At 39.4% G+C, this 109530-nt stretch overlaps 1 protein-coding gene across 1 annotated transcript; it reads right to left on the minus strand.

Annotated features, from left to right (window-relative positions):
* Positions 1-413: 413 nt before the first annotated feature.
* Positions 414-106737, minus strand: DPY19L1 (dpy-19 like C-mannosyltransferase 1). The gene is made up of 22 exons (XM_031953001.1): positions 106353-106737; positions 86518-86542; positions 86112-86199; positions 82650-82787; positions 74676-74796; positions 74347-74440; positions 65104-65161; positions 41078-41169; positions 36545-36644; positions 32534-32611; positions 31434-31520; positions 28070-28129; positions 27419-27499; positions 22365-22466; positions 19631-19702; positions 18856-18905; positions 16977-17001; positions 14784-14903; positions 13185-13359; positions 10372-10471; positions 3440-3565; positions 414-2629 (listed from the first exon to the last, which is right to left on the minus strand). The coding sequence occupies exons 1-22, from the start codon at positions 106660-106662 to the stop codon at positions 2470-2472; spliced, it is 2262 nt and encodes a 753-aa protein (XP_031808861.1). The 5' UTR covers positions 106663-106737; the 3' UTR covers positions 414-2469.
* Between the last annotated feature and the right edge of the window lie 2793 nt (positions 106738-109530).

The following is a 109530-nucleotide window of genomic DNA, read 5'->3' on the forward strand; positions in this document are numbered from 1 at the left end:
ACTAGGCCTGCTCCAGTCTAACCTCATCCTGGTTTACAGGGACTCTTCCAGAAAACACACACATACACACACACACACACAGGAAACACAACTCGAGACAAGTGGCAAATTACAAAACTAGGGGAAAAACACAAAACTGTACTATAACGAGCTGGGATGCACAAAGTCCAGAGGGGAAATTTAGGAATTATAAGGAAGTGACTCCTTAGCCCAAAGAAAGCAGGTTTGAGTGGAGACTTTGCTTTCTATGAAATAGAGTATTTTCCCAGGCTGTTCTTTTGCTCTGCCTCGAGGACAGAAGAGGGGATGAGAGAGTTGTTCACTAGAAAGAAGGGGAAGCTGAAGCTGGGAATCCAGGCAGGAGGTGGGCCGGTTGTCCTCCAGATCAACAACTGGCTTCAATTGCCTGAAGTTAGTGAAGAGAACACTCTATACAATCGGCTGTTTGTTGCCAAATATAAAGTTTGCTCAGAATTTAAAATCTTACTAATATTTCCAAACATTCTAAGAAAAATAAGTTTTTTTAGGGGGGGGGTTATGTGAGATGGTCAGTGTTTGTTAAAATGAGCCTTTCCAAATTAAGCATTAAATAATCTAAAGCAGCAATGAGAGTGAAATGTAGTCATTATAAGACAAATAATACTGTTTGTTCATCATTCATATTCAAATCATAGTAAAAGAACCAAAATGCAATGAACTCAAATTTTCTATAAGAAAAAAAGTAAAAATGGAAATCACTAAAACTTTTCTTTTAATTTTTCATTTCAAAAAAGAAAACCAAAAACCTGTATCTATCTCTAATAAGATAAAGTGAAGCCCTGAATGGTCACTTTGGCTCTAAGCGGTAATCTGAAATGGAGAATTAATGAGCAGATTCTGTCCTGTTTTTTATCTGGTTATGGACCTGAGGTTAACCAGGAAGTGTTTGTCTGGGCTGGGAGGAAGTCAGAAAACAGTGGCTGTCACTGATCCAAAATTTCTGGTCACTGCTAAAGCCCATTGTCTTAAGAGCAAGCATTTTCAGGGTGCCCCCAGATATTTGTGACTTCAGACTAAATTCCTTACAAGCTAAAGAAGATAGTGCATGGTGGTCATAAGCAGACTGCAGTCACTCATTAGCGTGAGGATTACGTGTGAACATTTATGATTTTTTTTTTAAAAAAGGGCTAGTCATGTAACCTGAATGAAAAAAATAAAATAAAAAACAACTGATTAACACCTCAGAGTGTCAGCTGGTACACCTGCTTCCGGAAAAAGAACAAAAGGAAGGCTTTCACAAACTGGGCCAATACCTTATTGAGAGTTGATAGAAAAAACAGTCAAAAACTGCACAGGATGAACAAATACCCAAGAGTGGTGAGGAACATCAGTGGACATATACCCACACTGATGAAATCACAACTCTTTCTAAATATCATAAAAAATGTCATAATGTTTTGATTACACATAGATATTAAAAGAAAAATAACCAGATATTATTGTTACAATAAAATTATAGATCTGGTCAAATAGCTTTTTAATAGTTCAAATTTTTGTTTTCAAATGTAATAACTATAGAATATATTTGGAGACTCAACATTTTTTTTGCACCTTATCGCAACTAAAAATATAGTAAGCTTAAAAATGGTTAAAAACCATGAAATATATTTAGTACATTGAAAAAGTTAAAAAAAAAATATTTACAAGGTTACCAGGAACAAGTGAATTTCTCAGACAGAGAAATCTTACCAATATTCAGGTAATGAGTGAGATGTGGGAAAGAGAAATGTGTTATAATTTTGGTTAGTATTCTAAGGAGCCTGTTGCAAAATAACAACACTCAGGCAAAAATCATAATCACTATACAAAAGGGTTTGAATTAACTTAGAGGCAGACAACTCCAGATTGCTCATGGCAATGGACAACAGAAAGAACATTAAAAAAAAAATCAAATTCAAAGAATTTCCCAGAAGGCTCTAGAGAGAGGACTCTTCATGGCTGCTTGAACAATTCTTTTTTTACAAGCACTCCATCTAACCAGCCAAAGCAACAGCCTTGAACTTTCTAACTTTCTCCTTGCCCTGTTCACCCTCTGATGACAGAGGGTGAATTGTGAAAGAATGAAGAGGGGAACCAGGGCCAAGGATCCCAGAACTAGTCCTATTTCAGGGCTAAAAACTGGCAACTGCCATTTCTTCTACACGGGGCCCCTACTCAGTTTCTGTAGGGTGGATATTTGTTCATGAGATGTATAAGCATATGATAATTTGCATAGCAAATTTCAAAGGCATGACTTTAACAGAAACCATGTAATAAAGGTGAAAGTAATTATTATCTGGTTGACACATTTTAAAACTAAAATGTTTTATATTTGAATTTTTTTCTATAAAACTTGAGATGTAAATTAAAATGATCTTAATGAGTTAATAGCAAAAGGTTAAACAACAATTTCTAATGTGGTTCTTTCAACTACATTGGTTCAAGTGGCATTCATCGCTCTTTAATAACTTCTAACACTTTGTAAATTCTGTTTTGGAATACTGTGGGAAAGTGAGGTCTTGAGTCCTTGACCAAGAGGCTGCATAATGGGGTTTTGCCCGCATTGGAAGGATCTTCCACATCCCAAATCTCAGGCATACTGCAACCGGGCCTAGGGGGGAAAAAAAAAGTGGTTGCATGGGTTAAAAATGTATATGTACACCCCCAATCTGGGAATCAGAAAACCCAGGACCTGACTGCAGCTATGGCATGAATGTGCTAAGTGATTTGTTAGGAAAGGCATTTAGTTTATCTGAGTCTGAGATTTCTGTAAAGTATGAAGGTGATTCCAGAGAGTACCCCCAATTTCTCTTATCTAAATTCCATGGCACACATAAATATAAGTACACACATATGTACACATGGTGTATGATGAAATAAGTATAAGAAAATGTATGAGAAAGTGAAAAAGAATATAAGGAATAAGAAAACACTAGAATTTAAAAAATATGACTGAGAGGCTTAGCATTTCAAAGGGCCACTGATGACCCACATAAATAAAGGAAAGAAGGAAAGAAGGGTAACCTAGAATTGCTTGGAAAATTATCTAAGAGAGAATCATAGTGAAATTCATGACTTCTGTTAAAGGAATCTTTTGAGCAAACATAGCCATATCCAAATAAAAACTAAGAAAAATCAAAGTCAAGTATAAATTTAAATTTTGTTCTGTGCCAGTACTAGATAGATACTAAAAGTAGAAAGATGAAGAAAGTAGAAAATCTTTTAAATCAAAACTTCTACAAAGCTCCCTGCCATCTAATTGGCTAAATAGAATTTATTTAACTTAAAATTTTCCCAAAATATTAAGTGAATTTGACGCAGAGTGTCATCAAACTCACTGGGCAATGAAACACTATCAGTGGATTAAATTAACCTTTTAAGATTCGATAAATGTAGAATATTAATTGTGTTATATACTCACTTGGTTCTTCTTATACACCATGACTCTTCTAGAATGTAATAGTTCACTCTTAATTTGATTAATTCCTGCTTCACTTCTTCGGCTGGTTTTCGACTATACATTGAGTAAACAATTTTTGTTCTTGCCCTTGAAAAATAAACAATCATGCAAAAGGTTTTTCAGGTGAAAAAGAAAATAGACCAGACTTTAAAGACTAAATTAAAAGCCACATTTATATAGCAAAACCAGAATCCCTTCATCCAGCCCTGGGTTTTCTCTGGTCCTTAGCAAAGCAGAGAAAGTCAATGGTTCTAAGAGAGAAAGAAGGACCAGGAGAGCAGTTACTATGAGGGGAACACAGCTGAAGTGATGGGCACAGGGCAGACCCAAAGCAAGTGGGGGGGGAGGCGAGAGAAGCTCCTGGTTGAGGGACTATGGGACCGATGGGCTGTCTGAAAAATCCCCACCTAGGGAATGTCATTTCCTATGTCACTTAATTTAATTTCCCACTGACACCTCTGGTGTACAAAAGCCAAGGGACAGATCTCATAGTGGGGACAGACCAAGCAGGTTATGGTAGGACAGACACAATCCCTATACCCTCTGGGAATTGAGTCTCAAGTGACCCCAGTTCTAAGGTCATTCTCTGGGGGTGAAATCAGGAAGCCTCGAGTTCAAATCTGACCTCAGACACTTCCTAGCTGGGGGACCTTTAAATCTGTGTGCCCTGTACAACAGCAGTATAACAATAACCTGTCTGCTTCAGTTTCCTCATCTGTGAAATGGGGGTGAAAGAACTCTTATTTGTGATTGTGAGGATCCAGTGAGATCACATTTGTAAAGTGCTTTGCCAACCTTCAACTGTTCTCTAAATGCTAGTTATGATTTTTGTGTCTGGAGATTAAAGAAGCAAACTGTTTAAAATGGGGGCAGTGAGGACCCTACAGAGAAGGCTCCTTGGTGGTTCTTAGGAGTGGAAGGAAGGCCCTTCCCAACCTGTCAGTCCCCCCTACCTTGTCTCCTCTGAATGTTCAGTCAGTCAGGAGCCCCAAGGTCTCTTGAGGAGGAAAGAGTACATTCCAAGAATGGAGCAGCCAATGAGGGCTACAGAGGGGAGATGGAAGCTTATGCATAGGAATGGCCAATGGGGTCCTCAGACATGAAGAAAGGGAAAGGCCAGATAAGGCCTGCTGACCCTTATGGACAAAGCTAAGAATGTGGACTCGAAGGCAGAGGCAGAGGGAGCCCCCAGAGCTTCCTGAGCAGGGCCCTGCTTTTGGAACATCGTCCAGCATCTGTGGGGATGGATGGACTGGAATGAGAAGACCAATAAACACACAACCACGATTTCCCCAGACCAGCTGGGGGCAGGCAGGGAGAAGCCATAGGCACCTTAACTTGGTTGGCACTAGCCCTTGACCCACTCCTCAGGGCGTTAAGTGGTTGCCTGGCTTTACAGAACTACAATAGGGTGTGTGGTGTGGAGACAGAAGGGCACATTCTGAAGGATAAGCCAACCAGTCTGCCGTGAGCACTCGCTCTTTTTTATTTTTTATTTGTTTTATTATTGTAGCTTTTTATTTACAAAACATGTGCATGCGCATATATTGTATCTAAGATATACTGTAACCTCTTTAACATGTATAGGACTGCTTGCCATCTGGGGGAGGGGGTGGAGGGAAGGAGGGGAAAAATCAGAACAGAAGTGAGTGCAAGGGATAATGTTGTAAAAAATTACCCAAGCATGGGTTCTGGCAATAAAAAGTTATTTAAAAACAAACAAACAAAAAAACAAAGTTAAGTATTTTTTTTTAAACCCATGCACCATTTCAATACTAAAAGAAAATAAAAAGGTGTCACATTAAAAAAAAAATGTGCATGGGCAATTTTTCAACACTGACCCTTGCAAAACCTCCTGTTCCAATTTTTCTCCTCCTTCTCCCCCCCCCCTTCCCCAGATGGCAGGTAGTCCCATATATGTTAAATATGTTAAAGTATATGTTAATTCCAATATATGTATACATATTTATACAGTTATTTTGTTGCACAAGAAAAATCAGAGAGAAAGAAGATAAAAATAAATAACCAGAGAAGGAAAACACAAATGCAAGCAGACAATAACAGAAAAAGTGGAAATGCTATGTTGTGTTCACATCATTTCCCATAGTTCTTTCGCTGGGTGTAGCTGGTTCTCTTCATTCATTACTGAACAATTGGAACTGATTTGGATCATCTCATTGTTGAAGAGAGCCACGGCGAGCACTCACTCTTTCAGTTTCTCAGCTCCCTGGGAGCACAGGCCGCTTTCTGAGGCAAACCCTGCACTCAGTCCCTCCTCCCTGTGCTTGCTCAGCTCAGGTTTTCCCAGCTCAGGTCTGCTTGCTGAGACGGCCCTTCTCCCCTCTGCCTTCTGCCTCTGAGCTGCCATCTCCAGGGACCAGTGGTTATGGAATGATCAGACTCGGCCCTTTTCTCAGGATCCCAGTCTCGCCTCCCAGAATCATCCAACCCCTCTGGCTGTCTCCTTGGCTGGTCCCCCAGTGGACAGCACGTGCACCCCAAGACTATCCTCAGAGATTCTGTTTTCCCTACATTCTTTTCTGAAACAACACAGGCTCCCCTGGGTTTAAATGATCTTTATGCAGAAAACGAGGAGATCCATCTACTGAGACTCAGTCTTCCACCGAACTTCCATCTCCTATCACCTTCTAGACATTTGTAACCTGGAATACAGCAGGGCTGCCTTAAGTTCAATAGGTCTTAACTAAGCTCCTTGGGTTTCCTCACAAATTCTCCCCTTTTCCAAACTTCCCTATTTCTGTGGACATCACCAATGTCCACACACATCCACTCGGCCTCAAACCCCCTCTTCCTCACTCCAAGTATCCAGCCAGCTGCCCCACCTTTTGAATCCAACTCCTTTTCCCCATTAGTTCAGGCCCTCATCCCTTCCTCGATGGCCTTCTGATCTCAAAGTCTTCTTCCCACTACAGTAAGTCCTCCACAACGCTGCAAAACTGACTGAGCCACATCAATCCTGTATTCTGTGAACAGCATCAGCTTTTTATTTGCTCAAGGACAAGGTAACAAACTAGTCTTAAGGCCTGTCAGCCTCTGAGCCCACCTCATTTCCTATCACATATAAGCTGGCCTCCTCTCTTTTCTTGCCCTGATCCGGTACCATGACTGGAACAAACTCCTTAACTTTCCCTCAAAGAATCTGTCTCTAAAATGAAGCTCAAGCATGACTTTCTACAGGAACTTTTTCCTGATTCCAGCTACCTTGTATATAACTGCTTTGTCTTTATATACTTATACACTTGTCTTCCTCATTGAATTCTAAGTTCTTGAGAGTAATAATTGCTTCATTCTTTGAACTTGTACCCTCAGAACCTACACAAAGCTTGGTATATAATAAGTGCTAATAAATCTTTATTGACTAATTGAACTCCTAGTCTTCTCTAGATGCTTTGCTCATTGATAATACAATGTCATCTCTAACTTCCTGTCTCGCCCTATCCCATTGGCTCCTTGCTCAAGACTTTCCCAATCCCTAAAACACCTTCCTATTCTCACAGTAACTGTATATCTTTTCTGCCTTTCACTATTAAATTCCTTGAAAAAAGGAGTGCAAAATCAATTATGCATACATTGTAACCTCTCACTTTCAATCCCATGATTCAATGGAAATTATTCTCAGACTCCCCAGTGATTCTTAATTGCTAAATCTGATGATCTTTTCCCAATTTCATTTCCCTTGACCTCTTCAGCACTTAGCAGCTCTGGACACAACACGCAATCACTGTGCTTTCATTCCAAAAGGCAAGTGTCTTTTAATTTCATGGCTACAGCTGCTGTATGTATAATCTTTGAGCGCAAGAATATAGGGTGTGATACTGCTTCCATTTTTTTCTTATATTTGTCAGGAAGTGATGGGACCAGTTCCTGAGGGATTACTTTTTTGATGTTAAATTTCAATCCAACTTTTTTATATTTTCTTCTTTTATCTTCACCCAAAGGCTTCTTCATTCCTCTTCACTTTCTGCCAACAGTGGTATCATCTGCTTATGTGAGATTCTTAATAGTTCTCCTGGCAATTTTAATTCTGGCTTTGGAGTCATCCAACCTGGCATTTTACATGTGTTCTTTGCATATAAGTTAAATAAATAAGGTAACAATATATAGTCTTGTCACACTGTTTCCAATCTTAAACTAATCAGTCTTTCTGTTGCTTCTTGATACACATACAGGCTTCCTCAGGATCAAGTAAGATGATCTGGTGCTCCTCTTTCTTTATGAACTTACTACATTCCGTTGTCCACACAGTCAATGGCTTCAGTGTAATCAATGAAGCCAAAGTAAATGTTTATCTGGAGCTTTTACCTGGAGCTCCCTCATCTTCTCCATAATCCTGAATGTTGGCAATTTGGTTTTGAGTTCCTCTGCCTCTTCTGCTCCAACTGCTCTTTTGGTAGTTCTTGATTCACATACCACTGAAACCTAGCTTACAGAATCTTACATATGATCTGCTGGTGAGTGAAATGACACAATTGTACAGTAATCTGAACATCCCTTGGTATTGTCCTTTTTTAAGACTGGGACACAAACCAAACTTTTCCAACCCAGTGGCCACTGTGAGTTTCCCAATTTGTTGGTATATCAAGGGTAGAACTTTAACAGTATCATCTTTTAGGGTTTTAAATAGCTCAGCTGGAATTCCATTACTACCATTAGCTTTATCATTAGCATTGCTTCCTAGGGCCCACTTGACCTCATTTTCAGGAAGTCTGGCTCTAGATCAGTAATGGTTATTAGTGATGTTAAGATTATCCTCGTATGATTTTTTTTTTGCAAATTTCTGCTTCTTATCATGCCCATTTCTGGGTGAAACTTTCTTTTGATATCTCTAATTTTCTTGAAGACATTCCCTTGTCTTTTTTTTTTTTGCAGAGTACTTTACATGCATCATCTTTCTTTTATTTTTATTTTTATAATAACTTTTTATTGACAGGCAGCCCTGCTGTATTCCAAGTTACAAATGTCTAGAAGGTGATAGGAGATGGAAGGTCGGTGGAGGACTGGGTCTCAGTAGATGGATCTCCTCGTTTTCTGCATAAAGATCATTTAAACCCAGGGGAGCCTGTGTTGTTTCAGAAAAGAATGTAGGGAAAACAGAGAATCTCTGAGGATAGTCTTGGGGTGCACGTGCTGTCCATTGGGGGACCAGCCAAGGAGACAGCCAGAGGGGTTGGATGATTCTGGGAGGCAAGACTGGGATCCTGAGAAAAGAGCCGAGTCTGATCATTCCATAACCACTGGTCCCTGGAGATGGCAGCTCAGAGGCAGAAGGCAGAGGGGAGAAGGGCCGTCTCAGCAAGCAGACACCTTTGGGAGAACCTGAGCTGAGCAAGCACAGGGAGGAGAGACTGAGCTCAGGGTTTGCCTCAGAAAGCAGCCTGTGCTCCCAGGGAACTGAGAAACTGAAAGAGTGAGTACTCTGACCATGCCAGGGTAATTTTTTTACAACATTATCCCTTGCACTACTTCTGTTCCGATTTTTCTCTCCCACCCTCCACCTCCTCCCCTAGATGGCAAGCAGTCCTATATATGTTGAATATGTCGTAGTATATCCTTGTCTTTTGCATTCTATTCTTTTCTTCTCTTTCTTTGCACTTCTCATTTAAGAAAACCATCTTATCTATCTTTATTACTCTCCGGAATTCTACATTCAGTTGGATATCTATCTCCTTTTCATTTTCCTTCTTTTCTCAGCTACTTCTACAGCCTCTTCATTCAGCCATTTTACTTTCTTGCTCTTTTTCTTTGGACTTTTTTTTACTTCCTCCTTACAATATTGCAAGTCAGTATCCATAGTTCTTCAGGCACTCTGTGTACCACATATAATCCCTGAAATATATTCACCTCCACTGCAATCTCATAATTTCATATTATTTAGATGATACCTACATGATCTGATGGTTTACTTTACTTTATTCAATTTCAGTCTGAATTTTGCAATGAGAAGTTCATGATCTGAGCCACAATCAGTTCCAGGTCTTGTTTTAACTGAACGTATACAGTTTTTCCACCTTCAGCTGCCACTGATTTCTATACTGAACATCTAGTGATTCCATGTGCAGAATTGCAATTTGAGTTGTTGAAAAGGAGTGTTGTTATGTCTGACCAGACTTTTATCAGTTCTCCTTTATTTTGTATTCCAAGGCCAAATTATCAGTTAAAATAAAATTATCTTTTGATTTTCTCTTTAGGATTCCAATCTCCTTTGATGAATATGACATCTTTTGGGGGATTATTTCAAGAAAATGTTGTAGGTCTTCAGAGAACTGATCAACTCTGGCCTCTTTGGCATCAGTGCTTACAGCCTACCCTTGTGTATTTTGGTGATCTATCATTGATCGTTTTTGAAATTATACCCCAGTCCTGCTTTTCTCAGCTTTCATTGGGTATAAAAGGTGCTTCATTTCTTTCAAGAGATTCTTATAATTCCATGTAATAATTCTTGTAATTCTTTGTAATAATTATCTGAATCCAACTCACTCATTCCCATCCATTTATGTTCACTGACACTCCTTGAACTGATGTAAATCACATCCCTGCCTTAGTTGCCGCCTGATGACCAACTTTTAGATGTGTATCCTATATCCCATAATGAAAGACTTTCAGACAAAGTTTGTGTTATCCTGGCACTGGCTTCAAAAATGTAGGTTTACCTTTATATGCCAATAAGACAATGGAAAGTGTCAAAGGTCTTTGAATAATATCATCTTAAATAGATTTTCATATGCAATTCTAATTTTAGGAAATATTAAGGGAACAAAAACAAATAGTCCACGTTGTTGTCCGACATGTTGACTTCTAAATTCTAGTCCCCAAAGACCAAACTCAGATTTTTGTTCATCTATGAAGGAATAACATTAAATTGTAATACTGACCTCAAACCTGCATCCTCATAATGTGGATGATTAACAATGGGTCGCAATGCAGAAAGTTTAACACTTGCCATTGTAGGCATTGCACCAGCAAAAACAGCATCTGAAAAAAAAAAAAAAGAGGCCACTAGAGATCAATTTCCAAAGGAAATAATTTCAGTTTTGTCCATGGGTTCAGCATCCTCTCCTTTTAAATTAAACACAAATTTTAATTACTATGTTTAAGAAAACAGAATAGAAATTAATAGGTTTTTAGGAAGCTAGCAATGGAACTGAATTTAAAAAAAAAAAGAATTTTGAAAATATTTTTGGAAAACACAATTCAACATTCTGAAGATTTCATGTGCCCAAAAGATGACACAGCCTTAAATCGACTTAAAAACAGACATTGTATGTTAGAGGTGATGCCATGACATAAAAATGAATCGGATTTGAGGGAGGGAGGGCTGGATAAGGTCACCTGACTCACTTTCCCTTCCAGAGCCATCTGGGTCCAGGGGTCAAATGGAGATCAGGATGACTAAAAATGGCCCCAGGTGAAATGGGAGACCTTAACAACTTTACTATCAGGAAACTGATATTTACAACAATATGATCCTACAGAGGAAAAATGGAGCCTCAACTAATCAGACTCACTGGGTAAGGTCCATAAGAGTATACAAGATTATCAAACAAATACATATCATGGCAAGGGGGGAAGAGGGTAGGTCAAGTTAAGGCATTCAGGTCACAAAAACTCAAGCAAGATCAATTAAGGGAATATGCATTGATGAACTGTACTGATTCTATGATTTTCATTTCCTCAGTCTAAAATATTAAAAAGTTTACTTTCTGTTTCAACATTTCTCAGTCTCATTTAATAAGTAAATAAATTAAATATAAATTTATATGTTACTTGTGAATTCCTATTCTTACTCTTAATCGAGCTGATCTTTTCAGTTTAGATATGTTTTGTCTTCTGATGAGGGGCGAGGGTAGACAAAATAAGTAAATAGTGAAACACTGGCCATACCCCCACACTTCAGAAATGGCTCACTAGTAAGAATAGAAAAGCCTATCATAGAAATGTGCTATTTTCCATTCTAGCTCTTTGCTTGGAGTATATGCTGCTACTTCACTTACACAAATGGCACCCAAGTAAACAACAACCTTACATAATTGTACACTAAACTCAATTTTCAGATAATTACCATGTTTGTGAGTATGTTTGGATAAATTTACACTAGTAATTTACATTCTTCATAAGTTGTATTTTCCAGTTCTATTAGAGGAGAAAAACACTGCAAACAAAGTGGTTGTTTGTAATCATTTTTGAGAACATAAGGATAACTTCATTACGTTCTTATTTGTATAAATATCTAAACTGTTCTAGAAATAACAATAATAAATCTCATCTCAATAAAACAGCTAATAAGGCGCTTAGAGTCACATACTTCATGCACTGTTCACGGATATTTAAATTTGCTTAATTTGACAAATTAAATTCAACAAAATATTTACTGAGTACCTTTTATATACAAAGCACTGTATGGGATATGAATGAAATTTTTAACCTAATATAAACTAGTCAACATCTGGGACTCCCTTCTTAACGTCTTACCATCTATCTTCCTTCTGGAGAAATGAAAGATATCCCTTATCTTCTATGAGTAAATAATGGACAATTTAGTAAGTGCACACAAATTCTAGAATAATATATCATATTAAATTTTCTTCAAATGTTTGATAGTTGATACTTTAATATCACCTTCCTTAATCAATTCACTTTTTCTAAGTGAATAAGAGATTAGATTCCATGAATGGATTTCTAATACACTTACCGAAAGGAATTTATTGCCAAAAGATTAGCTTAACAATATGGAAGCTATGACCACTATTCTCAGCCACAATTAAAGTACATAAAAATATGTGTATAATTAGAATTTTTAAAAACAAAAATTAAATTCAGTTAAATAACATTTATATACACATCTAATAAATAGAATTAAACTCAGTAACTACTAATGTTGATCTCTGAGATGTAACAATTTTATTCGTATAATTTTAAAATTATTTTTTGGTCGAAAGATGCAAAATTGGAGGATCAGAATCAAAGGCAAGTTCAAGAACTTAATTAACATTCATTAAGTACTTCATATACACAGCACTGTGCCAGCTTTTACAGAAACAACAATGAAAAACAGCATTAGTTCTTATTCTTAAGGAGCAGAGAGAGCACTGACATGTATGTACATGTATATGTGTGTGTGTATGTATGTGTGTGTGTGAGTCTTTATTAGCCCTCGGCTCCAGCAGCTTTTTCATCAGCAACATGAAGGAAAGCATCAGCATAGTTATGGAATTTGCAGATTTCCAGGGAAGAAACTCACAGTATGGAGAGTGGACATGTATGTATGTATGTATACATGCCAAATGGAAAACAACTGGCTGTGAATAAACCTGCGTGATCAAGGACCTAAGGATAAACGTGAACTGAGAATTCAGTTGAACAGGAACGTAATGCTGTTTAGAAAAGGATGATTAGGGAAACAAATCTTAAAAGGTGACGTGAAGAATTTGGATTAAAAACATTTTAAATAGAGAAGACATGTCCCATGAATGAATTATTGTGTGTGTACTATGGTGCAAATTACTATATTTGTATAATCTTTCCCACCCACCCCCCAATCTTTTCTCAAAATAAAATAGACAATTCATTTGGTTTGAAATGGCTTGGTAATAATTCATTCCTGAAAGGAAGGAAACAACCTTTGTGAGCATTTTAAAAAATCACATGTGAAAAAGACAAGCCATGATACAACAAAGCAACCTTTTACCTGGTTTGGTATTAAATTTGATCCATTCTATAAGTTCTTCCTGTGGCAAATTGCTAAATTCCCCAATGATGCTCCACTGGTGCTGCAGGTTGGCTGACCCTTGTACGGACATGATGGCTAACACGGCAAAAACAACAGTGCTGGGGTGCACTTTGCAAAAGAGCCATCCAAAGAGCTGAAAGAAGACAAACATAAATCGATCATTTCAATGGCTCAGAGACCCTGGGGGGCTCAGTACTTCTAAGAGCAAAGAGGTACAATAGGAAGCAGGGAAAAGCACAAAGAGGGGAAAGGGGCTGACTTGCTGGTCCAGAGGCTTATCAGCTGTGGGACTTCAGGCAAGTCCCAAACTGCGCCTCGATTTCCCCTCTGTAGAATACTGATGGCAATGCTTGCATGACCTGCACATTGGAGAGTTGAGATGGAGATCAAGGGAAAAGTGTACAGTATTGATGGAAAGTTTTGAAAAGGGCCTAGTCAAGCCCTTTGTTTTAGAAGCACTGGAAACGATTTATAAACAGATGCAAACTAGCAAGTATAGGCCCCATGGTACAAATTTAGAGAAGATTTGCTCTGCATTCACACATCCACAAATAGTCACAATGGTTGTTCTGTGCTCACAACTAAGTAGCAATATAATCTTGATTAACACATTTTACAAGTCTATCTTAATGTGCTTTTATTAATACAATAAGTTTCCTTGATTAATGCACAGATCTAGTGGTCTTGCTTATAGTCTATGTGTTATTCTATCAAGAGGAATGTTTTCTAAGTAACACATTTATAGGTAAGTATATTAAAACTCCATATTTCTAATGTCTCAGGTTGCTGAGTCCATCACCTTAGAGCTTTCTAATACAGAACCAAAATCATGATAAATTAATAAACTACATTTAAAGAAAATTTGGAGGAATTGAAAGACTATTGTCTTTTCAAACCAATAAATAATGCTGTTTTAAAAGACCTGATTCTGGAAGGGAGATGTGAGATAAAACTGTGGATGAACCCAAATCCTTGTTTTGGTTTGGATTTTTTCCTTAACTAAATAATGTATCATTGAATACCACAAGTATGATAATAAGGTATGGATTGGTAAAAGCCAAATATTTACATAAATTCAAACAAAAGTTCAGTCAAATTCTGTCAAACAAAAAGTTACAATCTTTTCAGACCAGCTTTTCAAAGTAAGCTCTAAGGCACTAGTCAGCAGTTCTGTCGGTCCTGCACATGCAGCCATATTACCAGGTTTTCTATTTTTGGCATATTTAAAGGTATGATGGTAGTTCTAAAAGAGAAAAAAAGCAGAGGCCCTGTAGTTCTGGCCCCTGCTAGTATGTCTTGATGACTAGCCTTTAAACTGACTACAAAGAAAAGTGTACAATGCATTAAAAACTCTACATTTAAGTGAAGAGGTAATGAAAAAGGAGTAATCAGCATTGGGTAGAATTTCACAGGAAAAGGATTAGACAAAAATATGGAAAATGGAAAATTTACAATTACATTTTTAGTAGTTTTTCAACTAGAGATGACTTGGTGACAAAAGGAAGAGATAATTTGTCATTGTTGTTCTAAATCTAAAAATTAAAAATAAAATCTTACCTGTCTGGAGCAGATCAAAGAAGCCATGATACACATGTGTGGAGTCAGAAATAGTTTCAGCCTCATAATTAAAATACCTAGGACTGTATAAGCTAACAGTTGCAACGCATGATAAACCAGCTGAAAAATGAAACAAAATACAAGTATAAAACAGAAAGAATTTTTACTTAATAAAGAATTTTAAAGAATTAAACTACCTCACTTTTAAAAGTGAGATGCATTCTTTATAAAAAAGAACATCCTGCTTTTACTCAGAGTTTTACTTCTTATTTAGGAAAATAATAATAATAATAATAATAGTAATAATTCTCTAGGGACATTTAGTATAATGTAGTGGATAGATCTAGCACCAGCCCTGAAGTCAGGAGGACTTGAGTTCAAATCTGGCCTCAGACACTTTACATTTTCTAGCTATGTGACTCTGGGCAAGTCACTTAACCCCAATTGCCTCAGGGGGAAAAAAATTTCTAGTCATTAAAACTGCATCAAATAACTAATGCTAGTCCACTCTAAGTATTCAGTCAATCAATACACACTTCTCTCTTTGCCACACTCTTAGGCCTCCCCTCCTTTAACAAAGTCCAGGTCACAGGTTCATAGAATCACAGCCAGAAAGGAAGTTAGTTAAGTCACATAATCCAATGTCCTCCTGCCCAGGGCCCAAGAGAAGTTAAGTGGTTAAGTGATGAACTAAGGGCTGAGCTGGGATTCCACCTCTGATTGCAAATCCATAGATATGATCATGATATGAGCAATAGGAGTCATAGGAAGATAGGGAAGAAGCAAATAACTAGAACTCCATCCCAATTACTAATTCAGGAAGGCATTGGGAGAAATGTGGGTTGCAAATGCAACAATGCTGTCTTAGGAGGACCCGTTTCAATTTATTAAAAACAGAGATTACATCAAACACTACATTTAATCAGTTGTCAAGCTTTATGATAGCAAGCTTTTATCAACTTGGAGATTAAGACATAAAAGCCACGCTTATTTGTGGATGACTGATGACTGCTCAGAGACAGTTGATACACTGATCTGAGAGATCTGGTCTCTGTGCTTCTGGGAAGGACACTGATAGGCGATAGTTCATGCAGAATAGGGTGAGCCTGATAGCGGTGACTTAAAACTAAGCTCTTTAAGAATCCCTGAAGAACTGCTGTCTGACTTGGATAGGATTTCTTATTGTCAGTCAACATGTTTGTAATAAGTATTCCTAATGTGACAGGCGGCGAGACAGACACCAAAGGCACAAGGAAAGGCAAAAACACAGCCCGGGCCGTCAAGAAGGAGTCAACCCACAGGCCACCAAGGATGTGCAAGCTGGGGGAACCGGGGCAAATCTTGGGGAAAGGCACTGGCAGCGTGGACTCGGGTGGGTGAAGTTAGGGAAAGCCTCTCAAAGGAAGAAAAGGAGCCCACTGAGAGGAAGTGAGCCAGGGCACCCCAAACATGGCAAATGAGCAGTCAGAGGGAGAGTCACAAGCAGGAAAAAGGCCAGTGTGGCTGGACCATGGAATATGTGGAGGGGAGTAAGGAGCAAGAGGAAGGGACCAAGCCTGGAAAGGCTTTAAAGCCCAGCAGAAGGTTCTATGTTTGACCCTGAGTGAATGGGGAGCTACTGACAGTTCATGACTTGGAGGACGGGGCAGGCTGGGGCTTTCAAATATCACTAAAGCCACTGACTGCAGGGTGGACAGCAGGGGAGCAAGCTGAGGCGCAGAGATCAGGCCGGAGGCTCTGGGCATGGCACAAGAGAGGGGAGGAGGCACACCTGGGAGACACTAATAACTGCTGCTGCCCCAAACCCCTGCAATCTCCCAGCAGAGGGGGCATCTGGCCTTCTGGCTCCACCATTCCGCCATTGGTCACTGCCAGGTTGACCCATGAAAGCATGTCTTCTGTTGCTACCACAACCACTGGCAGAACCTTAAGACCCAAGAATTCGGGAGGCTCTGTGGGCAGAGTCTGGTGGCATTCTGTTACCGAAGCTCCTCAGAGCATATCACGTAAGACTTGGTGAATTTAGTCACAGGAATCACTCTATAAAGTTCTTCCGTGCATATGCACATCAGTCCTACAACTCACATGGCAACAGTCAATTCAACCAGAAATTCTACACAACAAACTAATAATGTCCATATTTACACAAACCACCCTTAATTTTTAAAACATCTATACATATAAAATATTTACCTCTCCATGATCAAACTGGTGCTTCCTAGGATTTAAAAAGAAAAAAAATTGGATTATTGTTGAAACAACTAATGAAAAAGCTTCATTTATTACAGATTTTATTTTGAAGAAAATTTCTGGAAAAAAAAAAGTCTTCATGTCAAACCACAAATACAAAATATCAACTGTTAACAATTAAAAAAAAAAAAAACCACATAAAATGCAAATGTTGCCCTATACTATAAATGAGTTCTTGGATTTAATCAGTCACTTCCAGTTCCTTGATAAATTTAACTTGTCACAGAACTCACAAGCTACGGGGCATTCTGCCAGGGTTTCAAGGACAAGGTCAGGCCAGTGAGTTCTGAGAGCCCTTGTTGCTTATCCCCTTCCTCTTTCTTTTCCTCAGCAAAACTGGAGCAGTCAGAAGTTGCTCCCTTGTTGCAGGAGGGTCCCTGGGTTGTAATATTGAAAGGATCCCCAATTCTTCCTGAAGATCCTCAGTCCTTTCCATCCCTAGTCTGTATCCCTGACTCTTGAGGAACAGTCACAGCCACAGTATCCTTACTTCTTAGTTATGAGGCTTTATTCAGTTCAAAAATGGAGACAAACAGGGAAAATGAAACTACTTTACTTCCCTTCCATTCACAAAGACCCATTGCCCAGTCCTGTTAGGAGCACCATAAAGTCCCAGGGCTAATGGCCGCATCCAGGTTGGGCTGTAGAGCTGCCCCAGGTAGCCACAAGGGTCCAGACCCTCTCTTCTATTTGTGGCTCCCCTGATACAAATCACCAGGAGAGACAGGAAGGGCTGCACCACAGAGAAGGGCATTCTTACCCCTTTTCACCCAAGCCTCAATTTCCAAATGTTCTGGGCAGACTAGAGCCATGACCACAGCAAGCGGACCCCGGGATCATAGGACAGAGCTGGAAGGGAGAGGCCTGAAAACTCATTTAGGCCAACCCCACTATTTCACAAATGGAAGCTCTATGGAGAATTAGTGGCAAGGATAGACTGGGGAGGAGCCCTGAAGCCCAGTTTCGTGACTCCAAATCACAGCCTTGTCGCTCCTCCTTCAGACTGCCCACCATACTCATGGCCCTACACAAGGTAAGCCCCCTTTGGACAAGGACCGCCTGCGCACTGTCTCTGCCCCTCAGCCCAGCCCAGTGTCCAGCATGAAGAATGAGCACAAGCCTGTGGAAGGTCACAGGCAAGAGCCCCAAAGCAGGGGGGTGTATCTCCAAGGAGTTAGCACAGGCTGGGAGAGGGGCCCGGCCGGGGGTTAATGCAGTGCTTTCCTGCCTCCAGCTTCACAGAAGCCCAGGAGCCACAGAAAGGGGACGGAATTCTGCTCCCCTTACAGATGGTCAGCTGGACGGGAGGGCTAGAGGGCTCGATGTAGCATCACGTGTGCCCCCAATAGGAAGGGCTTGGAAATCTATGACTTGCACGTTTTATGACCAGCTGTGGCCATCGCTGTGGGAGTTTGTTTCTACTGTATGAGAGGTTCTAGCTGAGGCTTCAGGCTGGGGTGGAGAGCCAGCCCCAGAGCCAAGAAATCTCATCTCAGACACCTTCTACCTGGGAGATCCTGGGCAAGCCACCCAGACTCTCAGCTCCCAGGAAGCTCTCAAACATTCTAAGTGGCAGAGCAGGTGCTGATATAAACAGGAGAGGGAGGTTCCCCAACAGGAGTTCCCTAACACGGATGAAATTATAGTTCTAGGACAAAGGGATAGGAAGGAAAATAGTATGATAATAGGAATAGATATAAGGAAATGAAGGGAAGGACAAGCTTAACTATGAACATGGATGGTAGAAAAACTGAATCATAAAGTGTGATGTAAACAGTGATTAATGCAGAAATCAATACATATTTTAAAGTGAAGTATTTACCTTAGATGAGAACGTTGTTTAGACAACACACACAAAATATCAGTCATAGTCTGTGAACAGAATTTTTAAAACTTCAGATTAATAATTTCAAAAAACAATTTTCCAACATTTATGTTTTCTAAATTAAAAAAACTGAAAAGTTAAGAGACAAATCAGATCGCTAAAGAGAAGCCTTATATAAAATAAGAAGTGTTTTCCCCATTTGTATAGAAATACAAAATTTCTATAAAATTACCTCAAGGACTGATATTTCTAAGATTTAAGCACATCTTACCCCAATACAAGAACTAGGAAAGATTTCCTTAAAATAACAAATGAGGATTTCATCTTAAACTCCATAATCACAATCTCACCATTTCCCCCACTCAGTCATTTTCTACTCCTCCTCTGCACATTTAGAGTAATGACAGTATTACTCTCCCAAGACATCCAAACAGAAGATGTTAGCATTGTCTTTCACTTTTCTTGCCTCCTATCCTATACCCCATTAAGTGTCAAGTCTTCTGGAGTCTATATTCTCTAACCCTCTTCCACTTTTTCCTTTTTTTTTTTCCCATCACTTGCTGCGCCAGTCTCATTCAAATTACATCTACATAATCTGATCAAACTGGAATAGAGAGAATGAAAAACAAATTCGACTCAACCCTTATTATTGGCTTTGGGGCACATATGAAAGTCTGGATTCAAGACTCACTAAAAGACAGACAAAAACAATGTGTACAGATCTAGAGACAGCAACAACATATGTGCATTACATCACAAAGTACACACCTACCCTTCTAACAATTGCTGCAAACACCACAAGAACAACAGGAAGCAGCAATGTCCTTGTGTACCTCAATGGAGTCTGAAATTCAAAAAGGCATTTAGGGTTACGTTAACTGATAATTTTATTTTGCTAAAAAAAAATGAGAAACTAAGTTTTTAAAAAAGTACGACTATGGAAATTTAACAAATCACTGAGTCCTAGTTTCCCATTAATTTCCACTGGAAAACTGTATATGTATTCTGGAGAAAAGTCTTCCTTAATATGGAGTTAAAAACATGATACTAAATCTACTTCCTAACTACTCATTAGGCTTGAAATACTGAACACTTGTGGTCTAAAAGAAACATTTTTAGTTTATTTTTGCTATTCTTTCTGACTTAACCAAATATAGGATGAATATATTTTTCTTTGTATCACATAATTTCTAAAAAAAATTATACTTAAAATATTAAAGGTTGCCTTATCTTTAATATCCAACCCTAACCTTTAATTTGCATGGAACACTCTTGCAGTGCTACCAGGAACAGAACTAACACATATCATACTGTATATCGTCATAGTATGTGATATGGGCTAACACATATACTGTGTATAGTCAAGATTGGGAGGGAGCACAAAGGAAACCCTGGGAAATAGTGCTCAATGAAGCAACTCTCCCATGTCAAAGGGAAAAGACATTTTGAACTCCTCTGCTTGGAGATATGAAATTGAATGAATGAAGTCATTTACCAAAAAAAACCCTGATACTTGGCAAGCTTCTTGACCCCTAGCATGGAACACTGAAGAAATGACATGTCAACTGAAATATGCAACAAAAATAAATATTCATCTATGGTAATCTGTTTTGCTGATTTTTTTTTTTTTTTGCTTAAGTACCATTCTGCTATAAATGTCTTGAGAAAGTATGGACTTTGAAATTTCCAGTGACCTTCACTTGTTTCTCCAACATCAGATTAAAATCTATTTCAACAAAATAAGCAATCACTGACATCTGAAGTTAACAAAATTGAAATATCCTCTAAAAGAATATCTATTAATTTATACATATTATATCACACAATAATATATGTTTACATTTATATAGATATATCGCATTTATATAGAAAGAAATGGAGCTCAATATATATCCTGTCTTCTATATAAAGCCTGTGCCATTTTTGATTTTACAATCATTTCAAATTAAATTAGACATTATTTAATAACAAATATGTAGCATGTAAGCTGTTTTACAAAAAATTAATAATAATAGCATGAATATGAAACTTCAAGTTCAAAGTGCTTCACCTATGTGACTTCATTTGCTCTATGTAATAATTCTGTTAACATGTTATCCCCATTTTAGAGATGAGGAAACAGAGGTAAACTGGCTTGTCTAGGGTCACACAGCTATTAAATATTAGAGGAAAAATTTGGAATTAAGTCTTCCTGATATAAGCAAATCCTTAGAGTCTGTTGCCTAAAAAAAAAAAAACAAAAAAAAAAAACCTGAGTAACAGGTCCCAGAACGGTTTCTTTCATATTTAAAGGATAAAAGAGCCCAAAGCAGTTTTTTGCATCTCCAATCACAGATAAGTACTGTCATTGAGTTTCTTTTATTCCTTGAAGATTTTACTACAAACATCTGACAGGATTTCTCTCACCTGGCTCTTTCATCAGGAAGACAACAGAGAATTTCAATAACCATTCTCAGTTTCAAAGAACATTATCTGGCTCAAGGCTTAATAAATGTTCTGATATTGACTAACACAATGCAAATGTACTTCAGAGATGTCAGAAGAACATTAGAGGCCACTGTGTCCAACCTCCTCATTTAAAAATGAGGAAAAGGAGGCACTGAGAGGGTAAGTGACCTGCCCAGGATTATTAAAGCAGAAATTTTTTTGCACCTCAAATTTACAGGCAAGATTTCAAATCCAATGAATATATCGTGTACAAAAGACATCTGTCTTTTGAAATTTTCTTATGCTCTTCTGTTATGTCTATGGCTATGTGGTGGGTCAGTATTATCTTTCAAATAAATCAAAAAGCTGAGACAAAAAAAGCAAGATTTAGATTTTTATTGTTTTTATTTTTTTAGCTTGTACATGTATATTCATTTTTTTCCTATATTTCTGTATAAGTCAGGGTGGGAAAGAAAAATAAGAACAAAAGAGATAAACCATGAGAAAGAAAGAAAAAAGAAGGTGAAAACATTGTGCGCTGATCCATGTTCAGTGGTCTTTTTCTAGATGCAGATGGGCTTTCCATTCAAAGTGTATTGGTACTGCCTCAGATCACTGAATTACTGAGAAGAACCAAGTCTATCATAGTTGAGCGAGATTTAGATGTTTTTCTTAGTCCAAACTTCTCCTCCATCATTTTACAGATGGAGAATCTTAAAGTGACATGTGCCCAAAATGACCCAGAGGCAGCAGCAGCCTTGGGATTCCCAGCCGCTTGTTCCTGAACCTCTAAATACAGAAATGATAAGTTCATAAAATGAACGACACTTGAGAGAAATGGAATCACTCAGGAGAGTAAGCAAAGAATTAAATATTCAAGGGATATGTTTAGCTCTTGAAAAATGTCTACTTAATGTTAGTGCATCTATTTTTTCATCTACAAACTGCTATCCTTATCTTACTTTTTTCCTCCATATTACTTTGCAGAAAGACCTTATTTTGATGCAGTAATGCCTTTTCTGTGCAAAATCCAGGGCCGGACAGGCACCAAGAAAGGCCAGCCAGGAACACCTCCTTACCTCTTTTTCCATGAAGTCAAACTCTGCAGCACAGGTGTACATTAGGGTGTCAAAATCCTTGTAACTGAAGAATTTGGAGGTTAACAGGTTGCTTATGTGAGCCTAGCAGAAAAACAAGGCAAAAGGCAATTCAGTTAGTGGTTCTCTGAGACTTTAGTGCCAGCACCTGGAGATAATTGGCAGCCAGCGGCCAAGGGGGCAAAGGCCCAGGCTGGGCAGGGGCAGCAGGGCCCAACCAGTTACTCTCCTGGGTTTCCATACTCAGCTCCAGCTCCTCTGCCTCACTTCCCTGTGGCCTGAATTCTAAGGTACCATTCTGCCAGGTCCTCCACCCACAAGCTTGCTCAATAGAGAACCAAAACCACACTTCTGAAATCTCTTATTCACACTTAGGCTTAAAATCAAGGTTTAGCTTTTGAGGAGGCCTTACCCTAGTTTAGCCGATATCAACTCCTTAAGCTAAACTGCAGATTCTACTTAAAATTTGAGGTCTCACCTTTATGGTGGAACATCTGGGGCATGGGGCAACTGGCACCCTTGACAAGGTAATGTCAGCTCATGGGAAAAGCTGTCTCTGTTGTCACAGCAAGTGATCAGTTATGCCCCGAAGAGAAGCCATTTAACACTAATGGCTTAGAGTAAAGGGTAAAAGCTCAATGAAACTCATCTTCAAATCAGGCGATTCATTTCAACTGGTTCAACAAACATTTATTAAGACCTCCTGTGGTCAAGGCACTGTACTAAAACCAAGGAAGAGAGAATGATATTTTCAACTAATTCTAATTAGGTTCTTTATGAATCTTTGTTAAATGGAAATTATCATGTGCCCAGCACTGGCCTAGGTCCTGTGGGAGACAGGAAGTTCATGCCAGACAAGATCCCAAAAGCTGTTCCTCTTCCCCTGTAGGATGGAAGCTCCCCAAGGGCAGACTTTCACTTGGTCTTCCTTGCAGGGTCTGGTACACAGTGGGCACCTAAATTCTTGTCCACTGGTTGATTGTAGTTTACAGTCTAATGGGGGGAAAGGGGCAGGATGTTGCATGCACAGATCACTGAAGTAACTTAATACAGAGAATAAATACAAGAGAAGTCCTACATAATTTAGTAACAGCCAAAACAAACTATGAATGATAAGATGCCAATGAAAATGCTAGCTTTATTTAAAGTTACTAGTTTGAAGGAAGTTCTACATTTCTTTCTCACCAAACCCTAGGAACCTATCATTTATTACTCTGATGCCTCACATTTGAGCTCCAATGTGAAGCCAGAGCCGGCTTCTCCCTGGTCCAGCAGAAGGCCTTGGCCATCAGGAAACTCGGGGTCTTCTCTCGAATATTCTTTCCTCCTCCCAGTCCCTGACACTCCAAGACTTTCTTCTCAACTCCCTGGAATCTCGTTTCTTCCCCATTCTATGCAAACGCTTTCCTCAAGGTTATCCTAGACCTGACCAGATCCAATACTAAGCTCAGTCTTTGACTTTTCCATACATTTTGACACCGTTGATCACCACCTTTCTCTGCTCTCCCTGCCCCTTGCCTGGCTTCCTTATTTTCCTGAGCTCTATCTCCTAGTTGACACTCCCTCCTTAATCTCTGTTCCTGGTCCCCCTTCCTCATCCCTATAGGCTTATATATCCTGTGCTCCCATCTGAGCTACCCTCTCTCCATGATCTCTTTCATTACCTCCATTACTATTTCTATAAGGATGACCCTCAAGTCTCTATTTCTAGGCTCAACTCCTTCCCTGAATTTCAGAGCCTCGTTTATATTACAGTTCATTCATCCAGATGATAACTCAAACTCCCTACATATAAAATCAAACACATTATAATAACCTTCCTAAACTAACCATTCCTCTTCATTTCCCTATTTCTGTTGATGGTACCATCTTTCACTCAGGATCAAAATCTCATGAGTCACCCAACTCATTCCTTTTTCTCTAAACCACTAAGGATTGTATCTCTGATATCTTTGGAACCTCAAAGCCCAGTAGCACACCCCCGCAACCCTTTTTTAATTCCCATTTACTAGCAAACTTGCTCAGACTTTCACTTCATATTGGGGGAGGAAATAGTCAAAAGCAAAACACTTTTAAGTAAGGACAGAGTGAAAGGAGAGACAAAATAGAATAAATGGGATGGGGACAGGGAATACAGTTAGCAATAATAACTGAAAAAAAAAATTGAAGCAAGTTTCTCTGATAAAGGTTCCCTTTCTCAAATATATAAGAAACTGAATTAAATTTATAAAAATAAGAACTATTCCTCAATACATGATCAAAAGATATGAACAGTTTTCAGATGAAGTAATCAAAGCTATCGATAGCCATATGAAAAAATGCTCTCTATTGACTGGAGAAATGCAAATTAAAACAATTCAGAGAAATTAACTCATACTATCAGATTGGCAACGGACACGGGGAGGAAAATACAAATGTTAGAAGAAATGTGAGAAAAATAAGATACTGATACACTGGTGATATTGTTACTTGATTCAATCATTCTGTGGAAAAAGCTATGAAACCATGCATATCCTTTGACCTAGCAACATCACTACTAGGTGTGTATCCCAAAAGATATAAAAAACAAAAAACTAAAAGGACCCGCATGGTCAAAAATATTTATAGCAGGTCTTTTCTAAAGGCAAAGAAGTGAAAATTGAGGGGATACCCGTCAACTGGGAAATGCTTGAACAAATTATGGCATCTGGTTATGATGGAATACTATTGTGTTATAAGAAATGATGATCAGACTACTTTGAAAAAAACCTAGAAAGACATCTTTGAGCTAATGCAAAGTGAAATGTACTTTGTACAAAGCAACGGCAATATTGTAGGAATGATCAGCCAGGAATGACTTCACTATTCTCGACAATACAATGATCCGAGAAAACTCTGAAAGACTTTTGATGAAAAATGCTTCTATACTCAAAGAAAGAATTAATGGTGTTTGAATGCAGATTGAAGCATACTTTTTTTTACTTTATTATTCTTGAAGCTTTTTTTTTTTGAGGGGGGAGTCTGCTTTCTTTTGAAACAGGACTTAATGGAAATGTTTTGCAGGAATACACATGCAACTTATATTTAATTGCTTGTTTTCTCAATGGGGAGAAGAGGATACATGGGAAGGGAGAAAGGGCAAGAATCTGAAACTCAAAGTTTTAAAAACAAATACTAAAAACTGTTTTTTATATGTAACTGGGAAGAAATGAAGTACTAAATTTTTTTTAAAATGAAAAAAAATAACAAATCAGTTCCATAATTCATTACATATCTGCTATGTTTAAGGCTCTATGCTCAACCCTGGGCTTACAAAGACAAAAATAAAAAAGTCCTGAAGTAAAGGAGCTTCTTTTCTGTTGTCATGTTCGATAGCAAATTTCTACATAATTCTTAAATGTTTACTACTTTGAGGAGTAGCTCCTATTCATACTTGAATACTGAGAACTATTAAACTAAGTGAATATTTTACTAAAACTATAAACTAGCAGCAATATTTAAAGATGTCACAAAGGAAATAAAAACAAGGAAATTATTGACAAGTGATTCCCAAAGAGTTAATATCTTTGAGGGACGGCATTAATTCCCAAGTGGAATAACCTCAGGAACACCAGAATAATAAGACCAATTAAATTTTATCTTCAAAAAGGATAAAAGAGATAGCAGAGATACAAAGCACTCCTTCCCTATTTCCTCCAACAAAGAGATCTTTATTTTTTGGAAAGATATGAGGGGCTGGAAAACAAATTTTCCCAATGATAGTCTAAAAAGTTATAGAAGTCTTACCAGTCTCATCTTGTTTCCAACACAGTAAATTGCTTATCAATGAAAGTCAATAATCAATGTGGAGTATTCCGGCACTACTAATATCATAATCAGGTTATTTCTCATTTGCTTTCTATTTAGCTCATCACAGTGCTATGCTGGAAAATTCTAGATGGACTTGTACTGGCCATTTTCTTTAAGTTCAATAACTGGCTGATTTATTGGTTTATGGAGTTTGTCTCTGTCTGTCTGTCAGTCTCTTTCTCTCTCTTACACACACACACACACACACACACACACACACACACACACACACACAGTTGATCAGCTTAGCATCTCTTGCCATTTACTTTGTACATGATGAGAAGCTAAATAGAGGCTATAAAATTAGTAGTCATATAGTCATGTGTACAAAAATCACTTTTTTGATTCTGATAAAATTATGTCATCCCTCCTTCCCCAAATCAATTGCAAATATTGTTAGTTATTTTATATTTTAGTTTTAATTTCTGAAAGTCCCTTGACTTGATTTCTCTTAGGTATAAGAAGCAATAAGAAAATAGTTCTAGAAAGTCCCTAAAAGCCTATTTTCTCCTCTTTAATTACCTTTTAAATAGAGAAATATTTTTTCTGCAAAAGCACAATTTGGATAAAAGTTACAATTATCTTGAAATACCAATAATCTCAAAACACTAGAAATATACCATGAACAACACAAGTCAGTTATCAAGAATAATAAAAGAAAGACAAGTGGCCTTCATTGAGCACTCAGTTGCTATCTCAAAGTTATCTTGGATAAATAGGAGTCAAGAAACAATACAGAAAAGTATGGTTCAAGAAGCCTCAATTTATAATTCAGAGGGTGGGTTGAATATTAATTTTGTCACATTATTTAACCTGAGCCTCAACTTCCTTATTTGTAAAATGAGGAAATTTGGACTAAGTCACGACCATCTTTTACCTCTAAACTCACTGAAATCATGAAATAAATGGTTTCTAAAATACATTTGGAGGGCTTCCTTAAGACATACGTCTATATGTTGGGAAGTTTCAACACATCTGAATGATATGGAAGATTAAATAAAATGAGGTAATTAATAAAAAAAACAGCTTTAGAAAACTTCTGGGGATAAATCCAAACATACACATGTTTAGTTCATAAAAATACTTAGTTAAACTAACAAATAGATTAGACTCTGTAATTTAGTTTAATTAAGTGGTAATTTTTTAAAATCTCAAAATGATACTTTCATTTATCAAGTCTTCTCATGTGTAAGCTAAAACATACTTACATCATCGGCAATGCCTAAGATTTTAGAAGTCAAGTACTTCAATAGGACTGTTCCAAACAACCAAGTACATCCCTGAATAACCTAAAAAAAAATTTTAAATCTTAAAATCACAATAACAATTTGGAAACTTTAAATAATAAAATAAATAGTTTAATTACATAAAGAATGGACATTACTGGTATTTAAGAATACAGTACATGCATCTTAAATGAACATCAAGTATGAAATACCAAAATTAATATGTAGGACTTAAAATAAATAATGCCATTGACAATTAGTGTTTCACATTTGTACATTTTATAGATGGTATATGAAGTAATTAGAGTTGAATTATAAACACATACACAAAACTATGATTTCATTATTAAACTTTTGCCAATATGGCCTTGTCACAAGGAACACAAGAACAAAATAAACAAAATCAACATTTTCTCCTAAAATAATGGTCCAAGTTTGCTTTAATGCACACAAAAGCAGCAACATTATAGACAGTCACACAAATGATGCTGCTGGGCTCTGCACTAAATTTTAAGCAATAGTTTATTTTCCTGAAGTTTACTTGGAAGGAGGAAAAAAGATACAGTGGATGATGTAAACAATAAGAATAACAAAACAGAGCAAAGCCTCTCATTAGACCAGATGGTTCCTTACCCATAAGCTGAGTTCAGACACATTCGCTTTCAGGAAATGTGGTCTCATTGCCAGGATGCCCTACCAAAGGCAGAGAAAACACAAGAAAACAGTTAAGGACACAATTAGAATTGGTAACCATTTGAACATTAAAAAACCATGGAAAACGCAGGGCCCCTAAGCATGTACAAGTTACTCAAATGCCAAACATCCTAGGAGTAATGATCTTCATTGCTTCTCACCCCTCACAAAAGGATAAGAGAAGGAGTTCATTTCTCCACATGGGAAACTCTCCAAAGCAGTCATTTTTAGCATTAAAAACAAGATCACCACATACTACAAAGTAGCAAATTTCTAAACATAAAAGGATTTAATTATAGTGTCTAGACATAAAGTGTGCCATACTGCATTTAGGATCCAAAATGAATTTCACATTCATCATCTAATAGTAAATAAACTAAAATAATCCAAAGCTTAACTTTGATGACTTTAAAATATCAAATATAAACTTAAACTGAAAAGATTTTTCTCGAGTCTTAATATTCTACATCTTAGCTAGTGTCTAAATCTAAAACTCAAGTTAAAACTAGAGAAGAACTATTTATTTAGCACATTTATGAACTGGGGTCACATTTACATGTCAACTCCAATCATCTCAAAGTACTGGTGTCTGTAGCATTTGATAGCAAATGGTAAGTACTGATTTCCACATGTTTTACTTTTCAAAAATCAACAAATCAACATTATTAAATGCTTACAATGTGCCAGGTAGTATGTTAAGTCCTAGAGATAAAAAAAGAAGGCACTATATAGTTCCTAATCACAAAGAACTAACAATCTAATGACATGCGAGTAAATCTATACAAAGCAAGCTATATACAAAATAAAAAACAGTAACAAGGAATCAATCAATATTTTCAGAGTTTGGGCAGTTGCAATCAAGGTACAGGGCTCAAATTAGCAAGTCTTTAAGAAGAAAAAAAACTACAAGCAAAATCTAAATGAACTTGCAAAGGTTCTAGATCTATTAACGATTTTACCTTAGGATATAACCCATATAGGATATTACCCATCCCAATTACTTCAAACTTTGCAAAAATATCATGAGATAAAATACCAAAAATCTGACACCCAAACGAAAACTTCACATGAAGAAGCCTTTATAATTTTAGTGAAAAATTCCGATTTCAAACACTGAGTATCACATAAATATAAATACATGTGTTTATAGATAAAAACATATGTAAACAACATGGTATATTCTGAAGCTGCTATTTCAATACTATTTGCATATAACACATACTAACGTGTAAAATATACATCAATATGCTCATATAAACTTATAAGATGCTGGGAACCAATCTGATTCCTGTGAATTTGCCCACATCGGACAAGGGCCTGTCCTCCCATAGGTTTGCTCCATACTTTCCCATTCCTTGCATCCTGAAACAGAAGAATGGCCCAGGATGGGAAGGGCAGAGATGCAAGATGCAAAAATTCAGTTACCTGAGGAAAAATGGGCTTTTATCCCAAAGGAAGTAAAACTTCTTCACCAGAGTGGAAAAAAGACTCTCACTCTAAAGACATTTCCCCATGTGAAAAGAATTCCACAATTATGCTGGACATTCAATCCTTCATACCACCCGACTAAAACAGATGTCAAAGCATCCTCTCTTCATCTATGTTTTTTATTTTTATTTTTTTTTTGTTGGGCTGTCTGATTATACCATTTAATATATAATAGTGAACTGTGAAGACTGTGTATTTTAAAATCAGCTGGAGTCAGGAATTCAGGTTAGGGGAAAATCGTCAATCTTTATTCTCAGTGAAGAAAGATCGGAGGTGGAAAGGAATGGGCAATAGCAATGTGTGTAGCTGAGTCAAGAAGCTAGCTAGACCAGCAGCCACACGACCAGCAGCTACAAGAATGGAATCCAGGCTCAATCTCTCCCAGCCTCTCTTCCTGTCTCTGCCTCCACCCACCAAAATCGTCATTTCCTATACAACACATCAGGACTTGCACAGAGAGTGGGCGGGGGCCATTCTTTATCCAATCATGTATATTAATAGAGTGTAGTCCAATTACTATTTAGCCTCTCTTGCTTGGGACTTCAGTGCATCAACTCAAGCCCCAGCCTATTACAGTGAACTGGGTAATTAACTAGCACATGAAGGCAAGAACCCAGTTCACTATTATATATTTATAATTAATAATTTTTAAAATCAAAAAATGTAGTAATATAACTTATCTCTGAGAAGCCTATTTATAGGAAAGCACAAGGAATTCAGATACATGGGGAAAGAGAGAAGGCAAGCCTTGCTAGGCTCAAGCCTTATGTCTCTTGGGGTCTCAAGTGTCTCTTTAAGAAGATACCTAAAAACTTTACCATTACTGGGTTTGCATCCCAAAAGGATTTCTCCCCCTCCAAAAAAAGGGGGAAAGACTTGCATGTACAAGAGTATGTAGCCACTCTTTCTGAGGGGTCAAAGAAGTAGAAATTGAGGAGATGGTCATCAAGTGGGGAATGGCTGAACAAACTATGGCATATGATTATAGTGGAATATTATAATACTATAAGAAAGGATAAGCAGGATGGTTTCAAGAAAAACTTGGAAAAACTTACATGAACTGATTCAGAGTAAAATAAGCAGAACAGGAGAAAATGAATCCATTAACAGAAACATTGTAAAGATGATCAGTTGTGAATGGCTTAGCGGTAATCAGCAATTCAATGAAAGACTCATGATGAAAAACTTGGAAAAACTTATATGAAGTGATTCAGAGTAAAATAAGCAGAACAGGAGAAAATGAATCCATTAAAAGAAACATTGTAAAGATGATCAGTTGTGAATGACTTAGCTGTAATCAGCAATTCAATGAAAGCCTCATGATAAAAAATGCTACTTTCAAGAGTCAGAACGGATGTTATCTGATATCAGTTGTACAGACCAAAGAATGTTATTTTTCACCTTTTTTTTTTTAATTTGAGTTTTCTTGTACAAAATGACTAATATGGAAAAGTTTTACATGAAACCTATATTACATTACTTACCATCTCAAAGAATTTGATAGAATTTTGAACTCAAAACTTAAAAAAACATTTAGAAATCCTTTTTGCATGTACCTGGGGAAAATATTATTTAAAACTAAAAAAAATTAAGCTACAGTCAAATTGCCCATCTGAATCTGTGGGGAAGAGTTTCAAACAATGATGAAGAGACAAGTTTGGGCAAATTAATAATAATGCAAGATAAACCCTTGTCAAGGAATGCCCTGCCTTGTTACTAAGGATCAAAAGGGTCAAATGATCTTAAGTTAATGATAAACTCTGTAAATCTACTGTTAGGTGAGACAAAAAACAGAATGTGCCTAAGAAAGACTTACCCAAATAATGACCAAAGAGGAGGCATAGTAAGAAGTTAGTAACATTGAATTTCCAAACATCAAAATAAAACAAAGTGCAAGAGAGATCTGGAAAAATAGAAAGAAACAGAATTAATATACATAAAACAGAATAAACTTAAAGTAATATTTCATTAACTAAATTTATGAGTAATATTGGACAGATTTGCACAGGATATCAACACATTTTTGGTTAGAAGTAATAGTTAAAAATCTAAGATCAAATGCTATCTGTGTGAGTTTATCTATAATATGTAAACTTTATTTATAAATTCAACTTTAAACTCATTTTAAATTATGTTATACTTTAGCTTAGTGAATTTCAATAACCAAATAACCAAAACAGCTAAAAGGGAAAATTGATAAAGGACTAGTACCTTACAGGGAACTCCATGAAATGAGTATAGCAGACGGGAGGGAAAAAAAAAATAGAAAACTAATGGATTCAATTACAGGTGCTCATTTTCTTTTTTGCCTGTGTTTGAGAATCTACTGCATTCAAGGAATATCAATTCAGCATCCAACCTCATTTATGATTCCAACTTATATTTGGTATGAATTTAATTGTAGATGAGATTTCATGGGGAAAACAACAGCTAAAGGAAGAGCTGGTTAAGAGAATGGCAATATATTTAACAAAGCCTTTAGATCTTATAGAAAACATATCCCAGTAATATGGAAGTGAGATCAAAACTGTGGGGGGCGGGGGGGAAGGAGAGCAGAGATATGTTGTTGGAGATAATACTCAACTGCATCTGACTTTACATTTTTCAAAATTTATAGGCAATAGAGTTTTCATTTCCCTCCTCTCCTTAATTACTACTACATCTACTGAGAAGGAAGAAAGTGATGAATAAATCATAGTTACATAATGTATATAAGTTCCTTTGATTGGCCTACTTAAAAAAGCAACCAGTTAGTACAACACTGCTTTGAAATAAACATTGTCCATATTATGCAATGCTATAAATAATTATTTTATCCCTGTTTTGCTAACATATGTAAGAACAATTACGACTCAATCTTAAGAGTTTGCTTTAGCACTAGTATAATTGTATTTTTTAAAAGAAAGTAAAAATTACCATGTGGATGTAAATGATCTTCTTTAATTTACATAAATCAATGTAACCCACAACATACACAGCAAATAATGATGCTATCTGAAATTAAAAAGAAATATATGTAAATGGTTAAAAGCAAAAGTGTGTATATAATTTTAAAGTATATTTTTCTACAAAGGTGGTTATCACTGATTTAAAATGGAAAATGTAATATACTGAAATTTTCCTAAGCATGTTAGCATCTATAAAACTATGCGGTTTAAAAACTATTTGCTTAAAAAAAAAGTGACAAGAGGAAAGGGAAATGAAAAGGGGCATGTTTAATAAGCCCACCCCCCTGCTGAGCAAAGCAAGATGAAGGCCCACTCAGCAATCCCGAGCTGGAACAAATTGCCTCCAAATAAAACCTTGTGGCAGGAGGCCTGTGGAAGCCGCCTACCTCCTCTCACACTTGCAGTGACCTTGGGCTGCTCTGCCCACAGAAGTGCCCTCTGGTCTCGGTCTCCCCCCCATTTTCCCCAAGCTTTGCAGCTGAATGCCCCCCTTTCTTCACCTCCCCTGACCCCGTTTCCAGCTCAGTCCTTTATGCTTCTCAGACTCTACTTGGTGGACCTTAAGCTGGATGGGCCATCTCACCCCTTGGGCACTGCCAGTTTTTGGCCAGGAGCTCACTAGAAAGACTCAGGCAACCACAGAGAGACAGACAAAGAAAGAGACACACAGAGAGACAGAGAATATGTGTGTGTGTATGTGTGGGTGCGCATGCCTTCTATAAAAACCAAACAGGCAGGACTCCCAAGCGCACACACAAAGCTGGTTCTACAGCTGGAAGGCCAGGGAGAGGTCGAGCCTCCTCAACCTCAGAGGGAGCCCGGGAAGAGTGGGACAGAAGCCTGGCAAGGCCTAGGAGGGACCATTGGTCCCAGGGGAAACATTTGCGATCCTCACACCAGAGGGCTTGCTACTTGATCCTTGGGGCGACATGGCCGGACCTTACTCCCAAGCCAACTGACCAGAGGTCCACCGCAGGACGTCTCCTTCCCCATGGACTGTGCTCCCTGGACCACAGCAGGCCCGTCTTTCCAGTGTCTTCCCTCATTGGATCGTAAGCTCCCTGGGAGGCATGGCACTGCCAGCCCTTGGCCCAGCGGGCACAGAGTGGGCCCAGAGTGGGCCCTTCGTATTTCTCGCCTGTGCCTGCCAGGAATCCCATTGCAATAGAACAAGGGGGTGGGGCTGCGAGTGAAAGGAAGGGGCCCCCTAGAGAGGCAGCGTGCCCCGGGGGAAATAAGCCTAAATTCCCCGGCCAGGGAGAGGGGGAGTTGGAGGGAAAGGCCAGGAAGTTCAGTGCAGGCAGGACTGAATGAGGTGTCCAAGGGGCTGTTTGCAGCCCGAGCCAGGGGAGAGCGCGCCACAGGAAAGGAAGGCGGACCCTCACCTGCAGGCGGGACCAAGAGCTGGGTCCCCCCAGTAATCCTGCGGGCTCTGTGCATTTAAGAGCCTCAGGTCCCCAGCAACCTGCCCAAGGGCTCCGTTAAACCAGGGAGGTTCACTGGCTTCAGTAAAGTGGAAGAGAAGAGCCAGAGGCGTCACCTGCAGAAGTGAAGGACCAGGCAAGCAAGGCAGAAGGAAAGCAGGAGAGCAAGGAGGAAAAGGGCAGATGGCAAAGAGGGACAGAGGCAGGGAGCGAGGCCCCTGAAGGAAGTAGGAGGCCCTGGCCATTGGGAGGCAGCACAAAAGGAGCTGGGAGAAGGGAGAGAAAAGATAGGAGGGTGGGGCCGGGGACCAAGGGGGCCTGTGGATTAAGGGTGACAGTGGAGGCTGACCAGGTGAGGAGGGGGAAGGGGAATTCGGACATGTAGCCTTAGCCTTGTTAGGGGGTGGAGGCTGGAGGAAGGCTGAGCCGGAGCACAATCCAAGCTGGCCTGCAAATCCTTCACAAGATTACATGCACAGGCCTGGGGAGGGCCCAGGCAGCAGATTGCCCAGCACACTAATGATAAACTGCATACTCCATCCCAGTTTTATACAGGAAGAAAGGTTAAATGACCTGGTCCAGGGGGCGGGGCTAATAAGTAGCCAAGTCAGGGCACAAGCCCACTACCTTTTTTTTTTTAATTTAAAATAGAAAATAGAAAAGAAAACAACAACAATAAAGACTCGTGTACAGCAGAACATAAAAGAAGATTCAAAATATATAATAAATTTCCATTTCAAAAAAGCTTATATAAATAATAAACAATGTATTCGAAAATGCCCATCTTTGCATCCCTGTAGGTTTTATTTTGTTCTGTGTGGTGTACTTTTCACTTTATTCTTATTTCCTCTTCCTTGCAGCGCATCTCCCCCAACTAGGTTACAGTTAAGCCTAAAACCTATTTATATATTTATGTTTATATCCGTATATACATATACATACATACATATGCATTATCTAGCTTCTTACCCCTGCTAATTCTTCTACTTCTACCTTCGGTTTGCCTTGCTATTATTATTTGACCTCCCTGTCAAGCCTCTAAAAGGATCCTTCCCTTATTCTCTCCTCTCTCCCTCCCTGTTTACTCCATCCCCATTAATCTACACACTTTATCCCACTCTGATTAATCTATACTTGCTTGCTTCTATACCCCACTTTATCCTATTCCCTCCCCCTTATTTCTTTATAGATTTTGAAGGGTGTCACATACTCTTCTAGGTATAGAAATGTATTGTTCCAGGAAATGTAGTTTCAAAACTACCAGCCCTCCCAGCCCTCTTCTCTAACTCCTCTATGTCACTTCCTGCTCTCACACCTCATTTGGATAACATATATACTGTTTTTACCTTTTCCTACAGTTTTGCTTTTTAGAGTCATATCATACTCCACTATACTCCATTAATTCTTTTGACTTCTCAATTACTAACAATTTTAGACATATAGTTTAATTTCCATGTATAAAACATAAAGGTCTGTCCTTATTTTATCCCTTGAAATTAGTCTTTGATATTGGGCTCTTATATATCAGATTTTCTATTGAGTTCGAGTTTGTCTGCACCAGGTCTACTAACTTCAAATCAAGTATGCTCTGTACTATATAAAACACAGACTGAGTTCACTGGACTCTGGAAAAAGCATTAGTCAAGTTAGTGCATTTTATATGTTAATAGTATTTAATCCAAAACGATTTCCTAGGTACATGCCATGGGCTGATATTTTGTTAAATGAACTAGCGGCTACAAAATCTCATCAATAAAACCCATAGTAAAAGGAAAGCAATTAGTTAACATTGGGGGAAAAAAGCATATGAATTTTAAAAAAAAATTGGCCAGATATCGACAGGCAATAAAATGATAAGTCTATTATTATTGAATCAGGACCCAATATGATCTGGACCCAATGTGATGAGCCCCCAATGCAGCAAAACAAGCAAATGGTTATGTGGCCATCTGAGAAACTGTGCAAGGCTTTCAGCAACTCCAAGTTTTACTCCTCATTCATTCATAGTTTTCATGAGAAAAATGCCACTCTTTCTGTCCTGCTCTACAGCTACAAATCATGAGATTCTATGAACTCAGAGGGGTCAAAAGTCAAAAGGAATCGAAGGACAATGGGGCAGATCAGGGTGGCTGCTGGATATTTCTAATGATGACTCCTGCCCAAAATCAGATGATTCTGATCAGAAAAAGAAGTAAGCCAATCATGTAGTAAGAAGGAGAAACAAAGATTGAACAAAGAGCACAAAAGCCACATTGCCATCCTTGAAAGCTTACAGAAAAGGTGCCTGTTAGGTACGTCCTTTATGGAAGACCAAAGGAAAGACAGAAAGAAGAACTTCAGGAGGGAAACTGGGAAGGGTCTGGGAATTGTACTGCTGGAAGGTGACCCACACCAGGCCAATGAAAAGATAGATTATTGACTACTGGAGACTCAAAGTATGATCTGACATTGTTTAGCATCTAGAATCATAAAAAAATTAAACTGTAATTTATGATAATTGAGATGACAAAACCAAATATAGGTAATTTGTGGATTTTTTTTAAAAATCTGCATACCTGAGTGAGAAGGACAAACTGAGCAAACTGCCAAGGAAGCATAAAAAAGATGTTTGAAATGCAGAGTGCAATCAAGCTTCCCCGATAAACGTTCGTAGCCCTAGAAAAAATAAAATGATTATGTTTAATTACAAAATTTAAAAATATATCAATCCAGAATCAACTCTCCTGCCCCGCTCCCCCTCTCAAAAAAAACCCAGTGACTTTATTCATTCACATTTTAAATTGGAAGCATTCATGAAATCTAAGCACAATTATGAACTTTGCTGGTGTTGTCCAGTCATTTCAGTCACGTTCAACTCTTATGTATCCATTTGAGGTTTTCTTGGCAAAGATATCAAATGGTTGGCCATTCCCTTCTCCAGCTCACTTAGTAGATAAGGAAACTGAAGCAAACATAGTGAAGTGATTTGCCCATAGTCACATAGCTAATAAGGAACTGAGACTGGATTTGAATTCAGGTCTTTCTGATTCTCTGTCCATTTTGCCACCTTTGTTGTTCAGGCGTTTCAGTCTTGTCCAGCTCAGTCTAACTCAAATCCATTGGGATTTTCTTGGAAAAGATACTGGAATAATTTTCTTTCCCAGCTCACTTTACAGATGAGGAAACTGAGACAAACAGGGTAAATTGACTTGCTCAGGGTCATACAGCTAGAACATGTCAGAGGTCAGATTTGAGCTTAGGAAGATGGCTTTTTTGACACCAAACCTGTCTCTATCCACTGTACCATCTAGCTGCCTATGCTCAAGAACTATCCATTATAATTCCCACTAATATAATAAAAACCTTAAGATGATTTCATATTTTATTAGATTATCTCAAATATACAAAAGGTCTTATGGTCTTAGAGATGTGGATTCTTCCTCCAAGACCACAACTTATTGATGACTGCCCATCCTAATGACACCTGTCCTCTGTTAAATTCTCTGAAAGGGATCAATCCGACATGCTGGAGGGCTTTTGTACTTTCTCCTGACATTGATGAGACCGGTGGACAGGCAGTTCACCTCTTCTCCCTACTCCTGACAACATGACCAGCCCATTTCCTGATATCTGTTCTTTCTCCATTTTGATTTACCTCATTAATCATCTGTTGCAAAAGACTCGCATTTATCACACAGCTTTTCATTATTCCTTATGAGATATTAATTTTCAGTTCTCTGGAGACTTTGTTCATGCCTCCCAGCTACATAACAGCATGAGTAGAATAGTAGTTTTTTGTTTGTTTGGTGAGCCAACCGATGTTAAGTGACTGGCCCAGAGTTACACAGCTAGTAAGTGCCAAGTGTCTGAGTCTGGATTTGAACTCAAGTCCTCCTGACACCACAGTCTGTGCTCTACACATGGTGCCATATAGCTGCCCCAGAATAATAGTTTTTTTTTCTTTTTCATGGTTCTGTATTTCTAGGAGAAGTGTGGAGTCATAAAAGAAACTTGCAAGCTCTTAAAAGCAATTTAGCCCACTTTTCTCTTCCTGTTTAATTGTGGGATCAAATTGTCCCCATGCATCTCTATTTTAAATAAACATACCAATAGATTAAATAGGATGTTCATCTAACTCTACATCATAATCTTGGTAATAAATATTCTTCATCTCCTTGGCTCTTCCTGGGTGAGTAGATAGACCACACTTTTTTGAGCAGCTAGGGATCTCTTCCAGGTTCATGTTTTAGATTTGATAAAATCTGTAAAATGCCATCTGCACCTGGGAGAATCTGGAGGACCTCATTAGCCTTCAACTTAGATTCCAGATTGGACCGACTCCATGCCAGTGTTGACTACTAGCCTCATTGCTTTATGAATGAAGAAACGCTGACAGCCATCAAACAGCCACATGGCAGCTCAAACTCCTTAAGTCACCAACTTTAATCCTTCTGGTAAGATGAAAGACAAGCATGATTTGGCCCACATGCCGCCACTAAGCATTTCAGGCTCTGTCATCAGACCTATGGATATAAAACTGGCCTTGCCAAACAACTGCAGATGAATTTTCATCTAGGTCTTGTTTTCCCTTAAGTAAAGTGTGAGCTCCCTAAGAGCAGGATCTCTTTTGCTCTTTCTATTTGTATTTTCTGTATTTAATATAATATCTGAGACTTAATGAATTTCATTCATTATCTTTTAAAAAGTTTTGAGTGCTTTTGATGTACAGACGTCTATTGGTCAATACACATTTATTAAGCACTTACTGTGCACCAGGTACTGGTGCTGAGGAAACAAAGAAAGGTAAAACATATAGTCCCTGCCCTCAAGGAACTTATAACATAAAGGGGGGAGACAATTATGTACAAATAAGTTCTACACAGGATACATCGGAAATAATCGACAGTGGGACAAGCACCAGAATTAAGGACTGGAGAAAGGTTCCTGGAGAAAGCGGGATTTTAGATGGCAGATATGTTACTGGAAGAGAACATTAAAGCAACATTTTGTTGCAAACTATCACAAAAAAGAAACTCAAGAAACTGCATGTGACAAAAAAACAAAACAAAACGGTATGAGATTCAGTTTCCATCCTCAATTGCAATTTGGATGACAAGGCCGGACATGAATAAATAAAAAAAATAAGCAATGTGAGGAAGCACAGATTCAATGCCACATAAATGAGACGGGAGTTCAAAGGACAAAGTGAGAAGCCAAAGAAGAAGCAAAAGAACGGGCGAGGCATGGCACCTGTGGGAAAGAGATGGGCAGAAAGGGCTCTCCAGGGCTTCCACTCCCACAACCTTCTGTGTCCCTGCGAAGGTAACCCTCGGCTGCCGAAGATCAAACTCCAACTGTCCATATCTCACTCTCATCAACCTCAATCCCATCCTCTTCCACTGTGGAAGAACCAGCCATTGCCATATCCTCTCTGCTACATCTACTCCATAATTAACAAATGTCCTGCCCTCATATCACTTCTTCCTTTGCTCCTGCCATGTTCTGAAACTGAAGTGTATGAAGGTTCTCCCTTATCACCCTGCATCCCTGGTCACCATTTCCAGTCTTGGGTGCATGTGCTTAAAGCTTCTGGCTCAATGCCTGGTGTGCAATACTTCCCATTTCAGGCTCCTTACTACTGTCATCACTCACTAACCTCCTTTCCTTGGAGCTTCATGCAACCTAAGCTTATCATCCAAGCAAGACTTTGGTAGGTATTACTATAACCCTCTGGACATTCTCTCTCTGTTCTCCCTTTGTCCAGTGCCTGGATCAATCATCATCTCCAGCCCAATCCTTAACACCCTTCCAGAGAACTTCAACATTCATCAAGGCAGAACTACTATACCTGATTGACACTACAAGGTATCCTAGGAAGAAAGAGGGATGTTCTAGAATAAGAAGGGCACAGACACCAAGGAAGGCTTCCAGGAGGAAACAACAGTGGAGGCATGGGGGTAAAGTCTGGAAAGTCCAAAGTACAGACTAGAAGGGAATGAAGGTCGGTCAGCTTGGGTCCCTCCATAAACTGGTAGTCTTGGTGCTTGAAGAAAGTCTGGCATGGCTTTAATTATCACCTTTAAAGTATATGATTCCCAAATGTACCCATCTATTCAAGCCTCAACTTTCCACTGAGTTTAAGTTCCATGACACCCCTTCTTTGACATTTCTTCCCAGATGATCTATAGGCATATCAAACTCAACATGAACAAAATGAAATTCATTTTCTTTCTCACTAAATCCAACTTTCTTTCTAATTTCTCTATTTTACTCAAGGTCTAGAATAGTCCTTCTAATCATCCAACAACCCAAAGATATTCCTTTCACTGCCCACAACCATTCAATTGCCAGACCTTTCCAATTTTATTCCACTATTTATATCTACCTCATTCATTCCCATAGCCAGTCCTCTAGTCTAGGCCATCATAACTTCCCATAGGAACTGCACAATTAAAAAACAAATCATTTTTAAAACTGGTCTTCAAATAGCCAAGTTTCCCTTTGTGAACACATGCTCTACAAAACTGCCAAAGTGATAGTTTTAATACACAAGCCTGACCATCTCCCTCTGTCCCTCAAGAAGATCCAGTAATTACCTATTGCTTTTAGGATAAAAGCACAAAGCCCTTTCTCTGACTTAGCACAAACTGGCTACAGCTCACCTTTCTATCTTTATCTTACATTGCACCACTTCTCTGTGGCAGAACGGGCAACCTGCTGCTGCCAACATACAAATTCTATCTCCCGGATTCCATGCCATGACACAGGCTTCCAGATCTCCTTTGTCTCATTGTAAAAACCACCTTCTCCATGAGGTCTTTCCTGAAACCCGGAGTCATCAGTCTCATCCCCCTCTACCATCAGTGGTCTATATCGACTTCTCTATATGGATGCTGTGGCAGCACAGGAAAAAGTCAGCCCCTTCAGGATATACACAATTGTGTTTTTTTCCCTGTGTCTAGGATCTAACAGAGTCCCAAAAGGTATCTAAGAAATGCTTGATAAATGAATGAATACATATACAAGAATCTATTTTGTTTCTTTCATAGGCTTAATAAATTAAAGTTTAAATTATCCAATGCAAGTAATCAAGAATAAATCAACATTACCTGAGAATATGAGTCACAAGCAACATTTGAAGTACAAGGAATGGGTATGAAAAACTTTCACGGAGAGGCGGGGTCCACATCACACGTGTACACTGAAAATAAAAATGCACTTAGCACCGAGTAGTCAACTTTCTAGATGGTAGTAGTTGCTCAGTGAAAATAGCTATTGTAGACACAAATCAAACAGAAGTGTTATTTATGAATTATTTACATAACTCACAAAAGAAGATCTTTTACTTTTCTCCCAAACAGCATTACTGAAATTATAAATGATACCAATATATGGTTTTTAAAGTCTCATACAGAATCCTGACATTAAGAACGGAAAGTAAGCTTTTAGCATATGTGCTAAAAATACAAACAACACTCCCCTGCTAGGAAAGCTTTATAGTGAAATTTAAAGTCTTCTCTATGAAACAGCCTTTTAAATGAGGTCTTTTGTTACCTCTTCCCTCACTTGAATTTTAGACTTACCTATCAGCAATTATGGTCTGTAGGAGTAAAGAATAAGGACAAAGGAAATCTACAAGTAATTTTTTAGACCTCATTATAGGTATTAATTTCACCTTCAAGGAAATTGAGTTTATCTGTCAGGCTGCTATGGAAGGAATGAGAACTCCTGAGTTGAAGAATGACCCCTTTCCCACACCGTCCCAGAGAGCTGGCCTTGGCAATTCTAAAAGGGTAGTGGGCCTGAGAGCCACCAACAAAAAAGACAAAAGGATGGAGAATCTTACCTCCAGCATGTAAGGAGAACAGAGAAAAGTTTGTCATGAGCTGCAAAGAGTCTGAGATTATTGGGCTTTCTACAGTAAAATAAGTTATCCACGCTCAAAGAGGAAGCTGCCCTCTTATTTAGAAGAGAAGGGAAAGGGATGGCATTACATTCTGCAGACTATTAAAAAAATGAACCTTTTTCATTAAAACACAGAAATACTTCAGTGTAAAAACAAAGAAGAAGTAGGACCAAGAAAGGCAGAAAGGGATCTGCAGTGAAGAAAGACAAGACCACAGAGAAAAAGAATCACAGAAATCCTAAAACTCAGTCAGAAGGATGAAGTTCATCCTGAAGAGAAGGGGGATGACTGCTTGGACTCCAGGGATGACAAGACAGAGCCATCCACACCTGCCAGCAGGTGAGACTCAGCCAGTGAGGTCAGAGGAAAAGGGGAGTTTGTTATGGCCAGTGTGTCCCTGCTAAGGCAGTCACCTCTTGAATTGATGTTACTAAGAGTGGTCTGCCATCTCTCAGGGACACGTATTGAGGATGTGAGTAAAAAGAGCCTCCCACAACTCGCTTTGGCAGGACTACTCTTAGTGATCCACAAAAGACAATACTACCCAAAGGGATCTTAGAAGTCCTGTCCAGAATTAGTCATGGTCAAGAATTCACAAAAATTGGGGCCAAAGACGGCAGCAAGCAAAGGCAAGGACTTCAGAAGAAAGTGTGGAAACTAAATAACAGCTGGTTAAAATGATGGTTTCTAAGAATTCATTTTCAATTCTAGAAAACAGCCTAAAATACAGGTATGGCAGGCTCTTGGCCAAAGATGGAATGTACCTAACAAGGGATTCTAAGCCAAAAAGGAATGCTGAATTAAATTTTTTAAAGATGAAATAGAATAGTACCTAAAAACCATGCAAGCGGCTTTAATTTGAATTTCTACCAAATTTTCTCAAGTTTATTATTAAAGGGATGGTTATTAAACATCTGGAACAGAAAGTTAGGATTACAAAATACCTACCGGGCTGCAGCTTCGTTATATAATTTTATATATATACATATATATATATATATATATATATACATGTATATATATAAAATTATATAATTTCCTTTTTGACAGTTTATTAGTTTGACCGTTATTAGATAAGAAGGCAATGTTCCATACATACATATAAACATAATCTATATATGTGTGTATGTGTGTGTGTGTGTTTATGGGGTATAGAAATACACATGTACACACCTACAAGAGAGAGATTTATCTATCTTTATTTTCATACCTATGCTGTCTACAAGCCCTTTGTGGGTCACAAGGTAGTGAGGAGCATTCAGGCCTGGCAAGGCTTGGGAGGCTCTTTATCACACACACACAATCAGGGATGGCAGACAACTCTTACTGACATCAGTTCAAGCAATGACTGCCCCTTTTAATCTCTGACCTCACTGGCTGAGTCTCGCCTGCTGGTGGGTACAGATGACTCCATGTCATCATCCCCTGGAATCTAAGCACTCATCCCACTTCTCTTTGGGATGAACCTCATCCTTCTGAATGAGCTCCAGGATTTCTGTGATACTTTTTCTTTGTGGGCTTGTCTTTCTGTCTTTCTAGGTCCAATTTCTTCTTTTCTTTCTTTCTTTTTTTTTTTTTTTGAAGCTTTTCTATGTTTTAACAAAAAGCTTCATTAACAACCTAGATATCATCTCTGCCTTTATTTATGTTCATACACATTTCTATATACATACATATGTATATACACATACACACAAATATATCTCTTGTCTCTCTGTCTCTTTTAGAAACTTAACCAAGAATTTGACAAAATCCTTAGCCCCTGATACTGTTTTAAAGACAAGATAGAGACTTATGAGGTGAGACATTCCCAATTAAGTAGAGGATTTTAAAATTGACTGAATGGCCAGGTCCAGAGTCCACATTAATGATTTTGCATAAGCTAGGAAAAAGAAGTGTCCCGAGGATCTGTTTTAGACATTCAACAGTTATCAATGACTTAGATAAAATGCACAAATGACATGTTTCATACATTTTCAGACAACACAAAGCTACAAAGGCTGGTTGACAAGCTAGATGACAAGAAACCAAAGGATTCTGATAGGTTAGAAGACTGGGGGATCAAAGAAAATGGATCTCATAGTGATAATAATACAGTCTTCTACTTGGGTTCAAAATCATCAATTTTACAACTATACGAGAGGGGATGTGAAATTAGACAACAGTTCATCTGGAAAAGATATCAAAATAATTAAAACTGGGTTATGGGAGCTAAAAAAGCTACTGCAAAAGAGATAGGACTGTGCTCTGTCAGTTGACATTTGAATTCTCAGTGTCACATTTGAAGAGAGACACTAACACTAATCATTTGGAAAAATGTCCAGAGAAAAGTACTCAGGATAGTGAAGGGGCTGCAGAGAGCACATCAGTTCTGGCTGAGAGGGCTGGAAATATTCAGTTTGGGGGAAAAAAAGATGAAGGAGAAGAAAGGAAGAAATGCACTTTCAGGACTTTGATGGGCCGTCATGAAGCCGACTGATTCGACTTCTTCGGCTTAGTCACTGAAGTTCTGAGTTAGGGAAGCTGAAATGAAGCCGACTGTGGAAAAATTTCTCCTGATGAGAATCATCCATATTTGTCCTGAGCTCTCTTAAGGGTAGTGGGCTTCGCTCACCAAAGACCTCAAAAAAAAAAGTACTATATTTTTCACTACTTATTAAGTACATTAGATTGGAAGTTTAGGAAATTTAGTAAAAAGTGAACTAGATGGCTTCTGATAAGATCACTTTCAAATGCCAGATTCTATGAGTCTTTGATAGGGAAGCTAACAAACACCCAACTGACTTACTCAAACTTTACTCAGCCATCCCAAAGAATAATGCTAATTAAGTCATGAGATACACAGAAGTTGAAAGAATGGAAAAAACAACTTGAAGAAGATTTAACCTAAATAATCTTAAGTGCTGACCTCCCTTAAATCTGAAAATTGACATACAATTTCAATTAAAACTGGCCCTCCCCAAAGTCCTCTGACACCTCACCGTAGCCTGAGGGTGACTAGGGATCCTCAAGGGCCAGCAAGGAGCAGTTCTGGCAGGTTCCACTCTACCTGCAAGGCTCGGAGGACCCTCTCTGTCACAGATGAAGCCTGATTTCTGAGGACCAGGTTACAACCAGAGAGGCTCATTTTCAAGAGATTGGACACTTGGTGAGCAAAGTTTGGCCGTAGCAATTCATGAAACAATGAATACTACCAAACAGTCCTCACTCCTTGGTGGCTCCATTTCCCTATTGCAGTCAATGAAAAGAGTGACAAAGAATACCTAGAATTACAGTTTTTAGGATGTCTAAAAACATTAACTAAACCATTGGTTCTATAAATGTGAGGTCTTTATCCAGTGATATTTTATGAGACTATAAGACTTCTCAACCTGGAGTCCTTGTACTTACTTTTAAAAATAGGTAATAGTTGTATTTCAATCTAACTGGCTTCCTTCATGATTTTATGTGTATTTTATTTTACACTTTTAAAAATATTCTGAAAGGGGTCCAAAAGTCTTACTAGAACACCCATGACTGTGAGGCAAAAAAAAGTTTAAGAACCTTAGTATAAGAGTAACTGAATTATATCACTCTTGATTTTCTTTCTATAAATGAAACCTAAAGAGATAAAGAAGTTGCAGATAAATGGAAGGCTGGCTCCCAAAATACTCTTAGAAAGATAAATAAGGAGATTAAAGAAATTGGTTGATCATGTAATCAAATGTAATCAAGAAATAAAATTTAATGGTACATTTGGTGAGCTTGCATTGTGATACTCATGATAAATATTTGCAAAAAGATTACCATGTAAATAATTTTGATTTATGTATCATTTGTTGAAGAAAGGGGGAGAAAAAGACCCTCCAGATTCCTCAAATAGTAGGCAATTTAATTACAAAAGAGAGAATTGGGGAGAAATGAAGAAAAATATTGGGAGAGTAAGAAGAGAAGTCAAAAGACATGAAGCCACAGAAGCCCCATGTCTCATGTTTATACATGAATACTTCATTTAAGAAAAGAATAGAAAGATATGGTCATGGAGATCGTTGAATAACATCTCCAAACCAAAACAGACAATAAGCAACTAATTATTGATGTGATAATTATTACTAAATCAACTCTCAGTGATCTTTATTAGGACAAAGATCAAAATTAATTTAAATCTAGAAAAATAAAAAGGATAAAAAGGCAGGCAATCCTGTTTGGCATTTAAAGCTCTATAGAATCTAGCTCCAGTCTGTCTTTCCAGGCTGATTACATACTGTACTCCTTCACAAATTTTACATCTTGGCCAACCCAGACTGTTTGCTGTTTCCCATACCATCTGTTTTCCCCATATTGCCTCTTAAAAGATCTTTTTTGATTCCCCCAAATGTTAGTCATCCTTCCTCCTCAAAAACGATGTATTTATTGTATGTGTCCTATATGTACTTTTCTGGAAACATGCTCTATCCCCTTAGGAGACTATAAGTTCCTTGAGGACAGAGACTCTCATGTTTGTATATGTATCCTTAGAACCTAATAGTGGTTGGTATCTAGCATGCACTTAATAAAGGTTTATTAAACAAATGCAATTAAAACAATTCAAATTAGCCTATTTAAACAAGTTACTGATTCTGAAAATTGAATATGAATGAAATAAAACATCAATTTTAATACTTTATATAGAAATTTAACTGATGTAAACCAACTGTTACAAGGACAGCAAATAATCCTAAATAGAATGAATGTCAAAGAGATCTGCTCAATTTGCCCCTTTTCCTTTTTAGGCTACAAGGATATAGGACTATCTTGAACTGCCTCCCTAAGAGCCAGGTCGAGGAAGGATAGTGGCTCTATGTTCCATCTTGCCATAAGATTTGTGGCACTTGGCCAACTATGTCTCTTTTGTGTCTTTTTATCCTAAGCTCAGGTAAATTAATATTGAGATAGAAGAGGATGGTATTAGGAGTAACGTGGATGATGGTAATGAAGCACCTGCTATGGATGCTATACTTGCCGAAGGAGAGTATTTCTCTCTACTAAATCAACTGCTCTTTACCAGTCAGCAATAAACACAAGGAGTCTTCTAATCTCTGCACCACTGAATCAATAGGATGGCTATAAAGATGTAGTATGCTATTATATAATTTTAAAGCCTTTTCTCCTTTCTTTGGCATATACATATATCATTCTCACAAAGGTTTTATAGGTACACGGAACTGAAAAGTTTTTGCATGCACAAAAGTAATGCACCTAGGCTAAGAAGGGAAATAACCAACTGGAAAAAAAACCTTAGTGTTAAATATCTCTAATAAGAGTCTAATCACCAAGATGTTGACAACTAACAGAAATATTTGAAATCAAAAGCCATTCCTTAAAAGATAAGTCAAAGAATATGAAAAGTTCTACAGAAGAAGAAATGCAAACTATTAACAACCATATGAAAAAATAATTCATGTAACTAATTATGAGAAAAATATAAAATAACTTTTAGGTTTCACCTTGCAGATTGAAAAAGATGAAAAAGATGTGACTAATCAATGTTGGAAGATTTGTAGGAAGACTGGAACACCAATGAATTGTTTTTTTTTTCCCCCATGAAGTTGATTTATCTGCTGAAACAAAGAAACTGTATCTTAGAGATGAAGAAAATATTAACTATGTGAATAGGTGACCAGACTCAGAAGAATATTCCTTTAATGGTAAAGCTCAAAACCCTTTTGAAGATATAAAGGTAAAAAAGAAAAAAAACTGAATGAACACAGCTATTTAGAGCAAGGAAGTCTTTGGTATGCATGATTTTTAAAAGGGCAGAATTTCAAAATGCATAAGTATCAAGAAAGATTGCTAGTGCAGATTAAAGCAGCAAAAACTTCCCAGACTTCCTGCAAAAAATAATTTCTACTTGTTGGAGCAAACTTTTAACACAGACTGGCTTATTTTATCAAAGAATGCAACTGTGAATCTACCTCTCAGTGAAGGGGGAAATAATGAACTCTTTTTTGACTTAATATAATCCTTCTAGGAAGCAATTTGGAATCATAAAAAGAAAATATCCAATATGACTAATATGACAGAAATTCTACTGCTTAGCCTTAAGTCCCAAAGTCATTGACACAGGCCCCCAAAACACTAAAATTTAAAAGAGGAAAAGCATTTTTTATAATAGCATGAAATTGGAGGGGATGTAAACTCCCATTGCCTGAGAAATGGGTAAACAACTTGTGATATATGAATAAAATAGAATGTCATTGCACTGTGAGAAATGATGACCATGATAAATAGAGAAGACCACAGGAAGAATTCTATATTATGCCAAGTGAAGTAACTAGAACTAAGAAAACAACACATACAAAGATAAGAACAATTTAAACAGAAAGAACAATATACCAAAATGGAATGATGCAAAAACTAGAATAACCAAAGTTGGCCCCCAATAAAGAGATATAAGAAGGGATCCCTCGTTGCTTCTTTATGAGGTGAGATGGGAGATGGGAAACCACACATGTCAACCACTATATCAACCACTATATATCAAGTCAAGCCTTTTAACTGTTAGTGGTTTTTGCTAATATGTGTTTTTTTTTCCTTTTTAAAACTTCCTTCTTATGGTAGAGCTAAGATAGCAGTGTAAAGGCAGGGACTGACCTCAGCTCTCCCCCAAACCCCTCCAAATACCTTTAAATAATAACTGAACAAATTTTAGAGTATCAGAACCCACAAGAAGATGGAGTAGAACAACTTTCCAGCCCAAGACAACTTGGGAGATCGGCAGGAAAAGTCTGTTGTACCAGGGAGGGAGGAAGGTACAGTCCCAGGAGCCAGCACAGCCCAGCTCCAGCCCCAGCAAAGCAGGAGTGGAGAACCCTGGACACCAGTGGCAGCAGCATAGTTCCCAGACCTCCGAGCCCACAGATGCCAAGACTTGGAAGTCTTTTGGGAAATGTTTATCGGGCTAGGGTGTGAGGGGAGCTGCAGTAAAGGAGGAGTGGGCCTTGGGAACCACTGAATCAACCGTGGTGGCAACAGCAACGGCAATGGCTTTCTCTTTACTAGCATTAGACTCAGGGCCACAGTGGAGCAGGGTCCCTTCTCATAACTCCAAGGTAGAAAAGAGAGTTTCTGTCACTCACAGAACAAAGCATAGGCCCAAAGAGCATCAAACACTTCTCCTTGGACTATATCACCTTGGAAGATTTGAAAATTTACAGCTCCCTAGAATGATCTCTGAAAACAGCTGCATAAACCCCCTGAAGCTTGGGATATTGCACTATCTGTTTCTATACTAGAAACAGGGGCCTATTTTATTTTTCCATTTCCATGAAAAATAGTTTTCAACATTAACCTTTACCAAATGTTGTGTTCCAACTTTTTCTCCTTCCCTTTCCCTACCCCTCCTCCAAACAGCAAGCAATCCAATACAAGTTAAACATTTGCAATTCTTCTCAATATATTTCCATATTCATCATGTAGTATAAGAAAAATCAGATCAAAATGGAAACAAAAAACACAATAAAAAAACAAGCAAACAATTAAAAAGTGAAAATATTATACAGAGCTTTATTTTAGCAAACAGTTAAAAGTCTAATAACAGGCTGGAAAAATGAGCAAACACAAGAAAAGATTCTGATCAAAGAAAGTTACTATGCCAAAAAAATAAGATCAAAACACACAATCATAAGATAACAAAGGTGAAGCTCCTACATTCAAAGCTTCCAAGAAAACTATGAACTGGTTTTAGGCTATGGAAGAGCTCAAAAAAGATTTTGAAAATAAAATAATAGAGGTAGAGAAACTTTGGGAAAAGAAATGAGATTGATGCAAAAGAAAATACAAAAAGCTAATGAGGAGAAGAATGGCTTAAATAAAGCAAAGATGGTCAAATGGAAAAGGAGGTACAAAAACTCAGTAAGGAAAATAATTTATTAAAAATAAGATTTGAACAAATGGAAGTTAATGACTTTATGAGAAATCAAACAACAAAATAAAACCAATCGAATGAAAAAAAACAGAAAACAATGTGAAATATCTCATCGGAAAAAAAAACTTAGCTGGAAAATAGATTCAGAGAGATAATTTTAAAATTATTGTTTACCATTAGACCATGTTTAAGAAAAAGAACCTAGACATCATTTTTCAAGAAATTATCAAGGAAAACTATCCTGATATTCTAGAAACAAAGGGTAAAAGAGAAATTGAAAGCATCAACTAATACCCTCCCGAAAGAGATATCAAGATGAAAACTCCCAGGAATATTATAGCCACAATCTGGAATTTCCAGGTCAAGAAGAAAATACTGCAAGCGTCCAGAACGAAATAATTCAAATATTGTGGAGCAATATCCAGTCAGTATAACATGAAATTTAGCAGTTTCTGTATTATAGGATTGAAGGACTTGGAATATAATATTCCAAAGGGTAAATGAACTAGGATTACAGTCAAGAATCATCTACCTCAGCAAAACTGAGTAAAATCCCTTAAGGAAAAAGGTAGACATGCCATGAAATGGATAACTTTCAAGCATTCTTGATGAAAGACCAGACTGAATAGACTTTCAAATACAGGTCTCAGAAGCATAAGAGGGTAATCAAGAAAGGGAAATCGTAAGAGACTTAATAAGGCTAATCTATTTATATTCCTATAATTCATAAGAACTTTCTCATTTCTATTATTAGTTGGAAGGAAGATATATAGACAGAGGGCACAGGTATGAGTTGAACATGAAGGGATAATATCTGAAAAAATGAAATTTATGGATGAGAGAAAAATGTACTGGGAGAAAGGGAAAGGGAAGGTCGAATGAGATAAATTCTCTCACAAAAAAGAAGCAAGAAAAAGCTTTTAGAGTGGAGGGAAAAGGGGAGAAGGGAGGGAGAATAAATGAACCTCACTCTCATCAGAACTTGCTCAAAGAGGGAATAACACACACACTTAATATGGATATAGTAATCTATCTTTCCCTGCAGGAAAGTAGAAGGCGAAGAGGATACAAGAAAGGGAGGAAAGTGACACAAGAAAGGGCACCAGAATTTGGGTGATGGGGGTGAATCAGGAAGAGGTCCTGAAAAAGTTGGGGCCCAGGATGAAGAAGGAGATTTGATGAGGCAGCAGGGAGGAATTAATTCATCCTACTCCTGGGGGAGAGCCAGGCACCATCCTGCTTCATGAACTCCTCACAGGCTCGGATGAGCTCCAAGGCCACCTCTGGGACAATGACTCCCAGATTACTCTCTCCTGTGCCCGGGAGGAGGCCGAACATGCTGGATCCTGGATTTCAGGAGCCAGGAGCCGTCAGGGGGCCAAAGCACTCTGCTCATACAGCTCTGGGAAGGCAGGCCCACCAAACTGCCCACAAAGGGGCAAACCCGCCCAGATGGCAATAGGGGAGCAGGTGAAAGCTTCCTTGCCCATCAGTACTGGGTATTCTTGCACTTTTAGCCAGGATAAAATAGGGAGACCCAGTCTCAGAAAGAAAAAGTGAAGCCATTTTTAGTAATGGCTTTTTCCTCAAGGCAATAGGGAGTCAGTAGAGACATTACAAGGTCAAATCTGCCCATAAGGAAATGCTCCAACATAAAGGATGGAACTAGCAGACCAGGCAAGAGCAAATGAAAGTCGGAACTGTGGTATTGATGCTATAAAAGGAGGGACAGGCGTGGACACAACATGGGGAGAGGTAAAATCAGCAAAATGTGGTGGGCAGGGTGAGGAGAATCCCAAGGCTACAAACCTTGAAGACCGAAGCATGGCGATTTCTTCAACAAAAATTCCCACACCTTATGGATGCTCAATGAATTGGAGGAATAAGGCACAATTCTACAAAATTCATCAAGCAATTTCAACACAGAATATTTTCCACTGGAAAAGCTACTTATTTTCAATTATTTGTAAGATTTCATCAGGATGGGCACTCCCTCTTGTCCTGATGCCTACTTCAGTTCTGATCCACCATCACAGAATATAGAAAAGGCTGACTGCACACAGACAATCTGGAAGCAATAGAAGGAAGACCTATTCCAACAAAATCCCAGCTCTTTCAAAGTATAAAATAAGCAAACATGTAAACCTGATGAACAGGATGGGCATTCTTAAATATAAGGCTACTTAAGAATTTAAAGAATTCTGAATTGTGCAACTCAGTACTGGTTGTGCAACAGGCACATTCTGGAAATTGAGGAAGAGTGTGGTCAGAAGCAAAACATATTTGAGAAGAGACAGGGTGAAATGAGAGAGAAAAATAGAAAAAAAAATGGATAGGGGGAAAACAGAATGGAGGGAAACAATAACTATCCAAAACCTTTTTGAAGCAAGTTTCTCTGATAAAGGCCTCATTTCTCAAATATATAGACAACTGAGTCAAATTTATAAAACTAAGACCCACTTCCCAATTGATAAATGACGAAGTTTTCCAATGAAGTTATCAAAACATATGAAAAAATTACTCTTAACTCTTACTGATTGGAACAGTTCAAATTTTAAAAATTCTGAATTATTAGTTTTTACTTATCAGATTGTCTAATGTGCTAGAAAATGGAAAATGACAAATGTTGGGAGGAAATGTGGAAAAAATGAAACATTAATGCATTAGTGGTAGAATTGTGATCTGATTTAACTATTCTGTAGAGCAATTTGTAATTATGCCCAAAGGTTTATAAAATCATGCATACCCTCTGGCCTAACAAGACTACTACTAAACCTGTATCCCAAAAGACTAAAAAAAAAAAAAAGGAAAAGGGTCTACCTATATGTACAAAAATATTGATAAAAGCTCTTTTCTTAGAGCAAAGAATTGGAAATTGAGGGGATACCCATCAATTGAGGAATGGCTGAATAAACTGTGACGATGATGAAATACTATTTTTCTGATGAATATCCTGATGAACAGGATGTTCTCAGAAAAACCTGTCAAAGTCCTTCATGAGTCCTTCAAGCAATATGAATGCACTGTGTACAAAGTAACAGCAATGCTGTGGGATGAGTTAGCTGTGAATGACTTTGCGATTCTCAACAATACAATGATCCAAGACTTCTCTGAAGGATTTATGATGAAAAATGCTATCCACACCCAGAGGAAGAACTGATTTTGTCTGAATACAGATTGAAGCATATTTTTTACTTTATTTTTCTTGAGATTTTTTTGAGAGGTGGAATCTACCTTTTCTACCACAACATGACTTTGATGGAAATGTTTTACATAACTTCACATGTGCCTTCTCAGTGGGGAGAGAGGAAGAGAATTTGGAACTCAAAGTTTTAAAAACAAATATAAAATATTGTTTTACATATAACTTGGGGGAATAAAATATTAAAGATCAAAAAACAGTTTCTTCTTATATGGGATGGCTCTCTAAGTCAAGGAAAGGAAGAGATACACTGGAAAATTTAGGTAATATTAAAACAAAAAAAGTTATTTTAAAAAATTTATAAAACAGCTATATGCATATGTAATTATTGATATCTTCTGGATTACTTATTTGGTAAGAATTAATTCTGTGATAGTGTCCAACCAATTAGTATTTCCTCCCTTTCAAATATACTGAGATTTGTTCCCAATCATGGCCTCTGAACTGGGTTGTCTCCAGCATAGACATCATCTGAGCATCTTTATCTAATATGGATGCTCTTCCCATCTTTGCTTTCTCTGGGGCCATTCTAGTCCCTCAAGCTAAAGATGGGATGGTGATATTAGAATCCATATGTGTTGCTCATTCCATTATCATTGAAAAGGGAAAGTGGTTCAGTGACTGTTAAACAGCTTCTCAATTGTTAAGCTATTTGTGGGGCTGTATTTTAGGCAGAGAGTAGAGAGAAACAATGAATTGAATCCAGAAAGTGAGTAGGAAGAACAGCACAGGAGAGATTGCATGAGGGAAGTATTGTAGCATACTTTTAATGTCAGGTGATGCTCCATGGATGCCCATCAAGAAATCCCACAATCCAAAAAAAAAAAAAAATCAAAGTAGGTAGATGACCCAAAGGATAATAGAGAAGCAGAGATGGCCAGCCTATGTAGGCAGCAGTTTAAAACCAACAATGAACTGTAGGCAAGAAGTGCAAAATATTTCATTCAGAAGATCTGGGATCAGAGGGGGAGGTTCTCAATCATGTAGACAATGAGGGTGAGAGCAACAGTGTCAGTACTTTAAAGGCATTCATTCTCAGGGGGTCAAAGATCTAGTAGAAGATGTATAGGATGCTAACGGGACCCTTCAAAGAGAGTTTGGGGCCATGAGTTAACACTAGAGGAGAAGGTGTAGATAGCTTGAATCATTGTTTAATGTGAGGTTAAGTCTATAAGAAGAAGGATTGGATGGAAGCCAATTCACACCACTTAGCATAGGTTTTAGCTTAGGGCTCTATGCCTTTGAAGAAGGTGAAGTAGGACACCCTTTTGCTACTTAAGAAAAAAAATGAAAGTTTTCCTGTTATTTTTATATCTCTAAAGCAACTTGAAATGCTTTTTTTTTTTTATTCACCCAGTCTTCTTTTTCTGTAAAGGGCTGAAACTCTTTGAGTTAATGCACTGAGGTTGGACAACAAGACCAATTACCAATTGGACAATACTCTATAAGCATATGCTTGGAAAATGGCCCTTCCCACTATCCTGTGCTGGCTTGATAATTGGTGTATACAGAGAATTGTAGAAGGGACTAAGGGGTGGAGTAAGACTATCCAGAGTCACTTTTGGGCGGGAGATGAAGGGGAGAGGTCGTGGAGATCCTGAGTCCATTCCCTTCACTTCTACCCCTAAAGACCAAGAACAAACAACAAGGATTTTTGCTTATCCTGACTCTGGCTGATTCTAAGGTATCCAAGGTGCTAACTGGGTCTTCACATTTTTCTTTTCACTTTATCTATTTAAAGCACCAATTATCTATCATGGACCAAAAGTGTTAAATTTAAACAGAAGTGTATTCTATATTGACTTAAAAATCACAGATTAACATTATCTCTGTTACACTATGTTTTTGTTAAACATTTTAATTGGGCTGAACTCGAGTTTGCCGCATGAGGAAATGGTATGATACTTTCAATGATCCCAAGCTGATCCCAAGTACAGGAAACCATATTTTTAACATCAAGTGAAGTTCCCTGAATCAGCCTATCAAGAAACCTAACAATCTGAAAAAAATCAATGTAGGCAGTGGGTTTGACAGCTCTGTTTCTAAACCAAGGATTCTCTTTCCCTTTTTTATGTTATGAAGTCTGGTGAAGCCTATGGGTCCTTCCTCAGAATACCTTTAAATCTATCAAACACATCAGATTCTAAGGAACTGTACTGAAATATAACTATTAAATATATTTTTTTAAAAATCCATGAGTCCAGTTTACTATATGATAAAATCCAAACTTTTTAGCTTAATTTTCAAGACTTTCTACAAGAATATTAACTCAGTGATGTGGAACTCAGAAATGAAGCCCTAAATGTACATAAGAATTCTTGTGAGCTGAATCCTGACATAGTAAAACATGCCTACATTCTATCATATTTGTATTCCTTTGTTTAATATTCTCCAAGTATATTTTAATCTAGCTAGAGCACTCAGGAATGTTGTTGCTGTAATGAAGCTATCTGATTTCTAGGCTCTAGAGCAAGACATCTTAAACTTTTTTCCACCCATGGCCCCTTTTCACCCAAGAAATTTTTACATGACCCCGGGGATAAAGGTATATAAAACAGGTACAAAAATCAAATATTTATTGACAACAAATTATAATTTCACAATCCCCATACTCAGTTATAAGACCCCATCTAGGGTCACAACCCATAGTTTAAAAAGCTGGACTTCTTTTTTGACTGTTGTTCTATACTGCCCTAAATCAAACCTAGAAATTGATATTTATTTAGCTGTCAGATATATACCCTTTGATACTCCAACAAGAGGCTGATTCCTAATGTAGGTAGTCCCCTTCAACAGCCATATATGCCTTCCCATTCTGTTTGATTCTATGTTCTCAGATCTCAGACTACACATCCAACAAACTGGAAGCTTTTCTCTAGGTCTTTTGGCAGTTCATGGCTAACAGTGCAAAAGTCAATGATCCAATTTTTATCTTTCTCACTATACAGCAGAATCCCATCCTTTTTTAATTATACTTTTCCTCAAAATGAGAATTATTCACATGTACTTGCCTTCACTCTTAGTCCCTTATTTTCCTTTCAATCCCTGGTAATCTTGATTTCTCAGAAATTATGGGGTTTTTATGCCCAAAGGGCCATCAAATTGTGCAGATCCTTTGATCCAGCAGTGTCTTTACTGGGTTTATATCCCAAAGAGATCTTAAAGGTGGGAAAAAGGACCTATGTGTGCAAAAATATTTGTGGCAGCCCTTTTTGTAGTGGCTAGAAACTGGAAACTGAATGGATGCCCATCAGTTGGAGAATGGCTAAATAAGTTATGGTATATGAATATTATGGAATCTTATTGTTCTATAAGAAATGATCAGTAGGATGATTTCAGAGAGGCTGGAGAGACTTACATGAACTGATGCTAAGTGAAGTGAGCAGAACCAAGAGAACATTATACGATGGACTTGATTCTTTTCAGCAACAAAGCAGTTCAAGGCAATTCCAATAGATTTATGGAAAGAGAGAGAACCATGGAGATTGAATATGGATCAAAGCAGAGTATTTTCCCAATTACTGGTGGTTGTTTGCTTGTTTTTTTTTCTTTCACCTTTTTGTTCTGATTGTGTGTGTGTGTGTGTGTGTGTGTGTGTGTACAGCATGATGAATACAGAAATATGTTTAGAAGAACTGAACACATTTAACCTATACTGGATTGCTTGATTTCTATAAGGGGAGGTGAGAGAAAAAAATTTGAAATACAAGATTTTGCAAAAGTGAATGTTGAAAACTATTTTGCATGTATTTGGAAAAATAAAAATCTATTACAAATAAACTTTTTTTTAATGCCCACATGCCCATATCCAGAGTTTCTGCAGCATTACCCTAAGTGGCCATGCTAAAGAAGCTGAATAGGACCTATTATTGAACCCTGTTATGTCTCAGTTACAAGGGAAATAACTCTCATGAAATGCTAGGCTTTCTGCTTCTTTTCTTTCTCTTTTTTTAGGTTTTCTTTTTTCTTAAGGAAGAACTGCCTACAATAGAAATCAGTTTTTTTCCCCCAAAACATCTACTCACATATTAATTTTCTATAAGCTTTTAGTCTTCTGTTTAATAAAAAGTGTAGAAAAAAGTTAAATACATAATCTTAACACTGACATTATAAAGACACATATTTTAATGAATTAAAAAAAAATCTCAATGTTTTTTTCAATTTGGTAAACCACTTCTCAACAATTATCTCTAAAAATATACCACAATTTAAAGAAAACCCACCTAACCAGACAATATTCTGACTTCACATAAATGAATAATTCTGGAATAAATGCTACATTTGCAACCAGCCTTTTCTTGTGTGTTAACATATAGTTAATTTTATTTTGGGCACTATCATATAATGATCAGAACTGAGTTCATAGCAACTCTGCTAATTACAAAAGCACCTATTGGAATGATTGTCCGTGTCACTTTTCAAGTGTGGGAGTTTAAAAAGAAAGACTATGGGCTTCAACTTTAATCACCTTGTTGACCATTCTCTGTTTGGCCTGATTTCTGTTGCTTATCAGTTTTATCATCATTCATGTAATCGCAACATAAGTAAGATCTGCTATAAATTTAAACATAAAGACCACCTTTAAAAAACTGAACTTGAACACACAAAAAAAATACAAAAAGAAGATTCTCGAACCCTAAATCTCCTTTTCACATTACTTTAAAAAATAATAAGGTGCTGAGGCAGATTCATTTAGCTTGATTATACTTATTTAGAAAATGATTTTTTTTCTTCTTCTTTTTAATACCTTGTTAATTGTGAGAGTGGGGAAATAAAGAGAGGTAATAATGATGCCAGAATTTTTTTTAATGCAGAAGGCAGTTTGTAAGGAAGGCAATCTTGAAAGAAATCTACAAAATTTTATATACACAATGGTTTTCTTAAATGGCTTAAAGAATAAAAATTTGCACACAATCTGTATGGATTCCATCAAAAAAAAAGAAATCTATAATTCATTAGAGACCTAATGTATTCCCAGGAATTTGCTCAGATTCATCTTATTTGAAGGATATATATATTTGTGAAGGCTGACACAGACTTTTGTAGGAAGAAAGTAAGAGTGTATACTGTATACCCTTGCCCATATCCAGAGTTTTTGCAGCATTCCCCTAACTGGCCATGCTAAAGAAGCTGAATAGGACCTATTATAGAACCCTATGTCTCCAGTTACAGGGGGAATGACTCTCATGAAATGCTAGTAGTATTGACTAACCAAATTGTAGGGAATTCAAAATTGTGAAATAATTACCCAAATGATGTCTATAATATAAAAGCAGCATAGAAGTTCTGAAGGTGCACTGTTCTTTCTTCATCTCAGAACCTTATATCCATTATGCTAAATCTTAGTAGCAAGGATCCATACTAGGAGTGTCTAGGAGTACACTGACAATGGGAAAGACTCCACATGTTGGCAGAAAAGAATTCTGATCCGCTCCTTCAGGAGAAAATTATAATGCTGTCTGAGAAATCCGATTTCCCTACCTGAGAATTCCATGTGCTGAGGACTTTGGAGAGATTAGTGGGGAATCAGGAGATCAGGATTATCCTCCCTGTGCAGGGCCTGGAACCAGCAACTTACTCTTTCACTGCCTCAATTGTCTGCATCTGCAAAGTGGGGATAGCAGTATTTACCACCTACCTGCCACACAAGAATGTTATCAGGGCTAACAAGTGTCTCTGAAGAGTCCATGCACAGGGAGAAGTTATATAAACTAAGGCTTCTAATCCTCGTGTCCTCAGCATAAGGAATGCCGGCAGTAGGGGGTCCCTCCAACCACCAGGAACAAAAGTCTATCTACAACTTAAAAAGGAAACTCTCCAGCGTGGGACATTTCAGCATCAAGGTTAAGTTACTGACTTCTCCGCAGGAAAGTGGCTGAGGTAGGCCTAGAATACAGTTTTGTCACACTCCAAACTATCCAGTTACACCATGATGATGTTACAACACAACGCGACTAAGCAGCTATTTTAATACCTCAATTGCAAATGTTAAGAACTATTAGGGAGTAAATTTTTCCACATTTAATCTCAAATAAAGAACATTGTCTTCTATAATTAAGATATGTACATATTAAATTAAGTATGCCCTTAAATATGCTGGGATTTTATGTAAAAAAATGCAAAATAAGTCTCCATCCTATTCTATAGATTTCACAAGTCTAAAGTTAAAAAAAAAAAAGCAATAACTACCTCTAATTAGCCTCACATAAAATTTTATAAGATTTAACTCTGGTTTCCTATATTACAACACAAGGACAGTAAGTTATTGTTACAAAGTTACGGATTCTTACTGTAAAGGTGAAACACAATAACAATGAAAAATGTGAAATGAAAACACATATGCAATGCATCAACTGCTTTTAAGATCAAATTTACAACTTAACCACTACTGGCCTTTCCAATGAACAATTAAAATACTGCAATTATGTTACTAAAGATTTTAAAATTAATTTGGTCATATCTAGTAGCATTTTAGCAGGGATTTTTTTTTTCATGTAAAATCTCAGTGATCAGAGATCACAAAATTTTAAAAATTCATCAGAAATTATCGTGAATTATCTAACATATATAGCAAGCTTAATAGAAATACAGAAAAAAAAATCAGACCTCAGATCACAACTAAGTCTAATTTTATACCAAATAAATCATCCATTCATTTTGGATTATAGAACTCTGTCAGGGAACCTCAGTAGTAATTAGTAGTTGATCACATCTAATAATACAAGAGTATTTCTTCAGGATATTTCATTGATCACTGTGCTAGAGTGGAACTCTTTATAAGAAGCACATACAAATAAAAACCAAGAAATGAAGAAGGATCATAAAAACTTTCTGAAAACAAAATTAAAATTATATTCTTGGCTGAATTAATAGTAAATAGTTAACTAATTTTTAACATTACTAATCTGACATTTTATTTTCTATTCCCAAATTATATTCCACATAATTGCACAAAATGTCAGTTTTGTTTAAATATCTCTAATAATTACAAAAGTTGTCTTCATGTAATTGCCATAATCCACTTGATTTTCTCAGCTCAGCTAAATTGTTTCTCAGTATTTTTATTGCATCTTTTGGTGGGAGGAGACAAAAGAATGATCTCATAGGAGCACACAATTTTAATTTAATACATCTAATTATATTGCTATGCAGTGAACAAGCTGCATCTCACAAGAGATGAAAAATCACAGCAAAAAATAGCAGACTATAAGTTGACACCTCCTGGCACACAGAGAATGGCACATCAGACCACCTTAGCTGGCAGATGCCTGTCACTACTATTTGGCTGCTGAGGCTTCAGGATTCCTGCTGTACATCCTATTACTGTGCACATTCACCAATCAGGGAAATGGAACATTTTGATCCTAACTTCTAATTATTTCATCTTATTCCAATGGATAATTTTCTCTAAAATACTGCTTCCATACAATTATAACTGTGTCACTTTTCTCAGTACAGCAGAACTCACTGGAAACAAAATGGACGTGTGCTTTTTGGGGTTTTTTTGCTATGAACTCAGTTCTGATCATGATATGACAGTGCCCAAAATAAGATTAACTATTATGTTAAATATATTTCTACCATGTTTAACATATATTGGACTACTTGCCATCTAGGGGAGAGTGTGGAGGGAGAGGGGAGATATTGGAACACAAGGTTTTGCAAGGGCTAATGTTGAAGAACTGTCCATGTAGATGCTTTGAAAAATAAAAAGCTTTAATAAAGGAAAAAAACCTATATGTTAAAACATAAGAAAATGCTGGTTGCAAATGTAGCATTTGTTCTAGAATTATTCATTATTGAGGTCAGAACATTGGTTAAAGCAAATGAGAGATTAGGAAAAAGGAAGAAAAAATGCTGTGATGTTGTGATAAATACTTGGGATAAAGTGGCAAAAACCCATCTGCCCTCAAAGAGTTCACACATTGGTGGAGGAACATAAAACATAGGAGCAAATAAGATCAATACAAGAAAAATTAAAGAACATCTTAGAAGTAAGACACTGACCATAAGGAAGACTAAGAAAGGTTTCTTATAAAGGGTGAGATGTTGAAGGAAGCCAAAGAGATGGCAATGAAAAAAAGAATTTCAGATATGGGGGACATCCAGAGAAAATATCCAGAAGTCAGGTCTAGCAGCACTGACCAGATGTGATCCACAACTGTGGCTATAGGCAAGGAAAGTGAGCACGTGCCCAGGGCATATGGTACCAGTAGCACAGGGAACAAGATAATGTTCAGGACAGCATGGCTGGGAGGCCCAACCGTGGCTTGGTGAGAGGAACGAGTCCCTGAGATTAAGTCCCTGGACAGAATTCAGAAAATAACAATAAGACTTGAAACCTAGGGCAGCATTATCCACAACTCAGATTTAAAATCTAATTATAATGACAAGCTACAAAAAATAAAATAAAACAAAATAAAAATTATTTAAGCAAAGAAAAAATTATAAAACCATAGACAGTTACTTTGGTGTAAAAGACAACCCGAGTTCATATTTAAAGGAATTCAGTGAGGTTAAAAAAAAGGCACTCCTACCCCAAAGAGTAACACCATATGGTCACAAGTCTCAGGAAAGTTCTTGAAAGATCTTAAATTAAAGAATAAAAAAAGAAACAACGAGGAAAAATTAAGAAAAAATGCAATCCAAGAAAATTACGAAAAGAAAGTTAACCAAGAAAAAAAGATACAATATTTTATGAAAGAAACTAACTCCTTGAAAATTAGACTTGAGCAAGGGGAACTGATTGATGTTATAAGACACCAAGAAATAAAGATACTAGCAAAAATAGAAGAGAATCTGAAATATCTCATTAGCAACTGATCTGGAGAACAGATAGAGAAGAGACAACATAGGAACTGTCAGACTTACCTGAAAGTTATAATAAAAAAAAAAAAAAAAAAAAAAAAAAAAAAAAGAATCTGGATACTGTATTACTAGAAATTATTAAGGAAAATTACACTGAAATTCTACAATAAATGGGTAAAGCAGAAGTGGAAAAAAAAAAATCTACTCTTCACCAAATGAAAGAGATCACAGAAAGAAAACTTACAGAAATGTCATAATCAAGTTCAAAACTCCCAAGTTAAGAAAATATTGCAAATAACAAGAAAAAAATTTAAATAGTGCATAAATATGGTCAAAATTTCTCAAAACCTAGTAGCTTCTATTTTAAAAGACCATAGGTCTTAAAACATTATATTTCAAAGAACAAAAGAAGGAAAGAAGAAAAAAGAGGAATACCGTGTTGTACATAATAGGTTTACAGCTTCATGCACATTTTTAAAATTATACTATGTTATGGAAATGCTTGTTTTTATTACATAAATTATTATTATAATTATTTACAAAATGCTCAAATTAGGGAAATGGAAAGCAAAGAGGCTAGTGTCACTGAATCCTAGAGAACGTGGAGGGCAGTAAGGAGTAAGAAGGGACAGGGTGATGAAAGTATGTTCCTGGAGGACATAGGGAGTCCTTGGAATGCTCAGAAGCCATGTTCGAAGAGGGCAAACTTTCTTATGACTTATCCAGATAAAAAATGCTAAATGTGAATCTGACAAGACTATCTTTCATCTAAGGACCTTTCTTGCTAAGCAAGAAGTTCTGATCACCAGTATATATATATCACTAAATGAAGAGTAGAAGATAATCAATTGTAGCATTATCGAACTAGCAGAGAATTAGAAGATGTGGCCGTTTTCTACCAGTGGATTCAGTACGCACCCCAATAACATCACAAATTTCTATAAATATAAAGCCCATTTCTTCAGGGTAGTTTTATTTAATCTACTCAGATAATTACTTGAAACTCAACATATATGAATCATACAGATATGTAAACAATCAACTTTCAATATTTTATCAGATGTATAAAAAGATTTCCTTCACTTTCAATAGTTCAACAGCATATAGAGGTTACCTTACATTCCCCACAATAATGGCATTAAAGCCCAAGGCATGGTGGGAGGCTCTATATAATTTTTTAGGATAAGCCCTCCCAATGCAAATAGGTTTACAGTGAAAAGGTTGTCCACAATATCATTAATTTTGCTGGTCAGATTAATTCATGAAACAATTTATAAAAGGGTTCACTAGAAGCTCATTTCTTTCACTAACCAGGCATTTGACTCTGAGTTCATCACTCTCCATTTCCTGACCTCAGTTTTCTACTCTATAAAATTTGGCAAGAGAACCTACGATTTCTTTACTTCTAACATTATAGGAACTTATCCACATTTTTACAAATTTTTTCCTGAATAAATGAAATGAATGTTTTCAGAAAGTATTGGTTCCCTTTTAAACTCTGAAAACAGTTTGTATACTTAAGAGAAAATGTGTAATTTTTAGAATTACAAATTCTGAATTCACAAACAAATTTTTATTTATTTCAGAAAACAGAACAGAGATTCAGAGCTAGAAGGAAACTCAGAAGTCGTCTGGTCCAATCCAAGAATTTTTCAGGTGAGGAATGGGAAAAACATAAAAGATAAAAAAAAAGTAAGAGAGCTGAGATTTAAACCTAATGCTTCTGACTCTGGATCAACTGATCTCTCCATTGCAACATGTTGCTCTTTAGGGAGATACCATAGATTTTTTCTGACTTTCATTTATTTAGTTGAGGATTATTGAATAATTAGTATACATAAGGTACTCTGTCAGAGACACAAAGATGCATAAAATTCACAACATGCCTGAGAGCAGAGGGAAAACATCAACACAGGAACCAGAATTATGAATGGGAAAAACAAAATGTTAGATTATTTGAAGAGGTGGGAAATAACTGCAATGGAATCCTGGGACCAAAGACCAAAGAGATCTAGGCTGATCCACTTATTTAACTAACGAGCACAATGAGGAAAGGAAGACAAGATGATGTGTTTGACAGAAAAAAGTACCTCTCAACTGTAGGAAGAAAAGTCAGTGTGCACTACATCATCTCATCTATCTATTTAAAAACTGCAGGAGGATTTCACAAGAATCCATTATATATTAACCAATCGATTAATCAATTTTTATTAAGGATCTACCATGTACTTAACACCTACTATGAGAGTGTTCCAGGCACAGGGGACAGCACCAAGAAAAGGCCCAGAACTGAGAGATGGAGTTTCTTATTTGTGGAACCACCATGAGGTCCGTGTCACTAGATGAACTCTGATTCTGAATCTAGAGGGCACTGGAGGTATTGCAGTGTCTTGGATTGGGGGGAGGAAGCGGTGTGAGACATGATCAGATCCTCATTTGAGAAATAGAACCCCTTTACTGGCTGAAGGGCGAGCAGAAAGCAGGTGGAGGTAGCGGGCAGAGAGAAGACTGAGAAGCACACAGAGAGCTGGTCACAGAGCAGGCCACAGAATGGATGTGAAAGGTCAGAGAGGGAGCAGTCAAAGATGCTGAACCTAAGGAGCTGGGAGGAAGGTGGCCCCTTCCATGAAAAGAAGGTAGGAGCAGGCAAAGTGTTGAGAAAGACCACAAGCTCTGTTTTAGAGCCTCAGGTGTCTCCCGGTCTTCCGTGTGAAAGGCAGTTGAAATGGGAGACTGGAGGTCAGCAGAGAACCTGGGGCAGAACAGCAGGATCTGGGAACCACCAGCCAAGATAGCAGGAGCCTGAGGGACACTGCCAGGTAGAGTTGGGGATCTGCAGGAGGTTCATGCAAGGGGAGAGAGAGCAGTCAGAGAAGTAGGAGGAGAACCAGGAGAAAGCATCGAGTCTCAAAAACCCAGAGAAAAAAGATATCAACAGTGTCAAGGGTTAGCAAGAGTCACTGAAAATTAGGACTGAGTCTGAAGGCAACTGGATTGACAACTAAGAGTCACTAGTAAATGGGGAAAGGTGGATGTATAAGGAGTAAGAAGAGAAAAAGTGCAGGGACCTGTTGTAGATGGCCTTTTCAAAAAGTTTAGCCAAATGGGGCAAAAGAGATAAAGGATGTTCGGTGAAATAAAAACGCTGGAAGAATTACTTAATATAACAAAACATCTAATAATCATAAAGTTAGCTAGTAATTCATATAGGCAATAAAAGTTTACCAGTGACATATAAAAATAAATTTAAAATTTATTGCACATATTTAACTAAATTTATATTAGGGATACACTATTTAATAATTTCTAGAAAGACATTTCTAAAAACACTTACCTCGCCATGGTTGAAAAAGAAGCACAATACTGTAACTAGGCCTCCTAGTCGACTCCCACTGTAAAAAGAAGATGAGTATATCAATGCGATTCAAGTACAAAATGAATTTTATTACAACAAAATCTTTAGGTAACAAAAAGATTTCCTCACCTATTTAAAACAGAATTTAATAAAGCACAATTTGAATTCAACCAAAAAATATCCTGAAATTCCCAACATAAATTGACCAGCAGTTTATTTCCCCAAGAATATTATTCACTACTGTGTCAACTTTAAAAAAAAGTTTTCCACACTAAAAAATGTACAATACTAAAAAGAAATCAAACAAATCAAGAAATGCTTGTATTCTTTCCAATACAAGCACATTGATTATTTACTTTTTAAGAAAAAGTCTCAGAGTGCTTTAGCTTTCCCAGTTTTTAAGAAATTAATGGGGGAAAAATAAAATCACAGGGCTAAGAAACTACAAAGCAGGGATCTTATCTTTGGCCCTACCTTTACAACAGCACTCTCAGTGACTTCAAAAAAATGCTCCACTTCCTTAAGTCTTACCCTCAGAACTCAATTCTCTCCTTATTTACAATATCCAGCTCCTTCCAGGTCCAATCTGAAATATGAAGGTAATCCCATTTCACTCCTACCTGGGCAGAATCACTAAATAGCTCCTGGCCCAGGATTTTACTAAGCTGTTCAAATACTACCCAAACCTGTGCGATTCTCTGAAACAGGTGGCAAGCTGGCAGGAAAATGGTCCTATTACCTACCTACCTTAAGGTGGGTTTCTCTCTCTAAGTAAGAACTCTCTCCTGCACTTGAACACAGATTTGGCTTTTATAAATAACAAGAGGCTGGGAAAGAATCCTTTTAGGGAGGTATATGCATTATGAGTCTTTTTATTCAGCTCAAAGGAAATCTTGCTTTGATTAAAATAATTTTAATAATTTTAATGATAATAAATCAAAGCAAGATTTTTGATCAAAATGATTTTGACATCTATTTTCTATTATACCTAGTAAGATACTTGAGTGAGTATATTCAGATACACTGTTCAGATACAGTGAGTATCTGAAAAAAGGCAAAACTTCTATAAAACTCCTCCACAATATGTGCACCAACTGTCAGAAAAAAATCTCTTTTTTGTCTCACATTTATTTTATTTTATTTTTTTTATTTAATAGCCTTTTATTTACAGGATATATACATGGGTAACTTTACAGCTTTTGTCTCACATTTAAAAAAAAAAAAAGTTTCCAGGTTTGAACATACTCCCCATCAACTCTAAGAGAAGTTGGCTTTTATTTACTGCATTTATTCACGTGACCTGTTAAACCATGTGGTCATTCATTTCCATGCTTCCAATTATGTCTTTGCTAATCTCAAACCTAAATTTTGACAATATAAAGCTAAAACAATCACCAAGATTGCTCCATTTTTGTCATTGGAGGAGGTGATACATCCAGAAGAAGAGCTACCTTCTGCCTCTCCAGCACTTAGCCCCGTACCAGGCATCTAGTGGGAATATAATAAATGTATGATGATTGACAAGAAAACCAGGGAGGGATGCCAAATATTTGAGCTCATCTGCTGTCATTCTGGCATCTGCATCAATCTTTGAAAATCTGGAGCACTTGATGACAAATGTCATTTCTCCACCTCCTGTGACAAGGCACTAAAAAGCACCACTTTTTCACCAAGCAGGCAGATGATCTTCAAAACCAAAGATGATCAGAGGTGGACTTCTTTGTTCATGAGACAGCATGTGCATGATCCAGTTGATTAAAAAAAACACACACAAATGTAAACGGACCCAGGAAGCAAGAACAGCTGCAGCTTCTGAGGATGATGTTCCTTTCTTTAGGATACCCTGAACCTTTATAAGCCATAAATGGTCTTTAAATGATTACATTTTGCTCATGTAAATGCATGAAACATCTTTGTGTAAAACTTACTATTTCAGAGAAAGAATTCTAAATTTCAGACTGTTTGTCTCTCTCTTTCCTTTGCATAAGGAAAGGTTGATTTTTAAACCTAATTTGTTTCTGCACTATTTCCTTAACACTAGGCTGGGTACCAAAAGGCCAAAACAAACCAGACTCTGTCCTCAAAGAACTTAAAGCACATTGTTGTGAGGAAGAGGTATGGGTCTACACAGTGAAGAAATGATAACGGCTAAAGAGGGAACAGGAATACTGGATGTGAGAGAAAATCGTATCAGCTCGTGGCATCCAGAAAGGGTGAACAGAATAGAGAAGAGCCGAGCTGAGAGCGTGAAGGACAAAGATTGTGAAAAAGGGATATGAAGGAAGAGTACATTCTCAGTGTGAGGGATGGCCTCCGTGAATGCAGGAAAAGAGGAGATGGGTATCAAATGGGGAGAACGTTAAGTAGCCCAATCTGGTAGGAAAATGGAGTTCATGAAGGGGAGTAAAATGAAGGTAAGCTGATACAGTGAGCTAAAAGGAGACGGTGTGGGGCTTGAATATCAGGTTAAGGAATTTGCATTTTTTTTTAATTTCAGAGGAACATCAAGGGAGAAGCATTATCAAGTCAAAGGTAATTCAAATCAAAGCTAACATTTCTACCTCCCTTCAGGAGATTCCTATAAGATGCACTCTTCACAAAGAAGCAATGTGCTTTCAGACAATATGACTGACAAAGAAAAGAACCCCAGGATTTGCTTCATCATCTGTAAAATGAGGAGATTGGATTAAATGGCCTTTGAGGTACTTTCAATTCCACATCTATGAACCCATGAGCCTACGTAAATGCAAAAACTAGAAGCACTTTACATACCCAACAATAGAGAGTAGTTAAATCAAGTGGAGTCCATTACTGTAATGGAATACTTTAATGCAATTAAGATAGACATGAGGCAAGGAAATCTAAAACGATCTTTATGAAATAATTTGGAATAAAAATTACAAAAGAATGGAATACACATGTATATATACATATGAATAGACAGGATGAAAAAAATCCAGATGAGATTTTAAGGAAACTGAGAAGATATTTCACTGCTATATGTGCCTTAATTTTATTAAATCAGATTAAAATAGCTATTAAACAAATATAATTTTGTGTTCATGGCTCTTCTCAACAATGAGATGATTCAGACCGGTTCCAATAATCCAATAATAGCGAGAGCCATCTACACTCAGAGAGAGAACTGTGGGAACTGAGAATGGATCACAACAGACCATTTTCACTCTTTGTTGTTGTTCACTTGCATTTTATTTTCTTTTTCTTTTTTTTTTTTCCTTTTTGAACTGATTTTTCTTGTGCAACAAGATAATTGTATAAATATGTATGCATATATTGGATTTACCATGTTTAACATATATTGGATTATTAGCCAACTAGAGGAGGGCGTGGAGTGAAGGAAGGGAAAACTGGAACACAAGGTTTTGCAAGGGACAGTGTTGAGAAATTATCCTTGCATATGTTTTGAAAATAAAAAGCTTTAATAAAAAAAAAAAATAAACAGAATACTATAGATGATTTTAAAAATCAGTAGATGCTGATTGTCCTGTGCCTCCTAATCAGAATCTCTAAGGCAGGAAAATACAGTGTTTATGGCCCCGGTTGAGAATGCTGGTGAAAATATCAAGAAATGGAACCTAAGAATAAAGGCCAGCTGGAAATAAATTAAGAGGCAAATATTTCAAGATTGGTTGGAAGAAGGCAATTTGTTTAACTGGGCTGTGGGCCCAGAGCAAAAGAGGGTTGAGCACGGAGGTTTTCCAAACGGTGACCTGAGTTTTGTTTTGTTTAATTGTTTTCCTCCTCCAGACAAAGAATAGGCATCAATCAGGAAGAAAGGGAGGAAATGAGAAAGAAATAAAAAGAATTAGCAATAAGATTATAACTAGGGCAACAAATAGAATTATCACTAAAAAGAATTTTTAAATAGCAAAATCTCATTTAAATATGATGGCAAAAAGAGGAGAGTTTAATTAGCCCAATTCTTAAAGTTTGGGGTTAGGTGTTTTTCCTCCTCTAATAGACTATAAGTACTTTGAAGATAAGAACAAATATAATGTCTTCTAGCCCCAGCATCTAATGCACAATGTAAGGCATAGAATTGACGGTAAAAAGATTGTTTAGCTTGAGAAATAATGATATGACTATATAAATAAATGAAACAGAATGAGTCTTTACAAGGAGCCAGATGGTGACCGAATAGGCAACAGGAACCAGCAGAGCCTCTCAGACAGGGAAGGCAAATAGTCAGACTGGGGCTTTGAGAAAACTCCAGCTTTGATAGTTAGGTGGAAGACGAACTGGAGAGGAGAGAGGGGTCACTACAATGGTCCAGCTGAGAGGTGAGGCCACGTGAATGTAGAAAAGGGACAAATACAAAAGGCCCAAGAGATGAACTGAAAACACTTGGCAAATGATGGGATGAGGGGAAAAGAACAAGGATGACACTGAATATGAATTTGAGTGTCTGGGATAATGGGGCTAGTCTCAACAGTTATAGGAAAGTTGGAGGGGGAAAGATGACTTCAGTTTTGAACATGGTAAGCTTCAGATGCCATAGGATATTCAATTTGAAATGTCCAATAACAGCTGGTGATGTGGAGGAGATCTCAGGACTTTAGTCTTGAGTAGTTCTGAAAACATCAGTCAACTATAAAGAGGTGCATGAATCCATGGGAACCGATGGAATCACTAAAAAAGAGAGTCTAAACAGAGAGAAGAGACCTTGGGACAGAGCCTCGGGCCAGCAAATGACACTGAGATAGACTGATCAACAGGCAGAAAACCGAGAATAATGTCCAAAACATCCCAAAAAGAGTATCCAGGAGGTGGTCAGCAACATCAGATGCTGATGAGAAGTCAAGAAGGATGAGGATTGGGAAAATGGCTGGGGATGTGACAATTAAGTATAGGAAGAGCAGTTCTAGTTGTATAATGTAAATGGAAACCATATTAGATGGGGCTTGAGAATTAGTAATAGAAGTACCAGCAGGAAATGTAGGCAGAAAGTGATTAGGAAGGACTGAAGTGGGATGATGGATGTATGAAGGAGAAGAGAAAGAGAAAAGGAGAGAAGGGAAGCAAACAAGCACTTACTCAGCACCTACTATGGGCGGAGTACCATGCCAAGGACTTTGGAGAGTCCATGCGCCCTTCACAGCAACTCTCTAAGGATGTTATTCCCATTTAATCAATGAGAAAAACGAGGCCCAAAGAGGTCACAGAGTCCCACAGCTGTCATTATCTGGGGCTTACCTTGAGGCCATCTGCACTGCCTGCAGGAAACAGAATGGAGGAGTGGCCAGACTTGGTGACAGGTGGATGTGAAGTAGGACAGGGGAGAAGGGGGAAGACAAAGGACAACTTCCAGCTCACCAATCTAAGTGATGGGAAGGAACAAGGCTAGGGTGACCACAGACCCAGGACCTTGACCATCTGGGGAGTCCAACACCACTTTGCAGACAGGTACACTGGGACCCAGGGAAATAAAGAGGCTGGGTCTTGTCAGTCCCAGGGGGGTCTTTTTTTTGTGCAGCAGTAAGAGAGGGGCCTGGAGGTAGCCTGGCCATCCCCATCATCTGATAGTCCAGGGGGGCCAAAGAGGGGGCATGCAGCAGTGGTCAGATCCGAACATGGGTACTCTGCCTCCAGACCCTGCACCTGAGAGCTCTGAGACTACACCCAGAGAAGAAGGAAAGGGGCCCGAGTACAGCCATGGACGGCATTAACCCAGGAGTTCCAGGTCCTCTCCAAAGGGCCTCCCAAAGAAGAGGCTTCATCACCGCCCTCTGATTCTGCTCCTTCTTTGGCTCATCGGGAATTTTGTGATAGGGTGAGGAACACAAAGGAGCTCCAGGTCTTGGGCTTAATTTACAGACGAGGAGACAAGCCCTGGGAGTCATTGGGCCCAAGCTCCCAGGAAGTGGCATCAAAGCCAGAGCACAAGCCCAAGGTCGTGAGCACAAGTTCACCATTCTCTTACCACCTCACCATTTTCCAGCTCAGAATTTTCAAGCTGAGAATTTGGGGCTCTAGCCCCAGACACCCTGGAGATGAAGCATTTTCATAGTGTACCTTTAAGGCATTGTTTCCCCCCAAATTGTCCATTCTCCTGTCTATAGAACTTAAAATTGCTTATGAAAACAACTATCACCAAAGTCACAATTAGTAAAATATTGTTTCAGAGAAATGAACAAAATGACTTGGGCTGAGGAGCTGGCAAGTCTTGAATAGGCAAGGTTCCAATCTCAGTTTCCTCTCTGCACTTGTACAACCCTAAGCAGGTGCCTCCATCTCACTGGGCTTCAGTTTTATGTTTGCAACACGAACTTGATCTCTAAGAGTCCTGCCAGATGTAATGATTATCTAAGCAGTCATCCTGCTTGCATAAAAGAAAAAGTCGGTTCACAGTCCAATCCCATGCCCCAATCCAATGGCTCTCCTCACCTCCTCTCACCCTCGACTCTACCATAACCCCCCCCCCTCAATTCTAGTTTTCATGAGAGTAGCATGACAGAATCAAAAAAAAAAAATTATTTGGAATCACAAAGATCATAAGCAATCTAATACATCAACAATTTCTAGTTTTTATTCCTCCGGATTCAGATGGTACTATTTATAGAAAAACTCAACACAATTTTACATATTATTCTCTTCATCCTTAACATAGATCCTAAGAAGATTCCAGCCTCATCCCACTCTCTTAAGATTAGAAGGGTGACTAAGCTAATGAACGGGGAAAGGGGGAGGGATACTGAGGAAGTAGTAATTTAAAGCACTTCCAAAAATATTTTTTTCACGTTCAACAAAATTAAATACAACTAAAGCAATTTTGAAGGAAGATACAGAAGTAGAAGAATCTCCCTAATCCATTCAACAAGCAATATTTTAAGAAGAATGGCATTAAACTTTATACCTGTAATTAGATGAAAAATTTTCAAATGAAAGCTTTTCTTCTAAAGATCTGAAACCCAGTGAAATGCCATCGTGATACTGATAACTCTCATTTAAGGCTTCTTCTAGATACTCTCTTCTCACTGGGTTGGGTTTTGATGTTTTTATGACTCTTAACTGTCACCTTCTCTTCCAGGCTGGTTGACCATTAGTCACCTTGATCCAGTTGGCCTTAGTTCTACTACATGAAAGAGAAGGGGCTGGGATGATCTCAGATAGCCTCTAACAGCCTGGCCAGGCTTTAGAGCCAGAATCCTCTGCCCAAAGCAGAAGTCATCCTCCTCCTTCCAAGATTCTTCCCTATTCTGTAAGAAAGAAAATCCCCCAGTTCGGGGGAAGTTCATAACCTCAGAGGCAACTTCATCTCATGCCACTCCAAGTCTACATTACAGATGTGACCCCTATGATATCTCTTTTAACTGTCCCCCCTTTCTGCAGTCTCTCCAGATCGCCCCCCCCCCAATCCCTGCTGGCTTCCCTAGCTGGGATCTCTGCCTCCAGGTTAGTCCTTGCCCACAGTTGCCACAATGATGCTCCCACAGCTCAGGTCTGAGCACATCCCCTCCCTCAAGGAGCTTCAGTGGGGCTTTGCTGTCCCTAGAATAAAATACAAATTCCTCTGCTGGTTATTTAAACCCTTTCTCCATCTGGCTAGAGGCTACCTTCCCCAGCTAATGACAGCAATCAGTACTTCCCATTCCAGCCAAACTGGACTTGGGGTCCTGTCTATGACGTCCTATCTCCTCCCTATGACCCCTAGGTCTGGACATTCTCCTGCTCCCATTCCCAATTCTCTTGAAGCACCACCTGATTGCCCCAGTCAGTGCAACCCTCCTCCAAATCACTTTGGAATTATTTCTCCTCACTTTTATAGCTGTATTCCCCAATGCCTTAAGTACACAGTAAGGGCTTAATAAACGTTTGCTGACTGACAGCTGCTCTCTCATCCTCCTTGAAGGCCGAGGGGGGAGGAAGGGAGGGCTGCCACCTCTGGGCCCAGTGGCTTTCAGAGGTCCCCTGCTACTCAAACCCCTCTCATGCTGCTGGCACCTCTGGCAGTGTACAAAAGTCTCTGGATTCCCCCCAACCCCCGAAAGGTTTTAAATGTGGGAAATAAAACACACAGTATTACAAAGGAAGCCAGGCTCCTAGACCTCAGAGCAGGCTGAGTCCCTTGCTGTAAGCTCCACCTTTGCCATCCAGCTCCAGGCAACGTGGGGCCCAGACTCATCCCTCCCCAGTCTCTTTCCCACACTCTCTGCTCAGTCACATCGATTTAGAAACTTGTCATTTACCTCCGGCCTCCCCATCTCACCCCAAATCATGACCCTTGGAGTTCTCAGTTTCCTTCATGGTTCAACTCAGAGGCTGCCCTCCCATGAGGTCTTGCCTGACTTCTGGTTCTCCTCCCCAATGTGTCAGTTCTCTCCTCAAATAGCCTGTATTTATTTCTCTATAGACATGCTATTTCCCCTAACAAAATGCACACCCTTGAAGAGCAGAGTCTTTATATCTCCAATAACCAGCATAGGTCCTTGAACACAGGAGTCAATTAATAAATTATTTATTGAAAGAATGTTCCTTGAATTGCACATTTTTAACCTATACTGGATTACTTGCTGTTGAAGGGAGAAGAGTGAGGGAAAGGAGGGAGAAAATTTTGGAACACAAAGTTTTGCAGGGATAAATGTTGAAAATTATCTTTGCACGTATTTTGAAAATAAAAAGCTATTATCAGAATAAATTTTAAAAAATAATGTTTCTTTATAAACTAAAATAAATTTTAGAGAAGGTGCTCCATTATAAATACCAACAACCAAGTAATAACAATCTTCATGGCAACTCTTTTACTTTTTAAGATTTTTATGGTAATGTTCATAAAGCAATGAGTCATTAGGACTAAAATTATTCTCTTCCCATGTTCTTTACCTTAAGGACCACAATGCAGGTACATCTGCTATCTTAAAAAGAAAAATCCTGATGGATCTATGAGTAAAAGCAATTCCCTGGGATTACTTAAATTGATTAGAGACTCACAGAAATCTATCTAAGGCTTTATTTTTTTTTTAAAGTGTGAATTCTCAGCATGGAATTAATGTTTATATTAAGAGGAAAATCAGTTAAGTGGGGATCTAATTTTTAAGATTTATTATTCTATATTTGTAAATAAGATTAGAAAAATAAGTGAATTGATTAAGTAGGTTATTGTTCTCTAATGATTATAAAAACACCACATTTTCTTTTCATTAAATTTATTTGGCAAAATCCACCATAAAGACACTGAAACCTCTCTGGACTCAGAGCTCTTACCTTAGGTATGTGCCATAGATGAAAAACAAAGCCATCATTAGTCCATTTAATAGAAAGATCACTGCGACATAAAAGCAAGCAGGGTCTCCCAATCCTTTAAAAAACAAACAAAATGCCCCACTATAATTAAAAATCTACAAATGCATTTGGGTATGTTTCTGTTCTGAAGTATTTCCCCTATATTTTGTAACACAAAAAATGTTACAAAATAGTAATACTTAAAAGACTTCTTCAGAATTCTTGATTAATTAGATCTCTGTTCTTTTTACATACAAATGAGTGGAAACCAGGAATTAGAAGCACAGCATTTATCCTCCAAAGAAACTTGCCTTCACAGCTTTCTATAGGACTAAGCCCTTCTCCTCGGGTAACTGTCCAGCAGATCTTGGTCTGAATGCCAATCAAGTCCATTATCCAGGTGTATATGCGATACCAGCTGGCTAAGACTACCTAAAAAGAAACAAAATAGGAGACAGTTGAGGAAAGGACTTGGTTTATTATGGTCATGATCGCTACAAAGGCTTCTGGGACACTATCCCATTAATATTCCTTGTTTTCTTGTCTATTTTTCACCAAGTCATCCAAATCTCTCAGTCTTGAAGCAACATGCATATTTCCAGGCCAGAATTGTCACTCCCAGATTTCAAATCTACCCTCTCATGTAATGGGCTGAGGTTTGAATTGATGCACTGAGGTCCCAAGTACGTGAGGCTAAATAGTAATTGGACTATACCCTATTAATATACATGATTGGATAAAGAATGGCCCCCGCCCACTCTCTGTGCAAGTCCTGATGTGTTGTATAGGAAATGACGATTTGGGTGGGTGGAGGCAGAGAGAGACAGGAAGAGAAGCTGGGAGAGATTGGGCCTGAGTTCGAGACTCCTAGCTGCTGGTCATGTGGCTGCTGGTCTAGCTAGCTTCTTGACTCAGCTGCACACATTGCTATCGCCGATTCCCTTCCATCTCTGATCTTTCTTCACTGAGAATAAAGATTGACGATTTTCCCCTAACCTGAATTCCTGACTCCAGCTGATTTTAAAATACCCGGTCTTCACACTCTCAAGTAGGTGTTAGCATTTTAAACTCAAAGGGCCTCAAATTTAGGTCTAGAGAGGGTCTTTAGAAGTCATGTAATCCAATATTATCATTTACTTGTGGGGAAACTGAACTCCAGAAAGGTTCCAGGTGGTGCAGAAGGTTGCAGAGATATTAAGGGACATCCCTTATTCTAACATCTTCTTCCACTGTACCCTCCCCATACTAAGTGCTTACTGCTCAACTCTGGGAATCCATTGGTAAGCAAGCAGAAAGGCATTCCCCATGCAGTGGTCCTCAAACTACGGCTGCAGGCCAGATGCAGCACCTGAGGACGATTATCCCCCTCACCCAGGACTATGAAGTTTCTTTATTTAAAGGCCCACAAAACAAAGTTTTTGTTTTTACTATAGTCCGGCCCTCCAACTGTCTGAGAGACAGTGAACTGGCCCCCTATTTTAAAAGTTTGAGGACCCCTGGTTATGCATGGAGACCCAAAAGGTTTTCAAGTTTTTATATTATAAAAGTCTGCTTGAACTAAAACACAGGCTCAAACACTAGGAACCATATCTTTTATGTGCTCCCAACTCGCATCTGAGAGTACTCAATCAATCAATCAATCCAAGATAAGAGGTACAGTGAATGGAGCATCAGGCCTGCAGTCAAGCAGACTAATTTTTCTGAATTCAAATATGACCTCAGATACTTTCGGGGCAAGCCATTTAACGTTGTATGCCTCAGTTTCCTCATCTATAAAGTGAGCTGGAGAAAAAAATTGGCAAACCACTCAAATATCTTTGCCAAGAAAACCCCAAATAGAGTCACAAAACAGACTTAATTGAAAACAACTGAATGATAATCAATATTATTAAGTATTAAATGCCCTATTCTGTTACTCATTGTGCTACACAGAAAAGAAAAATACAATCTTTACTCAGAATGACTTTACACTCTATCAAGAAAGACATATTTTTATGTGTGTACATATACACAAATATAAATGCACATATATGTATGCATGTGCATAAGCACACATGCGCGCACACACACACACACACACACACACATATCAAACAAAAAGAAAATTAACAGAAAGCAGTGAAATATTAAGTTGTTTCAGAGCCAGAGCACCAGAATTTGGGTGATGGGGGTGAATCAGGAAGAGGTCCTGAAAAAGTTGGGGCCCAGGATGAAGAAGGAGATTTGATGAGGCAGCAGGGAGGAATGAATTCATCCTACCCCTGGGGGAGAGCCAGGCACCATCCTGCTTCATGAACTCACAGGCTCGGATGAGCTCCAGGGCCACCTCTGGGACAATGACTCCCAGATTACTCTCTCCTGTGCCCAGGAGGAGGCCGAACATGCTGGATCCTGGATTTCAGAAGCCAGGAGCCATTAGGGGGCCAAAGCACTCTGCTCATACAGCTCTGGGAAGGCAGGCCCACCAAACTGCCCACAAAGGGGCAAACCCGCCCAGATGGCAATAGGGGAGCAGGTGAAAGCTTCCTTGCCCATCAGTACTGGGTATTCTTGCACTTTTAGCCAGGATAAAATAGGGAGACCCAGTCTCAGAAAGAAAAAGTCATTTTTAGTAATGGCTTTTTCCTCAAGGCAATAGGGAGTCAGTAGAGACATTACAAGGTCAAATCTGCCCATAAGGAAATGCTCCAACATAAAGGATGGAACTAGCAGACCAGGCAAGAGCAAATGAAGGTCGGAACTGTGGTACTGATGCTATAAAAGGAGGGACAGGCGTGGACACAACATGGGGAGAGGTAAAATCAGCAAAATGTGGTGGGCAGGGTGAGGAGAATCCCAAGGCTACAAACCCTGGAGACCGAAGCATGGCGATTTCTTCAACAAAAATTCCCACACCTTATGGATGCTCAATGTATTGGAGGAATAAGGCACAATTCTACAAAATTCATCAAGCAATTTCAACACAGAAGATTTTCACTGGAAAAGCTACTTATTTTCAATTATTTGTAAGATTTCATCAGGATGGGCACTCCCTCTTGTCCTGATGCCTACTTCAGTTCTGATCCACCATCACAGAATATAGAAAAGGCTGACTGCATACAGACAATCTGGAAGCAATAGAAGGAAGACCTATTCCAACAAAATCCCAGCTCTTTCAAAGTATAAAATAAGCAAACATGTAAACCTGAAGAACAGGATGGGCATTCTTAAATATAAGGCTACTTAAGAATTTAAAGAACTCTGAATTGTGCAACTCAGTACTGGTTGTGCAACAGGCACATTCTGGAAATTACAAGGGGTGGGAGGATGATGGGGATAGGGGTGAGAATGGGAAGCTTCTTTAGAGGCTCTTGGAGCATGCAGTCAGACACAAAGGAAGAAGAGGTCAGTCGTGTGGTTCCATGCCAAAGACTTCCTCTGCTGAGACTACTCCCCTTCCTTCCCTCAGCCTTCACTGCTAAGAGTCTTTCCATCATTGATGGTGGAGAAGAAAGGTCTTATTTCTCTTCCCTTGTTTTTCTCTTCCCTGCTCAAGCTAATGACACAACTCTACACAATGTACCCCAGTGCACAGGTACAAAATTTTTGTACAAAATTGTAGCTAGCAATGGTCAATAGATTAGTTTGTTTCATTAAAAAAAAATTTACAAAAAAGAGGATCAATTTAATGAATTTTGTCAAATTCATGTGCAATTGTGGATTTCTAGAGCTGTTATCCATACTTTGCTATGCTTACCACACCCATCTTCCTAGAGGGAAACTGATCCTAGGTCCCAAAGCTGATAGAACTGTGCCTCTGGAGGACTAAAGAACAGCTCGTGTGCTCGTGGAGTTATGAGGATCATATTATTTGTAAATGACTTAATTCTGGACAGGAATTTTGTACAAAGCAGAATATCTACCTCAGTGCAATCCACTCAAAATTAGCCCTTAACACAAAGCACTTTGGGGGGCTTTGCAAAAAATGGGTCTAATGGGGAGAGCCTTGGTTCTGGTGTTGGTAGACCTACCTCTAAGTCCCAACTCTGCCTCTTGCCACCTATCTGCGTGACATTGGACTAAGTTACTTAGTTTCTCTGGCCTTCCTGTTGTGGGGTAAAATGAGATGCTGGGATTCTTCATGGCCCTTTGCAACTCTAAATCAACAATCCTACTAAGTAAAGTGTATCTCTGCTATTCCTCCTAGAGTAGGCTAAGTGGAAAGAGTAGTCAACTTCTTGACAACCAATACAGAAATAGGATCTTCTCCATGAAATTTAACTTTACTAATAATACTCCAGAAATACCTCTATTTTATATGGAAAGCCTACAAAACTCTAATTTACAAGCTTAATAAATCAAAATAATTGCGACAAATTATCAGTAAAATTCAATTAAACAAGTATTTATTAAGTATATATCCTAAGTTGAGTTGTTAGGAAATGCTAAATTTTGAATAAGAAATAATTCCTGCAAGACAGGCAGAGTCAAGACGGTGGAAGAAAGAAGCAGTCAAATTCTCCCAAATTTCCCTCCAAACAACTCCAAAATATTGCCTCAATTCAGGTCAGATGAAACAAATTTTCAGGCCAAGGGAGGTCAGCTGTAAATTTCTGTCTTACTGGAGTGAGAGAGCAAATCACTTCAGGCAATTCAGACCCCAGCATGGGGAGGGCTGCCCTGGTGGAAGCAGAAGCTTCAAGAGCTCTCATCTCATGGAGGCTGTAGGAATAGTACAAGTGGTGAGAAGTATATTACAGGGCATCCTTTGCTGGAGCTGGGTTCAGGACTCTGTTGCATTCTACATATGTAACACCAGGGTCAAAAGGAATGATAGCACTTGTGGCCAGAGGGGAACAAAGGCCTAGGTCACAGCTTATAGTCACATATGGGGGAGGGGGCAGAGACTCTAGTTAGGATTCTAATACAAAGGGCACCACCAGAAATTGAGGTTATAGGAGAAGAGGGAACCTGATCACCATCCTTGGGTCAGGAGGAATGCTAGCACTAGGGGATACTGAGGAACAAAGTCCCTTCCTGGGTAAAGATTAGAGCACAGAACAGGAAAGCAGTGACTATATCTCTCCATCGACAATACCACTCTGGAAACATCAAAACCCTATAGACCCCTAGGGCTAGCTCTAAAATAAATAGCAACAAAGGTCTGAATCTTGGGACAGTGCCTTCTCCACCTCAGAACAAAGCCCAACAAAGATCAAGAACACAGAATACAGAAGAAAACAAAACAGCTACAAAGTCTCAAATCAAAATGTGAAATGGATATCATTCAAACAAGAATTCCTGAAACAACTCAAAAAGGATTTTAAAAAGTAAGTAGGAGAGGGAGAGAAGCTCAAAGTGGCGGGGGGAGACAAAGAAGGGGGAGGAGAGAGAAAGTGGGGGGGAGAGAGAAAGAGAGGGAGGAAGGGAAAAAATAAGTTGGAGGGAAATACATAGTTAATAATAATAACAATTATGAATGTGAACAGGATGAACTCACCCATTAAAAAAGCAGACAGCAGAGTGGAATAAAAAACAGAATCCAACCACATGTTGTTTACCAGAAATTAAGCAAAAAGACACACAATAAAAATAAGGGACTAGAGGAAAATCTGTTATGCTTCAGGTAAGGTAAAAATAAAGCAGAGGTAGGTAACAATCATGATCTCAGAGAAAACAAAAGCAAAAATAGATATAATTTAAAAAGAGAAGCCGGGGAACTACAGTGTGCTAAAAAGTACCATAAACAATGAAGTATTACTAATGTTACAGGAACTAAATGGCATAGCATCCAAATTCTTAACAGAAAAGTTAAATGACTTATAGGAAGATGTAGACAGTAAGACCATATTATTAAAGGACCTCAAATTTCCCCTCACAGAAGTAGAATAATAGAACCATAAAATAAACAAGGAAGGTGAAGATGAATAGAATTTTTAAAAGTTGGATAGGATAGACATCTACAGAAAAGTATATGGGAATAGAAAGGAATATACCTTTTTTCTACACTGTATGGATCAGTGGAAGTAAATTAGTAACAAATCACACAACTGAACAGATTGTACAATTAAAAAATGATGAGCAAGATGATTTCAGAAAAATCTGGCCTTACATGAACTGATGCACAGTGAAGTGAACAGTACCAGAACAACACTGTACACAGGAACAGCAATACTACATGATGATCAGCTGTGAAGGACTTAGTTACTCTAGCGAGACGATGACCTAAAAAGGGCTTATGATGAAAACAATGCCATCTACATCCAGAGAAAGAACTGATGAATGTGAATGCTGATCAAAGCATAATATTTTTGCTTTCTTTATTATTTTTCTGGTTTTGATCTGTTTTCTTTTGCAAGACAGCTAATATGGATAGCTACACATGTATAATCTATATTAAACTGTTTACCTTCTCAAGAAGGAGAGAGAATTTGGAATTTTTAAGAGACAAATGTTAAAAAGTTTTGTTTACATGTAATTGTGAAAAATTAAAAAAAAACTAAATATAAGAAAAAGAAACAATCCCTGCCCTCAAGGAGTTTACCATTTAGTAAATGGTACCTGACATATAAACTACTAACTACAATCATTTCATGGTGACAGACAAGAAGGCAGGAAAATAGCTCAGAAAGTTCAAATGGGTGGTGATGAACAGCAGAAATAGCGAGAAGTAGACAGATGGACAAATGATTCTAAGAGGTTGAATGGCAGGATTTGGTAACTGATGAAATACAAAAGGGAAGGGAGAAAGGAGAGGGTTCCCTTCTCTCAAGAATGGCAGAGGAATCTGATCCTAAAGTGAAGAATCAACAGAGTCAGCTGGCTCTCAAATCTAGCCTTGTACATGTTCTAGCTGTGTGACCTGGCCAAGTCACTTAACCTCTCTTTATCTCAGTTTGCTGTAAAATGGGATTAACAGGAGCTCTCACCTTGTAGGACTGTTATCAAGATCAAATGAGATAATATGTGTAAGGAACAACACAGTCCCTGGCACACAGATGCATGCTTGCTACCATGACACTGTTGCTGTTGGTGATGGGGAAGAGGATAATAATGAAATTTAAGAGGAAAAAACGTGAAGTCTTCCAAAGGTTCAAAAAGTCCAACTAATTGAGTAGAAGGAAGATGTGGTTAAAGGAGAGCTGCCATGACAACAGACCTATGGATTTTGGCAACCATAACCTCCAGTGGAACTCAGATATCCATGCAAATGCCAGTCTCAAAATTCCCATCAGCAGGAGAAGGTGGTAAGTGTCAAGGGTGAAGGGATTGGTTGAAAACTCCCAATGTACACTCCTTGAGCCTAATCACATCTAAAGCATTTCATTACTTGCGAAAGTATGGTGGCAAATTTTCTAAAGATAGAGGGTAGCTTGAGCCTCCGTTAGCGGTCCCCTGACACAGCCTGAGAAACATACTCCTCTTGTAGGCTCTGAGGGTCCTAAGAACTGCTTGCAGGGGGCTGCCTCTTTGTTAGATATATTTAATAACAAAGCTTTTTAGGAGTAAGGATACTTCTCTTTGGACCATTTGGATGGATGAAGAGGCAAAGTAGATCAAATCAGACAATATTATGTTCTACACCAAACTTATAGCATTATGTAAAAATAAATTGTTATTATTGGACCAATTCATCTTATTTCTCCAAAAAAGATAAATCAGAGACCATCAAAATGAAAAAAAAAAATCATTTCTTACACAATTCTAAGTCAAGACAATCTAGCCTGAGATTGTGGTTCCATGTCCTTTCTTCAAATGTCATGACACCAATTTTCGGCACTGCTCAAAGCCATTTTTTTTGCAGATGTCTGAATCAAAGGCTCTGTTCAAGATGGTTAATGTAGCTAGTAATCTAAATGCCAGATAAGTAAGGACACTCTTGCACTGAACTGATAGCTGATAAATTCATTACTGAAACGGATCATTCATAACCTTCAAATTATAATAATTTGTTGTAAGCTTATAACTTCACAATTCATTACAAAATAATATGTCTACAAGAAAACAGTAAAGATTATTCTAGGTGATTTTCATATTTTCTAGACTGCAAGAGAATGTGGTTATCTGTTAGGAATTCAATAAAACTACTCCCGTTTCCACAGTGATTCTTATCAATGCCATTTTTTCTCCAAAAAATAGCATATTTTGTCCTAAAAAAAATGAAATTTAAGATATATGTTATCTCTCTTTCAATAATAGGCTTCAGATATGGAATTACACAATCAGCTTTAGTGTCACCACTTAAAACAAAAATATACATAAAACTGGAAACTCATTTGCAAAGCAAATGAAAATTAGTAACTCACCTCTGGGTAAAGATTGAACCGTTTCAATGTATTAATCATAAGAGGATATTCTGTTAGCTTGTCATTCATAATCATCCACACTCCACTGTAAAATGAAGGAGCTTCTACGATGGTTTTGAAATAGGAATAATAAAGTCCCTAAAAGGAGAACATATTCTAGTTATGTTAAAATGAAATTACTTTTGTCTGTTCTTATCTCACACAAAATGTATTTTTAAAAAAACAAAGCAATTAGACAAGTAATGGTTGTTATTAACTTTATTGGTTTCTCCTCATTAATGTCTTTTTAGAATTCAATGATCTAAGCTTATTAAAGAGCTTTTTAAACTACATTTTGGTAAAAGCACTGGGGACAAAAACAGGTTTTAGCACTAATATTTTACAAAGAACTTTAAATAAGTTACCCTGTAGTAAATAAAATAGGTAACTAGGAAGATGAGCATTGTGAATAAGCCAAATAGAAGAAAACCTGATATAATGCAATGTATTAAGAAAGTGTCTGTGTGTCTGTCTCTCTCTCTCTCTCTCTCTCTCTCTCTCTCTCTCTCTCTCTCTCTCTTTCTCTCATACAGACACACACTTTTCCTAAGGACTCAGCACACTGTTTAAGTTTCATCAATGGAGATATTCACTGGCACAAACAAGAGTTTTACCTAATTCAACAATCCCTAGAAGAGGAAACATATTAGGAGGAAAGTGGGATGGGTGGGAGAGGAGAAACATAGCAGGACAGAAAAAACATTTCTTTGAAGTCAGAATCTAAATCTTGGCTCAAGCATTTACCAGCCTTGTGGACGATGGCAAATTATTTCCCTATCTGAAGCCTTGGTTGTTGGTCTTTTCATCTATAAAATATCTAGTTACCAGAGGTTTCAATGAGAAAAATGCTTTACCAGTCTTAAAATATTAAGAATTTCAGCTTTATTTGATGAATTGGTGATTTTACTGTTGTGGCTGAGCACTGTTTCAATCAATGTAGGTAATAACCCTTCCAAAACTTGTCATTCTATGAAATTCTCTGTCTTCCAGTGTTCCAAAATCCTACATAATTTTAATAGGTACAGGACAGATCTCTCACTTGAAGAAAGCCTTCAAGAAAGAATTCTGTTCTACCAAGTCAAAGTTTTTTAAACCAAAAAACAATCTACACATCAGGATCTTGGATCCCCTGTATACTCCTCTGTCATCTGTGTGACTGTAAAGATGTGATCTGTTGTAGAAAATCTTCTGGGAAATCCTGATTCTCTTTTCTTTTGTCTTATTGAGGACAGCTCTGCTATTTGCAGAGGAAATACTCAAAGATTTTAGAGCTATTAGGGCGCCACTTGGGCCAGTGGCAGCTATGCTCCCTTTGGCTCCTTTTTCAGTAGAAACAGCATTTGTGAGCTCTTCCCTAACTTTTGGAATCTTCTTGACCCCTGAGCCCTGAACCCCTGTAAGGTGAGCCACCTGCCCAAGTGAGACCCAGTCCCTGCCCCATCCCATGCCCTCCAGGGCCAGTCCCACTTCTTCACTGAAAGGAAGCAGAGCATTTCACACAGCTCATGGCTCACGCTATCACTGGCATGGAGGGCAGATTGTGCTAAAACTGGTAACAAATGGACTGCTTTTCCCGCCTGCCTGCCTGTGGATTGACTCTACTTCTGTGGATTGCTGGCTTCAGTGGGAACTGTAGGCAATGCTACTTATTATCCTTCTTTCTTCTAATGCGGCTTTGGCTTTAACCTTAACCTTTATGGTGACCAGTCAACCATCTACCAGAACAGACAGTCTGATCATTCTATAGCTACAGCTTAGACTGTGAACAGTCGTTTTTATTTTCTTTTGGTTAAGGTATGAGTTCATTCCCTATTTTATGGTGCTTTTCTGTGCCTAAAAATGCAGCACCTCTTCTGGGGGAAAAAAAAAAGCGTTTATGATGTGCAGGTGTGAGAAGTTTCCTAACAGCCCCTGTTTAGTGATTCCAAATGACATCCATTACATATATGCCCATCTTTGTCCTGAGGTCACCAAGCAGCAGTCTATGTTCACTTAATTTGAGAGTTTCTAATAAAGTTCTCCATAGACTTTCTCTATTTCTTCAGTCTTAGCAATACTTATGTATGCAAAAGCTTCAATTATCTTCAAGAACAGAGCATTTTAGGCTGAGTGTCCAAAGAAATGAGGGTTGTTTTTTTTTTTATTGGGTTTTTTTTGGCTGCTTTTTGCTCATTATGAAACCATCTCTGCAAATTCTTTTGTTCCTGCTGAAGAACTCTTGAGAGCTGTCCCTCCACTTAACTGCAATATTTTTGTTTCTTCTCAAGTCACTAATAGTGAGGTGAAAATATTGGCGTGTTCCAGATCCTTCCACAGAGCAGTGGACCAGCTTTGGGTTACTGACAAAAACTGAAGGAGGTGAGTCCCATGCAAATTGGCTAAAAAGGGGGGCATACTTAGGATTATCAAGAGGCCCCTCATTTTACAAATAAAGATATGGAAAGGCAGGGAGGCAAAGACATGTATACCAAGCATATGGGACATGAGAAGTGGAGCTTTCTATGAGTTTGCTGAGAGCAAGAGTGGTTGGTTGGGTTTGCTTTGATTCTGGATGTGCAGAGCCTCTCACAGGATCTCATGCATACTAGGCTCTTGGTAACCTTGTAGGACTGAATCTGAATCCCAATTCACCATGCTGCTTTCCACTTTTCCCACTGAATGTGGGAACTTTTTTTAGCTATGACAAAAGCTGAAGAAGCCACATGGGCCTTTAGTATCTGTATTGGATTCACAGGTTACCATGATCCAAAAAAATCATTACCTACCTTTCATATCACAATGAACGACTGAACAAATTCACAATTCAATTAACTAACAAGTCAACCAACTTTTCTTCCAAAGGGAAAGATAAGGTTCCTATGGGAATAGTATGAGGGTATTTATTTGAATTTTTAGGGGGATAATAAATAAGTTTAAATTAAGGGGAACAGATAGGGGAGACCAGAAAGGCTTAAGTAGGGTCAGGTCAGGGATAATCTAAGGGCACCACATTCCTGGAAGGGGGAAAGAAGAGAAGGGCACCAAAAATATAAGAGCAAAACCATCAGACAGACTTTGTTTGCTTCACAATTTTGCCTCAGTAATCCTTGAGCTATTAATATTACTGATCTTCTGCTATGAAAGTATCAATTAAAAGTAAAAAAAAAAGTGTATGTGTATATGTAATGTGTGTATATATATATATATATATATACACATATATATACACATATATATATGTACACACACATATAAACAAAAATCAAGTAACTTGACAATTAGAGAAAGAAATTGCTAACAAATTGCTAAACAGATTTGTTTCTTGACTCCTATTTACTACATGACACTAAATCCAAGAAAAATTGAAATAATACCTCAAAGCTTCTAGTCTCATATAAAATGTTTTTAAAATTACTAGAATGAACATAATACACAGAACCCAACCATTTCAGTGCGAAAAGCCATCTCTCTTTCCAGTGTTGAGAGGTGAGAAAAATGACGATCATTTTCAAAGAGACTTGTTATGTGACTCCTGTAAAAAGAAAAGCAGAACAACACAAAAATGTTAAAATATCTCCAAGTTATGCCAAAAGTTAGACTGCGCATAAACTAAACATGTCAGTGTTTAGTTAAATCACATTCCTAAATATGAGTAATTTCAAAACCCCTGTATTTACTTAACCTGAAACTTTCTAATTACTCTTTTAAGAGAAATGTAGACTTGTAAAGATGTGGTATATGTATATAATTAATATTGTAAAATTGAAAATCACTTATTCAAATTTAGAGCAAAGAGATTTGGAGAAATTTATTCATAAAGGTACTATGGCAACAAATAAATAAAACTCACCAGTGCAAAATCCCAGCAAAAGCAGCTGTAAAAGAAAATCAATTCTAATTAAATTTTTGGATTAAAATGATTTCATTCTCAAAATAAGCATTTCAAGTATAAAGAGAAGTAAGCTGCTGCTCCGACTGTAAGATGAGCCACAAAAGATGACCTCGAAGGCTTGGGGTGAGTATCAAGCAAGATAGTATCTGGAAAGTGCTCGGCATGGTGCCCGGCATCAATGGACAAGAGACTGAATCAGTGTTTGTTCCCTTCCCCGTTCCTTTCTCTTTAATAGGGGCTGGGAATAAAAACCATCCTTAGAAGTCCTTTCTTAGCCCTAAACGCACCTGTATCCATACATCCAATCTGCATGGACAAAGACTGCTGCAGAATGGGCTTAAAAAAACAGGTGGAGCTAGAGGGATAAAAGAATATAATCCTAAAGCCAGTTTTATGATGACCAACACTTTCCCAAGTGTAGGGGAAGGGGTGGGAAACAGCTTTCTTTCTCTATGGAAAGTCATTAATTTACATTTATTCATTTTCCTGGCAGACTGAAAAACAAAGACGTATTCAATATACTGTGAGAAAAACTGGAAACTGTTTGGATTAAATATTTTACTGGCTTAATTTACATTACAGAATCACAGGATCATTATGCTTTAAGGCATAAAATCAAATGTCTGTAAAACAGTCCATTCACTTTCCTACTTCTAGGAAAGAACGATTATCCCAAAGTCTCCTACAATGAGGACTATTCCAATGAAGAGAACACAACAGAAAGAGAAGGCAGACTGAGGGTAATGATGATCTCGTTAATAAGGTGGAAGGAGGCTGGGGAGTTTTATGATCTATGTAGAATTAATTGTATAAGATATGGAAATAACTATTTTGCCCTCTGTCAAGAAATTTGTATTCCTTTCTGACAATTTTTAAAAATAAATTTAATAATTCTAACTGACTATAAATGAGAGGAGTCTCTCATAAAAAGAAAACTACTAACTCATGTGAATAAAGTACATTAAGATACATAAATTGCTTTCCTCACAATAGTTCTGTGAAGCAAACAGTATAAATCTCCACTTTATAGATGAAGAACTGAAAGCAACGAAGAGATAGTTGTCAGAAAGATGACGACAGACTATTATCAGTGGCAAAGAGTTTCAGTAGGGTGTCTAGACTGCCATTATCCATGGCTTGGGGTATATAGTTAAGGAATACGGAGGCAAATTTGAGACCAAATCTCCTAACTTTGAGTCCACAAGATTCTTTTATAGACAGAGCTAATTCACCCCAACCCCACTCAGATAATAAGTGGCAGAGCCAGGATTACAGCTGAAGTCTTCTGACTTCAGATCCTGAGAGAAAATATGTTGTGAACAAGAGTAGAACATGCAAACCAAAAGAGAATTAGCTTGACTTCAATCCTTGACAAAATCCTAGGACACATTATGAAAGAGATGCCTTATAAGAATTTAGAAGAGGAAGCAGTGATCACTAAAAGTCAACATGGCTTTTTCAAGAACAGATCAGTGAGGACATATATCTTCTATGATGACCCAGGAATGAGGCGGGTATATTAGGGCAATCTTGTGGATATAGTAGACTTAGACTTTTGTAAAACATTACAAAATGTTTTACATTTACATTACATTTTACATTACAAAATCTTGCCTAATATCTTTGTGGACAAGATTAATAGACTAACCACAAGAGTATGAAACTAACTGTGGGCTGTACATTTATTTTATTTCATTAAATCCTCTGCAATGACATTTCCATCTGACTTCTGGACACTCCAGCACTGGAGCTTCGAAAAGCTCAGGGCTGCATGCTGGATACTTCTGGACTGGATGGTAGTAAGACTTGGATGGATCCAAATTTGGTTGAATTTAATATTTTTGTTAAGTCATTTTCAGTTATGTCCAACTCTATATGAAGCCATTTGGAGTTTTCTTGGCAGAGTTTCTTTCTCTACTTCATTTTACTTCATGAGGCAAACATGGTATTAAGTGACTTGCCCAGGGTTACACAACTACTAAGGTGTCTGAGGCTGGATTGGAACTCAGGACCTCCTGACCCAAAGCCCAGCACTCTATGCAGTGTAGTGCCATCTAGCTGAGCCTCTGGTTGAACTAGATCCAAGTATGTTGTTTCCAGAGCCAGGTTTGTCAGGCATGTGTCCTTGGTCCTGCATTTTCATCCACAATTTAGGCTGTTAGTGTTGATATGTGTCCTACTATAGAGATATGCTTTGGGCCCAGTTCTTCTCAGGGGCAGCAGTGAAAGCTGGCATGTCAGCATGTCTTATCTCAAGTTCCAAAGGAGGTGGAACCACAGCCAACCATGAGAGCCCTTTGCCATTAATGGACCAAGAAGGCCACGGACAAGCCGAGAAGAGGCTGAGCTTAGGAGCGCTTCCCCCCAAACCACACTTGTCTGCTTATCTAACCTGCTCAACGGCACCAGTTCTCTCAAGAACACTGGCTCAATTCAATATGGGGCACCCCAGCACCAAAATGTCCTGCCCTTTCGGGCTCTCCGCCTTCACCCCTCCTCTGACCCAGAAAGGTTAGAGCCATGGCTCCTTCCGAGGGACTGAACTGAAGGATTCTTTATTCAGTGAAATAACCTGCCCTGTGTTAGGGAATCAGCTGAGAAAAATGCCTTACAGAATTCTCCCTCACTATTAAGTACCCAGAGAGCAGATCCTTAGCCACCAGGGCACCTTGGTGGCACAAGAAAGCAAGGTAGTGCAATAAATAGAGTGCCAGTCCTGGACAAGAAGCCCTGAGTTCAAATCTGGCCTCAGATACTTGCTAGCTTTGTGACCCTGGGCAAGTCAACTAACCCCATTTGCCTCAGCTTCCTCATCTGCAAAATGAGTTAAAGAAAATGACAAATTACTCCAGTATCTTTGTTAAGAACACCCTAAATGGGGACATGAAGAACTGGTCATGGTTAATCGACTAAACAACAAAAGCCACCTGGATCCTCCTCCAAATAGCACCTTGGACACCACCTGATGGGACCTCCATTTATGAGGCAGCAGCCTCCTGAGGGTATGACATCTATCCTCCAACCAGGGATGAGGCAGAGAGGCTGGGGCTGACATGGGGTCAAACAGAACCCCAAGGACCCATTCACCTGACATTTACAGACTGAGACACTCTGCCGGATCTCTGCTGTCTCCACTCCCAGCTTCCTAGAATTCAAAAAGTTGCTTCTCGACCTCCTCAAATCTAACAAACACTATCTGACACACAGGCCTGCTATGTTCATATCACCTTCTACGTGAGGAAAGAGGGCACTCCGAAAACATACTCCTCATACTCCCTCGGTGCTGGCAAACTTGCATTTCTTTCTCTGGCAGTTCTATGAAACAGACCCCAATGATACGGACAAGTATTGTTCTCGGCTGCCTTTCTTTGCAGGCCATCCCTCCCACTGGCAGTAGACTTCCTCCTCACCTTCCCCCGCAGGACTCAGCTCGTTCCAAGACCTCCTTCTTCTTTGAGCCCAGGGAGGCTTTCGGTCTAGTCTCTCTATTTCAATCACAACGCCCAATGCCTCGAATGGAGACAGTACTTGACGTTTGTTGAACTGAATTGGATGTTTGCCAAATATGTGGATGACAAGAAGGTGGGACAGAAAGCCAATGTGCTGAATGACAATCAGTCAGAAAAGAGATCTCCAGACATGTTTACCCTGAGTTGAGGAAGATGTAATTCCACACATATACACTTGGACTCCAGAAACAAATTCCCCAAGTACGAGCCCAGGGAGGAGGTATGAGACAGTGTCCTCCTGCAAATAAAATGGGGATTTCTATGGGGCTGCCATGGCTGGGCCTAGGCTCTCCTAATCCCCAGTTCTGCACTCACATCCTGAGTGAGGATGAGGAAAATGGCGAGCCTGCCAGGAGACCAAGAGCAGACCTGGGAGAACTAGCCAAGGCAGCTGGAGCCGGTGAACCGAAGCTTGAAGTAATATTAAGGTTACTTAGTCCAGAAGTGAAGCTCAGAATACAAAGGATTCTCCCTCACAGGCCTTCAGGCAGACAGCACAAGGCTACGGTCGAAGATGTTACAAATTCATTCTTATTTTGACCCAAGTTGGACAAGGTCTTCTCCTCTCTGTACTTCTTGAGGCTCCTTTTAAATCTGGCTTTTACCAAACTTGGCACAATGCCTGGCATACAGTAGTTGTTTAATAAATGCTGGCAGGTGGGTGGGGTGGGCATCTGTATGCCTCATGTCTCTCCCCATCCTGGCCCATTCTCTATTCAGCTGTTAAGCGTGATCTCCTTAAAGCAAAGATATGATTCCTCACTCCCCTGCTCAACAAACTTCTGGAGCATCTCATCCTCTCCCCATCCCCCCCAGCTTGTCTTCCAAGTCCCTCCTGACTCTCCCTTCCCTTTCTAGTATCACTGGGCTTCTGGCTATTCAGGAAGAAGACTCCCCATCTCTCTGCTCCAGGCATCCCTACTGGCTGTCTCCCCCCTGTTCCCCCGAATGCTCTCTCCTTCTCTGCCTATTGGTTTCCTTCAAGTTCCTGCTAAAATCAGCCTTGATAAGATTTTCCTGTCTCCTCTTATTTCCAGGGCCTTCCTTTTCTGGATCACCTCCCCTATATCCAATGTTTTGGATGATGTCTCTTCCACTCGAGCAGGAGCTTTTTACCTTTCTTTGTGTCCCCAGTGCAGAGCAGGGTGCCTTAATAAAGGTCTCCAGGTGGGCTTTAGCTTCACCTCTAACTAATGGACTCAAACTTGCATCTGCAGGGCAACTGAATCCCAAGACCCAAGCCTGTCGAAGGGCCTTCAGGGCCCCTCCATGGACGGCCTTTCCCCCACACTCAGAATGTCCAAAATGAAGCTGATTGTTTCCCCAAATGTCTTCCTCCTCCTGACATACGACTTTAGGCTCCCATGTTTTATTTGCCTCCACACTGTCCCTCACATCTCATGCCCAGTTACAAAGGCCTTTGCACTGCACCACTGAGCTGTCTGCCTATTTAACCATTCTTCTCTCTTCCCAAGGCAACCCTCAGGTCTTCCTTCTCACACACCTTCATGGCATTACATTAGTACCTACTGTGATCTCCATCAGAGGTTCCTTCCCAGGTTCAGGTCTTCCCGCCTCTATTTTCTACTCTAATCTTACATTCACAGTTATCTTTCTTAAGTACAGATTTTCTCACACTCCTCCTCTGCTCAAACCTCAAAAGCCATTTCTGCTTACTAAATTTCAAATTATTCTCCCAGCCACCCGAGACTACTCACAATGCAGTGCTCTAGCTTTCCAGTCTCATATCAGACCTCTATGGACTCATGCTCTGGAGAAGCTGCACTCCTCATCGCCTCCCATCATGCTCCTGCCTTCCTTCCTTTATGCTGTCTGTTCCCTCCCATCTCCCATATGCTCCATTTGTGTGATGTATACACTGAAGGCTAAGTTAATGTCCCCTTCTCCAGGATCACTTCCTCAGTTCCTTCTGGTCGGTAATGACTATCCCACCACTTTCAAATACATATCACCCCACAAACCTTAGAAGGAGTGGGTAGAATTTTGCACTTACCTTACATAATTACCTTACATACTTATTTACAAATAGTATTTTACTCCAAAAATTTTTGTCTCTCATCCCCCTCCAAGACCATGAGCTTCATAAAGAAGACTTCATGTCTTACATAAACTTTTTTTTAATCTCACCTACCACAGAACTACTTCATAAAGTCTGTTGAATTTTTTAAAATTCCATGGACCTTCATTTGGAAAGGAAAAAAATTACAATCTTTTTATCAAAGAATTTCAGCAAATAGAAGGAGAAATGATAGGGGCCTGACACAAATATTTTACACTCATTCAATAAATCTTTTATTTGTGACACCTTTCAACAAACATATATTTCTATAGGTACAACTGAAGTTATATTTAATTTCATTTCAACTAATGAATTAAATTTACTTTGACCTATAAAAGGGTGCAAATTTCTTGAGCTACTTGCTCTAATAAAAAGGAAGTTCTTACAAAGCAATTAGTATTTCATCAGACTTTAGTAGTCTTTAAATCGGAAGTAAAAACTTTTTGAGAAAACAGGAATACTAAACATAATGACTGAACCTGAAAGGCAGAATAAATCTGAAGGTCATATCCAAAATAGAAAACAAGTATTTTTCTCAATAAAGGATGAAGCTCATAAAAGGCAACAGGCTTCAAGGACTTAAACAGTTCAAATATAATATGTGACCAAAGCTATCAGCTTCAGTTTCCTTGTCTATGAAATGAGTATAGAAATAGCAATCAACTTCGCAAGGTGGTTGTACGGAACAAATAAGATAATATAAAGTGGTTCTTAAACCTTACAGTTCTGTATAATAGTGCTAATAATAAACGTTAACTATTATCTTAACTTCTCTAGGCCTCAATTTCCACATTTGTAAAATGAGGGATTAAATGAAAAGGGAGTTGATTAACTGATGACTCTAATTCTGAATCTACACTTCTAAGTAGTTTATTCATGTACATATACATTAAAAGCTCCTTAATATGTAAGCTAAAATAGGCCACATTTGCTACTGCATATAAGGCACTAAAGATGTCTACAATAGAGAAAAATAAGCAGATTCTATTCCAAAAAAATTCTCTTCCTGACATTACTTGAATATAAATCTTTGTAATTAAAAGTAAGCGCACAAAGTATATCTACAAAATTGCTTTCTTCTCTAGGTATTATAGAGATACAGAAGTAAATGCTTATCAGAAATGAATCTTGATAATGACAGGAATAATGAGAGTCCTAACACAAAAAAAATTAATTTAAATATGGAAAAGTTCACTAAGTGTTTATAAGGAAGAAGAGCAAAAGTACCAAAATCATAGACAGTACTTTTTAAGAGAATATAATGATTTAAAATGCTAGCTGAAAACGCGCTTAAAAAATATGTCAAGGTTCTTGATATTTGCCAAGAGTTTTCCCCCCCTGCTCTCAATGACCAGCTACTTCAACCATAAGGCAGCTGGGTTTCTGCCAAAATACTGTCTGTCCTTGAATATCAAAATGCTTTATGCTCATTCTTTAATTTATATAATTGAGAAGGAATCTCAGCTAGTAACAGTAATTTGACATCAATGGTAGATAAAATGCTCATTTACATAAACTAATCCAGAACATGGTATTGCAGAGAATAATACCACTTCCCAGAGGGGAAAAATAAATAATAATAATAATTTTAAAAAACCAAGACATACAAATACAAAACAGAGATACCAAACTGGGTAAAAGATTTAAGGAGAATGATTGATGCAACTCTAATTCAGCAATGGGACGCTACTGTTAAGGGATATGTGGTACGCGATCTCTCAAAACTAAAAATTCTGAAAATTTGAGTTAATCTTTTCATTATTCTTAGCACTGGCAATCATCTTCCTACAGAAACACAATCATTTGTTCTCTTTCCTTGCCCCCTCCCCAGCCCCTGCCTTTGAAAGCCATGAGGAGAGCTCTTGAAGAGCAGGATCTGGGTCTTGGTCACCTTAGCCTCTTCCGAAATGGGGCTTTTCTCTCAATAGTCACACGATAAGGTATTTGACCGGTGTCTGTCACTCTGCCATGTGTAGGTCCTGCCATGTCTATGTCTCCATTCCCTCACTTATAAAACAGAGATTAGATGAATGATCTCTACCATTCTTTTCAATTCTATAGATCCAAATTTCTACCAAAGTACAAAGAAGATCAAAGATGATAAAAACTTAAGAAAAAAAAAGGAAAAGTTAAAAGTGGAATTAACTTGTAACCTGCAAATCCTAGGCAAACACTTTTCTTTATTAAAAAGAAAGAGAACTGACTGAATCTAGAGAGAATTCTCTGGAGAATCATAATCTCACAATGTTTTTAAAAGTCACTAGTCGTCTATTAAGCATTAAGGACAGAACAAAAGAAAACCAACAAATTACAAAATAAAAATAGTAGCCTAAAGATGAAGTAAATTTAGTATGTCCTCATATTAAAAATTTCTAAAGATCAGGAAAAGAGTAATTCAAAAATGGGTTGTTTTTTACATTTCTGGGACTGAAGAACTTCAATAAGAAAACCGTTATTGAAAGACTGAAAATACAGGGAGTTAACATGGTGGAGTACCAGAAAGCAGAGCCCTACTCCCTGAAACATATGGACACTAGAAAATAGAACAAGTCAGGATAGACTCACAATGAGTCATTTTCCAGCTCAGGGCAGCAAAGAGAGACTTCTAGAGATCTACAGGCCCTGATGGGGAGGTCCACCAAAGGTACAGAGCATGCTGGCAGAGAGAAAGGCTACATGTTGGAGAACAAAGATGTTTCACACTCATCCAAGAATCAAGTACCATCTGGAAGCTGTCACTTATTGCCCAGTTCCATGACCCAGATCCTGGGAAGACTGAGGAGGGGACTTATATCTCCAAGTAGAGTTCCAGGAGAGGGAGCAGTCACTGATCTCAAGCTGTCCTAAGCCAGGAGGAATTTCAGAAGCCAGCATTACAAACCCAGAAGCAGATTCCAGATTCTCCAGTCCAGTCTCCAGTTTGGTCTGAAGCCTGCAAATTGAGGCCCGTGGTTCTGTGCCCCTGAACCAGGAGAACTTCCTAGCTGCTCAGCAGAGGCCGTGTCCAACAGCAGACTGTCACAACTCAGACTCAAACCCAGGTCAGGAACTCGCAGAACTCAGACTCTGCCCACAATCAGATTGCTCCCGGGGCACTAAAAGCTTGCAGGTCCCCAGCCTGAGCTGTCCCCAATATTCTGAAATAACAGGACCCCCAATACCCCAAAGAAAGTCGCATAAGACAATTCAGACATTGCTTCCAGAAGTAAGAATAATCTAACCGGAACATAACTCAAACATAAAGCTAATAGTCAGGGGAGCAGGCTGGAAGAAAAAGCAAACAAAGGATCCCACTATTAAAAGATACTAAACAAAGCTGACTAGAATTCCTAGAGGAATTAAAGCAAGAGCTTTAAAAAAACAAAGTTTAGAAAATGTTTTTATAAATGAAATGAGAACAGTCAAAGTAAAAAATGGACCAGAAATGAAAGCTATGGAAGAAACAACTGAAGAAGAAATTAACAGTTCAGCACAAAAATCTTACCTAAGCAACATACACCCTAAAAACTAGACTACATAGAAGAAAGAGACTCCAGGAGACACCCAGATAACCAACCACACACACACACACACACACAATAAAGAAACATAAAGCGAAAAGCTGGGGGGAAAGGAGGAAGAAAAAATAGTTTACTTATCTGGAAAATATGTCAAGTAGAAATCATTTAAGAATCACTAGACTACCTAATAGCCATAACCAAAAAAGGAAAATAAATCATAAAATTATAAAAGAAAAAGGTCTTTTAGAACTAGAGAGCAGAGGGGGGAAATGATGTCACTTATTGAGAGAAAACTGAAATATGAAACTAGAAATATTGTCAAAATTCAGAGTTTCCAGGTCAAAGAATGCTACAAGCAACCAGAAGAAAAGAATTCAAATATCAGGGAACTATAGCCAGGATCACACAAGACTTAGCAACCACCACTATAAAATAATAGAACCTAGAATACAACATTCCAAAAGACAAAAGATAATGGCTTACAACCAAGAATAACTTAGCCAGCAAAGCTGAGTATAATTCCCTAAGGAAACAGATTTTCAATGAAATGTAGGGCTTCCAAAAATTCTGATTAAAAAGGTCATGTAGAAATTTGAAATGAAAACATAGGAAACATATAAAAAGAAATGAAAAGGGGGGATGAAGCAAGGATAAACTGGTAACATTCTAATATGAGAGGATGACATACATATGCCCTCAGAACCCTATCATCCTCATGAATCATAAAGGGAATCTAAAAAGAAAGGGTCTGTTTTGCTTTAATGATCTTAAAAGATGACTGGAAAGGGAAGAGACAAGGAACATACTGGGAAAGGAGGCAAAGTAAGAATGGGGGGAAATTATATCATACAATATGCAAACAAGGAAGAGGAGGCTGAGGAAGCAGTTGACACTGAAAACATACATCTGAACTTGTCAAAAGAGAAAAAATACACACACACACATACACATTATTGGATATAGAAATATATTTCATTCAACAGGGAAATAAGAGAGAAGGAATCAGAGGGAGAACAGATCACGGGAAGGATTAATCCTAAAACAAACAACCAAAAAAAACCTCTCTAATCAATTATGTACAAAATATATACAGAGGTTCTTTTTGCAATAGCAAAGAATTGGACATTGAGGGGTACCCATCAATTGAGTAAAGGATGAACAAATAATAGCAATGAATGTGATGAAATATCATTGTGCTATCAGAAACAGTGAAGGAGACAGTTTCAGAAAAAAAAAAATAGGAAGACATGTATGAATTAACAAAAAAATAAAGTGAGTGGAGCCAGGAAAACAATTTACAAAATTAACAACAATAATATAGAGATGAATAACTCAGGGACTTTAGAACTCTGATCAACAATGCAATGATTACCCATGATGCCAAAAGATTCATGATGAAACATATTACATACCTACTTCCTGTTAGACAGGAGATGGGCTCAGAGTACTGACAGAAATATTTTTCAATTTGGTGAATGTAGGCATTTGTTTTGCTTGATTATATATGCTTATAATAATGAGGTTTTTTCTTTCTTTCTCATTTGGAGATAGGGGAAGTAGGAAGAAAATTCAGGTTTTCATTTATTTATGAAAGATAAAATTTAATTTTTAAAAAAGAGTGATAAAGGAGAAAGTTAACTGTACTACAAATACCCTAAGGAGTAAAAAGCTTCTATGATTCTTAACATTAACTTATTCAGCAACATGCTGCTATGGCAGAGGTGCTTATAAACAAACACAGTTGATTTTTAGAATTTAACAAGAATCAAGAACACTAACAAATAACTCCTATTGTTAAAAATATTGCTATGTGATGGGCAAACCCATAGGCATCATTAAAATTCCTTCTGTTTAACTGGAGACTGACTTCAGATTTTTGGCTTAAAATTTGTGGCTGAAAATACCTTTGTCGAGCTGTATATTTAATAAATCCCATGTTCCTACATAAATTAATCATGTGAGCATCCGTTAAAATCACATAGTCCAATGAGTACCAACTTCTTAATTAACCAAAAATTTATTTTATGAGACAAAAATGGTTAAATATTGGGGAATATTTTTAAAATCAAATTCTCTATCCTACCTAAATGATATAGTCTTATGGCCAGTATGCTAGTCTACAACCCATTACAATATTTTAAAGAAACAAACAAATGCTGTTTTTTATATTTTTAAGTTACTTAACCTATCCCTTTAATGTTTACTTTCTTTATCTTTCCTTTCCTTCATACCTCTCCATCTAGTCTTCTTTAGATCTCTTAATCTTTATCTCTTCTTGTGAACTTTCCCATTCTTTCTACTCCAGCATTCATTTCTCCAGCCCACTTTCTTCCTTCCCTGCCCTTCTCTTATCACCCCTAGTTCACTCCTAGGCACATAGTCTCTCAGGGTCATTATTGTAGTTCCTCCTTTGTTCTCAGAGAGGACCAGTGACATCATCTCTTGAATGAACCACTGAAATCTCCTCCCCTCCCCCCCGCCCCCCCCCATTGGCCCAGTAGTCTCTCTCCACGTCAATCTTTGGTCCACAGGGCTGCCAGTCATAGTCTGACCACTATTCAAACTTCCATGGCTTTCTTGCCTCTGAAGATCAACTAGAAACTCCTTGTCTCCTTTATTTGACTCTTCTAAAGCTGGTCCCTTCTCACTTTCCCACCCTTCTCAAGGAGCACTGTCTTCCACAACACCAGCCCAGGCCTCCTGACCAGCTTGCCTCTCACATCCAAGCCTTTTCTCAGCTGTTTCACATGTTAGTCCAGTTCATTATTTGTGCGTGCATGAGACAGAGAGAGAGAGAGAGAGAGAGAGAGAGAGAGAGAGAGAGAGAGAGAGAGTGAGTGTCAGAGACTGACTTAGGGCTTTTAAAATTACAAATGTTACCCTTTGATCCAGCAGTGTTACTACTGGGATTATATCCCAAAGAGATTATAAAGAAGGGAAAGGGACCTGTATGTGCACGAATGTTTGTGGCAGCCCTTTTTGTAGTGGCTAGAAACTGAAACTGAATGGATGTCCATCAGTTGGAGAATGGCTGAATAAATTGTGGTATATGAAAATTATGGAATATTACTGTTCTGTAAGAAATGACCAACAGGATGATTTCAGAAAGGCCTGAGAGACTTTACATAACTGATGCTGAGTGAAATGAGCAGGACCAGGAGATCATTATATACTTCAACAACAATACTAGATGATGACCAGTTCTAATGGATCAGGCCATCCTCAGCAACGAGATCAACCAAATCATTTCTAATGGAGCAGTAATGAACTGAACTAGCTATACCCAGAAAAAGAACTCTGGGAGATGACTAAAAACCATTACATTGAATTCCCAATCCCTATATTTATGCACACCTGCATCTTTGATTTCCTTCACAAGCTAATTGTACAATAACTCAGAGTCTGATTCTTTTTGTACAGCAAAATAATGTTTTGGTCATGTATACTTATTGTGTATCTAAGTTATATTTTAATATATTTAACATCTACTGGCCATCCTGCCATTTAGGGGAGGGGGGGGGGTAAGAGGTGAAAAATTGGAACAAGAGGTTTGGCAATTGTTAATGCTGTAAAGTTACCCATGTATATATCCTGTAAATAAAAGGCTATTAAATAAATAAATAAATAAATAAAATAAAAAAATAAAAGTTTGCTTCCAGAAAAAATAAATAAATAAATAAATAAAATTACAAATGTTATTCTTGCAAATGAATTAACTACTCCCTAGAAATGTATTGGAAGGAAACGGTAACTCCTTCAAACAAAGCTTGGTGTGTGTCTCTTCCCTCAAGGCCAATCCCCTAAGCAATGATGAAACTAATGACCAAAGAAAATTCTTGGTTGTTTTTGCTTTCTGTTTTACTTAGGTCATTGATTGCAATTTCATGATTTTGCACTGTGCCCTAACCTGCCTCTCCCTGATTCCAGAATTGTGCCAGTGCTCATCTCAGCCCAAATGAAGTGGGTGCGTGTAGCACACTAGCTCCCAAGATTTGGTATTTTATGCAATGATCAATGAGATGAGCCTTCTGATTCTAAGCTGGTCATCCCACTCAGTCAACCGCTGATCTAGAAACCCTAGCAACAAGGACACTTAAATGTCTCTACTGTGTCAAGGCAGGACTTTTGGAGTATCTTTTTTAAAAGCCCGTGCTTTTTTTTAAAAGCTTTTTTAAAAAGGCTTTTTAAAAGCCCTTGAGGAATGGAAGTTGCCGAAACCTAAGTTACCCAAGCCGCCACCTCAGCTAGCCTTCCAAGAACCTGGGGTGCTTCTCTCCTTCCCCACTCCATCCCTCCATCTACTAGTTGACCTAAGGTCATGCTTCTCTGTGCTGCTTAAATATTGTACCTAGTAGAAAGTTATGATTGGTGCAAGATCCTTGCCAGTAAATACTCCACTTAGCCCCCTTCTCCTAGCTGATTTGAGAAAGCAGACTGCTTCGATAATGATGGAGAGTCAACTGGACCAAGGTGATAAGGATTCAATCGGCAGAGCTCCCATCTCATCTCTACTTTTCCCTAGACTTTTGCTGGTTATAAAGAATATCCACCAATACATTTCAATGTGATTCATAATTTCTATCTTTTTAGTCTGCTTTTTTATTCCTAGATATAGTAGTTAGTTCATCACAAACTCAATTAGAAAGTAACGATTTCTAATTGTAGGAAGGAATAGGAAAAGGAGACTTTGAACAATTCTCTGACTCACTTGGAAAATGGAAGAGGGTCTTCATTTAATCCTATATTTCTTCATCTCTGTGCTTATGAGTCTCTTATTGAATCACAGACACTCAGAGCTGGAAGGGCTTGCTATTTAGTCAATCAGTTAACAGGCATTTATTAAGTCCTTACTATGGTAAGTGCCTCCGATTAAGGCACTGGGCTATCTAATTTAACAATAAATGCTAGACTCTAACACCTTCATTTTACAGAAGGGACATCACTTATCTAACATCACAGAACTACTGGGAGAACTAGAACTAATTCCCGGGCCTCCAAACACATAGGTCTGTAATTTATCTACCACCTCATCCTACTGCTTCTACAAGAGGCCTGGAACTGGTGGGTTCAACTTTCAGGAACCCCTAGACACTGCCAACACTGAACTGCTTTTCAAACCCATACCTTATTATGCAATCAACACACTTCTTGAATATAAAACTATTTCAAAATGAAGACAAATACTTTTTTCACCCAAAAAACAAATCTTCAGTATTTCAAAAGGTGTCTAATTTCATCAGGAAATGATCTGCAACACAGCCTTATTCCCCCACTTTCTCACTAGAGGAAAAAAAAAAAACTGATCACCCCAGGACCAATCTTTCTTTCGATGATAAATCCCTTCAAATTTAATTAAGCTGGTCTTCCAAATGCAGAGCCAGTCCATCACGGGGCCTGTCACCCAAGCCTTTCCAGGTCTGCAGGAATTGAGAACTTGGGCTCTCGACATGGCTTTGGAAAAGCCAGGATCACTGCTGTGCTACTGAGGCCAGGGAGGAGGACTTCTGGGGAGAAATCCTGGGCCAGCCAACATTATGTCAAGTTTTGTTCAAGAGGGATTGGCAATGCCAGGCAGAACTTGATTCCAATGACTGCTGCCAATAACCCTCAGGGCCCCCAAAGCCCCCAGGATACAAGAAGTTGCTCCATTCTCTTCCAACTCCAAAGTTCTGAGATTCTCTTTATTCCAATCTCTGAAAAGAATCTGAAAAAGCTTTGCAGAGTCCAGGCAGGGATGTAAACTGCCTGGAGCGCTGGACCACTCTACTTCCCAGGGCCAATGGAGACAGAACTGCCCAGGGCGACCCTCCTAACAGCCAAGAAGTGTGGCTCTGCTCCCTGCTCTACTCAGCCCTGCCCACTCATCAGCTTGGAATTGTGCTGCAGGACCAGAGAGCCACTGCAAGCCAGGGAGAGAGGACCATGATCAGGTCGACTTAAGTAAGGTCTATGAACTCTCATCCTTGCTAAAGGGCAGAAGACAAAGCGAGGCCATTTTGTAAAGCAGCATTAAACACCATATATCTCTGCAGGGGCATGATTTCCATTCTACCTCGGGGCAGCCATATCTGAAGGCATGCAGCCATGCCCAGAAGCTAGAGAGCCCTCTTCTCTAGCCCATGCAGATTCTCCCATAGAGCATCATGTTAGGAGCTGATCAACCCTTTCTCCAAGCACCTGAGAACGGTGAAGATGGACGGCAAGCAGGCAAATTCCCCCAGGGAATATGGCCCAGGAGCCCATCTTTCTACTTGGAATGAACTCATAATTTTTGCCCATGATTTTATTGTCATATCTAACTTCTTCCAAAGCCTGTGGCCCAGGACAAGTGACTCTGCCAGGACCTAGAGGCAAGAGGTTGTCAGATGCACAGCTAACAACTGCAGATATGCAGAGAATGGCATGAAGTTAGGTCACTTTAGCATTATTTATAAACTAGCCAAGAGACCCAGCCAAATGACATCCCCACGTACCAAGTTGGCAGGTGTGACTGCCCACCAATGTCAATGACCTCTGAAGGATCATAAAGAATGAAAAAGGGATTATGAGCCTGGAGATGGAAAGATGCCTTTCTTTTCAAAAAAACAAAACCAAAAAATAAAATCCTAAGGCCCAGAAATCTGCCTCTTATTCCTAGTACAATCGCAGAATAAATTATTAAAGGGACTATTTTTGAACATGTAAAAAGGGAGAAAGTCACCAAGAGCTAGCAGAGGTTCATTAAGAATAGGTCATGCTCCACTAATGCATCATTGGTAGATTTGTGAAGGGATCCAACATTCTGGAGAGCAATTTGGAACTATATCCAAAGGGCTAAAAAAATGAACAGAAAAACAACCCACATAATCTTTGATCCAGCAATACCACTATTAGGCCTATATCTCAAAGAGATCAAAAAAAAAAAAAAAAAAAAAAAAAAAAAGGAAAAGGAAAAGGACCTATTTGTACAAAAAATGTACAAAAATTCTTTTCCCAGTGGCTAAGAACTACAAAATCAAAGGGATGCCCATCGATAAGGGAATAGCTAAACAAACCATGGTATATGATTGTGAGGTGATTATGCTACAAGACATGAGAAGCAGATGATTTCAGAAAAACCTAGAAAAACTTACACGAACTGATGCACAGTGAAGTGAGCAGAACCAGGAAAATGTTATATACAGTAACAGCAACATTGTTCAATGGAGAATTGTCAATGAGTTAACTGTTCTTAGCAATACAATGATCCAAAACAACCCCAAAGAACAGGAGGAAACATACTATCCACCTTCAGAGAGAGAACGGATATTGTCTGAATACAGACTGAAACATGCTATTTTTTACTTTCTTTTCATTCTTTTTTGTTGTCGTTCAATCTTCTTGCATGAAATGACTAATATGGAAATGTTTTACATAACTGCACATGTATAACCTGCATCAGATTACTTACTGTCTTGGGGTGGAGGAGAGGGAAGGAAAAGGGGAAAGAATTTGAAAATCAACCTCTTTCCAATAAAAAAGTTTTTTTTAATTGTTTTAACATGTAATTGAGGGGGAAATAATATTTTAAAAAATCAATCACACCAGATTCGGTTCATTTCTTTCTGACATACTAACTGGTAGATCAGGAGAATGTTGCAAGCACAGATGAGCAAAGATCTCTGCAGTTACTCCAGCTCCTGCCTTCTCTCCAGGGGCCTCTCCCTCAGAGGAGGGTGGCCAGCCAGCTCTTATTCCTCCCCGAGATGCTCTCCCAGCTTCACTCCAGCCTCAGAACCAGGTACCTTAGTCTCCCCTCCCAGTTCTCTTTTTTTGGCTTCTTTTTATGTGTTGTCTTGCCCTCATTAAAATATAAGGTCCTCAATAGCAAGGCCAGTCTTTCCTGTAACTAAATTGTATTCTTAGCACTTACATGACACCTTGGAAGAGCTCTAAAAAGTCTCCATGACTGATTTGTATATTGAAAGGATCTCCAGGGATTAGAATAATAGGCTAAATCTAATAGTGAATTTTAATAAAAATGTGAAATCGTGAGACTGGGTTCAGTAAACCAACTTCACAAGAACAAGATGAGGAAGGCAAGGCTAACTAAACAAGTGTCTACAAAGAGAAGATTTAAGGAGAAGACAATAGATGTCTGAATATCTGTATACCATTATATGGAAAAGAATTGGGGTGTGTTCTGCTTGGCCCTAGAGGACATAGCCAGAAGAAATGAGCAGAAATTATGGAGAGGCCTAATGTGAGAAAAGACTTTTAATCACCACAATCTAAAAATAAGTTAGTTTTCTTTCTTACTAGGGGTCTGCAAGTAAAAGCTGGATAACCAATTACTTGTGGAGACAGGATGGACTAAGTGAGCTCCAAGATCCCCCTCCACCTCAGATTCCCTGATTCCACCTAATATTCAAAGACAGCAAACTCGTGGAAAATATGCAGGATGAGCAGAAAAAGTTTTCAGCAAAAGAAGATAGCAAAACATGATGTGATAATTACTCTAAGTCTTACATCAATGTATCCTTGGAACTAGATCGCTGCTTTTAATAATAAACTGAGTGCAATAACACAAGTGCAGGAGTATTCCTTGTCTGCAAAGGGGCCTCTTAAATATAAAAATTCATTCTGTTATCAATTTTCAAATTAATATTATATATTTACTTTTACCGGCTAAAATGTTACTTAAGTATCACAACAAATGAATTACACACTTATAGTTTCTCCCTAAGTTTCTATGAGGCTTTCCTGATTTGGGGAGTAGAAGGGATAATTAAATAAAACATTTTCTAGTTTTTAAAAAATATATTCTTATGAGATAGCTTGAAAGGGCTCCTTTCCTGGCTTCATTCCAGAAAAGTTTGGGGCTGCTTAATTCCTAAGGAGACTCAAGTGACAGATCTTATCGTGAGGGGACTGAACCTCTGGGGTTCTTCCCAATGCAGGGGGCAATCTGTTGGGTTTCCATAGCCCTGCCTTCATCTCTACATCCAGGTCTCTGGGGACTTTTTTTTAACGGTCTTAAAAGAAAAACACAAGAGTTGAATTAGTAGCACTATCCAAAAAAGACAGCTTGAGGCTGGTAAAGGAAGTTATTATCACTGTACCCTTTAACTTTGAAAAATGTGCAGTTTTACCATCTGAATAAAAACTCCATCTTGAATTACTGAGGCTTCCCCCCAAAAGTCTGCAAGTTGAACAAAATATTTTTACAAAGAAAACTACTTAAAAGTTGTTTGGCTTCTTTTTTTAAAGCAAGCACTAAATTATTTAAAAGCTTCTTCACTTTCCACTACTCCAATGCCGTGATTTCTCCAGGCTATTCCCACGTTTTAAGAGCAGCAGGAACTGCAGCAAGTGGCTACAGAGTCCCAAGACCTGCCGGGGATTACCGCTGTGACCTTGCGCAAGTCACCAGGCCTCAGTTTCCTCACCTGTAAACAATAGAATGAGTAGGACTACACGATCCTAACTCCCCTGGGCCCCAGCGATGGGAAGGCAAGGCGACCCCGGGATCGTGGGAAGCACACCGGCTGGCGGCCGACAGGGCGCCTAGCACCGCTCGGGCTGGGGACGTGCAGACAAAAAATAGAAAGGACTCCCTTCTCCCGGAGCTTACATTGTATCAGCGGCCCCAGGAGCACGTGGAACTAAGTAGCCACGGAACAATTACAGTGTCAATTACACAGCGGCCACAGGGGCAGAGGGGGAGGGGAGAGGAGCGGGGCGTTCTCCCGGGGGCACCCGAGAGGAGGAGAGGGTCCTCGGGGCGAGGGCAGGGGCTGCACCCGCCACCTTCCAGGGGGAGCCGGGAGAGGGAGAGGCGAGAGCTCCCTGCCGGGCTAGCGGGGGAGAGCGGAGAGCTCGGGCACGTTCCCAGAAGAGAGAGGAGGCTGCAAGTCTCGGCGCCCACCCAGAGGCAGCGGCTCTGGGGCAGGACCTGGGTTCCAGTACCAGGTCCTCGGACACTTAAAGCAAGTCGGTTAAGGCGCCGAGCGCCAGTTTCCTCGGCCGGGCCGGGGGACCCGGGGTCCTCCCAAGCTCCTGAGCTGCCCGAAGCTGAGAAGTTGCAGCAGCTGAGCATGGGCACTAGCGGGGAAGGTTTGCCCAGCGGGAGTCCCCCAGTCTGAGCGCCCCAGCTGGGCAGAGCTGGGCAGTCAGACCAGAACCGCTGCCCAGCGCCAGGGGACAGAAGGGGCCGCCCGGACAAGTCCTGTACTAAAAGTGGGGATGGGGCGGTAAGTTCCCTCCATCTCCGGAGCCACCAAGTTAGGAACCGAAGGGCCGCCGACGTGCTTTGGAGCCCAGCTTCCCCAGCCGGAGCTCGCCCTCCAGGATACACGCCAAGTTTCTCCGCTCCGCCCCTCCCCCGCCCGGCCCTGGGTCACAGTCCACTCAGCACTGGCTCAGAGCCCTCTGGTCCTGGCTGGATGCGGGACCTGGACCTCCGGGGGCAGCTCCTGAGAGATCCCGGGGTGACTGAGAGACCAGGAAGAGAGAAGAGAAAGAGGGAGCAGAGAGCAGCAGAAGGAAGAGAAGGACCGCGATCAGCCCCCATCTCCGGACCAGGAAGGAGCGAGGACTCGGCTCCGCTCCCACCCCCCGGATCCCAGCCGAAGTCCGCGCGGGGGCCCGAGACAGCCGCGGGGAAGCAGGGGTCACCGGCAGGGCCGGCTCCGAACTTGGCGCGCCCCGCCCCGCCCCCGGCCCCGCCCCGTCCGGTCCGCTCACCGAGCAGCAGAGTGGTCCACGTCCGGCCCCGGCCCCCCGCCGGGCGCTGGCCCAGCCGGGCGCGGAGTCCCGCCGACACGCGGGACAGGAGGCTGCGAGGGGGGTGCGCGGGTTCGGGCCGCTGCCCCTTCCTGCCGGGCCGCCGCCCGCCGCTGGGGGGCGCCGCCGGGAACCCGCGGCCCCCGGGCAGCTCCCGCTCGAGCTCCGGCTCGCCGGCGCCCACGGCCCGGCGCGGCTGCGGGGAGGCGCGGGGGGGAGCGGCCGCCGCCGCCGCCGCCTCTCGGTGCTTGCTCCGCGCCTGCACGACCATCTTCTCATAGTCCGCGCCCGGCTCGGACGGACGCCGCCGGGACAGGAGCGGCGAGCCTCCCTCGGGCGGCGCCGCGGCCAGCGCGCCCCGTCCCCCTCCGAGCCAGCGGCGGACTGGCCGCCCGCCGGGGCTGCGAGCAAGCGAGCTAGCTGGCGGGCGGGCGGACGGACTGACTGACGGACTGACGGAGCGCGGGCGGGATCAGCGGGACCCGCGGGGCGCGAGCCGGCCCGAAGACGCGCCGCGCCGATTGGCCAGCGCCGCGACCGGGGGCGGGGCGGCGCCCAGAGCCACACCCCCAACGGCTCGCGGCTGCCCTGGCGGCGGGGCCTCCGGTTGTCAGGGCGACGGGAGAACGCTGGAGAGGAGGGGCGGTCGGAGGGGGAGGGAAGAGACGCCGGGCGCCCCCCGCGCGGCCCTGAGCGCGAGCGCGCCCACTTCCCGGCCCGCCCCGCCCCGCCGGGCGCGGGCACGCGCACTTCCGGGATCGGAGCGCGGCCCCGCGCCCCCTCTCCTCTGCCCCACGTGGACGCCGGCAGTGGTCCGCGGGGTCCCCCTCCCGGGGACCGGGTGCAGCGAGACCGAGGTTCCGGCCTGCCCTCCGGACCCCAGCGCCACTGCCCTTCCCCGGGCTCGCGCATTTACCAAGTTCCCTCCCGTGCCCCCGGGGGAGGGGGCCGGGGCCCCCGGACTTGGTGGGGACCGCCCTGACGAAGGGCAGCCGGGAGGGGCCCCGGAGACGCGCCGGGCTTGGAGGCGGGAGATGCGGTGCCTGGCCGAGCCTCGGCTCCCTGCTCCCTCCTCCGGGGCGTCCGTCAGGGGAGGGGAGAGGAGTCGCCGCTAGGAGGCGCCGCGGCGCACGGCTGGGGGGCCTGGGCCAGTCCCGGACCCGGGGACCTCAGTGTCCCTTCGGCGCCAGGAGCAGCACCGGGCAGTGGCCGCCCCCCTCCCCCCTTCCAGCGCGCCTGCCGAGGAAACCGGACCGGCCCAGAGTCCCGCGGGCTGCCCGCGGGGAGGGCGGGACGCAGCCCGACCCGGCCTGCAGCCCGGGGCTCCGGCGTCACTCACGGCGGGGAAATGAGTCGGAACGGCCGAGTGCTGGAGGCAGGACGGCCGGAGCTTCCGGGGGTCCGCGAGACCTCGCCCCTTCTCATCCAAGCTGAGAATGAGGCCCCAGGCGAACCCCCCCCCCCAAACAGCTGGAGACCATTATAGAGGCCCGGGCGAGAATCACAATGGGCGGGGGGCGGAGGGGGGGGTCCGAATGCGACCCCGGGAATGGACGGGGACCGAAATACTCCCAGAAAAGTGAATAGGCCAAAAGGTGCCTCCATTGCCTGTCCTCTGTGCTCGCCCGCACCCGCGGCTTCCCGGGCCGCCGCCGAGTTGCCCGTCACTAAGAACGCATCCTTAACTGCCCTGGACACTGCCCACCTCCCTCTTCTGGCTTCCCATCCCCCCGGTTTCTGCTATTCCCCCCCCCCCTTGTGTTCCCGGCTCTTGTCTGATTTGCCATCCTTGTAACTCCCCTCACTGTGGGGCTGCCCCAAGCTCCCAGGGATGCAGCATCTCTGCAGGTAACTCCCAGCCGGGTGAGCACCCCCGGGTCAGCTGGGATCAGGCGTCACAGCCTACGGTTCTTTCGAGCTGAATGTCGAACTCCTTCACCCAAAAATTCACCCTTGCAAACTTGCCTGTGACTTTGGAAGGACCCACGGGCTCCTCTCTCAAACCCCAGCTGGGCCAGCAGCTGCCCAGGCTCCCCATTTCTGTCCCCACCGACCCGCAGGCAGCTCCCCCTCCTCTCTCAGCTCAGGCTGTCACTGATTCCGACCCTTCTCTCCGCCCTCCCAGACTGAGGCAGCAGGCTCCCCCCTCATGACACCTCCCCTCTCCAGCGGGGCTCCCATTCCAGTCCTGCTCCAGGAGCACCTCTCCCCTTGGAACCTCTTCTTCAAGACTCAAGTTCCACCTTCTTCCCAAGCCTTTGGGGGCCCTGCTAACTGCTGCTGGGCCCCTTCCCCAAACTGGTGGGGACTCGTATTTCCAAATGTGTTTGGATACATCACTACCATTAAAACGCAAGCTCCTTGAGGACTCTCATCCTGGCTTTTGCATCCCCAAAACTCATCAGGATGTAGTGCACGTTAAGCACTTAATGTTTTTTGACTGATTGTTTTACCTTTATAATGACTTTCTACAAGACAGTTAAGCTATTCCATCTGTAGCTTCTAAATAATGACCCAACTGCCTTCTCTCCCTCCCCTTCTGTATCTTTGTCTCATCTTTCTCTCTCCTTTTTGTCTCTCTTCCTTCATCTCCTCTCAGACTCTCTTTCTCTTTGTATCTGTGTCTCCTTTCTCTGTCTCTGTCAATCTCTCCCTTGGCTATCACCCCTTCCCCTTTCTCTCCCTCCCAAAAAAATGGGCTGCAGGGAGAGACAGGTAAGGTGGTTTCTTTTCCTCCCATGGGGTCAGTTGAGTTTGCTTTTGCTGGTTCCTCTGTTTCTGGTTCAGGATTTTAAAAATGTCTTCTTTCGGCAGCAACTTGGCCTCCAGAAAGCAACCAAAATAGGAATCCATGATGACTCGAGTTCTTATTATTTCGCCAACATGTTACTCAAAGAATCTGGACTAGTAGAAATCATCAGGAAGATGGGCAATGCTCAACTAGGCAAAGATACAACATAAGCTTGGTGATGTCCTTCCTGGGAGTGCAGGACGGTGAATGACTGGAGATTGCCTCATTACAGTTATCGTGATTCAGTCTTGTAACTCTCTGATGATTACTCTCATAATTGGAACTATTTATCCCTCAAGATGATTCTCTGGTTTATAGAGACCACTAGAAAGCCTTTCCCCAAAAAAA

This window comes from Sarcophilus harrisii, chromosome 1, assembly GCF_902635505.1.
Source record: "Sarcophilus harrisii chromosome 1, mSarHar1.11, whole genome shotgun sequence".
Lineage (NCBI taxonomy): Eukaryota > Metazoa > Chordata > Mammalia > Dasyuromorphia > Dasyuridae > Sarcophilus > Sarcophilus harrisii.

What these genes read in the sequence shown, in the direction of transcription:
- DPY19L1 (XM_031953001.1), bottom strand. Translation starts at nt 106,662, where the DNA reads ATGGTCGTGCAGGCGCGGAGCAAGCACCGAGAGGCGGCGGCGGCGGCG. An exon ending in GTGGACCACTCTGCTGCTCG is followed by an intron (nt 86,543 to 106,352) that starts GTGAGCGGACCG and finishes TTTCTTTTACAG; the next exon opens with CTGCTTTTGCTGGGATTTTG. An exon ending in TGTCTGAACTCAGCTTATGG is followed by an intron (nt 27,500 to 28,069) that starts GTAAGGAACCAT and finishes ATTTTTTTTTAG; the next exon opens with GTTATTCAGGGATGTACTTG.